Raw genomic sequence first — 144,179 nt, forward strand, 5'->3', positions numbered from 1 at the left:
AAAGATGGGTCCAATGTACCATCCATTGGAGAATACCCACAAAGAGGTGGCAAAGTCCATCAGGACTCTGAAGTAGCGGTCCTCATGTTAGGATCAGAATTGTATATAAACCCAGGAAGAAATAAACGTTCAGTTCAGTTCACCCCTAACCAACCAGCTATTACTTCCACTCGGATGCCACATTTTGGCGACGAGAATAAAAGTCTAAAAAGTGTAAAATCTGAAGAAAAAGTTCGTGAGTGAATCTCGTGCGTGATGGCAAATTCCGCGACAGAGACTGCGTCAGCTGCATCGGGCTTCAACAAACCTCTGGTGGGGCAAATCGAAGAATTTTCCGCAGATGGTGATTTCAACGTGTATTGTGAGAGGATTGAGAACTTGTTCTATATGAACTCAGTCTCAGAAGATCGCATGAAATGCGCGATTTTCCTAAGCTTTGTGGGAGCGGAGACCTACAAGACTCTCAAGGCTGCAATATATCCAGAGGCTGTGAGATCCAAGACATACACGGAGATCATTGAGGTGCTAAAGGGAAAATTTGCGCCAAAAAGAAGCATCATTGGCGAGCGGTTTGTTTTCTACAAGCGTGACCAACTGGAGGGAGAAACGATCTCAGAGTTCGTGATGGCTCTGCAGACCCTGGCAGAGACTTGTGATTTTGGGGAGTTCCTTCCCTGGGCGCTTCGTGATAGGCTTGTGATGGGCTTATCAAATGAACGCATCAAGGAAAAGCTCATTTCTCTGGATAAAGGGTTCGATGAATCCCTAAAAAGTGCTTTAGCCGCAGAGCTTACCAGCTCTAGTGTTGGGCTCATGAAAACCACAAAGGTGAACTTTGTTGGTAGAAAAAGGCACAGGGATCGATCAGTTGGGCGTTCTTCTGGGAGAGATTCCGGCGGGAGAAAGAGGCGTCGAGCAGCTGGTCAAAGTCGAATGCAGGAGTCCAGTTCCAGAAGTGGGTCAATGTCACGAGAGAAAAAGAGGGAAGTACAATGCTATCATTGCCAAAAATGGGGAAACCATTATGCATATAATTGCCCTCAAAAGAAGTCCCGTTCGAGAGTGAACCACACTGACCGCACTGACCAGTCGAGTGATAGCGAGCGTGAGGATAACATCTCCTCAATGTTTCTCAACAGCGTGGTCGTGAAAGTGGACCCTGAGAGAAACCCGCGAATTGGGAGTGAGCGGAATACCAGTAGTGTTCGTGATGGTGGCAGTGGCAATGGGAAGAAAGTTGCAAAGAGCCAGGAAGGTGATCTTCCAGATGGCCGCACTAAAAAGTGCAGTGCAGTGAATGGCTGTGAAAGTCAACGTGTGGTGGTGCGCAGCGTCTTCTCCAGCTCAGAAAAGGAGCTACGTGAAGTGGAGAAACTCCTGGATGAGGATATGCCGGAGGAAGCCATCCTTAATTGTGATTTGGAGGAGGAAGAGCGTCTGCTGGGGGAAATAAATTCTGTGAGTAGTACCATAAATGTCTCAGTTGAGAAACCCCCTAAAGCTCAATTTTTAACCACCGTTGCTTGTGATACAGAGATAAAATATGAGATTGATTCGGGTGCTTGTGTCTCTTGTATTCATGAGGATTTGTACAAAAAATATTTCCGTAATTGCCCACTGCAAAATTGTGAGTTGAATCTCAATGTTGTGACGGGAAACAGATTAAGTGTGTTAGGGCTAATAAAAATTGCTTTTGTTTCGGTGATCGATGGTAAGAGAAGGCACTATCAAAATATGCCATTGGTGGTGTTCCGAAGTCCCAGAGCATTTATTCCTCTTTGTGGGAGAAACTGGATTGATCAGATGTTTCCCCATTGGCGTGATGCGTTTATGAATAAATGTGGGATTAATCAAGTCTTTCGTGAAGATGCGATCATAAAGCAATTTTCGAGTGTTTTTAAGCCTAGTGAGACAGAGGTAATTAAAGGGCATAAAGCCTCAATCGTGATGAAAGATAATGCCATCCCTGTTTTTCACAAACCTTACTCTGTTCCCTATGGTACACGCGACAAAGTAGCAGCTGAGTTGGACCGTTTGAAGGATGTGGGGATAATAAAGTCGGTAGATTACGCGGACTGGGCGAGTCCGATAGTCGTTGTGCCCAAGAAAAATGGTGATATTCGTTTATGCGTTGATTGTTCCGTGACGATCAATAAATCAGTGGAATTAGCCCACTATCCTCTACCTACCCTGCAAGAGATTTTCAATAAGTTGACGAAAGCGAAATATTTTTGCGTCTTGGACTTAACGGGTGCGTATCAGCAATTAGAGGTGATCCCGGAATGTCAGAAATTTTTAACAATAAACACGCACTTGGGACTTTTCCAGTTCACACGACTAATTTTTGGGTTAAATTCTTCACCGGCAATTTTCCAAAAGACAATTGATAGTATCCTTCACGGATTGCCAATGACAGCCGCGTACATTGATGATATTATCGTTGGCGGTAGCACGTTAGAAGAATGCCACGATAACTTGATAAAAGTGCTCCAGCGATTGGAATCTTACAATGTCAAGGTTAACCGTAAAAAATGTGTTTTTTATAAGGAAGAAGTGGAATTTTTAGGCCATATATTGAGTGGTGAAGGTGTGAAACCTATTCCACAAAAGCTCGAGGAGATTAGGAAGGCAAGCCGTCCAGTAGATGTGACGTCACTCAAGGCTTACCTGGGGTTGTTGTCTTATTATGGAAAATTCATTAGGAATTTGTCCATGAAACTTGCTCCTCTATATACCTTGTTGAAATCTGGTGAACAGTTTAAATGGACTGAGGAAATGGAGAGGGTGTTTCAAGACAGCAAAAATTGGCTCAAAGAAGATGATTTGTTAACCCACTACAATCCTGACTTGCCGTTAATTATTTCCGTAGATGCGAGTGGGCAGGGCGTAGGCGCGGTATTAAGCCACATTGTTGATGGTGTGGAAAAGCCAATTTTAATGGTTTCATCTACCCTTTCTCCTAGCGAGAAAAATTATTCAATTGTTGAGCGTGAAGCTTTGGCCTTGGTTTTCGCGGTGAAAAAGTTCCACTTATACATTTATGGCCGAAAAGTTACGGTATTTACGGATCATCAATGTCTTCGCGAATTGTTTGGCGGTGATCGTAAACAATCGGCAGTTGCTGCGGCTAGAATTCAACGATGGGCTGTGTTTTTGGGAATGTATGATCTTGACATTAAGTACAAGAAGGGAATTCTTAACGGTAATGCCGATTTTTTGTCGAGATTCCCATCGAGTGAATCGACTGGAGTAAATCATTTGCTAGTGAGTTTTGTAGACACAGCAGGAGAAATCGCGCTTGATGAAAAGCAGATTCGTGATGAATCACTACGCGATCCTGTGTTGATAAAACTTCGTGACTATGTTATCAATGGCTTCCCACCACAGTACATTTTAAATAAAGACGAGGCATTATTGCCATTTATCAGATTTAGACATGGATTTTCTGTGAATGAAAATATAATTTATCTTGGACAAAGGATTGTTGTGCCTAAAAATTTGCAAGATAGGGTTTTAAAGCTCATCCATGAGGGCCATGATGGTATCGTGAGAATGAAGGCAATTGCGCGAGGCTGTGTTTGGTGGCCAGGATTGGAGGGTCAGATTGAGCAGGTTACTCGCGTGTGTGAAACATGCCAGGTTATTGCGCCAAAACCTCGTAACGTGACGTTGTCGAAGTGGTCTGATACTAGGTATCCTTACGAGAGAGTCCACATTGATTTTTTCCACTTGGAAGGGAAAAATTTCCTCATAATCGTAGATGACTTTACTAAGTTAATAGACGTTAAATACATGAAAAAGACTGATGTATCGTCAACGATTGAGGCTCTACAAAGCAATTTTGCTATATATGGACTTCCTTATAAATTAGTATCTGACAATGGCAGTCCTTTCCAGTCTGGGGAATTTGCAAAGTTTTGTTCTGCGAATAGAATTTTGCACGAGACATCTCCACCTTACCATCCTCAATCAAATGGAGCAGCAGAACGAGCGGTGCAAACCGTTAAAAAAGCATTTAAAAAATACCTTCATGATGGCAGCAAAAAATTCAAGACTTTGAGCTCAAGAATATCCTTTTTTCTGTTCAGGCACAATAATACGCCATCCACGGTGACCGGGGTGGAGCCAAATAATTTGGCACTAAACTTCCGCCCGAGAACATTGATGACAATGCTTAACAGAGGGGGAGAAGATGCAGAGGAAAAGAAGCAGTGCAAGCCGAAAATTAAGAGGCCCGTGAAGGAGTTCTCAAGAGGATCTGTGAAAGATTCTAGAGCCAGGCGAGAAGTCAAGGAGTCTAAAGGAAAGCAAGAACAGAATGGAAGTCTGGAGGAAGGTCAAGAAGTTCTATACTTCCATACTCTTGGACAGCAATGGGCGCGAGCGAAGGTGAAGAAACGGCTCAGCAAAACAGTCTATCAGATAGACATCCGTGGAACTCTTAAGAAGGTTCATCGGGACCAAATAAAACCATTTATAAAACGAGTAAGGTTCCTGGATGGTCTTCCACCGCAGCCCCAAGCTCACCATGAGACACCTGTGTCAGACAATCAGGATGACTTTCACACACCGCCTTTGACAACAAGAACACCTGTACAACGCAGAAGAAGACGGCGAATAGCAGATGATGTTTCAACTCCCACCTTAAGGCGATCCAAACGCATACAGAAGAAATTATCATTTGATATATAGATTTTATTATTTTTGAAGTAGTTGCATGATTTTGAATTGTAAGTCTTAGCTAAAAGGGGGGAAATGAAATGTATGAGACAAAGATGGGTCCAATGTACCATCCATTGGAGAATACCCACAAAGAGGTGGCAAAGTCCATCAGGACTCTGAAGTAGCGGTCCTCATGTTAGGATCAGAATTGTATATAAACCCAGGAAGAAATAAACGTTCAGTTCAGTTCACCCCTAACCAACCAGCTATTACTTCCACTCGGATGCCACAGTTTATTAAACGCACTTGTGAAAAAGAAACTTTTATAAGCCCAGTAAAAATTATTTTAAACAAAAATTATCGTAAGTGCCCTTAATTAACAAAAATTTATCAGAATTTGTCGTAACTTCCATTTTTGGGGAAGTTACGACAAATTTCCATACAAAATTTTCAATAATCAGCATTTGCCGTAACTTCTTTTGCTCACTGGCGTAGTTTATAATTTGCAGAAAAATTGCAAAATTTCTCAATAAAACGTTTATAAACTCTTCCAAATATCGAAAGACAGTGCGAATAGTGTAACATGAAATCATTTTAATTCAATATTTGCGATAAAAAAATGAGAAAAAAATCCCTACCCATCTGTCATTAATTCAAAATAAAACAAGCGACGTGGCGCACAAAATTAATTCAATAAAACTTATGAAATAAAAGCTTTTAGGGACAAGGATAACAGTATTTGTCCAAGCCCTGACTTGTAGCAGAGCTTAGCCTAGAGGAAGAATCCTTTCCGAAACGTTCAGAAAGGCTCCTTGCTCTTTTGCGTAGCTCGCGAGGCTGTAATTAAATAGTTGCCGGATAAGTCGTTCCCCTGGCGTCCACAATTGGACAGCCTCTAGCCTCAAGTATAGGGCTATTACTGCCACTTGAAAAATGGCAACCTGGATGCTGCCTCTCCGGGGAATCTGAAGGGTTTCTAGCCCTTCTGACTTGGCTGTGGTGCGCCTCCTTCGTCAACTATTTAATTCAGCTCTACGAGAGCTTCTCTGCACCTGCCGCTTGTTAGGCAAGTTTTAGCTGGGGCCGATGTCTTGTTGGCACTCGGGATGGTGCCGCCGAACTTAGGCCTGTCCAGGAGAATAATTAAGCCCTACTTATTATTTGGCACTTACGTGTAGTAGCTGCCGCTGAAGTCTTGAGTGAAACTCTTGTTGAAGCTGGCTTTTTCATTCTTCGTCATGGCGTAGCCAGTATTATTGACTAATTTAGTCAAATAATGGCGCTTATTATCACTATAATAATTCAAATTGATATAATGCATTTTAGAAAATTGTCGTAACTTTCAGAATATCCATACATTGGAAGTTACGGCTTTATAAATGATGGAAGTTACGATAAAATATTATGGTGGTTCTTCTAACATATTTCTCAATATTGCAGCTTTTAAATAATTTTATAAAAATTTTCTCGAGTTAACTTACAGTTTATTAGTGCCACTTTCATTATTTTGGCTCAAAAGTATCGCATTCGGGGCTCATTTTTAAGAAAAATAATGCAGAACTGAAAATTTCGTCTCCTGAAAAGTTGTCAAAAGGAAGTTACGACAAATGCTGATTTAACTGACGAAATAGCAAACTCTCCACACTAATTTGCGATAATCAGTACCGTCAGTACCCTTTAAGAGCTTTTCTGGAGAAAGCTCGTAACCTGTGAATTGCTATGTACATTTGTTTTTAAATCAGCTAAGCAAATCAGCCAAATCCCTGAATTGACCCCATAGTCAGATAATGATTTTTAAATACTCAATAATTGTCAGATTTAAATTAAAAATAAAATTTTTAGAATTTTTACATTTTTCTTATCAAATTTGTAATGATAGGAGATATAACCAAGTACCGGAATTTGAAAAATATTCATTTTGTAGGATAATATCGATAATATACTTCAGTACTTTTTATTACAGATAGTCTGTAGATTTACCCTTTTCTGACTCAAGCAAACTCAGAGAGCTTTGTAAAACTTTTGGTAACAGAAAATGTTCGTTGGGAGTAAAATCGAACAAAAATTGCGCCATAAATTTCTGCTCTGTTTTACCATCGTGAGTTCGGGTGCCATTCGGAGGAGTTCGTGTTCCGGAAGGCAGTTTCGGAGTTGGTGTCAAAATTGTGACAGTGGTGACAGTGGACGATGAACCGAAGGAATTTGCAAAAATAATATTACGTAGCGAAAAAGAGCATTTATTTATTAAATTACCATAAAAATCGCGATAATTTAATTACGGTGGTGTGTCCCAGGGTGCTCTTGACTTGTTTCCGTGCAAATTTGCTGGAAACTTTGGGTGTGAATGGGGCTAAAGTCGCTGTGCTGGTGAAATACGCAGGAAAGAAAAACAGAGAGTGAGGGGCGAAAACATCCGGACAAGGAGGGTGGGTAGAAAAGTGAGTGTCGGTGCAAAAAGGAGCCTCAAAGTGGATTCCGGTGTCACGAAAATTGGTGGTTTTGGTGTTTTGGGGATGTTTTAGCGTCTGTAGAATGTGAAAAAGGAGACATTGAATGTGTCCAGTGGAGTTTGCATAGAAACAGAGTGATTGGTGTGTGCGGCTTTGTGTTGCTGGGAGAAGGGTGTATTTCCGGAAAGGAAAGAGAATCTGGGGCTTGTCCTCTGTGGTAGGTGTGAAGTGTTGTTTTCGGCAAAATGTCAGGGATTTGGGAGATGGTTCGCATAGAGCCGTGTCACCCATTGTCCTCATGATTGCATCCCCGTCTGCGAGGCCTTACCACCATCCGCCCCAGTAACCCCAGCCGGGTGGCCAGAGAGCCCGTACAGACTGTTCCGTGTGTGTGTGTGTGTGTGTTGAGGGAGTTTTGAAATTGTGATATGGGTGCCAAAGCGAGTACGGCCAATGGGGGGGAACACCAGCATCACCATCAGCAGAGTCCACGCACCAGGACCTTCTCCACCAGCAGCAGCAGTGACGTTGTGAATGGCGGTGGGGCTGGATTCAATCTCCTCAGGGCTATTCCACGCATCCAGATGACCGCCACATCTTCCCAGGATCGTCAGAGGGCACGGAGTTTGTCCTCCGTTCCGGATCTCCAGAATGCGGCGGGCGGCGATGCAGCCGGCGCCAGTGGTGGACACGACACACTCTCCATCCAACCATTTGAACACCACTCCCTCAGCCCAGACGATCCGAGCCCCCTTGAGGCTCACGTGGCCAGTGCCCTCACGCTCAATCGCGTCTTCACGGCCACTTCGCTGCCTTCGCATTGGTCCCTCAATGGTACGTACCGAGCAGGTGAGCATCATCTTTCTCTCTCTCATTATTGTCTCTTACTTCCTTATCTCCCTTATCTGATAACGTTGATCTGGCCACTTTGAATCAACTACAGAATACTACTCTTGGGCTATTGCACTTGGACTTCTGGAGGACAAAGACTTCTCCAGAGGCCTATAAATTGACTATTGCAAAAACAAAGGAAGAGTCTTTGTTCTTTGTTCGAAAGATTCTTTAAATCACTGAACCTTTTCTTAGGGGAAAGTATCACAAAGACATTAGGAAAATAATACGTTGTGCAAATATTTAGAGGAAAGATGGGCAGTTCAGATGATTTTAATAGAAAAAAATAATAATAGAATAGATTCGACTTTATTTAAAAAAAATTTCATTATCAAAAAGCATTTAGAAATCATATTGAAGCTTATGCCTTGAACTGGGCAGTTGTAGCGAATAAAGGAATGATTCCTTTGTCTTCCTCGTCTTCCTTTTCTTATCTTACTCTCGAATGTACTATCTCATATTTGTGTCCAGAGAAAAATCGAATGTACAAAAGCAGGAGTAAAATATGAATTTTATTTCTGACGAAAAATCACTCAGTATAATTTTTATTGCAAACCATCTTAAAATTCTAGCAGTTTCTCGCAGTTTGCAGCGATTACTATCCTCGAAGTTCGAAATGTTTTTATACAAAAAATGTCTTTTTTTCAATTAAAAATTGTTTAAAAAAATCTACATTTCAAATTACTTAGTATATAATTCTAGCAGTTCTCATAATTATTCAAACGACACCTAAGAGAAATAATTTTAATTGCTAGCATTATATTTTCATCCCTTGATGTTTGCTTTTTTTCACCTCATGAGATCTTCTCTGTACCGTCACTAGTGCTAGTGGTCAAACGGTTAGAGATTGAGACTTGAAGTTTTCAAGGGATCCTCTTCCTTCACATAAGGCTCATTAGTATGATTTTAAATTTTTCCCAATTTATTTTAAAATCAATAATACCAATAATAAAATAAATAAACTTAAATAAAGGAATAACAGTCTTATGGCTGATGCGAGAAAATGCCAAAAATGTGTATTTTTATAAAGAAATAAAAATACTCCCCGTATGATGCACAAGATCAAAATTTAAAAGCTGCTAGAATTCATCAAAGGTTGTATTTTAAAATATATTTAGCACCTTTGGTGCCTTTAACATATTTTTGAAAAGCCAATCAGAAATTCACAATGTGAAATTATGAAAAATTACTTTATTCATACAAAAGACGAAATGTCAAAAAGTGCAAGAATTACCAGCAGACAAAAGTGTTCGAAATGAACAAAATTGAAGAGAACCATGAAAATCATTTTAATAATTAGTTAAATTATTAAATAAAATAAAAATTCATTAGAAAATTGTAAATTTAATTATATTTTTTTTTACTAGAATAATACTTTTTCTTATTATTATTTATTTAATTTAAAAGGTAATTTAATTAATAACATATCAAATAGTTTTTTTTTATTTTATTAATTTTGAATATTTCCAATTCAGCTGATACTTCTAGCAATTTTTATCATTTCCTCGCTTTTGAGACTTTTTGCTGAAAATTAGTATTTTCAAAAATGTACTACTAAAAATGATTGCTAGAAAAGTTCTTTTAAAGCCTCTGCGCATTAGAAAAATCTATGTCCATAATTGACCGTTTATGTGCATAAATTTTTCTAGTGTGTTGAGGTCATTATGAGGACACAACTGTCAATATTAAGTATTCATATGGGTACTACCTTTTACAAGAATTTTTTGTCAATATTTGGAATATTAAAGGAAATTGTTAAAACTTGTATGGAGGAATTGTCAAAACTTCTTCAATTGCCTGATATAGAAATAATTTTTTCTAGTGTCTAGAGGTCATTACTCATGCTAAATTATTTGAAGACAAAACGAAGATGTTCAAAACGTAAAGGAATTCGTAAATATAATTTTCTTGAAAAGTGTAACTTGACAAGAAACCGTTAAAGCCCGTAAGTCAATTCTAGCAGTTTCAACGTTTTAGGTGTACAACAGAAATAATAGTTCCTATTTTCATTGTTGATTGACTTAGTAAATTTTTAATTAGTTTTACTAAAAATAAATAAGATTATTTTTATAAATGAACAAAAAACATTTTTCTTTAATTTCATTTTTTATGAATAATTTTTGTTAAATAGTAAAAGTGCCTTTTGCACTTTTACTATTTAAGCTACGAAATTAGCAACGTTTTCCTGTCTTTTCTACACATTCAAAATGAGGTTTAAATATCGTCCATTGGTGTCGCTTTTGTATCAACAAATGCTCTTAGCATAGTTGCTGATTCAATCAACGAAATGTCAAAACTACTAGAATTCATATTCCCTGGGGAAGAAAGCTCTGCGTCTCTGTCAATCGATCATCTAACACAATTTATGCACAGTATTTCGTAGTGATAACAAAAAATTTTGCAACATGCTAACTTGGCGAAAAGCGTTCACTTTGAGGTTATTTTTTTGGCTTGTTCGTTTTTCGGTCAATATACTGTGATTACTGGCTAAAGCCAGAAAGATTGAGGCCTAAACTTATAAGACGTGATCAAAGATACGCTGACAAAATATTTTTGTGTAAAAGATAAACATAATTTTACTCTTTAAGGGCGCTTGAATGCTTGACAGCTTTTACTAGAAAGCCAAAATTAAAGTTCTCCAGAAGATGTCAACTTTTTTTTACGAGTACTTATGAGGAAGGTTTCGTAACTCTAAATATGTTTCATTGAAAATCACCGGTGGAACTTCTTGCCTTCGCCCAACCTTATAGCTCCGTATAATTTCATGGAGTCTAAATTCGCGTCCCTTTCTTTCTCAAAACATTTGCATAAGTCTATCTTATTCTTTAGGTATCAAAATTGTACTGAACTAAATTTATTTGCTGTGACGTTTAAAAGAAGAAGAGTGCGAAAGAGATAGATATATGCAAAGCTTTTAAGAAAAAAAGGACGTGAATTTTGACTTTATGAAATTTTTCTGATCTAAAAGGTGTGCCGGATAGCTATAACACTATGTTATGCAGTCACAGAAGTGACACAGAAGTTAGGTTTTTCCTTTACCGATTCGAAGGTATATCAGAAAATACTTACCTAAAAATCCGTTGGAAGTTCGAACGTGTAAACTGAAAAGTTAAAAGTGAGCAAGTTCATGAAAAGGACATCTTAAACATTCGAACATTCTGTCCTCCTGAAAATCCACAAAATGACACAAAAATTGTGAAGCTCAGAGGCAAAATGACACATATCCTATGCTTTAGCCATAGAATATGTGTCATTTTGCCTCTGAGCTCCACAATTAACTTTTGCAATAAACGTTTGCGCACTATTGTTGAAATTTATTAACGATTGAAGTGTCAAGTTCGAAATTCGAAATGGCAGAACAATCAGCGGTAAAGCGGCGAGTATGCGAACTTGCCCTTTAGGCTTTCGGTAGATTTCCGAATAGGTTTGGCTTGGCTTTGAGTGGGTTGGTCCGGGTTGGTCTCTTCGAAAGGTGATTAGACTGAACGGACTTTCGTGAAGCTTTCACAGATACAGTCAGTGAAAAACTTAGAATAACTGAGATTTCACACCATGTTTATATAAATTGTTATCTAAACGATCTGTAAAGTAATTCGAGCAATTTTCCATGCGTGAAAACTGTTTTTCGTGCAGTTTTCGAGAAGTTTCCATATCTGCCATAATTTGTGCGCCTCGCAGTTGAAAAGTTCGAGTGAGAGGAAAAATCAAACACTTGCTATCTTTTTTCTGACATTCTCGCAGTTCAGAATGTATCAATATTGATTTTCTATGGGACAAAACGGTTAGGTATATTTGGGTTAACCCTTTCAACAAATTGTTTTGTTTTTGGGACATCGGTGTCCCTCTCGTCCTTAAATGGTTAAGCTAACTCTTATGCTTAAGTTTGTGAGAAACATAGAAACGAGAAGGATTCAAAGATTCTAATCTGTATGCACCCTATGCTACTTGTTGCTTACTGGACTTGACGTTCATATCAATTACCAGAAGACCTAAATCCTTATCACCCAATTGCGATTACTTAATTTCCCGGTTAAAAGGTAAACACGCCAGTGGAATTATCAAAAGGGAAGCTGAGTTGATGTATTAAATTTTTGAGTTATTTATGGTGAAAAAATGCGATATAGAAAATTTCATTAACTGGGCTATCTCGCTGTGAAGTAAATGACTTTCCTTGCTTCAATCTTTAGCAATTCTCCGTTTTCTCACATTCTTTTTTAGCACATTTAATTTGATAGGCAGTGAAAACTTTGACCTTTGTTAAGCTTTTATATAAATTCCTTAGTTTTGTGTGATATTTCTAAATTTTTTTTTGTTAATTAATTGGGAAAATTTAACTTAGAATTTTTCTACTGAAGGATTATTGCCACAATAATGGTTTAAATGGTGTCTAAAAGTGGTGGAAATAGGATAAAATTTCCACTTTTCGGCTTCTATAAATGGAAAATTTGCATAATTGGATGAAGAAACAAAGTTTTAAAATAGTTATTTCTCCTTATTCCTGCAATATTGCACACAGTCAGGGTTTACTGAATGAAAAACAGAATGTCTTTTAGTGAACTTCCTCCAGAAACAAGAGAGTGCTAAATATATGTGTCTTGTTACATTTTTATCCAACTATTCTTGCTTTGTCTATGGAGTATTTTCTTTTACATCCCAAAAGCAACAATTAACAAGTTTGTCTGGATGCTACAAATCCGCATTAATCATTGAGTTTTCTCGTGACTTAAATTCTCTCTCACTTGGCAGTTCTTTGTCATTGAGACTTGGAGAAGAAAAAAAAGAAAAGCCCTTTTTTGTGCCTCCCGGTTTTTAGCTTTGCAATTCCAGGGGAAAAGTCTTGGATGTTTATATTGTGCTGCAATTGAGGGATTAGTGTACAGACGCGGATTTCAAAGTTGAACAATCAGCACAAAAGTGGAAGTCTCGAAAGGCAAACACTCACACACTTTTTAAGCTATATTCCCTCTTTTCTGGTTTTCCTTCCTCGGGAAATCGATATGGCGGAAATGCACTGAATGCTAGTTTGTCGGTGCTTTTGGCAAAGAAAATCACTTTTGACTTGAGCCAGGAAAGTTGCTTAGAAAGGATTTTTGTGTAGAGAGAGAGAAAAAAGAGGGAGTTTGCAAAACCTTTTCACTTCTATTAAGTGCTTTATACTTTTTTTTTCAAACAGTTTTTTTTTGTATAATTTCAATATGCTACAAATGGTAATTCCAATGTATAGCAATTTCTCCGATTTATATTTTAAAATGCTCCTCTACCGAATTCTTTGACTGAGAATGAACACATTTGCAATTAATGAAACTTGAAAACATACCCAAAATAAATATATTTCTTGTAGAGTATAGTTTTGAAAATTATTAAATAAGCAAGACTTCAATTAAGAAAAGTTTTCCTTACTTACAGTACATGAAGATTATTTTATACTTTGAGGTTATGTCGGATATGTAACCTCAAAAAGCAGGTGATGTTTCGTTTAGAAAATCTGATAAATCTTTATTTTAAAGTCTGTTTAAATAGGGAGACATTTTATGCAGTATATCAGCAAGTTTCGTAAAATCTCCCGTAATGGTCCGTTCTTGAGATAAAACACTCTGTAATCTTTTATAAATCTTCCAAATGTGTCTTGGCTAAAAGAGAGAGAGTAAGCCCAAACAGAAGTAGATTTTGATTCTCCAATAGTGTCTTGGATAAAAGGTAAATGGAACTCAATTTGCACAAAAAGTCGTTGAAGTTCGAAGAATTCAAATTCAATTTCGAATTTTCATACTAAATTTTCGAACAAGGTGGGGAAAATGTATCAAATATCACACTAAAAAGTTGGCAAAGAGTTACTTAATGATTATGGAGTGATTAAATACTGGGGCAAGAACAGTAAACGTCGTTGTTCTGTTGTTTTCCTCACAAACAATGTGAAGACCGACACATTTTGACAGCTTTGAAAATTTTGCAGCTTCGTAATATTGCAGCTTCTTAAAAATCGGGTTTTGCTATTGTACGCAGTGATTCTAATCCATGGCCATATATATTCTAATACCTTGCCCAGCACGTTACGCTTCCTGAAAAATAATGAGAGCCTAGACCTTTTTCAATAAGTTCAAGAACTAAGAATAAAAGATGGGCCTAAATCTTTAAGTTTTATGTGTAATATTTTATGGTTCTTTGCGGAAAAAAACAACTAATTGCAAGTTATAGAGGGTTTGATACGATTATTATTTACGTTAAAATCTGATTCTCAAAGGGGGTTGTTTTTGTGGAAAATTCACAAACACTACTGCCTTGACAGCTCGGGAAAATCGGACTTTTGCAGCTTTGGAAAAGTATAGTCAAGTGTGCTAATCCGGGCACTTGGCTATCTGGATCGTTTATGACTAATCCACTTAATTTGGGATTTTGGCTTTCGGGATTTTGGCCTATTCGGAATTTTGGCTTTCGGGATTTTGGCGTTTGGGATTTTGGCTTTCGGGATTTTGGCTTTCGGGATTTTAACCGGGACCCATTTGTTCATATGTCTTATAGGTACATATTCCCAGTTGTATAGAAATTGTTTCGAAATTATCACGTCAACTTTTTTTACTTTTACAAGAAATTAAAACTTTAACCTACAAAAATATAATAATCTAAGGTAAAGTAATTTTAAACCAAACATAACCTCTATTACATGTTAAGAATTTTGTTCATTTTCTTGAATAATGTATTTAATTACCGTATTTGTATATACAAGTCATGAGACCATAATATATAAGATGTTTGAAAATATAAGGTTATGACATAAAAGTAACCTCACATTTAAAATATCTCTTTTATTAAGTAGAAACATGAGGGTTCTGCTTGTATACAGAGTAATTGTGAGACCATAGATCATTTTCTTTTATTTAAGCAAGAAATTTTTTAAACTGATTTTCTGGGTATAACCTGAAAATATTACACTTCTTTTAGGTTAAATGGTTATTATTTTTTGAAGTTAGATAGTACATAACCTCACATTTCAAGACAAGAAAACAACATAATAGATCCATAGATTGATTTATTTTTGTAATGATTACAAAGATTACAAATAAAGGTTTGTTAGATAGGTTGAAGGTTATGTATCAACGTATCTTTATTTTCACCTTAACCTTGTATTTTTTTAATGCTTTTTCTTATATGGTTATCAGGTTATGAATCTTTTAGGAGACATTTTGTTAGCGCGCTGATGCTATGAATACCACGTTATATTGCCAGAGTTAAGAACTTGCCCAATAACTTGTGCGTAATATCAGGAAAATTTCCATAAAATCTCTGACCCTCTCACTGTATGTGAACTTTTGCCCTTTTCACATAACAAACTCTCACTAAATGGTCACCTCCAACTGCTACGTCATACATTAACGTTTGCCACGTCATAATAGTTGTGCAATAAAGAATATTTTGGTATTTTCGAGACTTGAACTATTTTTTTTCTTGTTCGACCGGAAAATACACATTTTTCCTCAGCACAATATCTTTTTTTTTTGCTTTGCTTTACTTTTCCAACACTCTCACATACTATAAAATTTTTATATTTTGGGTGAAATTACCATAAATTTATTTGTTGACATCACTGTAAGAAATGACGCAATTTGGGGCCTCAATCAAAGGTTCCATTTGCATTAGGATTTGAGGGAGGATTGTGGGGTTAATAAAAGGTGAGAGAAGGGGCTTTACTTTTATTCCTGTAAATTACCTCTCAGGGAAATTTAGTGAGACGTGGGTTGTGGCACGAAAGGAAAGAAGCAGTGGCATCATTAGAGAAGGGAAGTATCATGGAGGTATATATACTGAGGAGAGAGTGTTAAAAATTCATTGTCAGAGGTTTACGAACTCACTAAATAATTCCTCAACACTTTCGTTCTGTATTTTCAACCTACACTGACTCTTCCGACATCCCTTTACCTGAATCGGGCATTTTCAGCACTTTTCCTTCACTTGAGAAATACAAGGAGATGGTTTGAGGAGTTGCGGTATAAAAACGAGTGACCAAGTGAAAATACTTGGCGATATGGGCGAAGTTTGTCAGTTTGCTATTGCTTGAAAATTCGTTTCAGATTAGGCTGTTGAATTCTATTATAACTTAAATTCATAATCAAAATGTTTCCTTTTGCATGACCAGCGAGTATATAGTTAGCTGAAAAAGATAGCGTTATCAGCATATTTTTTCTGAGTCGATTAGCAAAAATATGCTGACTGGTTAGCAGTTTTCTAACATAAATTGCTAACCAAACACATGAAAATGGCACTACCTCACCAATGTCGTTTTAAAGTTAGCAAAATTAAGCTGTAAATACACATGTCAGATAAATTGAAATCGGTTAGCAATTGGTGCTCGCTGGGGAGCGATACTAACGGTTCTGGACGAGTTTGAAGCGATAGAATGAGCGATATGTACTGAGAGATTCTTATCATTCACAAGTAGAGCTTGAAAAATTAGTTATCGGCTATAAATCAGTTCATTACCGGTTCAGAACCGATTGGAACTGGTTCAGTTTTATAGGAAATTCCAAGACCTTTCCAACGAGCCCAAACATGACCCTTTCGCTTGATAAATGCGCTCTATACTTACCATCCACATGTAGGTCTTGAAAAATTCGCAAATCTATTTGAAAAGCTAAAAAGAGACATTGGCACCGTTCAGTAATAACCTTTCGAAGAGACAAAGCCACTTGAAAGCCAAGCCAGACCTATTCGAAAATATACCAGAAGCCTAAGGTGCAAGTTCACGTACTCGCCGCTTTAGCGCTGATTGTTCTGCCATTTCGAATTTCGATATTCTTGACATTTCATTCGTCAACAAGTTTGCGCAAAAATTACTGCAAAAAATGATTTTTTGTGCAGTTTTGTGGAATTTAAGGATGGAAGAATGTCTCAAATGCTATTTCATTCAAAGAAATGTCCTTTTCATGAACTTGTTCATTTTTATGTAACTCATGGGTTTAAACGTTCGAACTTCCAACGGGTTTTTAGGTAAGTTCTCTCTGATTTACCTTCGAATCGGTAAAGGAAAAACCTCAACCGGAGAGAGCTCTCAAATCGGGAAGGTTATTCTGAACGAGAGGATTCTTACTTCTTGATACTTTCGCAAGGTGTCTGAAGTACATCCTGTTCAAATTTCGAAGTGCTCAAGTGTCAAAATGTGTTCGTTTTCATTTTATTGTGAGGAAAAACACAAAGCAACGACTTTTATTGTTTCTGCTCCATTATTTAAATCACTCCATAACCACTGAGTAACTCTTTTTTGCGAGCTTTATAGTGCAATATTTCATACATTTTCCCCACATTTTTCAAAAATTTAGTAGGAAAATTCGAAATTGAATTTGAATTTTTCGAACTTCAAGTACTTTTTGTGCAAATTGAGTTCCATTTACCTTTTATCCAAGACACTATTGGAGAATCAAAATCTACTTGTGTTTGCAACCTTGTGACTTTTCTTTAAGAGAAATGCAGAACGTACAATGCCTTTTCTTTTGTAACCATATTTTTGACATTGTAGTGAGAGTGAATGAGATATAAATCTATAGTCATCTCGCTCACTCTTATAGGCAGTTCCGAAAACATGTTTACAAAACAAGAATTATTGTGCACTGGGAATAAGGAATTCAAAAGTCGATGGATTGTAGATATAGCTGTCTTTTTGGGGTTCGAGCTAAGGAAAACAAGACTAATTTCTCACATAGTAAATCATGTGGAAAAAATGCTTTTCATTTTTATCCTCAAGAGAGAATTTTTTTTATTCAATTTTTAGCCTTTCGTGCAAGTTGGTTGAATATATAAATACAAAAAAAAGAAGAAAAAGGACTCGAGGCGGAAATGATGGAAGGATGAGGTTTTTTTTTCTTTCAACTTGAATCTATCGGCTTAAACAAATATTTCCTCTTCTATGCTATCGCTGCAAATAATCTGCTGAAGAAATCTGGTATGTACAATTTGAAGTCATGGGGTATAATAACAATCACGCAACATGACGTCATTGTTTTATCAAAATCCGTAATGAATATGAATGGGCTCTAAATCGTAAAGGCAATTTGTATTAAGCACTTTTAAGAAGTTCAAAGTTCAAGGTTTATTGTGCTCTTTTTTTCACATCAAAAATCGGTTGAAGGAAATTTAATGAAAATTCTTAACTTTCTTGGCAATTTTACTTCTCATCCTTTGGCCTCTATTTTTTTTTTTTTACTATTCTTGAGCGCTACTTCCTCAATTTTGCCTTCAAATTCTATTAGAATTATGTTGCTCTGTGTTTGTTGACTTGGACATTATGGCATGAAACAGAGTGTAAGAAGAGAAGAGCAAAAACACAGAAAGAAGTTTTCCGTCTACGTGACAAAGGAGTGAGATACACGCGAAAAGCAATGTGGTGGGGGAAAAAGGGAAATGAGGAAAAAATGTGCAAATAATCTCCAATGTACATGATGTAGTCTAAATAGACAAAATAGAGAAAAAAAAAGTTTAATGTGATGAAGGAATTCACAGACTTCATTTGCAAGTCAGAATTGCTTTATGGAATTCTGGTACATCGCATTATTTAATTTGACTAGGAATCCTTGAACAAAATTATTTTCATCTTAAAAAATTTAAAAGATAAAATGTCAGAATAGGATTGTAATGGGTTTCGCATAATTTATTTTTACGTTGACATTTTCTTAAGTTGATTATAAAAAGTGAAAGGTTGAGGGTAAAGTGTTAACTGTTTTATTTTTATTTAATGTTTCTGTGGTTAGGTGAAATAAAAAAAATTAAAGGGGTGACAAAACGTCCTATGCTTTACGAAATGCTCGAACTTGTAATTTAGATGCTATGCACCTAAAAAGTACGGGAAAGTAGGGCTACTTTGAGCTGTGGAGCTACGTTGATGTATTTTTTGCCTATATCTAAATGAAGCTGGTCCTTGGAATTATTTTAATTAGATCCACAATTGTTTTGTCTACCTTACATCATATTAAAACCAAGTTTTCCTTAGAAATATGCGAAAAAATCGTGTAAAAATGTTATTTTACAGCTCAACGTAGCTCCACTTCCTCCTACTTTCGTATCAATTACCGTTTACCAGTTCAAACCCGATTTAAACCGATTCATAAATCACTCAAAATATCCCCAAAATGGCGTAATGAAATTTATATATAGACAAAAATTACTTATCGGTTCATTCCCGGTTCAGAACTGATTGATACCGATTCCTCTCGTTCAGTAATAACCTTCCCGATTTGAGAGCTCTCTCCGGTTGAGGTTTTTGCTTTACCGATTCGAAGGTATATCAGAGAGAACTTACCTAAAAACCCGTTGGAATTTCGAACGTTTAAACCGGCGAGTGACACAAAAGTGAGTAAGTTCATGATATGGACATTTATCTTAATAAAATTGCGATTAAAACGTTTTGCCATCCTGAAATTCCACAAAACAACACAAAAATTCACTTTTTGTAGCAAATTTTTGCACACTGTTGACGATTGAAGTGTCAAGAATATCGAAATTCGAAGTGGCAGAACAATCAGCGCTGAAGCGGCGGGTATTGGAACTTGCACTTTAGGCTTCCGGTAGAGTTTCGAATAGGTTTGGCTTGGCTTTGGAGTGGCTCTATCTCTTCGAAAGGTTATTACTGAAGAGAGCCATTAGACTTATGATAAATCCCAAGACCTTTCCAACGAGTCCATAAATGACATGATTAAGTTGGGATATCTCTCTCTAGAGCCTTTTTAACCTTTGACCATGAAAGAAAAACGTTATTAAGGATGATTCAACGGTATATTTTCGTATATGGACGAAATGGAAATGTCCGTCTGGAATCCAAAAAACAAGGTATTGGAGATGGTGGACAAAACAAGATCCAAAAAACAAGATGGTGGACAAATAAGGAGCATGTTAAAGGTTCCAGGGTCGATTTATTAAACTAAGGGTAGAAATTTTGAGAGTAAAAATATCGAGGGATCATATTGTTCTCTCTGTGGAGTTCGAGCAGTAAAAATGTAAAACCTGTAGGTAATTTCAAGACCCTTCTAACGATACTGTGTTTGTTATACAAACGGTTAGGTCAGTCAACAGAAGCATAAAAAAATCTTTTTAAAATCACCATTTTGTTTTTAGGTCCAAATGGAATTGAACCTAAAGCTTTCACATTATTGAGATTATTATCTATTGCTATCTTCTAAACTAGAATATCTTTAGATGGTTTTTGTTATCTTTATCAGTTAAATAAATCAACACGGAAGATTTAAGATTAACTTCTTTTTATTTTTATCGAACATTGAAAAAAAACGTAGCTTTTTGAATAGGGGATTTTGGGGCAGAATTAGCCAGGGGTGGAATTAGATATCTGATTGTTTTACCGTACCTAAAAATACTACGGATTTCTCATAGGATTCGAATTAAGCAAGTAAGAAATGACCGGATGGCTCTAGCATACCTGTAAAGAAATGTAGTTGCTTTATCCTGTTGAAAAAGGATCGCCTTTTCTCTTTCTTTCTTCTAATCGATAATAAAATTCTTATTGTTTCAAATTAATCTAATTTATTTAAAAAAAAAACCAACAGAATAACTTAATATTCTTGGAAAACTTCTTGAAAAACAAATTCTAGCTAATTCTTAATGAAATAAAAGGGTAATAGTGACTTCCGCTTTCGAGTTGCCTGATGAATCCGCAAAACGTATTTTCCCGCTAGATGGCGACTTATGTCGTACCATCAGTTAAGGATTAAGGGCATAATGCCCTAGACACACTTGCGACTTAAGCCGAGAGACGACTTAGTGGAAAATGATGGAAATGCAGTTTGACCATTATTTCTATTATAATTTCGCTAAGCCGTCTTTCGGCTAATCCTCAGGTCTGTCAAGGCCCTAATAGACAAGAAAAACTTATAAACAGGAGGTGGCCAAAATCACCCGCAGGAGACAAAGTCACCCGTACTTACAGTACTTCAATTAGTCGTATTTTTGAAGGGGGCGTGGTCTAAAATTTTGTGTGAATAGTCAAAGGTAGTCATATATTACCTCTTCGAAAAATATTGGTTTTATCTAAACTGAAGGATTCCAGCTAGAAATTAATTTTTTTCCACATTTTTTCTAACTTTTCTAATGGATTATTCACACCCTAAAAATCAACATTTCCTCTTCAATTTTTCTAGGCCTAAAATTACATAATATTCTAAACATCAAATTTATCCACTTTTGTGACTGTTTCTACAGAAATTATCACATCCACGGAGCGACATTTGAATCACCAACAACCAATGTTGATGAACGCTAATGTGTATTTCTAGACAACATACAATTTTCCATCAAGCATTCTTCACATCAGCTATTGCTTCAAGTGCTTTCCAGCATTTTCTCTCCCTTGTCAGTCACTCAACCACTCATACACGTCCATCAGTATTATTTTCCCTTATCGACCCCCAGTTTTCCAGTGAAAGAATGAAGGAATAAAAAAAAAGAAAACCATCCACTTTAAAGCACATGTGAATAATTTCAGAGACTTTAAAAGTTTTATTTTAAAGTCTCACGCAATTTGCTCTGCCAAACACTCCCTTCTGCAATTCCAGTCTCGAAAATTTTGATCAAACAGTCGATGTTTGATGGTAAAAATTCGTACGTGCGAAAAATCAATTTAACAATCACGGACCTGTGCAAGTCCATTGCCACTGATCACATGAATGTTTGATATGGAAAATCGAGCGTTGACTCACGTTATCAGCTCAACAGGAAAGTTTTTTCCTCAGCACAGAGAATAGAAGAGGCAACTGCTGCTATTATCAATCAAATAGACATAGCTTAAGATAGATTTATGATGAATTTTCTCATAATATTTTACATTTAAACAATTGTTTAGATGTCTAGGAAAATAGGTTCTTATTATTCTTACATAAGATATGCCTCTTGCCTTTTCCAATGAATTATGTTACTCTCTTGTCTTAAGTTGTCTCGACAATAACTTCTAAGTATTTTTTTTTGGTTAAATTTCTAATAAAGTTTTGAATTGTCAGACAGTTCAGGCAGAAATTTCTCTGATAAACAATTGTGACAATTCTAATACAGGGCGAGTAGGATGAACTGCAATCTTTCAAAATTCTGTATTTTTCTTCTTTCAAAATGTATTTTATTGGTGTGAACCAGAAACAACACAGAAATCTTTGAATATTTGTGATGTGGCTACATTGAAAATGCTATTTTTTCGCATATTACTAAAGGAAGCTGGACCTATCCATAATTTAATTTTGATCCATAATTGTTTTGTCTCGTAATTTTGGTTGGCGCCCGATTTTTGTTACTGATGGGGTGTCCTAGAATATCCATTCTTTCTCGTGAAAATGTTTGTATGACCACAGCTTCAGAGCTTACTTAGGGTGAAAGGAACACCTATTGACACATTAAGAAGTCGTGTCAGGACTTATTGACATCCTACTCTGTGTACCATTTGGAATACGAAATTTAAACACCCAATCTTTATCAAAAAACGTAGACTAAGGAAGGAAAAACGTAATATTAATTACATTTTATTAGATATTTAAGAGAGGTGAAGAGGTGTTCCTTCGATTCTACTTACTTAAGTGACTGCAACGTCACTTTAAAGGACCGGGTGTCTCGGACCAACTTGCTTCAGTCCTGGCGACTCTCCGCTTGCTCTCTTTAGCACTCTAGCATCCCCAGCTGTTTAAGGATACTGTCCTCCAATTCTTTCCATTGTTTTCTGGGACGTGCTCTCATCCTTGTTCTTTCAGACTTACTGATTAGTAGTTTTCTGGGTATTCTTTCACTTGGTATTCGGTAATAATGTATGGCTCATCATAGAGGACTTCTAGAGATGTGAAAGCGATAATAGAACTTCACGTACTTCCAAACCATGAAACACAGTCGTGCTTGACTTCTGGTGACCATTCAAATATCCGAATTATCGTATGATCTTTCCCTCAGACGAATTGTTCAATTTGTAGAAGTTTTTTTTATCAAAGAAGACGTTGTATAGCAACAGCAACTGGCCACTAACGGCCAAGTGTAGCAACTTCTCCGCTCTATCAAGCCTAGATTTTTTTTTAATCATTATTAGTAAGATCTTGTCCTATGGGGATTTTGCAAGGCTTCATATTAAGCTCGTTTTTCAATAGTTGTCGAAAGGTTATTCGCGATATGTACATCTGATCTGACGTTCCAGTTGCCTTACGCTACGACACAGACTTCTTTCAATTAGCTTCTGCACTATCTGACACTATCTGACGTTCTTACAGTTCTTGAATCTTTTTTGTCTCTATAGCTCGAGCTATGCTTCAAGACTCGAAAGATTTATTCATATTGAGGTGTCTTAGAACCCTAACTATAAGGTTACGAGAATACGAAATGAGTGTCGTCCGTCGTCACAACAAAAATAAAACACTTGAATCAAAAGAGCAGAAATGACCAATCCTATATGCAATTCTCTATTAAAATAGCCCAGTCTTGCCCTGAGCGACACAGATATGGGTTGAAATTACACTTTAAACTGGTTACAATACTCATTGAAGTTATTCACGTATCTCATTGTAAGTGAGAATGAACGAGACTTGTTTCAACCTTTAAATTAATAATGCTGTGCTGACACAACATCCCATAGCTGAATTAGATCTTCCCGCATGCGGGATGAGGTTGTCAGTTCCATGTCCATGGAATCAAGTGCTGTGAAGCTCACTGGATGCAATCCGAACACCTTTAACGCCAGAAAAATTCCTGGTGACCTAAAGGGGATTCGAACCCGGGATACTTGAATCAAAGTGCGAGTACTCTATCACTTGACCCATTGAATGCCCCTGTTTCAATCCTTAAGACCGTCTTCAGACCAGAGGTTTAGCCCAGTTCCGAAGGGTTTCAAAACCTTAAACAGTAACCGATTTTATTGATTTTTCAAAATGTAATAGGTAATTTGCCCTTAATAATCCAATCCTAAGTCAAAATTTTCCAAAAAATCTTGACTGATAAGATATTAGAGAAGTTAAGCCATATAGCTAAGCCTTAGGTCTGAAGCCCGTATAAGGAGTGTTAATAGAAGCCTTGTAAGATTAAGATTTATCTATTAATAGGGTTTTCTTTTTTTTCGAACCGTTGCACTCAAGCCACTTACTTAGTCCCAGTTAGCACTCCCTATTCTCCTCTTCTATCTTAACACCCCTTAACTTGCTCTATATCACGATGCTCTGTGTGCGTTAACTGAGAGAAATCCGAAAAAGTTAAAATATCATTCCGGAAATGTTAATTTTACCCTGCATTATTGATCCTAAATTACCCTTTTTAGGTGTATTAGGGGTTAAATTAACCCTTTTCGTGTAAATTTTACCCTTAAAAAGGTGTAAAATTAACACTAAAAATGTTGATATATTTTTACACCTAAAAAGTGTTAAAGTTACGAGGAAAAAAAGTTAATCGCACCCTCTTTTTTTCTCAGTGTTCTGATACACACAGTATTAATTTATATTTTGTAGACATGCCTTGAATTGGATCTGAGCAGTAGGGTGTTTCAACAAGGAAAATAAAATTTGGCACTATTCTCACGAAGCTCTACAAGATAAGTCAAGAAAGTTTTTCTTCAACGACCATATGATCAGGCGCTGTTTAGAGGTGGCTGAACGACCCTCTCTGTAGTGTAAAATTAGAAAATTGTTCTACAAAGAGGGTCGTTCAGACACCTCTAAACAGTGTTTGATCATTATGGTCGTCGAAAAAAATCTTTCCTGTTTCATCATGTAGAGCACCCTGAGAATAGTGCCAATTTTTTTCCTTTTGAAACACCTTACTGGGCAGTAAATGTGTATTTATATTCGACCAAAGTCGATTTGAAACTAGTTAAATATGCATACGAGTACATTATACATTCTAGTTTTTAAGTACATTCCCTTTTTTTTTTATCCCATATGAACTTTGCCAAACCAAAATCATCTCGACTGAAGTATACTCTTAAATCGAAAATATTTAAGCATTTTTTTCACCCGAGAATAAATTTGGCGTGGTAATTGAGAAACACTGTATTGACGCACAGAAATATTGTTTTAGAGAATGTTCACAAGTGTTATTCCAACACTTGATACACAACAAGTGTTGCCATTAGGCACATTATAAATCAAAAAGGTTTAAACTAAAATTCACATGCTCTGATTTAATAAGCGTTCACTCAAGTCTTATTTAGACTTGTCACAAAACTCATTAAAAAAATCTTCAACACTGAAGGTAGGCTTTGAGCCTAATATTATGCTTTATGGCGTTATTCCAAGAAAAATGAAAATATTTTTTTTTAGCATTTTACTGTTCTCAAGCACTTCTGCATTATCGACATTTTTTCTGTTGGTTACTGTCTGTACTCTTTTTCCCATTCTTCGTCGTGTTGTAAATCCACCAAATAGTCGTAACGGGAATCAACACAGAGAAAGGTCGATAATGCAGACATACTTGAGAACAGTAAAATGCAAAGAAAAACATGTTGATTTTGTCATTGGAATAGCACTATTATTCCGTGCGGAGTTGTTTTAATACTTATTTCTTTAAGAATCTTCTCTCAGTGCACTCGTGGCTTTAGTATGAGTCACAACTAGTATCCCTTATTCTAACTACCATCTATACATTTCTAGGAGAAATAGCAATATTTCAGTAATTTCATAAAAAAAATACTGAACTAATTCTGTTTATCTTAAAAATAAGCAACTAGTATTGAAATTATTGGTGCTATTGTAATGAGAAATAAACATGTTTTTTTTAGCACTTTACTGTTCTCAAGTACTTCTGCATTATCGACTTTTCTTTATGATGCATTAAGAAAAAAATAGGGTGCGATTAACATTTTTTCCTCATAACTTTAATACTTTTCAGGTGTAAAAATATATCAACATTTTTTAATGTTAATTTTACACCTTATTAAGGGTAAAACTAACATGAAAAAGGATAGCTTTAACACATAATACACCTAAAAATCATAATATTTACAGAGATTTTGGTTCAATACTGCAGGGTAATATTAACATTTCCGGAATGTTATTTTAACTTTTTCGGATTTCTCTCAGAGTGGTTCCCGCCATGACTGTTTGGTGGTTTTAGAACACGGTGGGGACTGATGGGTAAATAGTCGAGGCAGGAACCAACACAAAAAAGTCGATAATGCAGTAGTACTTGAGAACAGTAAAGTGCTAAAAGAACATATTCATTTTTCATTAGAATAGCACCATAATGCTACCAGTCATGGCTAGAAGCGCTTCAGAATTATACCCCTGAAATTGGTTGCATTTTATACCACCTATCCTGTATTTTAAATGAAAACAGTACAAGATAGGGGAAGTGCTTATAATTTTGGACAGTCTGCATATAAGCATCGATATCCTAAGTTTTAAGTGCCATATTTTCAATACTAATTGACTTTTCTTGTTACTCTCTTTTCAGAAGGATTGTTTAGAAACTTGGCAAGCTATTTATCATCTCATTTTTACTAAAATTAGTTTTAATACGTTTAAAAATGAATTGATATGTAGAGGTGAATTTGACTCTTATTTTGGACAACTTGGTTATTAATTTTTACAACTTGTCTGTAAATTTGGACAGATAATCCGCCTCAACAGGATGCCCATTGTTCTTCATTTTATGAACCAATCTTACCAAGTCCTCTTTCTGTTCATGTAAGGGAAACGTAGAATGTCACAGAAGCCCAGAAACTTTCCATATCATTCATTAAAGTGAGTTGACTTCGGTACTCCAAGTACGTGCGGATTCGCTCATTCCCTGCCCTTTACGGGAGCCTTTCAAGGCATTTCTCACTGCATCTCTTTCGTAGAGATGATGCTCCTTCATTTCTCCAGGCATTTGTCCAATCTAGTCATCACAAAAGCTAAAACTTCACGAAATTTCGTGAGAAAAACACCTGTCCAAAATAAGAATCATCACCTCACTGGTGAATGTCTTAAAAAAATTCCCATTTTTCACACGAAAAATATAATTCACAAGGCAAATCTCACTTCAGGTCAAATGTACAAATCATCAGTAACGTGAATCAACACAATATTCAATGAATATTCAATAATATCACTCAAAAACAGCGAACAAACTTTGTTAGTACTTCACCAAAACTAAATAAGACTGAAGTAAGCCACGAAGTTCTGTCATATTTCTCGTAAGCAATTGCTCACACTGAATTTTCAACAAAGCAATTTCAACTCAAATCATATTCAAATTTTAACGTATTTAGTGTTAAAATCTTCCAAAAAGAACAAATATTTAGATAGAATTCATTATTCATCAAATATTGGAATAAAAATCCATCATTTTAATCAATTTATTTTTAGTGTCCAATGTTATCCTCAAAGTGTCCAAAATAAGAAACTGGACAAAATTAGAAGCATTTCCCCTATATTGTTCAGAAGATTTAGGTGGAATAATGCTCAGTGAACCCCAAAGAGCAAGAGTTAAAGTTCACATTTTCACCTGAAACTTCCACCATCGATGATGCTCAGCGGGAAATCATATAAAAAAAATACCTTTTTCTACTGCTCATGTGAGTAATTTGATTTTTTTTATTTCACACGAGTCCTTCTGCTCGTAAAACTTTCAGCGAATTTGCGGGAAAAAGGCTTCAGGGTAAATATTCGTGGCAATAAATCTCAAAAAAAAATTGTAGAGCAAAAATGACCCTCTAGTAATGTTCATTCTTGCTCGTGTGAAATATTGTAATTAAGTGCTCTCTGGTTAAATTTAATGAACCAATATCGTGTGAACTGTGATAAGGTATTTGCTACTGTACTTTATTCCTTATTTTTTGTTGCCAAGAAAATCATAAATTTTCTGACGCAACTGCACCCAGTTGTCGGGAATATAAATTTTGTGTCTGGGTAATCACGATTTTGAAAAGCAAAAAAAAATGCAATATTTAAATATTGATAGCAAATGTAGTTGATTCTTCCATCAGTTGGCTCATGTTTAGGTCATTAAAATCGTGCTTTTTTACGCCAAATTGAGCGGGAAAATGTCCTGGAAAAGTGGTAGAACATAAATTTTATGTCGAACGCGAAAATATTTTTTGCCTGTAAAAGCTCTTATAAACTTTTTCCACTCATGGAAAATGTCTCAATGAATATTTTATAGGTAATTTATCATCAGTGATGATCTCCCAAATGTTGAATATGGGTTGGGGGGGAATATTGGTGTCCTATCCGATACAGAAATTTTCCAACAGCCACCCCCTGATCCCGGACACCCCGTGTAATGAGCTTGTACATGTGGAATGTTGTCGGAAATACCATGAGAATTGTGCGACAAAATCAATATGAGCAATTTGTGTTGTTATACCCCATGTTATATGTATGTAGGTGTATTTGGACTATTAGGGGGTGGTAGAATATAATTTAGTAATAATATTCAGTTGACAATAGCAATCGACCGTGGTCGAGAACTTGGGAAAGAGTGGGAGAAAGTGTTTCAAATGTGAGAGAGCTAGTGCTTTTTTTTTTGTAATCTCCAATTGTTTAGCCGAAATCCCTGATACTGTTAATATAATAGGAATTTAGGCTTTGTAAAGATATCTTTTAATTCGCAGTACCTTTTGCGTTACTCTTCTCCGGGAGGTAGTAAGTGATCTGTTGAATAAGCCCCGCCCATATGCTATTTTGGTCACGCCTCTTTTAGGGGCGATGGGTAATTAGTTTTGATGTAATCGAATTTTAACCTTGATATAACCTCAATGTAGTGACCGATTTTGTTCGTGAAAAACTTGTACTATGAAAGCTTACAACCACCATAATGACCATAATGTAAGATATCCTGTAAAATTTTCAAAATTGGAGAAAGCGCGGAGCAAAGCAATGTGCTAAGATAAATACTATGCCACGCCCATTTCCACACTACTCCTACTTTTTCTGTGTGTTATCCTTGTTCAAAGCCTGGAAAAATTTATATGATTTTAAGAAAAATAGTTGGAAATGATAGGTAAAAGAAACAGTTAAATCATAACGTCATCTATTTTGTAAGGGGCGTGGTCTATTTTATTCAAAGGTGAAATTCTCTTCAGATTATAATTTGCTTTGAAAGCTTTTTAATCTCTTAAAGCATTGTGCTACTTTGAATAATTTCGATATTTCGTCGTCAGTTGCATCGATCGTTGTCGTATCTACTTTTTTTTTGCTTTTGGGATAGTGAACACGTCTGTAGCATAGTTGTAGCATAGTGTAGCATAGCCTTTGAATGAATTTGAGATGGCAGTATTCTCGGTGGTAATTTTATGGATCTTTTTGATCCGTAAAATTACGATTATTATCACCAAGTTATGCTTATTATCACTAACCAAACTTCTCGCAAACTATTCTTAACCCTATCAACTGACTTACAACTTAATGACCCGGGAAAGTATTACTAATCATTACTCTTTTGGATAATTATTGACCAACCAGAAGAATTTCTTGATAAGAGGCGGGGATTGTTCAAACTGTAAGGGATCTCAGTAGGGGAATTCCCTATTAATATGACAAAGTCATATGATAAATTTTCGTGGTTACATTCCTCTCGTTCAGTAAAAACTTTCCCGATTTGAGAGATCTTTCCGGTTAAGGTTTTTCTTTGACCGATTCGAAAGTATATCAGAGAGAACTTACCTAAAAACTCTTTGGAAGTTCGAATGTTTAAACCGACAAGTTACACAAAAGTGAGCAAGTTAATCAAAAGGACATTTCTTTGAATGAAATTGCAATTAAGGCATTCTTTTATCCTGAATTTCCACAAAACTACACAAAAATTCACTTTTTGCAGCAAAAGTTTGTACAAAGTTGTTGACATTCGTTGACGAATGAAGTGTCAAGAATATAGAAATTCGAAATGGCAGAACAATCAGCGCTAAAGCGGCGGGTAGGGGAGACCGGGGAGGTTTGGGACAGGGGTAGTGTGGGACGTGGCGACTTTTTCATTAATTATTAAAATAAATGAGATTTAACCACTACACAATCGTAGGCAACAATAAGATGTATCTTGACTAAAAGAATGGATATCCTCAGTTTTATTGTTTTAATTCTATGAACACTTTCTTAAAAATTGATAAAAATTGTATATTTTGACGTCTCAGTTTTCCTCTTTGTATTTTATATCAGCGATATATAATCAAAACTTTTTTATCTCATTTGGTAGCAGTGCAATCTGGGAACATATTTTTGTAAAGGTAGAAAAGATTATACACTCCAGTTTTTTAGTTAAAAGTTTTAAAAACCAAAATTACACGCGGGGATGTTTGGGACACCTGAAAGGGGATGAATGGGACGTGGATTTTCGACAACATTGTAGGTGGCGCGCGAATCGTTGTACTGTCAAAATCAATGTGGCAATTCACATGGAGAGTAATTTCGTTCGGCAAAAAGTGTGTCCAACAAGATTTCAAGTGATTATTTTGGTGCCTAAACATGCGCAAATACAAGAAAAAGGGTGAGAGAATGGCAGTGTCCGAGATTGCTGTGAAAAAAGCATTGGAGGAGGTGATACAAGGAATAAAAAGCATCCGGGAAGCCGCCAAGACTCACGGTATTACGAAAACAACTCTTGGGAGAAGGCTGAAGAAATTGAGGGAGCAAACTAAGGATAAGAATACCCCTGATGTTTTACTTCACTCAGGACTGAAGCTATTGCCATCCATGAACACCAAGCATTCCAGTCGCCAAATATTCACAGTTACAGATGAAAAGCTGCTCACAGAATACTTAATAAAGTGTTCCAAATTGTCTTATGGCTTGACGATGGAGCAACTCAGAAGGCTAGCTTTTGGATACGCAAAACATCTGGGGAGGTTTGTTCCTCAGACTTGGGAGGAGAATAAAACAGCGGGAAGTGAATGGGCTGCGGGCTTTTTAAAGAGGAACCGGTAAGTGTCAGATTTGTTTTTAATTTCTTTATTGTTATTACTGATTTTACTAATACGTACAGGACACTGTCTCTCCGGAAGCCTGAGAACACCAGTCTTGCACGTAATATCAATTACAATAAAGAACACATGACACGCTTTTTTGACAATCTGGAAGAAATAATGCAGCAAAAAATGTTTCCTCCACACAAAATTTGGAACCTCGATGAATCAGGACTGAGTACTGTCCTCCAATCACCCAAGGTACTGGCACCAGCGGGTGTAAAGCAAATCGGTCAAGCTGTATCAAGTGAGAGGGGGCAGCAAGTAACATTTGTGGGTATTATTAATGCTGCTGGGCAAGTTGTACCCCCCATATACTTGTTTCCGCGGAAGATACCTCGTGAAGAGTATATGGAGGGAAGTCCAGAGGGTTCAATTGCGATATTTAACGGAAGTGGATGGATGGACGAGGATGCCTTCCTCCAAACTCTTATCCACGTTACGAAGCACACATATCCCACTAAGGAAAATCCCATCCTTCTTCTTCTGGATAATCACGCCTCCCATTGCACAGTAAAAGCTATAAACTTTTGGAGGGACAATGGGATCTACATGTTGTCATTTCCACCTTACACGACGCACAAACTTCAACCCTTAGATATATCTGTCTTCGGGCCATTGAAGTCGAAGTGCAAAGCAGTTTTCCACGAATGGATGTCTGAGCATGCTAGTGCTAGTAGTGCTAGTGCTAGGATAACGATCCACAATGTAGTTAGAGTCTCAGCAAAAGCAATACCCAGCAGCTTCTCCGAGAAAAATATTAAGGCTGGGTTCGCAAAGGCCGGAATATACCCATTGAATAGAGATCTTATCCTCAATGAATTGGAAAATTTAGAAAACATTGCTCCAATTTCTTCTGAAAATCTTCCTCTTGTGCAAACTTTAAAAGTCGAGCAGGTGTCTCCAGAGACAATGAAACCATCAACGTCTTGGCAATCAATATTTTCTTCTCCTGAAGATATTCGACCTTTGCCCAATCCCGTTAAAAACCATTCTGTCAAGAAAACTTCTCGAGCAATATCCTCTACACTTCTAACAAGTTCTCCAGAAAAGGCAAGGCGAGAGCTCATCCAAATAAAAAAGGAAAAGCAGGTACCATGCAGTTGTCGCAAAATCAAACAGGAATCCGAAAAAGAGTCCAAAACTAAAAGTGTCAAAAGAACTGAGGATTTTGATGATGATTCCAATGTTAAATATAAAAAAGCAAGGAAAGCTAGAATGGCAAATAAGAAGAAAACACATTAAATAAATGACTGACAAAAACATGACCCTCTCCTGTGCAAATAAAGATCGATATTAATTAATAAATATGAAGTAAAAGATTAAACATTTTAATTTTTTTCATTTTCTGTTAGAAATATTTTTAATATAGTATTTGAAATTAAATATCATGCTCTAATAATGCTAAATATGTGAGAAAAAACGTGTCCCAAACATCCCCTTTTGCGTCCCACACTGCCCCAGGTCGGGGAGGTTTGGGACAAAGCGTCAGGTTAAATATTTTATCTTCTCCAAGAAAATACAGTTGTTTTTCAAGTACCATTGAACACTTTTTATAAAGTCAATACCCATAGGTATTATATACGCCGAATAAAATTTTATTACACTGTCGTGGTTTTTTGGAATACTTCCTCAAAGTCAAAACATGAAAAAGTGTCCCAAACCTCCCCGGTCTCCCCTATATGAATCTGTACTTTAGGCTTCCGGTAGATTTTCGAATAGGTTTGGCTTGACTTTGGAGTGGCTTTGTCTCTTCGAAAGGTTATTACTGAACAGAGCCAATATGGTGCCCAGAAATTGCCAGTAGTAGTCATTAGACCACGCTTTTCCACGCACCATTCAGCTTATGTCTGGTAATGATTTTATGGTATGATGTCGAGATTGTCCATTATTATTATTAATCGTATCGGAATACTTTATTACAATAATCATATGATATTGCTGTTACATTCCGTGATGAAAGAACCCGCTAAGTCCATATGTAGATCGCCCAGGAGCGCCTTCCTGCAGTGTGGATGCTTCTTCCATGCTCCCAGAGGTTTTTAGGCAGAGGCAGTGCATTTTATTACGTTTTTATTACATTGAAAATGTCTTTTCCTGACCTCGTTTTTTCCTGATCTCGTCCGCCCAATGCCTAAGGGCCTTGACAGGCACGAGGATTAGCCGAGAGACGGCTTAGCGTAATTATATTCGAAATAATGGTTAAACTTCATTTCCATCATTTTCCACTAAGTCGTCTCTCGACTTAAGTCGCAAGTGTGTCTAGGGCATAACGGTCTTGCATATTGCGCCACTGAGATCCCCATTGTTCATTAAACCACTTAGTTCACTCTCTTCCGGTGAAGGACCGTTTACCACCACATCGTTTGCAAATCTCGCAACCCCGAGAGTAAGCGATTGCAGTGCATAATGCAATTGGTTAAAGTCGTGTAGCATGTGAAGCAGAGCATGTGGCCTCTACAGTAGAGTCTCGCTATAGTCCATATTTGGTTTCAAATTTGACACTTGGGTCGCACTATAGTCCATGTAATTTTTTAAAATTATCAACGATTTTTAGTATTGAAATTGCTCGACTGCTTCCACTTTCTTTGCGATTGTGGTACTTGTCCTTGCTCTCTTCATTGTGGATCACAATTATCACAACTACTTAATAAAGTTTGCCAAAAATATTAAAATAATTATGCATGTCGCATACTAAAAAACATAACCTAACTTAAAATCAGTGTTTTGAAATCAACGGTCGATAAATTGTGGACTATAGAGCGATGGCCTATGGCGAGACTCTACTGTAATAGCTCAGTTGGTAGAGCACTCGTCTAGTTAACGAGAAGTCTCCAGTTCGATTCTGGGTGGATACAGAAATTTTTCCTGTCTCCACTGTGAGAAAAAACTGGATTAAAAAAGCAAAGAAAGGCAGATGGAAAATAAGAAGAAAATACTTTAAATAATTGATTGACAATAAATGACTCTACTGCACAAATTAAATTGATATTAATTTCTACACTGAGAAAAAAAAGGCTGCGATTAGCTTTTTTTCCTCATAACTTTAACACTTTTTGGGTGTAAAAATATATCAACATTTTTAATGTTAATTTTACACCTTTTTAAGGGTAAAATTAACATGAAAGAAGGGTAACCCTAACCCATAATACACCTAAATAGGGTAATATTTACACCGTTTTCGGATCAATACTGCAGGGTAAAATTAACATTACCGGAATGTTATTTTAACTTTTTCGGATTTCTCTCACAGTGTAGCTAATGAGATAAAAAAGTTTTGATTATATATCGCTGACATAAAATACAAAGAGCAAAACTGAGAAATCAAAAACTACAATTTTTATCAATTTTTAAGAAAGTGTTCATAGAATTAAAACAATAAAACTCAGGATATCCATTCTTTTAGTCAAGATACATCTTAATATTGTTTACGATTGAATAGTGGTTAAATCCCATTTATTTAAAAAATTAATGAAAAAACCGCCTTGTCCCACACTACCCCTGTTCCAAACATCCCCGGTCTCCCCTAGCAGGCAAATCAATATTATTAATTTTGGGAAAGGTATTGGGATTATCTACAGATTCACTGGAATCTCTTAATAGAAATCATCAATATCGGTTAAATGGTTAAATGACACGAAGTATTTGTGGTTATTTAACACAAGAGTGCTTTTGCGACTAAAGCACCTCTAGTATTACTTCTGTTTGATTACATATGGATTTTATCCATGGTTACGCGTACACCTAAGTGATAGTCAACAAAAGAATCATGCTTCACGGAGATGCTTTCAAAGCTTTTCCCTCAGTTTTTTTTTCAAATGTTTCGTTGAAAGTTTCTCTCTCTCAAAGTGGCTTTTTTGAGTTGGATAGACTTGTGGTAAGAAAAAAATATCATTCCACCGGCAGTATCGTTGAGGAAATTGTGTAGTCAACACACTTTTTCAGTGTCACTTTTTCATATGAGTAGCCATTTGTTAAGAAACTCTTCAATTTCTTCTTGCTGTTTAAAAAAAAAAGAAGGATTCACAAGAAGTTGACGACTCTTGAGGAATTTTAAGGATATTGCAAAAAGAAAAATCGATTGGTGCGATTTAGTGGATAATCAGTGGGTGGTTTTATTTATCCTTCTATTTTGCATGAAAATAAAGTAAGTGTGCAAAGTTGAAGGGACGACCGAGGAGGAAAAAGGAAGTGAAGCATGTGCTTTAGAGAGTAAAGGAAAGTTAAACTGTATTCGTGAGTTTGTGGAATAAAAGGACGATTGGAAGTGAAAAAAAAGAGGAATGACAGAGAAAAGGGAAAAATATCGTAAATTTGATTGATTTTCTCTCCTTTTATATGCAATTAATTCTCTCTTTTGTCCTCCAATGACGTTGAACTATTAAAAATACATGAATAGCTTGTGATTATCTCCTGGCAATTATCTGAACAAATTTACTACCAACAAAGTATTCAATAAAATTATCTGATAAAGCAATTGGATAAAATGTGCAATAAGTGTTGGAAATTCGTGTAAAAAAAATCATTTTAAAAATAACTAAAACGAAAAAGCAACTGAATAACATCTACCTTGCGAAGTAGAAAAAAAGTAGAAGAAGAACCGAAAAGGTGTTTAAAATAAAATAAAGAGCTCAGTGCTAATGAAAAGATCGTTTGCTACAAATTACCTGAGGAGTGAGAAAAATAAATGTGAAACTGTGTGAGTCCATCAGAAAAACATTTTCAGGCTGAATGGTAAAAATTTAATTACACAGATTACAAAGTCGAAGCCGTGAAATGAGAGATGGGGGTGGTAATTGGAACGTGTATCCCTGACTTTGAGGGTGGTCGGGATGTTGTGAGTTCAGATGCAATTATTCGACGAGCAAGACGACAAGGAATTTATGGTGAATGTCTTTTTGCACTCTTATTATTTTCAATTACACTCACAGTTAAATTTATAGTGACATTTTAATCGGTTGCTCTCTGAGTAATTGGGCTGCACCATCTTCCAAGGAATTTTATAGATCTAATAAAAAAGAGCATCGAGTTAGCTCTTAAGAAGCTTTTAAAAAGCTCGTTAATTGTATGTTTTCTTGTGTTCGAAAAAAAACCATGTGTTAAAATTACGCTTCGCAAAGCTTGAATTTACACGTGAATTTCTTATATTAAAAGTAATAATTTCTAAAATTATTTAACAATTGTTATTATGTTACATTAACAAAGCACATGGAGTAATCTGGAATCGGAACTAAATTGGTATTTTTAAATTTATTGTTTTAGATAAGCAAAAATAAAGAAAAGTCACAAAAAGTACTAAAGAATGTTATGGCACATAGATTCAGGCTGATACTCCAGAATAGTTAAGCCGTATAATTCGACAGTAAAGGATTAGGTAAAGGAATTGTGTTTGGATCTCTAATCAATGATCAATATGTGACAGTTTGAGATATATCTTTACTGCTAAATTTTACAGGCTGAATATTCTCGAGAGTAAGCCTGAGTCTATTTGGGTTGGGCCCTAACCCAAGGCTTGTACACTGCGAGAAATCCGAAAAAGTTAAAATAACAAATTCCCGTAGTTCTTTAAAGAATCTGGCCTAGTGGCAATATATTTTAAGAGCTAGTCTTAAGCCATACATTTCCTGAAAAAATAGATCAGATTTAATAGAAACATTGGAAAAATATAAAGTATTCGAAGCCAGAGTATGTACGAAACCTGAAAGCTTTCCTCTACTTCTTCGTGATCTTCTTTTTCTCATTTCATGTTTTAGCTGAGATTCTTTACAATCTTAGTTTTTGTGGTCACAGGTGAAATCCGACCTCGTCAGATCGGGCCCAAATTTTGAATTTACACGTTTTGACACTAATCACGAATATCATATAGGGGAAAGTACTCTCCCTTCGAACGTTCATGCCTTCGAATAATGTGAGTTTTCTTTTATTTTTCTTAAGAGACTTACACCTTTCTATTAAATATTAGTTTGTGTAAGCCTCTTAGGAAAAATAAAGAAAATTCACATTACTCGAAGGCATGAACGTTCGAAAGGAGAGTACTTTCCCCTACGCTAAAAATCGATTTTCATGGACGTCCGTCCCATCTGGAGTATAAACGTTTCTGGAGAGAAAATAGAGAAAGATATCGACAAGCGGTTTTCGGCAAAGGTTAAATGTCGATAGGTGGCTAGAAGTAGGTGATGTCAGATCCACCCCCCCTTCCGCCATTTTGTAACACCCCCAAATTTTGTTTTCTCATTAATTCAGCCCCTATGGCATCGATCGGGCTCAAATTTTAGTATATTATAGCTGGGCCTAAGACCTTTCGATTAAAAAACAAATTTAACCCCTCCCGACCCCACTGACCCGAGCTAGAAGGGGTCAAAAATTCAATTTTCAAATGGTCATATCTTCGGTTCTAATTCTCAGAATTTGAAAAATTGTGGTGTTTTGGAAAACTCATGGAGTACTACTACACTTGTGTCACCCCAATTTCTTCTGGTTTAATCGAAGGTCCGATTATTAGAAATTTCGATTTTGAATAATTTCAAAAACTGGACGATGCTTGTTCTTTAAATTTTAATATGTTGTAGCTGAGATCGAGACCTTTCAAAATGTGGGTCGCACTTCTCCCTCGATGTTACCTGACCTAAGCTATAATCGATACTGACTTGACTGGACCTTATTTTCGGTGTTTATAAAGTGATTTCGATGAAATTTTAGCATATATTGTATATGAGATCGAGATCTTTCTAACGATGGGGTCCCAACTGTCTCTACTCCAACCTACTGTACCTTGACTCTTACTATATCCAAATGGACCGGACTCTATCTCTAATGTTTATTAACCAATTTCAATGAACTTTTTTTTTCTTTCGTTGGCTTTCCGCACTTAAACTATTTAAAATAGAAAATGACCTGTGATAAGCCCAGATAAGCTTATGGTAGCTGAGATTCTTTACCAGTGACCTCGAAATGCGTGCAACTCGGGGTGCTTGCAACTTGGAATGCATGAAAATTCGATTGTGAGTTGAATTTTGGGGTAAAGAATCGCGTCGAGTAAATTGTTCTCGGCAGTTGAAATGGATGAAATTGGCTCGACGCGATTCTTTACCCCCAAAATTCAACTCACAATCGAATTTTCACCCATTCCAAGTTGCAAGCACTCCGAGTTGCACGAATTTCAAGGGCGCCTGTAAAGAATCTCAGCTACCATAAGCTTATCTGGGCTTATCACTGATTTTAAAGTTTGGTTATGATTATCGAATGAATTAAACATGCTCAAATTTGCCATGATTTAACATAGGTATGATGTGATTTTGCATTATTAAGAAGGGGTTTTTAATAAAATTTACAAGAAATATGATACTTCAAATTTAATATGAATATGCAGATGGACAAAAAATCGTTGCTTTTGACGCTCGAATTTCTGTCTAATTTGGGTGATATTTCGGTTCCAAATGCTTTAATTTGAGAGAGCCTACAAAGAAAAAAATATTTTGTAAAAATGTTCGTAAATGTTTGTGAATTCCTATGGGGGAGTTACGAAATGCTCGTAAATCGTATAACCCACAAACATGTTCGTAAAAGTTTGTACTTTTATCACAAACGTTGTTCGTAACATGATCACTTGACGAGAATTTTTTGTACTTTTACAAACATTTGTTCGTAAATGTTCGTAAAATGTTCGGCAGGTAAACAAACATTTACGAACAAATGACAAAATTGTACGAACATTTTTTGTGTGTTTACGAACATTTACGAACAAATGTTTGTAAAAGTACAAAAAATGCTCGTCAAGTGATCATGTTACGCACAATATTTGTGAAAAAGTACAAACTTTTACGAACTTGTTTGTGGGTTATACGATTCACGAGAATTTCGTAACTCCCCCATAGGAATTCACAAACATTTACGAACATTTTTACGAAATATTTTTTTCTGTGTACTGTATTTATTAAAATATTCCATAGATAGGTCAAATTTATAAAAAGAATATGGAAAAAATATAAAATGTTCGAAGCCTAAATGCGTACGAATTCTGAAAGCCTTCCTCTATATCGAAAAAAAATAGAATTAGTGTTTTATTAATCGGAACAATTATACTTAACTCGAAATGTTAAGTACAATTGCACATAATTTCAAGACATTTTCAAAATACCCAATTTTTTCCAGAACTAACAACTAGTTTGGCCACTGTCATAATTTTAATCGCAGAAAATGAAAAAAAATCAAATTAGAAAAACTAGAGCCACTATTTTTATTTATTCGTTATTAGGTCTTATAGGTCCTTTTAAGTGTTCAAACTTAATCATTTTCTTTTCAATGATAAAAAATGGTTTAGCATTTTTTATTAATGAACTTTTAAAAGTAAATTGTGAGTATTAAAATCATTTTCAGGCAATGTATAATGTCTGATATTTCGCAACTTCATCAAAGACAGATTATTTTATCCACATATTCCTTTGATAAACTCTGGTAACCTTTTTTGTTTTGATGAAATGGTCACGATTAAAATATCATCACAAAGAGCCAAAGTTACTGACAATCAGAACACTTTCTGTTTATTTTCATTTACTCTTCAAGAGTCTCTCTATCACTCGAAAAAGAGTACTTCAATTCATCAGACACAATAAAAAGTGTGTTGATAATTCATGGCTAGAGATTCTTTCAAAAAGTCAAATACATAAATTAATATTGTCTCTATTTTCTCTCTCTGCTGTGTACGCTTTTGATGTTGATGCAAAATTTTTAATAAATGCGTCGTTGGAAAGATGAATTCTGGAGAGTGAAAAATATTTGCTATATGATAGTCAAAATATTAATCAGTAATTGTTTACTTTTGGGTCGATGAAAGTATATCATTCATGTTTTTCTTCTATTTTTGGCATCGCAAGAAGTATATGATCTTTTGCTCCAATTCCCTTATCAAGACTTATTGATAAAAGTATATTGAAAAATTGCAAATGTCATTCTCTGATAAATTTTTAGATTTCAGAGGTTTGTTTTATTAGTAAAAATATTATATTTTCTTAGTGAAAATAGTTCTGTTATCTCCGAGTAGAATAAATTGTAATGGTTTTAAAAGCCAAAGGAAGAGCATTTCGATATCTTGACGTTCATGTTCGAATTTCGAAATATCACGAGTGTCAATGAATTGTTAGTTATAAGGAAAATCATGGCAAAAAATGATCATACACTGAGAAAAATAACTTTTTTTCCTCAGAACTTTAACACTTTTTAGGTGTAAAAATATATCAACATTTTTTAATGTTGATTTTACACCTTTTTATGGGTAAAATTAACATGAAAAGGGTAACTTTAACCCCTAATACACCTAAAATGCGTAATATTTACACCGATTTTGGATAAATACTGCAGGCTAAAATTAACACTTCCAGAATGTTATTTCAACTTTTTCGGATTTCTTCAGTGTACAGTAGACTCTCTCTCAATTGGTCATTTGGGGCAAAATGTCATCCGGTTTATCGATAGATTTGGGCGTCAAAGCCTTTGTAAATTCCACAAAAAGCGCTCAATTATAAAGCATCACGATAAAATAGGAAGAACTACAGTAAATTTGAACAAATTAGCTTCATAATTAAACGTGAAAATTGTCAACAAATTTTTTCTCGCGATTGAAAAAGAGCCGATTGAGCAAGAGTCTGCTGTAAAATTCTTATAAACCTTCATGATGCTTTTTTGTATTTTTTCGATAATTCGAAATTCAATTTGAATTTTCGAACATCAACGACCTTTTGTCGAAGGAAAAGGCTATTTAGCCGAGACACTTTTCGATAAATAAACAAACGGATGTGAACAGGCGGTTTAGCAGTTAAATTGAGATAAAATTTGAATGTAGAAAAGTCTTCTCTTAATTTTAATTCTTGAATCAATAGGAAAAGAAAGCTAATATCATATTTTTCGCTGAGTATTTGTGCCCCAGAAAGGTACAAAGAACGAGACATGGGCTTTGTTTTTTTCAACAATATTTATATTAGTCAAATTATTGCGTTTATTTTTCTTTTTTTTTTTGTTCACCTTTTCTGCTGGGCGGAAGGCGCTTTTGCCACCAAACAACCCAATTTTTATCACAGAGAGTTTCTTATCAAAAGGTGCGGAATTGGTCGTAGTCTTATTGCGCAATGTGCAATTCTGGGTGATAAATCATTTTGTGAGAGAGAGAAAGAGGAAAGCTGAGAAAAAGATGAAAATTATAAGATTATTCTTCTGCTTTCTTCTTCCACGTGGATGAATTTATGCCATTTGTACAAAAAAAAAATGAAGATAGAGTGTTTGAAATTAAAATAAAACATTATTTTTTCCTTCTGTCTACTCGTCTAAAATTAAATTGAATTTATCTAATGTTCTTTTTTTGTCAATTGTTGTTTCTTTCCAGATATAAAATGTCCTTTTTGCAACAAATTCGTTTTATCTGACGATATTGAGTGTCATTTAGTAATGTGCCTAACAAAGCCTCGCCTATCTTACAACGGTGAGTCTTTTACAGAAAATGTCTTTTATGTGTATATCTCCATGTCATCCCTCATCGTCATCAATTTATCCCACTTTTCCGCTCATACATAATTTTACCAGATGCGGTATCAGTGAATGATTAATTACATGAATATTATTAAGGGCGTAGAAAAAACAATTGACGTTATTTATTAGAGCTTCCTATCTGAGAAATCAATTTTATGTAGACAACTACAATGAATTATTCACGTGAAATGAAGTCATTTAAAAAGGTAAATAAAATATTCAGGAAGCTCTGAGGAAAATGAAAAAAAAATGTTGCACTTGTTAAGTAATATCAAAAATAATTTATTACACTTTTTTCATTAAAGTTTCATCAAGAATTTTAAAAAAACAAGCTGTCTAATAGAGTACGAAGAAATCTGAATAATTTCTATAAATAATATTCTGATATAATGTTTTAAATAAGTGGATAATAATCGTGATATTCCAAGGGAAAATGAAAAGGGGAAATCTTTGTCTTGGGCATTTTTTTAGTACCTACACCTACATAACTGTTCTCAAGTGTTACTACATAATCGACTTTTCTTTTTGTCGGTTCCTGTCACGGCTGTTCGGTGATTTTAGAACACAACGAAGGTTGAAGAAACCGGCCAAGCTGAGAGCCAACTCAAAGAAAAGTTGAGAATGCAGAAGCATTTGAGAACAGTCATGTACTAATAAAATATTCAGGAGAAGTTTTCCTTTTTCATTTTTCTTTGGAATAGCACCATTAAGACTTTAGCATAGAAGATAGACGTTTTTAGTTGAAATAAGTTACACGGAAAACCTTATTTTTTCCCCAGGCAGATTAGGTTATATTACGGTGCTATTCCAATGAAAAATAAACATGTATTTTACCACTTTACTATTCCCAAGTGCATCTACATAATCGACTTTTCTTTGTGTTGATTTCTGTTACAATTGTTCGGTGTGTTCGGTGGTTTGCGAACATGACGAGTACTGGGGAAAACAGTAGAGATAGGAACCAACGCCAAGAGGAGTCGATAATGAAGATGTACTTGAGAACAGTAGTACTAGAAAAAACATGTTAATTTTTCATTGGAATAGTATCATAATGGTGCTGTTGAACAACAAAATTAAACTGCTAAATTACTTTGAACAAATCAATCTTTTATTAATATCCAGAATTAACTTCACATAATTCACGTGTTCACTCTTCCGATTTCTTTGACATACTGACAGCCGTCACCCTCTCTCTCTCTCTCTTCTCTCGCTCAATCCCCTCAACCCAGCAGACAAAACACCGCTGACTCTCCCATAATTCCCACAGACACATCCTCAAAACGTCTAAGGAATCCAATCTTAGCTCCTACATTCAACATATTCTCCCCCCGAATTGAGCCGATCTTTCGGCTTCAATTCATCGTTGAGCAATTCGGGCGTTCTGAGGACGATTAACTTCGCTACTGGTCGCTTAATAAACACTTTATACTCCTCTTCAATTGTGACCAGGGCCACTCGAACTTTTCCATCTTTCCCTAGATACAATTCGACAACCCGTCCAATAGGCCACGTGTTACGCTCCAGGTAAAGATCCACAATAATAGCACGGTCTCGGTCTCCAACTTTGACATTTGGGTTGATGAGTCTCGGTGCGTAGAACTGCAGCCACTTCTTCCAGAAGATGTCAGTGGAACGTTGTAATTTACGCCATTCCTTACGAAGTACAAGGTCTTGATCAGTGAAGGTTCCAGTTGCTTGTAGCCCAAACTGACGGTGAATCAGAAAATGATTAGGAGTAAGGACTTCATTTGCATCGCTGATTTCAGTTAACGGACGTGAATTCACTAGATGTTCTGCTTCTGCTAACACAATCTGCACCGCTTCCTCAGGAAATTGGCCCATAATTGGTACGATAGGTTGCGATCGTGGTTTCTGGCATGTGATACAATCCATCTGAATCTGTTTTAACGCCTTCCTTCCAGTAACAATTTCAAAGCGTGGTCGTAACTCTGTCATCACCAAAGGAATTCCCCAGTGACCGAGGTCTTGATGGTAATAGGCAACATTAGCTGTACTGCCCGATTCCCTGCATGAAGCAAGATGGGATTTTTGAAGTTTTCGCTAGCTCGTGACATCGTCTGAATTTTACTGTAACCACGAATTATTTCGTTCTCATCCAAACCTTTGTAGTCATTGATGGTCAGAAATATTTTTCCATTCCGTTCTGTTACTAGTTTTGCGACGCTGACGACAGGCTTCAATGAATTTGTAAACATAACTCTCGACTTTAAGCATATGATCCCAACACATATAATTTTCCGGATCCAATACTAATTGGTGTAACTTGTCGTTATCTGCTACTGCTGGTTCATCTAAAGTTGTAACGTTTATCGTTTCAAAATCCAACTTATCTTCGCTTTCATTTTTTTTTCATATCCTGAGTACAGGGTGCAGCCAGCCACAGGTTTTTATCTTTCCACAAGAATAGCGGGCCTTGATACCAAGCTGATGTTACACTAAAATCGGCCATACCATTCCCTCTTGTGGCTTGATCTGCTACATTTAACTGACTGGGCACGTATCTCCATGTTTCAGGGTTTGTGAGTTCGTTTATTTTGCCAACCCTATTCGCGACGAAAGCATTGCGGTGCAAAAGATCTCCTCGAATCTTACCTAACACTGCCATAGAGTCAGACCAAAAGACTTTCCGATAAATAGTAATATCAATGTATCGTTCTATTGTGTCGGAGAGACGACTAGCCATTAAAGCAGCTGCAATTCCAATTTAGGAATTGTCAATCCCTTTATAGGTGCGACACGGGTACGAGCCATTACAAAGCTGACACGAATGTCTCCATTTCTCACAAATATTAAATATGCAACTGAAGCAAAGGCCTCACTGCTTCCATCTGTAAAAACATGTAGTTCTACTGAAGCTGTTCGGAAACGTAAATCTGAATAGCATCTCGGAATTGAGATACGAGGTAAAAGGGAAAGTTGCTTTAACCAGTTCCTCCATTCGTCTCCAAGGTCAGATGGCAGATCATCGTCCCACTCTATTCCACATTTCCCGAGCAGACATGTTTCAAATCTTTGACCAACACGTTTTGTCATTGATTCTATAATTGATAATGCATATTTGCCCTCCTGACTTCTGGGTTTCTCGATATAGACCTTGACACCGAAATCTTCTGTACTAAAGGATGTCTTGATAATTTCAATGAGCTCGTGAATTTGACTGTTATTCGTGTCTCTCGACATATGAGTGTATTCGGGGTGACGTCGTCTCCCCCCATCTGAGCCACTAATTACCCATCCCAAAGCAGTTTTTGAAGTTACAGGATCCTTTAGAGGACCATGTATGAGATCATGAGTGGCGATAAGGAAAACATTATCCTCACCAAGAAGTATTTGAGGTGCTTAGTTAGAAATCCAGAAAATTTTATTGTTTTGTGATAGGGAAATTGATTAATCAATTTCTCTTTATCCACACGCACCTCTGGCAAGATCAAATTGGACATGGTTCGTATATTTCGCAACTCATACCACTTTGCATCCGGAAAGACTCCTCGTATTGCAAGTGTTACCTTCGTTGTGCTGTGAATTTCTTTACCTGAACCATCCAACCACATCAGTTCCATGGAGGCCTGAGTACCAAATACGCCCAGTCGACGAATTAAAGCACTATCAATTAGACTAACTGATGAAGCAGAATCCAGTAAAGCCAGAATTCGAACAATGTTACTCTTATCAGGAGCAGCAATCTCTACTGGTAATGCCCTCAACATTACTGTTGATTGGCATTAAGACGCACCAGAAAATGCTGGGGGTCTTCCTTTGGACTGAAATTCTACTGAAGAAATTTTCTTAACATAATTTTGGACTTTGGCACATGACTCAGAAGACATTTGAGTATTTTCATTCTTTCGATTCTTTCCATCAAACATTGTTTCTTTTCCCGTAATTAGATGCTCCAAACAAGGACACACCTAATACATTTAAAATACGTTTTAAAACCTTATCTACTAACACTCTAGATTTCGTATCACCCGTATAACCGATTACTCACCACTTGTTTTTCCATGCGAACTGACGATCTCAGTCGTCGTACCTTGGTTTGGCTAATAATAATCGGTATACCTTAAATAAGACCAGTTTTACAATTTCAAAAATTGTGTGTTTAATTTCTTTTTTCTTTTTTTTTTTTTTACGCTTACCGAAAAAGGCATCATCTCCCCCCGTAAGCGTACACTTTGAACTGCAAGACTCTTCGGCCTCACCTATGATAAACACACAATTAATTGAAATTCTCCCATGGAGATAGTTTTCCAAGACTCACTGGAAATTTTTGAAAATAACCCTTCCATTGTGAGTAGTTTTCGTCCTGATGGATCGGTCACATCCACAGGGATCTCCATATTTTTCAGTTTGTTCGAAACCTCAGTGTTAGTATTTTTGAAACATTTTTTTTTATTTCAATTTCATTGTTTTTTATTACATAGTTTTCTCTTTCACGTGTCAATGAGTCATATTGCCAAAGACCACTAGTAATCATTTTAATTTAATCAAAATTTTTTAAAATTCAGAACAAATCCAATATAAAAATTTCAAAGATCAAAAATTCTGTTATTTATTTTACTGAGGACAAAATTTAGCCAATTTAATTTTATTTTTACTTCATTTCTTGTTTAGCGATTAATCTTAATTACTTCAATAATTAATTCACATAAAAATGTTATCCGTTTTTGTTTTGCGTTCAATGTTGAATGATCACAGCTTATAGATCTTATTTTTTACCTGTCTTATCGTCGTTTTCTTTCTGCTCATCTTCGACTTTTGCGGATTTGTCTGTCCTGTGCAGCAAACGATGATGCATTCGCTTACATCCTTCTAATCCACAAGTGCGGCGGCGAACACAGGTATTCAAGCGATGGTTTCGGCCCAAACATCCCCAACAGAGATCCTTTACGAGATTGTAACGATCGTTCACACTGGAATCCTTCAATTTTGGACATTCATTGGTATAATGGCCTTCTTCACACACTGCACATTTGTAGCTGTTCTTTGCAATTTGGGTCGTCATAACCGCTGAACTGTGTATTTTTGGTGTTCGTGTTTGTGCGTTTGTCTCCTGCCTTTCTCCAGTTGATGATTGAGTCGAGAGTGACGTCATCGGCAAAATATTCAAAGAAATTTTCGATTGGTCATTCAGCCAAGTTGCAAGATCCGTCACAGAGTAATTTGGAATTTCTTTGGCTTTCATTGCCCAAAGCATCCTCATTGTTGGAGACAGTTTTCTCTCAATATCGTTTGTCACCCATGGAGAGTCCATATAACGTCCTTTGTCCAGCCATTTCAAACCAAACGACAAGTTTTCTACAACGGTTGCAAATTTAACAATACTCTCTGGATCACCATCTTTTGGGTCAGGTGTTGAAGCTATGCGAGTCATCATTCGATTTATCACTTGTCTTGGATGTCCGAAATGCGACTGCAACACGTTTATGATGTCTTCCGGTGCTGCTGCAGTAGCAATGAGAGTTTTTACTCTATCCCGTGCATCCCCTTTTAGTGCTTTTGCCAATCTCATGGTGTTTTCAATAGCTGTGAAATCGCCGTCCTTGGAACTTTGTTGAAACATTGCATAAAATAATGGCCATTCCTCAGGGTCACCATTAAAATCTGGCAATTCTTTGGCCACAGCCTGACGTGCGATGAATTTGCTGACTTGCTTCTCTTGATTGGCAATAGTTGTGGACATGTTTGCAATATGCATCGATAGCTCATTCTCTTCGTGGATTGCAGAATCTTGTCTTCCCTCTGAGATCTCATATTCCTCGTTTAATTCATTTACTTCATCCTCAGTTTCATCATCAGACGCCTCAAGTTTTTCCTTGAGCTTTTCGAGGTTCTCTAATTCCGCCATTTTGCGTTTTTTGGCTTCTTCGATTGAGCGAAGACGCTCTGCATTCTTGCGTTTTTTCTGCGTTTTTGGAGTGGACTTAAACATTTTTTTTTGTTAGGTTGGGTCTCGAAGGACCTTATGTTGAACAACAAAATTAAACTGCTAAATTACTTTGAACAAATCAATCTTTTATTAATATCCAGAATTAACTTCACATAATTCACGTGTTCACTCTTCCGATTTCTTTGACATACTGACAGCCGTCACCCTCTCTCTCTCTCTCTTCTCTCGCTCAATCCCCTCAACCCAGCAGACAAAACACCGCTGACTCTCCCATAATTCCCACAGACACATCCTCAAAACGTCTAAGGAATCCAATCTTAGCTCCTACATTCAACAGGTGCTGTCCCAGTCCAAAAAGAAGGAAATCTCTCCTGAATTTTTTTTATCACAAGACTGTTCTCAAGTATTTTTACATAATCGACTTTTCTCTGTATTAGTTCCCGTCATGACTGTTTATGGTTTTAGAATACGCCAACGCAGGGGGGTAACCACATTCATTTTTCCATACATTTTTACAGAAATAAAATGAACCTAATGACAAGTTTATCCCCAAAGAGAATTGACTTATCACTTTGATATATTTCGAAATTATGCATTAGAAGTTGTTCAAAAATACATGATTTATAATCCCCAATAAGAATTACGAGCAAATTGTTTGAATCGAGTTGCAAAATCTGCAAAATATTAACAGGGTAAAGTAAAAAATAGCTTCACTTATTAAAATGGCTACCCCTTGCGTCAACGACTGGTTTATACTGTTAGTTTAGACAAAAACCAACAAAAAGAATAATCGATAAAGCAGAATCACTTGAATCAGTCATGTACTAAAAAACGCATTCAGGAGAAAGATTGTTCCTTAGCATTTTTCTTTCGAACGATTTAAGTAGAAATGAGTTTCAATGAACAATTTTCCTCTTTTCATAAGAAAATGATTTAAATTTAATTTTAATTTGAATTCTAATTTATTTCAAAAGTAGTTGTATAATCAAATTATTGAAAGCAATTTTCTGGAATTACCTAATTTTCTTAATTTCTTAAAATTAAGCCCTTCAAATCTAATGAGAACTTTTGCTAGTAACAGCAGTCTTTCTTAGCTTCCAAATGGAAAAGGGATTTTGAAAATGTAAAATAGATGTATTCTCATTGTAAATAACAGAGGAAAAACATTTTCTAGGAAATAATTTTCCAGACTTTTTATCGCTTGAATGTGATTAAATTTAGTAATTTTATCAAATATCAAAGTTAAGAGCTTTGCTTTTTGGTGTTATACAAAAGTTATGGCAAAAGTTTATTTGCTAAACAGAAGGAAAACTATTCATAAAGACTAATTGAGGCGTAATTGAATATTTAATCTCATGAAATTATTTTAGTTCCATTGTGTTCTCTGATTCTGAAGCTTAAAAGTTTTCAGAAAAGTCAAAGTTTATCAAGAGTCAATAAAAGGATCTGATAAGACAAAAATGTCGTAGAAAAAATATTGAATTAAACAATTCAAGATTTAAAATCAATGTGCATTTTCGGAATTTTGAGAAGAATGAGTTAAACGTTAGAATTCTTATCCTCACTTTCCTCGAAAGGTAAGGCGAAACGCTCACGGACTAAGTATACGCAAAGCTCTTGGGCGAAGTATATTAAATGCGGAAAGCTCAGGGACGAATTGTATACTTAAGACGAAAACCTCATAGCGAAACCAATAATAATAATTAACCCAAAAAACGAAAAAATCAGCAGACGAAGTGTCAAATACGGAAAGCTTAAATATGAATTGTACTCACGAAAATATTCCGAAAATATAAAGTTCTGGGTGTTTTTTCTTTGGTAGACTTTATCTCTGAGTCTTTTACTTTTGGTAATCGAAACGAAGGGAACCAAAGACGAAAAGGTCTTAGATTAACTGTATTAAAAACAAAAGGCTGAGAAGCAAATTACACTGGGGACGAAAAGCTCACAGATAAAGTTTTGAGTTTTTAGTACAATTCGTTCTTGAATTTATATAATTTTTAATATACTGTGAAAGCTATTGAACATACTTAATTTCGCCTGGTACGTAATCCCAAGAAATTTTGTGTTTGTGCACAGAGAGCGACAATCAGAACAAGTGATTCCCAACCCACAAATTTAACCCAAAGTCAGGGAAAAAGTCTTGCCTCAATCCAAGCTTGAACTGGGAGCCTTTCGCTATCTAGGCAATTGCTCTATCAACTGATCTACGGGGGCACTGGCTCTGATTGTCTTTGCCACTGATCTCAACCAATTGCCATGTGCACTTCAACTCGTTTTCGACTTACTATGAGCTTTGAGAAACGGTATCATGCGTACAATTGAACCAGCAGCCCATGCTATCCATGGAGAATTAATTTTTAATATAATTCGTTTTGAGCATTTCGCGTTTGATGTTGTTTTATTTTTCGTATTTAGTATAGTTCGCCTTTGAGCTTTTCGGTTTTGCAATATTCTCCTGTGAGCTTTCTATTTTTAGTACAGTTCGTTTCTAACAAGGGAAGTACTCGAGTCATCAAATTCATATAAATCTCATTCATATAAATCTGCTCAACTATGCAGAAAGGCATCAAATTAAACGCGGTATATTCAAAAAATGCGAAATTTGGTTAATTTTTTTTTAAATTGTCCAAAGTTGAAAATATGCAGCACATAATAAAGAAAATTCGAATGAGACTGCATGCAGCGGTGGCTCAGCGGTACAGCGCAGGACATTCAACAGCAGTGCCGCGGGTTCGATCCCTGGCTCCGTCTGTTTTTTTCCTTTTAATATCTTTTTTTTTTCAATAAAAACTTTAAGTAATATTTACAACGATCCTCAGATAGCTGATTGTAAGTACATACAGTTTTTTTTTTATTCTTCTACTAGCAAATTGATAATTCGATAAATTATGCGATGCACTTTCATCTCTTTTAAGAATTTGTTGAGGATTTTAATTCGGCACTCTAGATAAGCAATTTACACTACAATATTACTACTTAATAAAGAATAGAATTTTTAATTGAAAAAAAAGATATCAAAAGGAAAAAAGACACACGGAGCCGGGGATCGAACCCGCGGCACTCCCGTTGAACGTCCTGTACTGTATCGCTGAGCCAGCGCTGCATGCAGTCTCATTCGAATTTCCTTTATTATGTGCTGCATATTTTCAACTTTGGAGAATTTAAAAAAAAAATTAACCAAATTTCGCACTTTTTGAATATTTATATACCACGTTTAATTTGATGCCTTTCTCCGTAGTTGAGTAAAGCCCCAGATTTATATGAATTTAATGACTCGAGTACTTCCCTTGTAAGCTATTCGTCATTTTCAGTTCGTCTCTTATGTTTTCATCTTTAGTACACTTCGTTTTGACAACCAAAAAAATCTTAAAGATGAGGTGTGCTAAAGACGAAAAGCCCTGAGCTTTTTGGTATAATTTCGTTTGTGAGCTTTTTGCATTTGAAACAGTACGTTTCTGAGCTTTTTGTCTTTTATGCTCTTTGTCCCTGAGTTTTCGCTTATTGGCATACATTGTAAGGTTTTCGTCTTTAGTACAGAATGTCTGAATGAGTATTTCATTTTCAGCATACTTCATTCGTCTGTTTCTCTTTGCTACTTTTTGTTTTTATAGTACAGTTTTTCTGACAGCTTTTCTATCTGTAACGAATTGTACTAAAAACGAAAAGCTCCCACACGAAATGTACCTAAGCTAAATATATCCCAAAGACGAAATTTTCAAATTCGAAAAATACAAAGACTAGAAGTGTAAAAATCGATGTGAAATTTCGAAGATTAAAGTATCTTAATAATTAAAGCAGAGGAGTGCAAGAACCGTTGAAACCGAATAAACGTCAAATGAAACACGTACGTCAATGGTCAAAACGCTACTTGAGCAAACTTATTTTGACGGTTTTGAAGTTAATTCGGTTTCAACGGTTTTTTGCACACCTCTGAATTAAAGTATAGGGGGAACTGGGGCAGTAGTAATCTGGGGTAGTTGTAAACACTGTGATTTTTTTCAAAAATTTTAAGACTCCAGAGGATAAAACCGATAAGCATTCATAGATACCATGGGGATGTATGTCCACAGATAAATTGGTCAATAAAATCCTAATATACTTTAAAAATAAAAATCATTTTTCCCAAAAATGTTGATATTTCAATTATTTTGGTCATTTGGATTTCCACCTGGAAATTAAAAACTGTGTAAAATAATCGAAATGTAGCAATACCAGTTCTTTCCTACATCTTTTAGGATTATATTAATGCATTTACTAGAGAAATTGAGATTCTCATTATTTCAAAAGAATTAATAATTGGTCAGAAAACAGCATTTGGGGTAGATGTAATCAGGCAATTTCAATTTCACAAAATGAGTAGGTAAAAGAGCGGGAAATTGACCTTCATGCGAAATATCTATAATTCATAGATTACGAAAAAAAAATTGGTGGCGCTGTGTTCAATAAAAAGTCACATGATGTCAAAATATGGGGAAAATCTATTGAAAAATGTCTTTGATATGCATGCTTTTAGTTTTTTTGCTATTTTAATTATTCTTTGTAAAAAGTGTCGTGATTTTTTGAAAAATATACAGTCTTTATATATCTCTTAAGTAATTAAAATAATCGAGAGTGGTGCAAAGTTAATTTCAAGGGTGGGAAAAAAGGTGTTTACATCCTCCCCAGAAAGTGGTTACTTCTACCCCAGGTATTTTGTGAAAAGAGAAAAATGCACAGTGACACAAATTTTATTTTTATGGAAAACTCAATTGTTTTCCAGCATCCGCATTACCCTCGACGAATTGCCTATACCCAAGGGTAAAACATGAGCTAAGAAATATTTTCCAAAAAATCACGGTGTCCTTGGAAAATCACCTCAAATTCGCATGTATCGAAAATGATTACATGTGCCCCAGTCTCCCCTATAAAAATAGCATAAACGATTTTGCATGTAGATTAAGGGAATAAAATCAAAAACAAGTCAAATTTTTAAACATTTTCGTATTATATTGAAAGGAATTTATAAAAAAAAATAGTGTTTTATATAAAATTTAATTAAATTCTTAAGTGTAATAAATTGTAATTCGCGTATAGAATTACCATGTAATTAATCATCACTGAAGTTGGTTGGGAAAGTTTAGCGAATGTTTTTGGCGGTTCTTTCGGAAAAGTTTGTGGCGGGGAGATTCAGGGAAATGTTCTCAATTTTTTTTTGTTGTTCTCTTCCTGCTGTAGAGGACATATTGAGTGATGCCAAAGGGGAATGTGTGATCTGCCTGGATGATTTATCTCCCGGCGATGTGATAGCCAGACTGCCGTGTCTCTGTGTCTACCATAAAGGGTAAAATCACGTGCACTTCTCTGACCAAACACTTTTCACCACGTGTCCCTTTATTGCATTTTTGTCTTTTTTTTCAAATTGTCTCCCAGGTGCATTGACAAGTGGTTTGAGGTGAATCGAAGCTGTCCAGAACATCCTGGCGACTGAGAGATTCACACAACGACAGATTTTGCCGACCCATTAACATTTCAATGCCATTTTTATTTGTTAACGAGCAGAAGGTGGAAAAAGGTGACGATGCAAAAAGGTGTTAAATCAAATCAGAGAGACTGTATATATAAAAAAAAAACTAGCGAAGAAGTATGATGATGAAAATACTAAAATAACAATTTTTAGCATAGATAAAATATGTAGAGTAATTTACACAGAGAAAAAGAAAAGAGAGGAGGGGAAAAAACACCGAATAGACAGAATTTTCAGGTTTAAAGCACTGAAAATTTTCTTCTTGGCGATGAAAAACAAAAAAAAAATTGAATTGAGAGAAGAAAAAAAAACGAAGATGCGAAAGATTCATCAAAATGTCAATCTCTCTCTAAATAATTCAACGGTTTTCTTTTTGGAGGCGAGAAAAGAGGAAAATTTGTGAGAATTTCACGGAGAAATCTCACAAAATAAAGAACAATTTGACATTTAAAAAACAAAAACAGAAATAAAGAGAATAGTGATAAGATACTGCAGAGAAAAACATGAGCTGAAAATTGCAAAAAATACGCAGAAAAAAGTTTTTTTGTTCACTTTTTTCCGTCATTTCTCATCGCAAGAAAAAAAGAAACAGCCATCTGAAGGAGTGACTGATTGCGTGCTTAAAAACTGACTAAAAAAGAAATATTTCTAAAAAGAAAATCAGATATTTCGTGAAATAAAAAAGAAGAATAGAAAAAAAATCTAAGGAGCATCAAGGAAAAAATGCAGCAAAAAATGCGATAATGTTATCAATTGAATTTTTTTTAGGCTGCTGGAAGCAGAGAAAAAAAGGTACGTTGAAAAATTTCTGTTCTTTTTCAATTCAACCGATCTAGATCATAATTTTCTTCTTTTGTAAATAATCATGAGTAAAAGAAAAAGAAAAAAAAACAACAAAAAATCTTCTTTTTGTAGATAAAAACTTAAGGAAAAACAGAGATAGAAACTTTTAATGTGGTAACAATTTTACAATTTGAAAAACTGAAAGTAGCTTAAGGTGAAATGATTAAAAGAAAAAGGAGAAAATAAATAAAAATAAAATTGGTGGAAGAGGAAAATATGCAACCAAAATGAGGTATAACAAAAATAAAATGTGTGTGGAAAGCAAGAAAAATTGGCACATTGTCTGTGATTTCTTCCTCGTAAAACAAAAAAAATAAATAAAAAGTAAAATAATGAGAATTTTAGTGAGAAAGAAGCCCCCAAGAGTAAATTTTTAGAACAAGAAGAAAAAATAGCAACGAAATTAGAAACGGTCAAGTACATTTTTCATGTTGAATTCTTTTTCACTCTTTTTCTACCAATAAAAATCTCTTGGCGATGTTACACAAGAGAAAATTTAAAAGAAAAACAAGGACAGTGGGGAACAGAATTATAGGGACAAGTGTAAAATATTTTATTTAGCATTGAAAAAATTTTAAATTTGTCATATTTTGAATTTTGGAATCAGTGATAAGAGGCCAACCTTTAAAAAAATTTGATATTTTTTTGATTTTGGAAATTTTAAAAAATCGTTCTTTTTTTAATGGATTACGGATAAAGATTCCCAGGGAGTAGTATAAGACAAATTCCTAGCGGGAAAATGTCAAATGTGATAGATATTTCAGTAGATTGTGAGAGACAAAATCACAATCGACGAGATCGTGCGATTTTCAAATGGAAATCGCAATATCGTATGATTTTTGTAAAAATCTTCAGATTTTTGTACAAAATCTGTAAAAATGTGAGATTTCAATCATAGAATTGCGTAATTTTTTCTTAAAAAATGCAAGATTGGACGATATTTGCCAAGAAATCGGAATATCATTGTCGCATGGAAATTTGCAAGATAATCTCAAGATCAAAAACGAAAAACTGCGAGATTTTGCAGTTTTCGCATGGTAAATGCAACATCGTGTAATTTTTGCAAAGAAAATGCAATATCGGGCGATTTTTGGATAGAAATCGCAAAATCTTCCAATTTTTTGTTCAAAAATTGCAAGATTTTTCGATTTTTGTACAAAGATCGAAAATTGAAGATTGGGAAATTGAGCCATTGTCTCATAGAAAGCGCAATATTGTGCAATTTTCACTAAGAATTAGTGATATCGCGTGATTTTTGCATAGACATCGCAAAATCTTGCAATTTTTTGTTCAAAAATTGTAAGATCTTTTGATTATTCTATGCAAAAATTGCAAGATTTTTTGGTTTTTGTATTCTATGCAAAAATTGCAAGATTTTTTTGGTTTTTGTACAAAAATCGAAAATGCAAGATTGGGAAATTCAGCCATTGTCTCATAGAAAGTGTAATATTGTGCAATTTTCGCTAAGAATTAGTGATTTTGCGCGATTGTTGCATAGAAATCGCGAAATCTTGCAATTTTTTGTTCAAAAATTGCAAGATTTTTCGATTTCTGTACAAGGATCGAAATTGCAAGATTGGGAAATTGAGCCATTTTCTCATAGAAAGCGCAATATTGTACAATTTGCTCTAAGAATTGGTGATATTGCGCGATTTTTTCATAGAAAGTGCAAAATCTTCCGATTTTTTTTTGTTTAAAAATTATAACATCTTTTGACTTTTGTCCAAAAATTGCAGATTTATCGATTTTTGTACAAAAATAAATCAGAAATACCAATTTCATGTGATTTTCGCAAAGATGGAATCAAAAATCGGAAGATCTGAAATACAATTTCAAGTTATTTTTGCACAGAGTTACTAATATCTTGTGCGATTTTTGCAAAGAAATAGCAATATTCCACAATATTTGCAGAGGAATCGCAAAAATTTTTGGAATCATGTTCAAAAATTGCAAGATCTTTTTTTTGTGCAAAAAATTGCAAGATTATTTTATTTTTATACAAAAATCGCATGATCGAAAACAAAATTTTGCGTGATTTTTATTTAGAAATCAAAATATCGTGTGACTTTCCAATTATTAAAAAAATGCATGCTTTTCGATTTTTGTAAATTGCGAAATAAGAAAAAGCAATTTTTCCTGACTTGCGTAGAAACTAGCAGTATCGTGTGACTTTTATAAAGGATTGGGAATATCGCGCTTTTTTACATAAAAGTCGCAATATCTGCCAATTTTTGAACAAAAAATGCAAGCTCGTTGAATTATTGGCACAAAAAGCGATTGATCGCGCTATTTTTAGCTTAAGAATGCAAAAAATCTTGATTTTTGCAAAGAAATTGGAATATCGATATTTTCACAGAAATCGCGAGGTCTACCAATTAAAAAATATAAAAGTCCCAAAGCAATTCGGTTAAAATTTTGGAATTTACATCAGAATGACGCATAGACAAGTAGCTGTCAATGGTATCCGTTTGGTGTAGTTAAAAATTCTGAAGTGACAGCTATATTTCGGGTTTAACTCATTGTCGAAACACAATCGATTTTAAATAGAAAACGTTCTTGAAAACGTGGAAATATTTCTGGAAACACGTAAACATTTCGTCGTTTGCATTGATACGTCTCGTACGGTAATATCTATTTTCGAGTTCAACTTCAATTTGAACTTAATAGAGCATTATTTTCTTATTAATTAAATTTGCAAACACAATTTATATCGTGGCATTACCAGAAACAGAAAATTATAAAATTTCTCATGCTTCTAAAAACAGGTATCCCACGTAAAATTGTATAGTACTCTTATGAGTTACTCAATTTCTGTAGCTATATCTAAATCAAAACACGTTAATAATCGTTTCTAAATTTAACATTTTCTTAATATTCTTCATTTTTTTTAAGTTAAAATTGTTTGAAGAGGCCCGTTCTTGATTTTTTTTGTGTTGTAAAAGAGGCTTTAAAATAATAATTTCCAGGATTTTATTATAATCAGTTGTTTAAAATAAACAAACCGGAAACGTTTGTTTATCTCAATCTTTAAGTCAATCTTTATTATGTTTAGTACTCTTTAAATTATTCAATATTTTATAAAATGTTTTAAAAGACTTTTTTTGAGCATCGGACAAATTTTAATGCTCTCAAAATTTAGCATTTTTTTTAATGTTCAACAGCAGATTTTCTCTAACCTTAATTTAAATGATTTTTTTAAATCATTTAAAAGAATTTAGGAGAGAATCGCAATTTTAGTACATATATTGGCGTAGCATTTTTAAATATTCTGAAAATATATATTTTTTAATTAAAAAGAAATTAAGGCATGTGATGAGTGTATACACGCTTGTACTAAAAATGATATCGTTTTTTAACATTTCTTCATGATAATTTGTGTTTCATTTCATAAGAACTGATATATTTGGTGTTGATGTTTAGTACACAAATGTATTAAATATTAGCCCCAATTCGTAAAATTTTTGGTAATCTAGTATAGTGACAAAAACTGTGAAATTGTGAGGGATACGTTCCTCTTGTCATAAGTTAACCAAGGAAAAATTAATGTCTAAATCAGATGCTCGGTTAATGGGACATCAAGTTTTTTTTCACTACACGATCAGATTACAAATTTTCAGAACTGAAATGATTTTTTAAATTTGTTGTTGTTCTAAAGTTGTACTAAAAATAAATCTCAAATTTTGTCAGTTTACATTGGTTGGTTTTAATTAGTTAAGTCAAAAAAAAAAAAATTAGAAAGAATCTTGCAAATTCTACAAGAAGCTTGGTTATCTGTATTTAGTACACAATTACATGTACTAAATATAAATTTCAATAGTACTTATATTTTATGGTTCTTTTCTAATGAAAAATGAAAAGGGGAAATCTTTCTCTTTAACAGTTTTTTTTAAGTACATACGGGGTATGTACATTTTTAGTACAGCTGGGGCTACTTTAAGCAGTGGGTCTACATTGATTTACGATATTTTCGCAAATTTCTAAAGCAATCTGGGCTTTAACGTAATGTAATTTAGATACACAAAACAATTGTGTATCTAAATTAAATTAATGTAAGGACAATACGCGAAAAAATCGTATATAAATGTAGCCCCATACCTCGAAGTAGAACCAACCCACCCTAAGTGTTCTCATGTCCTTCTGCATGATCGATTTTTCTTTATAGAGGTTCCTCCTGTTTGTTTTGGAATATGACATGGACCACCAATAAAAAGAAAAGTCGATTATGCAGAAGGACATAAGAACCGTTCTGTACTAAAAAAAAATTCAAGAGAATGATTTACGCTTTTTTTTCATTGTAATAGCGCCATTATAAGTGATTCAAACATATTCAAAGAAACTTTAAATTTTAAAGATCGAATTTAACATTTAGTACTTGTACTAAATGTACTTGCTTTAATAAAATCTATTTTTTCTTGAATTAAAAGGCAAAAAAAAGGCTGGATAGAGCTTAAAGAAATTGATTTAAAAATTATTTTCAACTAATGTGAGATTAATTTTGAAAATTTCTATGAGGAAAAAGAAAGTTGATTGACATGCCCTTTAACTTTTATAATGGCGTCTACACACTAGTAGAATTTTTTTTTTAAAAAATGCCTTTTTGATAGGGGAAATTTTCTTTAAAAAGGCATTTTTTAAAAAAAAATTTCTACTAATGTGTGCCATAAAGTAAAAAATCCTGATTAAATTTACAGAAAAACCAAACCTGTATCAATAATTCTGCTCGCCACTGTCCTCAAATCGTAGATTTCAAATTGAATTTGGGGGATGTGAAAATTGGTGAGAAAATTAGCCAGTTTGAAGAAAAAACAAGAAAAAACTAGCAAGAGAGAATCGCTGCTTTCGTAAAATTTACAATAAGAAGACACCAGGATAATTTCTAAGACGAATATTTGTAACAATTTGTTGTCTATTAAATAATTACAGTAATAAACCTAAAAGGAGAAATGTGTTTTATTTGTCTGGTTACTCTGGCTCGTAGAGAATTGTTGGATCTGCAAAGTTGTGCACATCTTCGTGCCAAATGTCTTCCGGGAGTTCCTCTTCCGGAGACTCAAAATGCGTTGGGAAGGCCGGGGCTTCGGTGTAGCGCCTCAGGGGCAGCAGAGTGTCAAAGACGTAGACAAAGTTGTTGGTCTCGCCGCAAATGGAGGATCCCTGGACCCACATTACGTTATATTTTGTGTTGATGCGCCAGATTTTGAGTCCTCTCATCACTCTCCATCGGTTGCCCATGTGTCCGGGAAGCTTCTTGCCGGGCCAAACTCTGCCCTTCTCGCCGCCTCCGCCAATGTTCCCGGGACGTCTGTGTGTCTTGGTCTGGCCATGAGAAGCTGGCATTCCCTTGAAGCCCCATCGTTTCATGACTCCCTGGAAGCCCCTGCTGACAGTCTTGCCCCGGACATCCACGTAATCCCCGACGCGGAAGTGAGAGACATTGAGAGGCGTTCCGGGGAGGAGCTGGGCTTCCGGGGACACGAGAAAACGTGCCAGGCGAGCCTTGGGCATGACTCCGGAATCCTTAAAGAGTCCACAGTATTCCTTGGTGAGAATTGTAGGATCTGTACTCTCTGCTCCCACTAGCATGCATCCCCACTGCCTCACATCTTTAACTTTGGGTTTCTGGGTGGGATTGAACTCTTCCGGAGGGATATACTTTATTACATGATTGTCCACAATCTGCAACAGAGTCGTCCGGATCTTTTTCCCATTCTTCAGCCACAGAGGATACTGACCAATCTTCCTGGCAATCACCCCTGTCCTTCTCAAGGAAGGCTTCCATTCCGCCTGTGGAAGTTCCTCTGCCCGGATCAATCCGCTAGAGGCATTAGGATACGTTGTCACTCCCTTCAGCAAGCTCGGAACGCCGTATTTATCATGCAGCACTTCCTGCACGAACTGTGAATTCTCCGGAGACACCAAATCATCATGCTTAACCCTGTCTTTCCGCACAAACCAGAAGGGATTCCGCAATTTGGGGTAGTTCAGATGCCTCTTCCCACGAGTGAGGTTAGGTTCTCTTAAACTGAAATAAACATCCGCTTTTACACCAAATCTTCTTGCCATTTCGCACAAAAAGACTCACCTTATCCTCGAAAATTGATCCCTAAGGACACTGAGGCAATTCAGAGGACGAATTCCCAGCATTTTCCCTTTTTTTCCTGCTCCAAAACAACTCCCCAAAAGCAAAATATCGTGCTTTTTCCGGAATTTCAAGTGACAGCTGACAAAGTTTTCCGAAATTATTTGCCGGCAAAAGTTGGGAAAGTTGGCCATGAAAATAAACAAACGTTGCTGTTTCATTTTGCAATTGAATTTTTTAATGATAAAATTGTTCAAAATTAGTGAAATCATCTTGATAATTTAGAAGGAAGTGCAAATATAGAGAGGGAATGGAGGGAATCGAGAGAACGCAACAGGTATTTATATTTCAGTAGATATTTTTGTGATGGAGCCCCCAGAGCTTTTCCATTTCACAAGATTTTGTTCTAATTTCAAGAATTCCAAGATTTTTTCTTATATTTTGACCACTTTGACAATATTTAAAGAAAACAGAAGGAAAGATGAGCAATTCTGGTGCCTGATCATACAATTAATAGAAATCTTAAGTTCCGATGAAATTTGCTGGTTTTTGCAGCGTTCCGCATTCCTTGTCATTTATCTCTTTTTTTTTCATGAAAATTGCGCTTAGTTGCTCCTCTTTGTCGCGAATGCTGAGAATTTTTGTTACAATAATCGTATATTTCATTGATAATAAATTGTACAAAGCCTAGAAAGCAGGAAAATCATACTATTCCTCTTCCTACAAAGCCACTGAAGAACTTCTCAATGTAAAAGTAAATTGTGGAGCAAAATAATCTTGCCAAGATTGCAACTTTTCATCTCAAAAAAAAACGGAGAGAAATGAGATACTTTTTTGCATTTGCGACGTTTTTTTTATCAATTTTTCCTGCAAAAAATGCTTAGAAAGAAATTCCTCACATGGATCATGGATCTAATTTCCGATAAGTCGCCTGATTTTCGTATGTACTCTTAAAAGTAAGTTATGTGCTCGAATACAGATGGCGCTGCCATGTTTTCGGAAGAAAATTTCCCGGTAAAATTACTTTTAAAATTCCCTTTTAATTTAAGAGTCGTATTAAAAGGCTCATAGTTTTGTTAACCCATTTTCCCCACTTCTCTGTAAATTAAGGATTAAATGAATATTGTTCGTTGAAGGAACATTGAAAAATATTTTTACATCAAAGAAATGCAAAATTTCTTAAAAATTACTCAACTTCGATCTATTTGAATCAAATTAGGGGAAGGCTTTGATCGTTCGCACATACGTTACCTTCAAACACTTCATATTTCTCCCATATTCCTTTATGAATCTAACATATCGTCAGTTAAATCAGCATTTATCGTAACTTCATTTTTGCGATTTTGAGATATATACATGTTTGGAATCAGCGAAATTTTGTTTATGAAACGCACTTGTGAAAAAGAAACTTTTATAAGCCCAATAAAAATTATTTTAAATAAAAATTATCGTAAGTGCCCTTAATTAAGAAAAATTTATCAGAATTTGTCGTAACTTCCATTTTTGGGGAAGTTACGACAAATTTCCATACAAAATTTTCAGTAATCAGCATTTGCCGTAACTTCTTTTGCTCACTTGCGTGGCTTGTAATTTGCAGCAAAATTGCAATATTTCTCAATAAAACGTTTATAAACTCTTCCAAATATCAAAAGACAGTGCGAATAGTGTAGCATGAAATCATTTTAATTCAATATTTGCGAGAAAAAAAGTGAGAAAAAATCCCTACCCATCTGTCATTAATTCAAAACAAAACAAGCGACGTGGCGCACAAAATTTATTCAAGAAAACTTATGAAATAAAAGCTTTTAGGGACAGGGATAACAGTATAATTGACTAATTTAGTCAAATAAAGGCGCTTATTATCACTAGAATAATTCAAATTGATATAATGCATTTTAGAAAATTGTCGTAACTTCCAGAATCTCCATACATTGGAAGTTACGGCTTTATAAACGATGGAAGTTACGACAAAATATTATTATGTTTCTTCTAACATATTTCTCAATATTGCAGCTTTTAAATAATTTTATAAAGATTTTCTCGAGTTAACTTACAGTTTATTAGTGCCACTTTTAATATTTTGACTCAAAAGTATCGCATTCGGGGCTCATTTTTAAGAAAAATAATATTGAACTGAAAATTTCGTCTCCTGAAAAGTTGTCAAAAGGAAGTTACGACAAATGCTGATTTAACTGACGATATGTCTATATATTGTAATAGCTAGTCTTAAATCCCACCTTCACAAACTTGACTTGAAAATTCACAAACTTGACTCACATTCATCGATCGCACATAGAAGACATGTCTTCTCTCACATTTTCCAGGAAACTTCATTTTAGATGTAATCTCTTATATTCACATCTATTGTAATCTACCGATTTGATCCACCACTAAAAAGTAAAATTTCAAAATCTTAAAGTTGATAAACAAGAAGTAGGGGGAGGTTTGAACTTTCGCACACAAAAATGATGTTCAAGTTCAGTGATTTTTTCTGACTGCCATGCAAACCGTATCGATTCTCCAAAACTATGTCAAGAAAATCTCTTACTTATAGGGTTCACAATCCCACCTCAGATAATTCCAGGAAATCCTCAGATCCCCTAAAGGAAAATGAAAATTTAATGGCGATTTGTGCGAAAGTTCAATCAAGTTTCCATCTTCGCACACGATTCACGTCATCATTGAACACCCCTGATCATTGAAAAATTGGGAGAAACTCCCAATTTTTTCAGGAAAGGTGGGATTTAAGACAAGCTTTTGAAATATATAGCCATAGGTAAGATTCATAAATGAATATGGAAGAAATACGAAGTGTTTGAAGGTAGCGTATGTGCGAACGATCAAAGCTTTCCCCTGATAGTGACTCTTATCATATTTTCCACGCGATTTTTTTGAAAAATTATGTAAATAAGAGCTCGTATTTTTATTATTTTTATTTTTCTGTCATTTTTTTATTCTTAAAACAATATTTTGTGGCAATCTGTAAAGGGCCACCGAAACTGTGATTAGAAAAGGGACAGATAATCCTAACCGGCTTATGTAGGTGAGATTCTTAATGTGATCTAGCTCGGAATGTATGCAAATTCGATTTAGAGCTGAAGTTTGGGACGCCATTCAGTTATCTTGAATCAAATTCGTGAAATTATACAAATTTTGTATTTAAACCAAAATATCAAGGATCACAATAGAGTGACAGAAAAGTGATATATGGGTGAAATGTAGAGCATAATGTTCTCTATAATTTTGCCGTCAAACTAGATCTCATCGATTACTCAGAAGCCGAGATAATCAAGGTTGTTTGTTTCTGAACTCGTTTTTTTCACCCAGAGCGCCCCAAATGTTCATTTGATGAACTTCAACTATATCAAAGAATTGTTGTCTTTTGTGAGACTTTACATTTAAAGCAGTCAAATTGGCATCTGAGTGGTTTCAAAGCGTTATTATGGGAAAAGTCAATTTTTTCACATTAAAACGGTAAAACCGGAAAGATAGCGTAGTCTGAGTGGAAAATGATGTTTGGACGAAATGTAGACACAAATGTCTTTTACAATTATGTCGAAGTAATCATCACAATCGGTACAGCGACAGTCGAGATAATTGAGGTTATGTTATATTGAAATTGGTTTTTCGACTGTGGCGCGCTTGGTGTTAGTTCCACGAAGTTCAAATGTGGAGCTCAGAAGCAAACTGACACATAACCTATGGCTAAAGCATAGAATATGTGTCATTTTGCCTCTGAGCTCCACAAATGTTCTAGGAAGTTGTAGCATTTGGTGAGATCTTTCGTTTAAGCCCTTACTCATCAAAATCGGTCAATTAGAACAGGAGATATGATTTTTTGAATTTCGTGAACTTTGACTCCTCAAATTTCCGGTTTTATTATAACCACAGCACACTTACGCCACTTTTTGGAAACGTCCTAGACTGGACTACAACACTCTAAAATTTGATTAATTTGCACAGTGCCGTTTTTGAGAAAAATGAATTTTGATGAATTTTGACGCTATCGCAGCGCCACCTGTGGTGACTTTTTGAACTTCCATCTGAAAGTGCTCATCGATACGAAACCAAAAACCCAAAATTTAGCTCAAAATGTTAATTAGAACCGGAGATAGAGGCCGATCAATTTTCGAACTTTGACCCCTTATAGCTCAGGTCGGGGTTTATCGATCGACTTAAGTATTTCTTTGTTTGATAGGTATAATCTGCGGCTACAATATACTTAAATTTAACATACTTAAATACTTGAAATGTTAGAAGAGGAAGTGGTATTTCACGAGAACTTTCCAAAACGCCCTCACTTTTTAAATTCTGACAATTAGAACCGGGGTTATGGCCATTTTAAGAATTTTTTTTGTGGACTCTTATAGCTCGGGTCAGGGGATCTTCAGTTTGGTACTGATCGAAAGCTCTTAGGTCCAGCTCTAACATACTAAAATTTGAGCCCGATCGATGCCATAGGAGCGGAGTTATTGAGAAAACAAAAAAGGGGGGTATTCAAAATGGCGGAAGGAGGGGTGGGGGGTGGGAGGTAATGCACCAAGTTGCAATTTTCATCCGAAATATAACCTTTGCCGCAAACCGGAAGTCGATATCTTTCTAAGTTCTTAGTTACTAATTTTACTCGACATTATTTCCCAGAATAAGTGTCCAATTCCAAGAATTACATTCAGAAATTCAGGACGAATTTCAATTTAATGATCGTGGTCGTGCGGAGACGATCGTTAAATCTCTATAAAAATATCCGATTTATGTTATTTCTAGAAATTTTTCCTTTTCAATTGCCATCACTTTTCAAATTCTTGGGAAAGGGGTTGCATAATTTGGATGGCCAAAGATCGTACACCCTTTTGATCATCTGCTATCCGTGACCCTCTCATTGTCAAGGTTTTATTATACTTTCTGCGTGAGGTCTACCTATAATTTATGACCACCCCAAAGAGAAAGCAATCTTCCAAACCTGTTAACGTAAATCACCCACTTTCCAACGTAACAGTGTTCAGTGTTCCAGAAATAGATGATGTCTTTGTTGGTTTAATCGAACAAATGCACCCTCTTTGTGAGTTTAGGTCACTCATATCTCTCTTATTGTGATTTTACGACCTTTCTTGATCATCTGCCCTTTTTAATGGCTGTCAAGTGTTTATTGTCCTGGAAGGGGTACTATTGTCTCCAAAGTTTTTCTTCGTCTCTGGCTATAAATTTCATGAGGACAAATTGCATAACACATTCCTCACACTCATGGTGCTAAAGATGATCTATCCTTGTCTTAAACGAGCGTGCGTGATCGCGGAAATGCAGGACAATGGTTGTGATACAAAATAGATTATTCAGATAGACAAATTTATTCAACTCACAAATTTTGAAAGACATTTTGTTGTTCTTTTCTCACTTCATGAGAAGTCTCTAGTGGTCTAGTGCTATGGTATATTAGGGACTCTAAAATTTTTCCAGGTCCACGATCTGCGTCTCAAAAAAATACTCAAGGTGGGTGGATTCTGTGGATGAATTTAGGGCACCAAAAGTGTTCATTTCTCTTCTTCGAAGTACAATCAGTGCTCTCGAGAGAAGTCACTGGAAACTGAACTCATTACACTAATTTCAGCAGCTCTTTTATACCAAAAATCTCAGTGAGAAGACACCTTTCCCCAAATTTAGACCCTCTTTATCTTTTTGCCTACTGTTCGTGTGTGGCGTCTCGTCTCTATTTTTGTGACTGCAACTGCAATGCGGACAGATCATAAAATTATGATCGTAAATTAACTCTGTGCGGAGCTCTTTTTCTTGGATTCTCCAAGGGAGAATATCCAGTCAATATATTTTTAACTTCTCCGAATTCCGTTACACAATAATGTGACACTTTTTAAATTGTCTCCCAGAGTGATTCATAATAGATCAATCACTACAAGTCATGAAAAGTTATACTCAAAATGGCAAACGGAAAATTTGACATACCGTCGTAGGTTTGATTAAATTGATCTTCATTCTCTTTCCTGATTTTAATTCTGGTTGCCAATTGTTTGTTTTCTTGGATTGCGAAATTTGCGGAATGCTCGAACTCACGAGATAGAGCTCACCGTGAATTAGTTTTTCGCATGATCTTTTGATGATTACTATGATCTTCTAGAGATCAAGTTGATTCACAAATCACAAAAGCATTTGAAAATCAAAAAAAAAATCAATACTTACCCGGTTTATTGCTGATGAAGATTGATGAAGCCATGTCCGAAATCTCAATACCTTTCCCAAACTTTAACCTTTTAAGGACGAGAAGGTCAAAAATTGAGGGTCATAAAAAATCATTTTTTTCTAATTTTTTAAAGCAAAATACAACTTTAGAAGGTCGTAGGAAAAGTTTCGTTTTTGGGTCACCGGTGATCCAATCGTCCTTAAATCGGTTGAAAAATGGGTCCCCAAAGTGGTTTACCTGTTGTGACGCATTTTGTGCATCACAACTCGGCTTTCAAATATTCATGATCGCGCTGGTTCTTTCATGAAATATCAAGAAGGGACATGATAGATCATGTCTAGCGCCGCGAGAGTTTTTCTATCCAATTAGTCCTTACGAAATTTATAGCCCAGAGACAAAGACACCTTTAAGCCATTAGGCAGGTGTTCGTAAAATCACGATGGGCGAGATATGAGTGACCAAAAAGGGGGATGCATTTGTTAATATTAAGCAAACAAAGGCACCCTCTATTCCTGGAAAACTCGTAAAGTGGGTGATCTATGGTGACAAGCTTTTAAGATTACTTTCTCTTCGAGACGGTCGTAAAATAAGAGCTCGCGCCAAGAAAGCTATAAAATTCTGAAGAGAAATAGGGACAAAGATAACAAAAATCGAAAAGGTGTGTGGTCCTCGGTCATCTCAATTAAGCATCCCCTTTCTTAAGGATATAGAAAGTGTTGGAGAAAACTCTAGAGATAGCGAAAGTGGATATTTTTATAGGCACTTAACGATCGTCTCCAGACGATCGTTATCTAGAGGTTCGTCCTGGATCACTAATTGGACACCTTCCCATGGGAAATAATGTCGAATAGAATGAGTGTGTGTCTGGAAAGTTGAGTATAAAGAGGGAGATGATTTGGAGAAGATGTTCAGTTGTTGTGTAAAACCATCCCAGGACACTACTGAAAAGTGGACAATCTTTATAAAGTCAGTGAATTAAAGAAAAGTGTTATATTATTATAAAGACAATACTCGGACTCACGTGGTATATAAATCCATAAATTATCTTTTCGCACGGTTCTTGTTCATAAAGGTTATTTTTAATCAAATTGGTTCATAAATTCTATGAAAATTTAAATTATGCCAAATTCGAAAATTTGTAAGGAAGTGCATTTTTTTTTTAATGATTTGACCTTCCTTTTTATATCAATTTTCTGTCACACCAATAACACACTATTCGGCAACATCTCCTTTGTAGAAGATAAAGGATCTTCATGGGTAGTCTGAAAAATAAATATCGCGATTTCTACGGAATTTCTTCTTTGTCTCATGGCCTCCATTAAAAAAAATCCTTAAAAAGAGATGTTTGCTTTGGATGTTCAGGGTCTTTGTACATTTACTTACACACGTGTTCCTCGGACACAAATCTCCATTTTATGGCCGTCTTGGAGGGCAAACAATTTTTTTTTACTTATCAGCACAAACCATCTGTTTTAAGGACGTCTCTGTGATGCCTTTGTACGATCAAGCAGTTTTACCTCCTTCGATGACTCACTTCTTGCATGATTCTTTTGTTTCTGGACAGTTTATGGCTCTCGTGTTTGCTAAGGTAAGGGAAGTAACTATCGGCCAGTTAAGAAAAATGCTCCATAATTTGCTTAAAATAAAAGCTTTAAACCAATTTTTGGAATTTTGAATATGCCAATTGGAACTCTATATTCCATTTATCTATATCTCTACATTTTATTTCTTAATATTTAGAGAAATTAGTAAAAAAAAATGGTAAAATTGCAACTATGCATTGTGCGTATTGCAACGGCCATATGAAATCAGATGAAGAAGATATCGGCCGAGAGTGGAGCAGGTATTGGCCGAAAAATAAAACCCTTTAAAAATAATACAAATTTGAATATTTTTCTTATTTATTACGATATAATCTCTCTGTCATCCATCCCTTATAAGAACCGATAATTGCCCAACTATCAGAAGAAGTTTTTATCACTTTACAGGGAGATTGTTGGTGAAGGGATCTTCTAATATTTCGCCGTAATTCTGATCCAATTCTGAACGACAAAGTATTAATGTAGTAGATTTAACGACAAGAAATCCAGTTTCGGCTTGTTTCATGATTCTCCATACGAGCTTAGATTATTCTTTTTCTTGACTTAGTATTGGCTTACCAGTGATTTTCCTTTTTATTGTCTTCCGGAAAGTTTGTCAATCAGGGTCAGTCTGGGCACTCCATACGTTGCAGATGTTTTCGATAGGATTCACCTGTCATCATGGCATCTAGCACATTTGTCAATCCTTACTCTGAATATTGTAGTTTCTAAGACAACCTTCAAGATGTTTAATATTGATAAAATGCAAAATTTACACTGGGGAAGTTCATTTTCAAAACAATAACATAACCTCTACTGCTTGCGAAAATGGTATCGAAATACGATGAGAAATGGCCGATGTTTCATGCTTCGCACAAAAAGTACTTGTTCTCAATTAACAAATTAATTCGTATTATGAGTAGCGAGACAAATTAAAAGCGTTCTGATACTAAAAGCAGAATAATTGAGTAGTATTTTTTTGAATCACACGGGCTTGTAAATCATTTAAATAAGATATAATTCCGTATTTTGTCTCACTGAAATTCTAGTATAAAATCATAAGAATTTGAGAAATGGCTGTTTTTTGATTAAGACTTCGATACAGTGATTCAATAAATTAGATGAATAACTATATTTTCTTAAAAAATCGACGAAAAACTTATTTCAAAAGATTACATTTGAACAAATACAATATATTTTGCATTAGGTAATTGGTAAATCGTAGTTAGTAATTTTTAAATATTCATTTTATCTTGGTGGTCGATATCTTCTGCAAGCTGGCCGATACAAGGTGCATGGTCGATATGTGCTTCTCTTACCTTATGATTCCTTTATTTGATCAAGCCCTATTCCTCGGTGGTTTTATGGATCTGGTGTTTGCTCTAGAACAGAGGCGTGCAAGAACCTTTGAAACCGAATAAACGTCAAATGAAACATGTACATCAATGGTCAAAACGCTACTATAACAAACTTATTTTGACGTTAATTCGGTTTCAACGGTTTACACACCTCTGCTCTAGAATTTCTTTAGAAAACGCCCTCACTTTTTAAATTCTGACAATTAGAACCGGAGTTATGGCCATTTTAAGAATTTTTTTTTGGACCCTTATAACTCGGGTCAGGGGGGTCGGGGACCTTAAGTTTGGTATTGATCGAAAGCTCTAAGGCCCAGCTATATATACTTTGCCGAAAAAGTTTCTACACACTAGTAGCAATTTCTTTAAAAATGCCTTTTTAAAGAAAATTTCCCCTATCCTTGTAGGCACAAACGCTAGATTTTTTTTTAAAAAAGGCAATTTTTGACAAAAATTGCTTCTAGTGTGTAGACACTATAAAGAAAGAAGTGCTGACACTGGAGGATGTCAAAAGAGTGGCAGCTCAAGACATTCTACAGTTCATCCAGTTTTAAAAGAATTAGAACAAGGTTTGTTGGGTAAGCGGCTTGAATAGAGCCTAGGTGTCTGCAACTCACAGATCCTATCATGCTCCCCATACAATCTATCCATCGTGATCATGAAAAGCGAGCGCATTCCGCAAACAAACAATTATGATTTCCGAGCGGGGAAATCAGAATGTTGAAAATAAAAAAAGACTTGTTGCTTCTTTCGATGTCCAGTTTATTCTCTCCCTCTTTCTATTGATACATGATATTTATATGATTGCTCTCCCTTCGATCTACTTTGTCTTTTATCAGATGTCTATTTTCAGAATGTTATGATTTTATGCTGATTGGAATTTCGTAAGATATACATTCCTGACCAAAGTAAATATAAACATTATGATTTTTTGTCAATTAAACAAAGAGTGATCCATATAAGCCGAAACTTTGAAAGATAAACATTCTCAGACAAATTAATATAAACATTTTTACATTCTAATGTCGATTCAATGATGAGGACACTTAATATCATGATTTATGATTGTGAGATCTAACTAAACGTTGTTATAGCCCTCTCAATGAGAGCCAAGGTCAACAAGGATTTCGAACAAGTTTCATCATGACTGAAGGAAACAAAACTTAGTTATGATGCATAAATTGCGTTACAAATCACAACATAAAAACATAAAAGAAATTGCTGGAACCATAATCAAAATGAACTAAAAAGCATGCTTTTCGAAGGGAATGAGAGGGGTAATCGTATAAGAATAAAATAGAAAAAAAACATCCCTAAATAATATGAGCTTAATGGGAGGGAGGTATCGGAGTTATTAATCACTATATATATTTTTGACATTAAATCATAAGTGTTTTTCATTAAAACAAACAAAGAATAGTTGAGACTGGAGCAGTAAAAAACATGGAGTAGTTGTAAACACTGATTTTTATGTTTAAACTACTTGGTCTTATGACCAGCGCACAATAACTTTTGTTTGTAAACATGTTTTCAAAATTTCCCATGAGAGTGAGCGAGATGACTAGATCTAGATCTCATTCACTCTCATTGAAATGTCAAAAACATGTTTATACTAAACAAAAGTTATTGTGCGTTGGGCATTATGATAACGTGTAGTGCAGTGGTATTTGAGAAAATCAAAAATTTTCCAAGCGCACAACCACTTTCAGGAAATCCTCCAGTAGGATAGGTTCAGCGGATGATGAATATCATATATACATTGGGTAGGGGAGTGTTGGCATGGTTCGTACAGAGTGAACCTTAAAACAACGCAAATTTTCTCTTTGTTTGCAAAGAGCTAGTTCGTCATTTCTTAGCCATAAAGATAGATCATTATTAAGCTCATGAAACGAGATGAGAAATGGTAGGTCAGCTCTTTGCAAACAAAGAGAAAATTCCCATCGTTTGAAGGTTCACTCTGTGCGAACCATGCCTACATTCCCCTACCAATAGTATTTATTTCACTCATTTGGATTACAACCAGTGCTCTCAAGAGAAGTCACTATGGCAACTGAACCACTATACTAATTTCGGCAGCCTTTTTATACCACAATCTCAGCTACAAAAGACACTATTTTCCAATCATTGAACCCTATTTTTCTTACTGTTGTTTGCGTTCCTTTTTTATTTTACTATTGCTTGCGTGCTATTTTTGTCTCTATTTTTGGAATGCACCTGCACCCACGATGTGGACAACTCATAAATTATGATCGTAAATTATCTCTGCGCGATGGTCCCTTATTTTTTTTGTCATTCTCCAAGTGAGAATTTCTCCATCGAACTCTTTTTAATTCCTCTTTGGTCTTGATCTTCGTCAACTCCCATAAATTATCTTCGCAGAGTGATCCATAGAATATGGATCATTACAGATCATCTTAAATTCCATCAAGTATTTTTACAGAGTGATCTATAAGATTTACATCACTACACTTGAGAGAAATCCGAAAAAGTTAAAATAACATTCCGGAAATGTTAATTTTACCTTGCAGTATTGATCCAAAATCGGTGTAAATATTACCCTTTTTAGGTGTATTGGGGGTTACAGTTACCCTTTTGCATGTTAATTGTACCCTTAAAAAGGTGTAAAATTAACATAAAAAATGTTGATATATTTTTACACCGAAAAAGTCTTAAAGTTATGAGGAAATAAAGTTAATCGCACCTTCTTTTTTTTTCTCAGTGTACAAACGACCATTTCTTAGTAGAGAAGGATCCCTTTAGTTAGTATATGAATTCACAGAGATTTCGTTTCGTCCACTGAAATTTATTATGTGATTCAGAAACCGCAGTGTTTACAACTTTCTCATGTTTACAATTGCTCTAGTTTCCCCTACCCCTTGAATTTCAATTATTTCAAATTCACAAAGTTTATTTCCACAAGATTTTTACAATAAATTGTAATAACTTTGGTAAACAACCGAACACCCTTCTCAGAGTGATTTCTCTCATATTTTTTTTTGTTTCTAAGCATTTCAACGTTGGACATTCCTTCCTTTTTTGGTATTTTACAGCTCATATGGTCTTGGTCATTATTTTAAAATTTGGGGGATGGCTTACTTTTGAGTTATGCCGATCGTCCTTGTACCAATCTCTATAAATTTTTCCTAAACAAACACTTGAGAGAGACAGTGCGAGTCTCATTCCAATTGCTCGCACAAGTGTCTTCAAAAGAATCACTCATTATCCGCGAAGAACTATCTGCATTTTTAAAACAAAAATTTGCACACGTGTTCCAAAATCTCTCCGTAGTTCCAAAGTCCAATTTAATCTCGTCAAAGATTGCTTCAAACCCCAAATTAATTTATCACCGAAGATCACCCATGTCTCTTTGTAGCCTATCTTATTTCACCATATAATTCCAAGTATTTCATAATTTTCTTTCTAAAAATATAACACCAAGTTAGGTTTACAGCAGAAGAAGACAAAGAACCTAAAGAACAATTTTAAAAATGGTTTCTTAAATTTTTTTAAACAAGAATATTTAAAAAAATAATAATAATAAAATATTCATACCTTAAGCTTTAGTCTTAACATTGGACACTATTAAACTGACATATATGTAGATTTAACCTCACTTTATTTTAAAATCAAAAAGAGTGCCTGGAAAAATTCGTACATTGAGTTAAACTTAATTGTGATTGTGATCAAAGTAGTAAAATTTTAGTCATTCTACTGACGTGTAGTATTAAAGACGCTTCGAACGACGTCGTCGACTTAATATCGTGCCTCTATTTATTTCACAGTAATATATTTTCATTCTCAAGATATCTTTCAATTAGGTTTGTGTAGACAGAATAGTTATTACTCTAATGATACACCCAATGCTCTGGAGTAGATCATCGAGGCAACTAAATCTTGTTGAGAAATTTGAATTTCTTTTTACACTATTCTCGTGATATACTGCAGCATGCATGATCTTTGATGCCTTGTCGCTTCGTCAGACAGATAACTGAAAATATTCTTATCAATGGTATTTTGTATGGTGCTGAAAAAATTTCTTCTCTTTGTAAAACTCCCGAATTGTATGCCAAAGGTTAAGGCCTAGATAAGAATACTGATTTCGCCTCATTAGGGGACAGATTTGACACTAAAGGCGTGAATTAGTAATTTACATTTTTGTGTGGGTCATCTAGGAATAGATTGTGTTATTTTTCCAGGAAATGAGTTACAATATTATTAAAAAGAAATAATTGTGTCCGGATTTTGAACATTGATCATGGTATTTGTACTTTTAGTGCAACTCAAAATATGAGAGTTGCTGAGGGATAGCGACATGAAGTCTTCAACTTCCCTTCAAAAATTTTCTTTCTGGAATGTTTCGGCAATTAGTCAAAAGCGTGTTGTTTTAGTTTCTGAATGTGTTAAAAATATCTCAGAGGTGTGCATCCCTTCATTCACCACAATGAGTTCCATTCAACCTTTTTAATGAGTTTTTAAGTTCAATGGATCATAAATACCTGAAAAACGTATTTGCCTGGCAGGACAAAATTCGATTTAGATGGAGGGTTTTTTTTTTGTTAATCCTATTACGTCTGAACCGGATGCTTATGAGACGAATATTCCGGTGGCAGCCAGAATCCCGAAAGCCAAAATCCCGAAAGCCAAAATCCCGAACGCCAAAATCCCGAAAAGGCCAAAATCCCGAAAGCCAAAATCCCGAAAGCCAAAATCCCGAATTTTAAAAATCCTGAAATTGATGAAATTATATGGAGGAAAATGTTTAGAATAATTTCCTAAGACTCAGAAGATTTCCCTTTGCCTCCAACAAGCGTGGATACAATCGTGGAAGTAGCTGTGACACTTTTAAGAATTCGAGATTTTGGCTTTCGGGATTTTGGCCCATTCGGGATTTTGGCTTTCGGGATTTTGGCGTTCGGGATTTTGGCTTTCGGGATTTTGGCGTTCAGGATTTTGACCGGGACCCGAATATTCTAATACTATGAAATTATTTGCTTATTTTATCATATTTTATATGGTTACGATCTAACCTTAAAGAACGAGTGGTTAATTGTAAAAGATTCCACTACAAGTTTTAGAAAATAGAAAATTTCTACCGGACGTGTCAGAGGTTTTTTTCTCTAAAGGTTCAGAATCAATAGGGAAGACCCGGGTAGATTAGCTAGTAAAAGAAATTTTTCATTGTCTTTAATTTTCGAAAAACCTATTTGGTTTAAATTTTCTTTAATATTTTTGATAATTTTTTTTATATTATGTTTCTGAATGAAATATTGAAAAATTCTATGGATTTAGAAGAAGTAAAAAAGAATTTCATCAGTCCAAAAACAAGCGTTTAAGTAGCACCCTTCGGAAAACGATCCATTTACCCCACCTTACTATATGCTCATTTTTAGTCTTCCTGCTCTCTGAATAGTTTTCCTTCTTTCTATCCTTCTCGTCAAAGTGATTTTCCATATTATTTCCAATTTCTCGCGATGATCTCATTTTGCAAAATGATTCCATTTGAGATATACCATCTTCCTCTTTATTAAATCTCTATAAAGAATAGGGAGAGTAGTGATATTTCTCCGATATCATTTTGTTTGTTTACACAAGTGTTCAACTGGAATACTTGAAACCCATGAAATGTCTTTACTAATTTCTAGGGCTCAAATTTGCAATTTTTTTTTACAATTGCTGACTCCGCAAAATCTTTCAATGCTCAAGTTAATTCACCACGAAGACCACACATAGCCTTAATATACAATCGAATTTCGCAATATGATTTCATCTATGTAATTATTTATTTATTTATTATTTTAAAACAATAATAGGGCGAAGTGGGGCACGTTTGAAATTGGGAATTTTCACCTATGTTTAAGTGGATCTGAGACATATAACAATGCAATTTAGGTTCTCAATCTGTTCGTACAACTAAATTATATCACGATAAGGCTCAATTTTATATAAAAATAGGTGAAAAAGTGAAAAATCCCAATTTCAAATGTGCCCCACTTGCGAGGATGCCCCACTTCCCCCTATAGGGGAAAGTGCTCATGCTTCGTACGATCGCAAGCTTGTAATGACTAAATTTTTCCTATGTTTCTCAATAAATGTGACTCCGCAATTTGTTTTAAAAACTAGGAACTTTCCCCTGGTTTTTGAAATATGGATGCAATGAGTCATATTTATTCAGAAACAGGAAAAAATTATCCATTACCAAGCTTGCGATCGTACGAAGCTTGGCCACTTTCCCCTACTGATTTTGTCAAAATTAAACGTTGATTACACATTTGTAAAGCTTTGAATGTCAAAATTGTAGGGGAGACGGAGGCGCAATTATCCAGAAAATTAAATTTTTCTTTGCATATAATTTGGTCACATATAAGATTAATACTAACGACGTTATCATACTTGCACATAAAATTTTAATGTGATTCACATTAATTGTCGCTTGTGAGCGTCCAAATATGTTATTTGTGTCTTTGAGTCACTTAATATTTGGGATTTTTTTTATTTATTGATAAGGAAGTGGACTTGGCCTGCAAAAATAAGTTTAAATTTACCTAAAGCATAAATATTTTTCACATTAAAAAATTAAAGAGAAAATCGCATTAAATTTTCGCATTAATGCTATAAATCAATTTATATCAAATTTTGCGGACCAAGTCTACTTTTTTTATCAACAAATAGATCAAATTTTGAATATAAAATGATTCAAACGATTTCAAATTCAAATGATTTCAAAGAAGTCAAATGTGAGAGAGTGAGGGGAAGATAAAACACTTGCTATCTATTCTTTTACCATTCTCGCAGTTCAGAAAGTATTAATATTAATCTTATATGTGAATGTGACTAATACGGTGAAAATATTCCAGTAGAATGAAAGTGTTTGCCCTGCAAGTGTTTGCTCAATATACCTCCTAAGGCAAACTATGACGCCCCCTCACTGTATCTTATTCTATCCCGGTTCCCTCTTAAACATTTTACTACACAAATTAAACAGCATATACAGTAGACTCTTCGATATCCGGCTGACTGGGGGACAAAATGACATTTAGGTTTTTTGAATGATCAACGGTTTTTCTATTTTGTGTGTGAATTTATTTTCTGTCTGACAAAGAAAAAGAGAATTTTCTTCATGGTGTGCTTATGTTTCATTTTTTATCACAATTATGTATTAAAAACTTCGATACAATGTTAATAATACTTTAATTCACTCTGGACAAACTTCCCAGCAAAACTTCGATCTGCAATTCTGCACTTTTGAAATTTTAACGTTTCTTGTCATTCAATCGGAGACTTCGTGTGGTTTCGGGATAGTCGTGCGACTTCGTGAGCATCGCGAATTTCTTTCGTGTTTTCTAACCATTTCCTTCCCCTTCGTATTTTCTATTATGGCTGATTTAATAATATTGTATTATAACATTATAATAATATTGTAAAAAAAGAGAGTATTCACGTAAAATTGTTGAATAAAAATTGAATTTTAAATAAATTGAAATACATATTTTTATGTAGTTAAAATAATGTTTAGAAACATTAGAAAGGGTAGAAGAAATGTAGAAATCATCTAAATACTCTAAAGAAATTCTGCCGATAATTTTAAAATTTTCTATAGAAATTCTGCAGAAAATTCTGCAGAATTTTCATACAACGATCGGATCCACCTTAGAACAAAATTCTGCAGAAATTCTGCTGATTTTTCGGCAGTTAGTAATTCAAATCTGACGAATTTCTGCAGAATTCTGCAGAATTTGCCGGGTGGGTTCATGTTTAGTGAAAATAATTTTGAATATATCAACCGCCAGTGTTTGGCAGCTGTCACCCGGATATCGAAGTGCTGGATATCGAAGAGTCTACTGTAGTCCCAAAGTTCGCAATTTATTACATAATTTTAGAAGGATGGTGTAAGTAAAAATGTGGATTCAATAATCAACATGTGTTCAATTATGTTAAGATGTGAGAGGATTTGAAGGTCATGTGAATTTTTAAAAAAAGGAATGTTGGGATTGAAAACGATCGTAAAATTATGATTTATGATTGTGTTAGTAGGTATAGGGAAGAATTTAGGGATATTTGAGGAAACTGGTAATAAAAGGTTTTTGAGGCTGTACCACACATTTTCTCCGGTTTGGAAAGAAAGGTCGTCAATTTTGTTTGAATAACTTTATTAAGAAATTTTTGATTCCATAATTTTTTTCATAAAAAAGAGATAGAAAATCGGTTTAAAAACCCTTTTTGAAAGTTTGTTTCGTTAGCTTGAAATAGTTAAAATTGACTTGAAACGAACCTTTACTCCCAGAATTCAACTTAATTAATAATACGGTGCAGGGGGCAGGACTTATGATCACATTAAGGACATAACTGCTTACAGCTCCTGATCTTTTCGACCAATTAATGCAATATTTTAACCATTACTTTTTTCATGTTAGCTTCTTTTCCTCAACTCTTGGAAAATATCTGATTTTTTCAACCATGTAAAATTCATAACTTATGATTATGACTTCTTTTACGAGCATATGGCCACTCTTGGAATAACTTATAGCCACAATGTCAAATGATGCAAAACGAACTTGACACTGTGACTTTTTTTTAACATAAATCTTATTTACTTGGGAATATTCAATCTATCTATTTATGAAATATTCGAAAATAATTTCAAAGTTTCAATTAACTTAGCTGCAGTGTCCGATATTACGAGCTGTCCTAAATTTGGCAATTTGGCAAATTGGAAATTTAATTTTTGGGGGTAGATAATCATGTAGAGTCAAATTTATCATATCTAGTAGGTACTATTTAATTTGCACTTACTCCATGTTGCAAGCACTTATAGTTTTTCAATAATGAGTCTCAGCCATATACCATAAGATTACCTGGACTTACCACAAGTTTTACCATGTGTGTGGTTATTTTCTCGTACAAGATGAGTCGTTCAGGAATTATAAGGAAAACATAATTATTAATAAAAATAAACATTCATTCTTATCGACTTAAGAATGTATTTGCTTGACAATTGACTATAATGCCTAACGCACAGTGCCGGATTTAGGTGGGTTCCCTGAGGCCAAGGAACCGGGCCTCCACATTTTAGGGGCCTCCACATTTAAAAAGCTTACTATGGTCACAATGGTCTCAAAATGAAAATTACTACGAAAAAAATTGCAAATTAAATTGCTATTAGCTTATAAAAGCATTTAATGTCCAACAATATGAAAAAGCTTGAAGCGGCTTGCACTTTGGAAAATGTTTCATTTTTTTTTGTGCTGAGGTTTCCACTCAAAATTATTTATTTTATTTATTAAGCATTTTTCTACTACTTTGCGTTTTCTGTCGTCCTACTGAGTCCTCACAGAGTCATTTATTTATTTAAAATATTCCTTTTGCAACATTTTGTTTCCTTTTTCCTATTGAGGCCTCCACAAATGTATCTGGGCACATGATGAATTCGTTAACATTCAAATATTAGGCGCGAAATAATTTAGACGAGTTTAAGAATGAATAATCAATCAACAATCAACAAGAAAAAAACTCATTTCAGCCACAATAAATTCCCTACCAAGAATTAGCGGATAATTTTTAGTTCAGAAACAGATATTTTGAGAGAGTTGAGCTGCGTAGGCATTATGGACAAGTTCAATTTTATTAAGAATCGTAAAAAATTGACTAACAACAAGATAAAATAAAATAAAACAATGTGCTCAGTCCGAAAAGTAGCTTCGCATAATTTATCCATATTTTAAAAGTTTTCTCGGTATTACACCGGTGTTTTACATAGCTATAAATGGGCCCTAAGAGTCACTCCAGGGTAGCATCACAAAAATAATATATACAGCGACAATAAAGGTTTTATTTATTTAAAAGTGTTATAGTAGGGGAGACTGGGGCAAAAAGTCACAAAACTTATATTTTATTTTTTTGCAAGCTACTCGATCGCTTCAGAAATTTCTAATTAGCGCAGTTTTAAAAGAAATTTACCGCTGTACAACTTTGTGAAAGTAATTTTTGCTCTATTTTGTAATAAAATACGTTTATTGAGCCGATTTCTAAAAGGTAATTTTGTGACCATTCTCAAAAATGTTGGGGCAAATAGTATCAGACATTGGGTATTATCATATTTTGATTCGCTTCATTATGGGTTTCCGTAAATTTGAAAAAATACCTAAAGGACATATTTTCATAAAAAATTTATTCATCTACACCTTTGTAAAACACCGTTTTCTCTTTCTGAACGAGAAAACCGTTTTTCAAGCTATTTCAGAAAAAATACACAAAAGATTACAAATCGTTTGACCAATGCAAACAACAAACAGCGAGACATGGTAATGACAATGACATTTCTTTTCGCCGTGAGACATCTGAAATTGCTTCGCTTCTTGTTACTTTTAGCTCTATACCTTTTGTTACTTTTTACCCCAATTGGCCATTTTTAATAAAAGGATTTCTGGAGAGAAGAATATTTGGAAAATGCTAAAACGGATAGTGGATTCGTACTCAGGGAATCCAAATCATTTAGGAAAAAATCCCAAGTGCATCAATTTTGGTAAATAAGTAGGTAATAAATGATATCTCTTGTAAGGAAAATATTTCAAAAACAGGCCTAAAAATTTCAATATTCTTTTTTTTTTTATTTTCTAAATTCCTTTTTCGAATTCTAAGAAACTTATGACATTGCAGAAGGTCTACGGGGGCTATTTATAGAAAACATTTTAATCCGCTATCTTTTTTATCTTGGAAGATATTGAATTTTGATTTTTTTTCGATTTGTGACTTTTTGCCCCGTTGTTAATAGGTTGTTGGTAATACGTTGGTAATAGTCTTACTGAAAGTTCAAATTTATTTTGACTCTTTGTTTAGTTGTTATCCCCAGTTTTGTGTGACAGGTCAAAGAAAAAGTAGGAAAATTTTTTGTGTAAAAAATCGCATTTATAATTTGAAGAAAAATACCGATTTAAATTAATCGGACTAAAATAAATTTATTTTTTACTCAAAGATATGTCGTTCTACTTTATAAATTTTAATTTAAAAAACAATAAAAAAATTAAATGTAAGTTTGAAAAGCAAAAAGGGTTTCGATTTTTTTTTTTATATTTTCGCAGCTAGCGCCTAAACTAAAAGATATAATAAAAAACGGATGGTATTTTTTGAGTTTATTGGACCCTAATGAGCCTGGAAAAAATTATGATACTACTGTTTTTTTGCATTTTTAAAAATTGGACATTAGAGGGTTAAATTTACCTGTAGAATGGAAAGCATTATATTGTATAAAATTTTAAAAGCAATGGCTCTGTTGAAAAACGTAAAAGTTTTGGGGCCCCCACAAATGGGCATTGGGCCTCCACATTTCTAAATCCGGCCCTGCTAACGCACAATAACTTTTGTTTAGTAAACATGTTTTTGACATTTCAATGAGAGTGAATAAGATCTAGATCTAGTCATCTCGCTCATTCTCATGGGAAAGGAGAATGGTCAAAACTATATGGGCGCTGGTCCCGGAATCGCCACAAACGAGAGTAGGCGCATTTTGTAGGTACTGATATAAGATTGAAAAATTGCCGGGACCCAGGACCATAAACGCTGGGAGTCCTTGTAAAAATGCCTTTATCCTTTCGATAAATCGCTGTTTTGACAACGAATTACGCAAGAACGGCTAAAGTGATCTTGATGAAATTCGGTATAGGGTCACTGTATGACTTAAAGTTTTTATCCATGCATACCACCCCCTCCCCCCACCCTCCATTCTGATAGCCCCCATACAAAATGGGGGCACTTTACCTTATAACTCCTTTCTAAGAGGAGGTAGAAAGCTGAAATTCGACAAGGGAACAAAGCTTAGGGAAGACTTTTAAACCATGTATAATATCTCCCTCCTCTGTCCCCCTTTCTGGTAGCCCTCATACAAAATGAGAGCATTTCACCTTATAACTCCTTTCTGAGAAAAGATAGAAAGTTGATATACAGTATGGTAGCAAGGCTTAAAGAAGACTTTTTAACCATACTCCCAAACTCTTCGTCCATCACCCCTTCTGGTAGCCCCCATACAAAATAAGACTATTATACCTTATAACTCCTTTCTAAGAAGAGGCAGAAAGCTGTAATTCGACTAGATGTCTATAAATGCATATAAAATCTAGAAAATTATTGTTAACGTTATTAGTTATTCATTTTTTTTTTCATTCTTTTACAAACAAACTACTTCTTCTCAGAAAAGAGGTCAAAATGCTCTCATTTTGTATATAGGATTACTAGAAGGGGTGGTGGAGGAGGGGATTAAAATGCATGGTTGAAGTGTCTTCCATAAGCTTTGTTCCTTTGTTGAATATCAGCTTTCTACATCCTCTTAGAAAGGAGTTATGAGGTAAAGTGCCCCCATTTTGTATAAGGGCTACCAGAACGGAGGGTGGAGGGAGGGGGTGGTATGCATAAATAAAAAGTTCAAAACATACACTGACCCTATACCGAATTTCATCAAGTTCATTTTAGCGGTTCTTGTATACTTCGTAGTCAAAACAACAATTTTTCGAAAGGATAAAGGCCTTTTTTACAAGGACTCCCAGCATTTATCGTCCTGGGTCCCGGCATTTTTCTCAACCTTATATTAATATCTTAAAAATGCGTCTACTCTAATCTTTGTATGAAGATGAACCAGCGCCCATATACTTTTGATCATTCTTCATCATTCTAAAAAATAGTTTTTATGCTCTAGAACTGTTCCTCCATGGTTTAGAACATTGATCCCACAACAAAAGTTGTTACCTATACTAATGTCTATCCAATGACATAGGTCCCGTTCGTGGCGATTCCGGGACCGGATTTGACCATTCTCCTTTGAAAACATGTTTACAAACAAAAGTTATTGTGCGCTAGTTATAAAAAGATAAAAAATCAATAATCATAACATCATGGATAAAATTTCTAGGAAATTTATAACAGAATATGAAATTATGAAATCTTTGCAGCTGTATTCTTAGAATAAAGAGATAGTAGTATTAAACATTCCCTGGAGTCTGGAATTATCGCGCCATATACTCAACATTTTGGTGATTGATCTTGATGATATAAGCATTGTTAATGCAATAAATATCTTATCATTTATTAAGGAAAATGTATTACAATTAAATGGATCATGCGGATAATAGAATTACGGAAAATGGGGGATACAAAGGGCTCTTCTGTGCCTATGTCCAACGCCAGTCGAAAACCTTCAAAATCTACAATCTACTCAACATTTCACATTCTTTCTGTCTAGAAATAAATTATATTCTTGTTTAAAATTGGTGAACAAATTCAATATTGCCACTGCTTCTTTTGATGCAATAAATCACAGAAAAAAATGTGATTTATTGTTTGACAGAAAATCCACTATATCAGCAGTTTATTGAACACATTTTATTATTTTTCATTTGTTTAATTATTTCTTTCAATCTTCAGCAGAAATCGGTTATATGTGAAATGTGCTTATTCTACAAATGAGATCACTTAACACCAACTCTTTTTTCTATTTCACAATTCCCATAAATTTTTTTTAGACCACTCTCTGGACAAATGGGTGGGATCCTCTGTCTTTTTCACCCTTAGACTAAACGAAAGTGAGAAAAAGGAGAAAAAGATTGTGATCGTTTTGCTGGAAGCGAAAGAAAAGACGCCTGCTTCGGTTGTGGATAAATCAGTCTCCGTTGAGCACTCCTTCGGACAACATTAAACTTTCCGTGCTCTTTAAAAATTTTTATTTAGCTGTTTTGTGATCTTTTGGGTTGGGATTTAAGATATTAAGATGGTGAGATATTTTGAAAGCTTATCTATTTGCCAATTAACTGATTGGCAATGCATCAATGCAGGGATTTTTCGGTTATTTCTTGGTTATTTCTTGGTGTTTGTTTTGGGATGGATTTAAATAAATCTTACCTATTGTGGTCTTTTAGAAATGTTGTGCCCTCTGGCTAGATTGAAATGCTGTAAAGCAGCATTTCTTGGAACTACCTGAGTACCACTTTTAAATTTTGATAAGATCATACAGCAGAGTAGGGCATTTCGGTGCAGCAGTGTGTCTTTCATGATGGTTTCACTGCCCTAATGTATTGCGTGCTTTTTTTTATTGTGGGAATGGAGTATAACTTTCATCCATTTCTATTGTGCTCTATTTTCTACAAATCTTTCGGAAATCTTCGAGAATCTCTGCCGTATCTGGCTGTTTGTTGATACATGTAATATTTTTCTTAATAGAAGAGTGACAAACAATTATGATTTCCGAGCGGGGAAATCAGATCAGAATGTTGAAACTAAAGAAGACTTCTTGCTTCTCTCGATGTCCACTTTATTCTATCCAAAATTGTGTTTTTACATCTTATATAACTTTTGAGCCACTGCTCAAGATTCAATAGTAAAAATAATGAGATCACCATTTCCTTGTGATTCATTAATGGGTTCTCTGAATTTCTCCCTTTTAACTTGTCCAAGTGCAGAAGGTAATAAAAGTGTCAACTTCTTTTAATTTATTCTCAACTCTAATGAGTCTTCAAGATTTTAAATACAAAATGGAATTATTAGGGTGTACAAAAAATAAGAATTCAGTGGTGATCATACAAACATGATTGAACATGATATGACTTAACTAAACGTTCTGTGACCTTATTTTGTTTGAAGTTTAAGTTTAAATTCGGAATTTTAAAGTAAAATTATATTGATTCACTAATAATTTGTTGGCAATTTATTTTAAAAATACTAAATCTTAAATTTTTCCAAATATCTAGAGCAGAGGTGTGCAAAAGCCGTTTGAAACCGAACAAACGTCAAATGAAACTTATTCGTCAACGATCAAATGCTTCCTGAATAAACTTATTTTGACGTTTATTCGGTTTTAAACGTTTCTTGCACACCCCAGATCTAGAAGGTTCGATGGACGCACACTCAAACATTATTATTCTTCTTAATTTGTAAAGTTGTTTAACTGTCTAATCCTAGTATCATACTCGCTCATAACAGCTGAATAATGCAATGAAGTATGATGATAAACGGAGGATAATCTGTAGTTACTTTTGTAATGTTTGAACGTAAAATAGAGTAAATTTAAATAGTGGATAAACCGGATAAACGCTTAAGTCAAAACGGTGGAATAAATTTATCCAAGCAGATTCTTCCCAAAAAAAGAACGGTTAAATTATACAAAATTCATAGGATCTGCACTATAATGAATTTAATAATAAGAAATAATATTTTCATAGTATTCCCATCATATTAAATCCCTAAGCACTGGTTTGTAGAAGGAAAAAAATAAAAAAAAATATTCATTCATTCACACCATGTTAAAAAAAACGATTTAGCTGATTTAATAAAAAATCCAAGACTCCTAAGCTGTTCTCACTTTCAGACTCAGGCACCGCTATGGAATCAGCAAATTAATGATTAGTCACTGATTTATTCTCGACCACCTCTCTGGGAAGTAGATAAACTGAATAAGACAATTTGTCACTTAAAAAAAATAGTAGTTATAATAATAATAATAATTTATTCAAACTCTGCATTTATCACTGTCCTATGCGTCTGCCGCCATCTTAGAGTTGATGACCAGCTAGACCAGAGAATTCTATGCTATTATGCTTCATTTATTAAACAAAAACTTCACAAGATAATGACCAGCGCACAATAACTTTTGTTTGTAAACATGTTTTCAAAATTTCCTATGAGAATGAGCCAGATGACTAGATCTAGATCTCATTCACTCTCATTGAAATGTGAAAAACATGTTTAATAAACAAAAGTTATTGTGCGTTGGGCATAATTAATTTTCATTAGTGAACAGACATGCATACATATTCTCAAATTTTTTTTATTTGTAACCGTCGAGAACTCGTCCGGATTACTCCGATCCGGATTAGGGAGCAGGCACTGTAATTGTTTTTCGAATAAAATATTGCTTATCGGTTCATGACCGATTGTAATCGGTTCAGGCTCGTCGGGAATTCCAATACCTTTCTCAAGTACACAAACATGTTACCATGTTGGGGAGGGGTTTGAAAAATTGTAGGACATGTTAATGGTCCTTCAGTCGACTGATGGGGGGTCCCCTGAAGGTCCCAACTCACCATCTCTAACCGTTTAGCTTCCAAAACTCGCGACATCCGGACGAACGGTCGTAAAAACAGCGTAACGTTAAAAAATTCAAAACTTCAGATTTTTATAATTTCACTAAAATATGTTGTCTTACAAGGGAGGTCTTCGAGTCATCAAATTCTGATTGGCTTCATATTAAGAACATATACGGGGATGGGCATCATAAGGCTTGTATAATACTCAAAAAGTGCTATTTTTTTTTTCTTTTAAGAAAAGCGCCCAAAATGATTGCATGCAAAACTATGTATGATAAAGAAAGTTTTACAAGGGAGGTCATCGAGTCATCAAATTCTGATTGGCTTCATATTAAGAACATAGACGGGGATGGGCATCATAAGGATTGTGTCATACTCAAAAAGTGCTAAATATTTTTTTCCTTTAAGAAAAGCGCCCAAAATAATTGCATGAAAAACTGTATATGATAAAGAAAGTTCTAGAAACAGCATATGCAGCAGTGGCGCAGCAGGCAAGCGGACGGTGTTTATATTTAACTCAAGTATCGTTTTTAAAAGCTCTTTTACGCGTTTGCTGATTTTAATTTTTTTTTAAGAAATAAAAATTAAGAATTCATTCTCATATGGTCTGATTTGTCCTAGATATACATAGTGTTATTTTTATTTATTTTTTTAATTCATTTGCCTAAGCAATGTGTCTTGCAAAATATATCAATAAATCTATATACAAAGGATAGAGAATTATTATAATCAACTATCTGCACAAAATCAAGATATGTTGAATTTTGCTATATTTGAAAATTCAATTCAATATTGTTTTATAAAAGTTTATTGGGAGCCTTTGCCTAAATTGACTGTAAGTCATACTTTAATTCGGTGTGCTCATTGTGATTATTGTCCACTGTTTTAATCATTTCTTTACCGAAATCAACATTCACTAATTAATTATCAAACTAATTTGTGAACTGAAGACTTTTGTAAAGAAATTAAATATTATTGATATATTATTTTGCAAGAAACATTGCTTAGGCAAATGATTTAAAAAATAAATAAAAATAACACTATGTATATCTAGGACAAATCAGACCATATGAGAATGAATTCTTAATTTTTATTTCTTTAAAAAAAATTAAAATCAGCAAACGCGTAAAAGAGCTTTTAAAAACGATACTTGAGTTAAACATTCATATTAAGAGTATATTACAGTGCAAAGCAAATATTGCGATATTAATGATAAAACAAAACGTTCAGTGATTAAAAAAACGATAAATAAATGTATATCTGATTAAAAAAAAATAATAGAAATGAAAAAAAAATAAACAATAAAACGGCGCTAAGCAAGAATCGAACTCGAGACCTTTGCGATATAAACACCGTCCGCTTGCCTGCTGCGCCACTGCTGCATATACTGTTTCTAGAACTTTCTTTATCATATACAGTTTTTCATGCAATTATTTTGGGCGCTTTTCTTAAAGGAAAAAAATATTTAGAACTTTTTGAGTATGACACAATCCTTATGATGCCCATCCCCGTCGGGCAAGCGGACGGTGTTTATAACGCAAAGGCTTCGAGTTCGATTCTTGCTTAACGCCGTTTTATTGTTAATTTTTTTTATTCCTATTACTTTTTTTAATCAGATATACATTTATTTATCGTTTTTTAATCACTGACCGTTTTTTTATCACTAATATAGCAATATTTGCTTTGCACTGTAATATACTCCTAATATAAATGTTAAACTAAAGTAGAGTTTTAAAAGCTCTTTTAAGCGTTTGCTGATTTTATTTTTTTTAAAGGAATAGAAATTAAGAATTCATCCTCATATTGTCTTATTTGTCCTAGATACATAGATTAATTAGTAATTACTTAATTAATTTATAAAACCATATTGAATTGAATTTTCAAATATAGCAAAATTCATCATATCGATTTTGTGCAGATTATTGACTATAATAATTCTCTATCCTTTGTACATACATAGATTTATTGATATATTATTTTGCAAGAAACATTGCTTAGGTAAATGATTTTAAAAATAAATAAAAATAACGCTATGTATATCTAGGACAAATAAGACCATATGAGGATGAATTCTCAATTTCTACTCCTCCTAAGTCACCCAGCAAACGCGATATTAAATTGGACTGTCAAAAATTGTAGAATCTATTGCATGGATAGTAAATTCTAATAACCGGATGGTAAATTTTAAATCCCGGATATTAGATTTTACTAGCCGGATGGTAAATTTTACTGGCAGGATAGTAAATTTTACTAGCCGGATATTAGAATGAAAAATGTCGGAAAAATTTATTTTTCCCTATTTTCATTAATTTTTTGCCATTGTTTGAGGGCTTGGGGCCCTTTCTTGGATGACATTCTCTGTATTTCAAGCCATTTTGGTGCGTGAAAATCTTTTTCCAACATTGACGACTACGCCGAGATTTGAACACGCGACCTTTGTGATGACAATCGAGCATCTTCCAGCTGCACCACGAATTGCTACAATGTATTCAAAGCATATCGGGAACCGTTGCATCGGCAACAGCAGGATGGCAAATTTTACTTGCTTGGATAGTAATTTCAATCCAAATTACTATCCTCCGTTAAAATTTACTGTCTTCCAGTTAAATTCTAACATCTAATATGCGGCCAGTAAAATTTACTACCCAGATATTAGAATCTAAGAGAGGTCAAGGTAAAATCTAAAAGAGGATATTAGATTTTACCATCCGGCTATTAGAATTTACTATCCATAGGATAGTACATTTTAAAATGTCAAGATGGTAGGTTCTAAAGGAAAGTTTCTATGGAGGATGGTATTTTCTACTATCTTTTGTTCTGAGAAGTGTAAGCTGAGTTTCTAATCAATTTGTGAGTTGGTTTCAAACAGCTCCATATAAAAAAAAACCTTGCCGGGGACTAGCAATTTTAGGTAGCGAAAGAACAAAACAACGAAGAATTACTCTTGAATTTAAAGTCTTGTACTACTTCGTGGTTTTCATTTTAACTTTGATCATCTAGAACAGTGAGAAAATTGCAAAATTCCAAAATGGACACGATTCCGAATTACCCCATCTTACCCTATAGTGGCTGAGCTATTGTGAACACAAAATTTGATAGTGTTCCTAAAACGGAACGGGGAGAGTGGTTGTGGCCGATCTGACCTTCTAGTCACCTATTAACGTTAAACCTTTGCCGAAAACCGCCTGTCGATATCTCTTTCCGTTCTCTCTCCAGAAGTATTTGTACTCTGGACGGGGCAGGATGTCCACGAAAATCAATTTTTAGTGCACATGGTATTCGTGTCCTAGTGTAAATCCAAAATTTGGGCCCGATCTCACGTTGTCGTATTTTCCTTCGGACTACAAAAGCTGAGAATGTTAAGAATCTCAGCTAATACCATAATAGACTGAATGCTTTTAACTCAAATTGTTGCTTTATTTACAAATTTCTTTTTATTCAGCTATTTGCAAATCACTTCCATTTTGTTATCGGTAACAAATTCCAGAATTCCGAACTTATCTCCTGTTTCTTTGACACGAAAGATGTTTTTTTATAACTTTTTTTTTAAGATAATACGTGAAACTTAGTGCAGATTCAATTTTACAAAATATACTTTGTTTCCGACAACATCGATGTCCAACAACTCAATTAAGAAAAAGTCTTGGAAAATCTTTGCTTTATTAATTGAAAGTCTTAAGTTTCCCTACAACCTTTTGTAAATATTCCCGTCATTGATGCATTGAATATTTCCTTTTCAAACATAAAAACAAACAGCTTTTACCGATATTCCTGAAATATATGTATAGGATAACCGTGTCTTTTACTAAAATTTTCAGTGGCTCTCGTTGATCTAAAGAGACAAGTGTAAAGTGTAATGGAAATTCCAGATGATTTACTTTCTTTGTGCTCTAAGCAAACGGAACCCTTTGAAGCATTACCTCAAAATAATGTGATCGGTAGTGAAGTGAATTGGGAAAAGAGGATTGAGTATGTGAGTAAGTGGTTAAAAGAAACTGAAAGTTATAGTAGTAAAAACACCATGGGACAGCAACATGTGCTTCCAGTGGAAGTTGTTGAGATATCAGACGATGACTCCGATTCTGATAATTTCGTTAGTTCGGAGAGTGTTGTTAAATCAAGTGCAGAAAATATAGTAAATCCATCAAAAAAAAATAGTGAAGTGCGAAGAAATTCAAAACGACACAAGAAAAAGCATAGAAAAGGTGTGAAGAAAGTTAGATTGGATGAAGATCGACCACTTCAAGATGAGTCTTTTCCTGCTGGAGATGATCGTATCCAGGAGCAACGTCGTAATCGGGAGATGACAACGCAACACGCTTCGCCGTTTGCTGCTAGTTCGTCTCAATCTCTTGGTTGCAAAGATGAACCTGTTCCAGCTACAACTGATAATTTGGACATGGGGATACAAACTGAGGAGATTAAGGTGGAAGTACCGATTTTTTGTACTAGTTCGTTCGCTCAAACGGAGTCCCCTGTTTTGGAGGAGACGCCAACGCAAACTCCTTCACTGGTCACCTTAGACTCATCTGCACAAACAACAAATCCTGTTTTTGGTGAGACGTCGACGCAAACATCTCCTCCGTTTTGCTTCAACTCCTCTGTGCAAACAGATGCCATCATTAGGAAGACTCAGAACACCCAGACTATCAAAGTTTGGATGATTAATGCAGCATGCCAAACTGATGCATTCTCATTCAAAGTCAATTCGTCGTTGAGTCCTGTAAAGAGTCCTGAGAGGAAGATGAATTCCTATATGAGCAGGGAGCGTAATAATATGATGCGAGCAATTGATTTAGTCAACAGTCAAAGGATTAAAGAATTCATGATGCTTTCTACAATGTATCAGTCTTTGCTTGATCAAATTGGGATGACGCAGTATCTGTTAAAACGCAACGGTGACTCGATTTGGGATAATGTTCAAAAATCATTACTGCTAATTCAGAAAACAATGACGGAAAAAGCAGTAGTACATTTGTCAAATGTAAAACCTGCTTTTATGGAAATGAATTCAGAAGAACGTGAGTTCTTCAAGAAGATCCTTATGGAAACGGCACTTGATTGGGTAAAGAAATCCAATACCCCAGTTAAAGTTAACCTCGAGGCAAATCCGTTTGCCTGGATGATTGACATGTTGAATAAAGTAATGAGCGATTCGAATGTGGAAAACAAAGTCGAAGCAGACGGAAGTTTTGTTCTGAAAGTAGAGACGGAAGGAACGAGTGATCAATCTACTACAGTTCTGCCGGTTGATCATAGTCCAGCATATGGTGATCTTCCACCAGAATCAAATACATTCGGACCGGCCATGACTATAATCCCAATAAATTCATCACCCTTAGTCGCAACTATGCAGGAACCCTTCACAAATGATGTCCAGAATGACGCAGCTATGCCTGTAAATTCTGCGAAAACTTCTGCCCAGATTCGTGTATCTCAGAGTCCCGTTATTGAAACTTCAATGAGTTCACAAGTTTGCGAACCGCAAGTCTCTCAATCTGATAATGTCAATAGTGACAGCCAACTAGAAAACAATGGAATACCTAGTTCCTGTCAAGTGACAAATCAATGTATACAAATCCCACCTCAAGGACAGCCTGCTGTGGGAGCTGATCAAGAATCTGTTCAGCAAGCTTGCCCTAATTATACCGCAATTGCTGCCGTCACTCATTCTATTCTAAGTGAATACGCTCAATCAGTTCCAAAGATAGTTTCACCGATTTTGTCGCCTAATACACAAACAGTTAACCATCAATCAAATCATCTTTCTATTCCTCCACGACTTCCTGTCCCAAACTGGATTCAAATCCTTCCAACTCCTAGGATTCCAAATCAGTGCCAAATACCTCAGGCGAATTCGCTACAGAGGCAAGCTATTTTAAATGTTCAACAGCAAGGCTGTAATAATCGGCCTCAGGTGTCTGTATCGGCTCTCGTGGAACAACACCAGCAGATGATGCAACAAAATCAAAAACAACAAACTGAAACTCAGAATCAACCCGTGAATCTGTCTCAACATTCTGGAGGCGCACTAGTTGGTAGTGGTCCTTGTACTTCATTGGGATCAAGCGCTCCAGGACCTCAATGGCTCCAACCAATACTTCCATTGACAGTGTTCAACAATTCAATTCCGGTAAGGATGGCTGATACGCCATTTAATTCAACTATAAGTGTAAAACATATGTATTGCGAAAGATCACAACAATTTCGGTCTTTTGTCAATCAGGTACCATTTTGGAGACATCCAGGACCTCAACCAGCTCATCAAAACATCAGTAATCCCGGAAACTTCATTCCCATGGTCCCCCCTATTTCAATGCCGTCAACATCGTATTCTCAGATTCCTCCTTGGCATAATGTAATGCAGAATCCAATGCAAATTCAACATCAGAATAACTCCGTTCCAAGGAATATCGCAACGCAACCTCGTTTGCATGCGCCACCAATTCAACAGATACAACAGGGAGGATGCGTGCAACGGCAGCAGAGTCCGCTTAATATGCTGAACCATCAAGTTTCAACTTTGCCACCAACTTATAAAGAGACTGTAAGAAAGGTGAAACAACGCAGGGCCTCAAGTGACAGGTCACCAAAACAAAGAAAAGCAAGACCACCTCAACGAAGAACTTCTGTATATAATTTACCTAAGGTGAATCAACCAACACTGGAAACGTGGAATTCCAATCAACAACCGTTGTCGACTGCGTCGTCAATGCAGATTACTGCAACGTCAACGATAAATACTCAACCTCAGCAACAGCAACCGTCATCAGTATTGCAGACTAATCATCAAATGCAGTCTCCAACGATCAATCAGGTACCTTCAAAACAAAAGCATCACAGAGGATCAACTGAAACTTCGTTCATTTCATCTCAGCAATGTTCAGTGTCCCCGCAAAACATTCCTCATTCTCAATCTCAAACAACGATTACATGCCTTTCTTCTATACCTGATCTGTCGCAGTTAATGTCCGAAGATGAATTTCGTGATCTTCAAAGAGTAATTCAAAACTTACCCGGCGTTGGAGGAAACTCAACTGTGCAGTTATCGTCGAGCGTTGCCTGTGAGCAGATAATCTGTCCGACTATTCCTACGCAAGCTACATCGGATGTATCCAACAATCCCACCAAAGAATACCAGATCCGCCCTACACCAACGTCAAAGCTAATGCCGCCTCCTCCGGTTCCTACCTCGCGTGTTCGCAGAGGTAGACAAATGTCTGTGGATTCATATCAACCTCCTAAGACGCAGATGTGCAATTCAACAGTGAACTATTCACAAAGTGCTGGGATCCTTCAAGGAACTTCCGGACAGGTAAGTCTCTTTTCAAGTTATCTCGGTATAACGTTCACATATTTTTTGCTTTGAAATGCTCCAATTTGGTCAGTAAATAATATTGTGGTGTAACTTTGTGAATTTTAAACTTAAACGCTCAGAGGAGTTAAATCGTTACCTAAACAAAAACTTGTAACAAATCCATTGTTTGTATGCTTTTGCCTAATCCAATCTTTTGGCTTTTATCTGTTGAATTTTTTTATTAAAATTTTCGACATTTCAGCAACTTTAATGTTCTAGTTTGCTAGTTACGCGGTGTTAGGTATATCTGCTGTTTGAGTCGCCGAAATCATATAACATCCTACAAAATCGTCTTCATTGGATGCGATCTGGTATCCGTTCTTGTAAGCCTCAAACTTGGCGACTGCAAAATCCGGAGGGCATTTGGCTATTTGACATCCTTTGCTGTCACCTGTTCATCCCTGAGGATGGCTTCCTCCTTGTGCTGTGATAGGACAAAATAATAGCATTACCGCTTTCCTCCCTCTTGTACGTATAAGTGATTAGAACGATGAAAAAAGACACAGATTGGCCGGACTGCTTTTCTTTCCTTTATTCGCCTTATTATAGTAGGACTGTTGAGCCTAGAGGAGTTAGAGGGAGAAAGTCCGTCCTGACGACTCTTCTAAGCAAACAGTACCAATCACAGTCAGCTGGAGTGGTAACTGAGGGGTGCTATAACGGCGGCTAACCTCAAATTACGATATCGCTATTGTTCCGTTAGATGGGGTTGTGAGTGCTCTAGCATGTTCTGGTGTGGGGTCTGTAGCATTCGTGCTACATTACTACGCTTCGGAGGTTTGTAGTATATTATTATTATATCATATACAATTGCTTTTGAGCTAGTGCTCTTGAAAGCATATATCAGAAGTACAGAGTTTAAAGAATTTCATATTTAAGTAATAGCGGCCACCGCCGCCTTAGCGTTGTTGACCAACCTCCAGAGTGAAAATGGTGGAAAACTCTTTCTCAGGTTGTATGAGCCATGTGCATCACCCAAAAAGAGTTTACAATAGAAAAAGCAAAATAATCAAAACGAAAAGATAAACAAAACAGCCTAAGACGCGGAAAAGCTTTGGATGAGCCGCCGTTTCTTTTCTCTAGGAAGATCGTTTCAGAGATTTATGCCCTAAACGCACTTACGACTTAAGCCGAGAGGCGACTTAGTTAGTGGAAAATGATGGAAATGTAGTTTGACCATTATTTCTAATATAATTACGCTAAGCCGTCTCTCGGCTAATCCTCAGGTCTGTCAAGGCCCTTACTCCCTCATGCAATGAAGAGGGAGCAATGCAGAATACGGCTCCGCGATCGCGGCACAACGAGGCACGAATACCTAGCGGAAGAACCCGGCTGAAGAAATTCCGCCAGATAACTAGGATGGCGGAAGTGAAGAACACGACATATGAATTCGACCGTACGCGGCTGCAGGAAGAGTGGCAAAGTAGTCCCCAAGACTCGAGCATAATAAGGTGAAACATGGTCAAAGGGACGCAAATTAAAAAGGGGTGGCGAAGCGTCCGAGGCTTTTCGAGCTGCTCAAACTCCCGAGAAGGAGCTCTGCCTTATATTCCTTTTCGCAAATATTTCTGGTGCATATAAAATTACTGTCGAATTAAATTTATCTATAAATCACCACAAAACCAGCTTGAAGTTGAAAATTGTTCAAGAAGAGGGTTTCAAAAAATCATTAACCTTTTAATTAATAAATTGAACAAAACGGATGAAAATAAGGCATTTGACCTTGAATAATTCAAGATGGCGAAATAACCGGTGAAAAGTGTCTAAGGACGAAATGTTCAGCTCGACTAACTACAAAACATATCCGAAAATCATTGAAATTGCTAGGGCCAATTTTTTGCAATGTTAGAAAAACTTCATTTTTTACGTATTTTACGGGGTTAGGGGACACCTGAAGGGGAGGGGGAAAAACGAAACAGATTACTTTCTGATTACTTACTGAGGAGGGGTCATCGAAGACCGGAAGTCCATATCTCTTACCGTTTGAATTTTATATGGGTCAAAAGACTGAAAAAGTGCGAGAAACAGTATTTTGAAATTAGGGCTATTACCGTTACTTTACCGATTCACCGCCAGTTGTGACCAATGCAGCCGGGTTCAGAATTAAAATATCTTTCAAAAATGTCCAAATTTAACCAAATCCATTGAAAATTAGACCCTCCAGGGCGGTTGACCTTTGACCTTGAATAATTCAAGATGGCGAATTAGCCGGTGAAAGGTGTCTAAGAACGAAATGTTCAGCTCGACTAACTACAAAACATATCCGAAAATCATTTAAATCGCTTAGGCCAATTTTTTGCAATGTCGAAAAACCATGTTTTTGGAAGGGATAGAAGGGGTGGGGGGTACTTGGGATAAGTTAGTTCGCTAGATAATGCTGACTTCTGGGGGGTCACCAAAGACTGGAAGTCAATATCTCTTACCGTTTAGCAGCCAGGACGGTGAGAATTTGAAAAAAAAAATGGATTGTGGAAACTGCTCTCTCTTGGAGTTTGAGCAGTTAAAATGTAGCGAATACAATTGTTAAAAGTAATTGTAAGGCGACGCAACGGCGCCGCATCGCAAGAAAAGTAAAGTTCAGCACCATAGGTGAAAAGGGGAAGTAGTAGTAAGGAGAATAAAGGAAAGAAAAGCAGTAAGGTCTTTTGAATCGTTACAATCCAAAGTAACCGATTTTCCCAATTAAGTGATTGCGTTCTTGTGATCCTAAGTAGTGCCATCTTTCAACTATATAAGATTTGTCTGAAATGCAGTCTTTCATCCGCAATTCCTTCTATTTTTCCCTCCTTATTTTACTATGAAACAATGACTATTCCTTAATATTTCTGAAGAATATCCAGAAAGCATCTTCTTTTATGGTTTTTTTTGCGCCGTACTGTCAAATATGGACATACATTTCTCTAGTGCCTGGAGAGGCCATTAAGAAGTCAGCTTGATTTTTTTGTTCTTTTTTTTTAGTCGAAAGATGGTACAATTCCCAGTGTCTTAAAAGATAAAGTTTACAACTGAACATTATTTTTGGCTCAGCTTCCCTTTATCTGCTACAGCTGCACCATAATTCTGTTCGACATTATTCCCCAGGAATCCTTCAAATTCCACAAATTGCTCTTTAGGAATTCAGAATGAATTTTAAGATAGGGATCATCTGAGGGTGATCTTTTTTTTAAATTATTATTTAATGTTCTTAACAGAGGTGTGTTTCTTCCGGATAGCCGAAGATCATACAGCCCTTTGGATTTCGAGCCATTTTATATTTATTTTATCAAGATCTTTTTATTTCTAAACGAGAATCTTACTTCATAATAATCGTCCTGAGGAGAATGTCACTTTCTCAACCTGTTTTCATTATATCACATGTTTTGGCAAGTGTTTCCAGCAGCAGAGGGGTGTCTATGTTCACTTGATTGAAGAAACGAATACCCCCTGGTGAATTTGGGTCGCCCGACTTCCTATCTTGTTTTCAAGATCTTTTGTGATCATTTGTCTTTTGTAATAACTGCTGGAAGCTTATTTATTAGCCTCTGTAGGGGTGTTGTTTTTCTCGAAATATCTTTTCTAGTCATTTAGAGGAATCGTAGCAGGATGTCTTCTATGAACAAAAATGTAGCCCTAAGTGGTATCTATTGTGTGCTGAAGAGAGTACATTAATACAGTGGGGACCTCAAAAGAGTCAACTAATTATTTCCAGGCCTGTTGACTCTATTCGAGTACGAAAAAAATAATTAAAATGTGAAATTTTGATAGAAAGGGGTATTATTTTATGTTTGTTCTAGATCATTGATAAATTCGAAACGATATTCGAATATTATCTAATTCAATCATAAATTCTGCACCCTCGGCCAAAAAAGTTTTGGGAAAAAGTCGGAGATTAAAGAATGATTTTACGGAATGTTTTTGTTATTAGTAAACATATTACACATAAATTACTCTCCGTGTAGTAATATTAAAGTCTACCCGCGATGTTAAGGAAATGGTGTCTTAAATATTTCTTTTTTCATTTTTTTTTGTTTTAGAAGAGCTCCGGTAGATATTTAATTATTGTGTGGTGACCCCAACTGAGGCCACCTTGTTGCCTCTGGATCCCGTTGATGTTGTTTCCTCAATTATACTATTTTTTTTTGAGTTGCTACACTTTTTATTAAGTGACTGAACCAACCTCTTGAATCTAGCTACTCTTTTTATACTAAAATCATCCACTCGCACCCTAATTCTATTCGACAGTATTTCCCGTGGGAAGGTGTCCAATTAGTGATTCAGGACGAACCTCTAGATAACGATCGTCTGGAGACGATCGTTAAGTGCCTATAAAAATATCCAACTATCCACTTTCGCTATCTCTAGAGTTTTCTCCAACACTTTCTATATCCTTAAAAAAAAGGGGGTGCTTAATTGAGATGACCGAGGACCACACACCTTTTCGATCTTTGTTATCTTTGTCCCTATTTCTTTTCAGGATTTTATGGCCTTCTTGGCGCGAGCCCTTATTTTACGACCGTCTCAAAGAGAAAGTAATCTTAAAAGCTTGTCACCATAGATCACCCACTTTACGAGTTTTCCAGGAATAGAGGGTGCCTTTGTTTGCTTAAGCCAACAAATGCACCCTCTTTTTGGTCACTCATATCTCGCCCATCGTGATCTTACGAACACCTGCCTAATGGCTGTCTAATGACTTTAAGTTTAGGGTGTTACTTTAGGCTATAAATTTCGTAAGGATAATTGGATAGAAAACTCTCGCGGCGCTAGACATGATCTATAATGTCTGTTCTTGATATTTCACGAAAGAACCAGCGCGATCATGAATATTTGAAAACCGAGTTGTGATGCACAAAACGCGTCACAACAATTGTAAGTTCTGATGCAATTAACGTTATTAACTATAATTTTTTTTTAAACTTTTAGTGTATAAAAGAGATTGATGATTCTTTTTGTTGTTATGCCATCACTGAGAAAAAAGGAGGGTGCGATTAACTTTTTTTTCTCGTAACTTTAACACTTTTTAGATGTAAAAATATATCAACATTTTTTAATGTTAATTTTACACCTATTTAAGGGTAAAATTAACATGAAAAAGGGTTAATTTAACCCCTAATACTCCTAAAAAGGGTAATATGTACACCGATTTCGGATCAATAATGCAGGATAAAATTAACATTTCCGGAATGTTATTTCAACTTTTTTGGATTTCTCTCAGTGATGGCTCTAAACTTCACAAAAATAGCAATATATAACCAATTTTTCTTATTTTCTTCTTGTTCTGTAATATGAGCGCTAAATGGTTAGAGATATCGATTTGGAGTCTTCAGATGACCCCCCAAATAGATGAAGAAATGAACGCGGATTTGACCTTTGACTCCTTCTCCTTTATTTTCTCATAAACTATAAAATTATAAATAAAAAATTAAAATTAAATATAACCCTCCTTTCTTCCCTACCCTCCCCTTCAACAGCTAAATTGTATTTTTTGGGATTACAAAAAAAAAAAAACACGTTATACGGATTTTTTCGGAAGATAAAGGATAGGGGTACAGTGGAAATAATGGTCGTATTAATAATCTTCAAGTTGATTTATGGCGGATCTTTCGAAGGTTCCAAGTAAATGTCTTTCACCATTCAGAACTTAAATCTTAAGTGTACCAAAGAAGGAAGTTTTAACCGTTTTTTGCAGTTTGCAAATTTTCTTTTGAGACACTAATATTTTAAATTAAAAATGTAACTTAAAATAAATTCAAACGTTTTTTTAGAAAAGTAATTTTTATGGTCGTTTATCATGCATTTTTTTAAACAAGTAAGTTCTTCAAAAAGTTTGAATAAATTTGAATAAAAGTTTCTACACTATGTTATACTCAAAAATCTATCATCCTTTACGTTTTTCTTTTTCTAATTCGAGTTGATATTATTTCTTCTTTGTGACATAATATTATTCACTTCCAAATTAATGATGGCTCAAAATTCCTTATGGCCTCTACACATTGGGAGCAATTTTTGTCAAAAATTGCTTTTTTGAAGGAAATTTCCTGCAGAGTTGTAGGGGGAAACGTCAAATTTCTGTCAAAAACGCAATTTTTGACGAAAATTGCTCCCAATGTGTAGACACCTTTACACTGCAATCATAGGATTAATCAAAAATATTAAGACAAGATCGAAAATCGAAGGAAATTTTCAATCGGTTAAAACGCTTAAAAACACGAAAAGAAAATTAGTTTGTTGGAAAATGATTAGACGGTTTTTATACGAATTTTATCATAATGATTACCATGTTTTTACATAAATATTTTTCTTGTGTTAGAAACGTTACATTGATACACCAAAACAATCAGTGTTAAATATTACTCTTTTTAGATGTATTGGGGGTTAAATTTACCCTTTTCATGTTAATTTTACCTTTAAGAAGGTGTAAAATTAACATTAAAAAATGTTGATATATTTTTACACCTAAAAAGTGTTAAAGTTAATAGCACCCTCTTTTTTTCTCACTGACGATAAATATGCGGGTGTTCATAGGATAGCAGCATTAAACTTTCTCGCGGCGCCCCACATGATATTTCAAGGTTTTTTATTGATATTTCACGAAGGACCCAAATCGATCATGAATATTAGAAAATCGAATTGTGTGCGATGCATAAAATGCATCACAGAAATATAGGGTGGAAGTCATCACGTATGGACGTTATACACTTATGGTTAGCGTAAAATTCTAAGTTTTGTAATATTTCAAAATCTATTTTAGATAAGAACTTAAGATTTTTGCACGCTGTCTATAAGTGTATAATGTCGATAAGTGATGACTCCGCCTTACACTCGTTTTGTTTCCATTGTCAGGAACAAAATTTGTCTTATCTCACAGTTAATACCTATACTTCAGGCGAGATGGATTTCACTTTGAAAACTTCGTATGGAACAGGAACATTATATAAAAACCTACTTTAAAATGTTTTATATAGTCTTGTGCATCATTTGAAATGATGATGAAGGAAATCTCGTGTTAAAAAAAAAAACGAAATATTACAGCACCATAAATATTGTGCCACAAAATTCTACAAACTTGGCATCCTCCTTGGATGGTAATGATTGACTGAGAAGGAGTCGATTGTTCCAAAAATTTTTCATGTCCGCTAATATTTAGAATGAATGTGTGCAGAATTTTTATACCGTGTAACGAAAGGCATTGTTAAATATAGAACTTCTAAAATTCGCTAGATCAATGCTAGATTTGCTTAAGTGCTCTGAACATAATGCTTCCATATTTTAATGCTTATGCATGTTTTACTACTTTAGACTGAATCTAGCGTTAAAACTTCACCTAGTACAGATACAATTAAAGAAGTAGTTAATTTACCGCATGTGCAAAGTCAACTTTGGGCACATTTTATGGGATCTTTTTACCAATCACGTAAAAATCTTCAGAATCACCCTCAAGTGGAGCAACGGAATGGAACGGTCGTAGAGAAGGAGCAACAAGAATCTCTAAGCGGTTCGGAACAAAATCATTCCCTGGGGTTGGAAATTTCTCATGAGTTGATCATAAAAGTACGCTTTTACTTCACTTTTTTTTTTAAATTTATTTATAAGATATTATTTATAAAATGAGTAAATTCTTATTGCAGTTGAAGAGAACCATGAAGATTTGCACTATTTGTGTAACGAATAACACAAATATGGTTTGTAGTACATGTCTCAGTGCTGCTTATTGCAGTAATGATTGTGAGGTAAACATTCGCAATTTTTTTTTTAGTGATTTTCTTGACCTTATGAAAATGTTTTAATTTTGCAGGCGCAGGATACCGATCATTCCTGCAAGAGTGGTCAATTTATTTTCTTATGAAAACATAGAAAAACAAATCTATGGAAACATTGGTCCTATGTCACTAGATTTAATTTAATTTGATGTTTTTTATATAAGAATTTATTAAAAATCTGTTGAAGTATTTAAATGCAGTTTATTTTTTTTTTAAAGTGCTGCAAAGAGCACCTTGAAAACGCAAAGAAATCTGTACAAAGATGTTCCAAAGAAAATATGTATGCTATTTGCATCAAATATGAGTATTTCAAATTTAAATAATAAAAAGAAATGTTGTTAAATCTTGCATTCCAATGATATCAAAATATATTCAAAATCTATGTAAGATCTCATGGAAGAAATAAAGCAACTTCTCAACTTGAAACTTTGTCTTTTGTCGTTCAGAATATTCCTCACTAACACCAATTTCATGTGATTATTAGAGTATTTTAAACGACTTTTTGCAAATTTTCTATTTGATGTAAAAATCAGTCAAAAGTCACGATTGGTTTTACTGAAATCCGCGAGGTGCGCCACGTGTAAAATGTATGGGAAAATGAATGGCCAAAAGTACTTATACAGCCGAAAAAAGTAAGCTCTTTTAATCACATCCATTTTCATATAATTTGTTAGAAAATCTTATTAAGGATGATATCACAATAAAATTTAGTTAATTAAGAAATGAACTTTCATTGAATTAACATCAAATATTTTCATCAAAAATATGAAATAATGCAAAACAATTTCTCTTAACATTAACAAGTTTCCTAAGAATCCCATGTTTTTTTTAGTGATTGTTTACCTTGTCGAGAATTTCTTTCAATAACTTAGAATTAACCAAGTCGATACAAAATCAAATATGGTTTTCTGATTCGTTAGATTAGAGGTCATGAAATAAGACCCATTTTCCTGTTCTAAATAAACTCATAATTGCCTTACAATGTGATTTTACTTTAGGTGGCCAAAATTGCTTACAATGCCAAAAGAGCTGACTCTACCCTACATAAACCCTATCTTATGTACTTTATTTTTCATTTTATAAAAAAAATTAATTGAGAAAACTAGTGTTTTTTTTTATTTAATTTAAGTCTTGCGTAATTTATGGGACACCCTATTATGACCAAGGAAAAGAGTAAAAGTAATGGAAATTATGCGCCCCTCGCGACGATACTTGACACCGCGCATTCTGTGCCCAAAGATTCTTGCGGCAATTTGAGCCGTTCGAGCCGTTTGTTTTTCTCCACTCTTTGCTTATCGTGCAATTTATTTTTTCTATTATTTCATTTTCATATGGAAATATTTTATTAGCAAAAAATATTTTTGATCAATATTTCTGCATGTGCTAAAAAACAGAATATTAGTTAAGTGGTTAGGGGACACCGAAGCAGAATTATAGTACAGTAGAGTCTCGCTATAGGCCATCGCTCTATAGTCCACAATTTATCGACCGTTTATTTCAAAACACTGATTTTAAGTTAGGTTATGTTTTTTAGTATGCGACATGCATAATTATTTTAATATTTTTGGCAAACTTTATTGAGTACTTGTGATAATTATGATCCATAATGAAGAGAGCGAGGACAAGTACCACAATCGCAAAGACAGTGGAAGCCGTCGAGCAATTTCAATACTAAAAATCGTTGATAATTTTAAAAAAATTACATGGACTATAGTGCGACCCAGTGTCAAATTTGAAACCAAATATGGACTATAGCGAGACTCTACTGTACATGAAGATTGAAAAGGGGAAATCTTTCTCCTGAACATATTTTAGAACTTGACTGTTCTCAAGTGCTCCTGCATTATCTACTTTTTATTGTGTTGGTTTGAGTCTCGACTGGTTTACTAAGTTCTCGTCGTGTTCTGAAACCACCAATTCTTATGACAAGAACCGACTTTAGCATCACAATTCTGCCCCAGTTTCTCCTACGGTATAAAGTCCACTTAGTTATTTTAAATTATATATATTTTTAAATCTAATCTCATCTTAATACTTCAGTAATACAAAGGTTTTTGCTTTTATCTTGAGAGCAATGATTGTAAAATCAGCGGCAGATGTAGGGCAGTTGATTGATCTAAATTTAAAGTGAATTGAATTTTTGATATCAGAAATAATAATTCGAGAGGGTAGACCCTGTAGATATAAGAGCAATCGGGAATTCTTGACAAAATTGCAGCATTGCAATATCAGCAACTCTATGAGAAAATCCAAGTTTCAAAATTGAAATATCGAGGAATTTTAGCTCTCCCTGCAGACTTATGTGCACAAAAAATGCCTCGCACAGCAATAAAATCAACTGTCGCATAAATTATGCTGACTAAACTATGATGTTGATTCCTGGGATTTATGCAGATTGAACAAAAAAATAAACTCTTTATTGCATTAATGTAAGCGTTTATTGTTTCATAGAAATGAATTTAAAAGTTTGCTTCAGATTTAATATCATTTTTAGGGATGCCTTTTCGAGCCGCAAAGTGAGAGATATTGATTAATTTCCTGCTTTACGGTATCTTCCACAAATTGCACAACAGGACCATTGAGGAGTGCAATAAACCAGGAAATTATTGAGGATGCAAGGTTGTTAAAAATACCCAATCCTGTGATATCCACATGGATTTTCCTAGAAAAAGATTGAGGTAAATATCAGCACTTTGAGTTATTTCGGGTATTCCTCTTAGTTAGTTATTTCTTGAAAGAAACTTACTCAATTCTTTCCACTTGGAAGTCAAGATCGATAATTTTGCAAATATCGTCCAAACTCGTAATCCATCCATCGCTTACGATTTTGAACTTTACTGAATTTTTTCCTGTAGTCACAGCAATTTTTCCTGATGGTCCAATGCCCCAAAGATGGGCCCAATATTGATTGTAATTGCACTGAAAACCAAAAGAAAAAAAAAAAGATTGTGAAATGCTCAGTAAAACAACGAGATTTCTCAATGAAATCTTACAGATAATTCTTCAAGTCCAAGAGAACCAAAAATCGTCACTGTTGTCTCTTCTTGATGGAGAGAAAAGTCCCCGGTTCTATAGATTGTGGACAAATTGCGTGCAGATCCTTCTTTGGCTTCGAAGGCACCCCAGATTATAACCCAGAAGAATGACTTCTTAAAGTCATCAAGCTTAATCTCTGAGAAGCCTTGCTGATAGATCATTCTGCGAATTTGGTCTAGGAAAAGATCCACAAGTTCATTTGCCATGCCCGTTCGGGTCTGTCCTCTCACAACAAATTTCCTGATTAAATCATTATCCTCGTTAAATAACTGATTCAGGGATACATCTTCGAGTAGATAGTTGAGGTGATCCTTCAGTTGTTTCTCGAAGTACCTCTCCATATCCCTTCGAACTCCCTTGAAAATTGTGTCATCAATGGATGATCTCGTGCTCTGACTGTGCATCTTCTGTCCGGACCTTGAGTAAGTGGCATCGAGATGAATTTGTCCGATTTTGTATTCAACGTCGAAATTTATCGCTTGCAGTGAATCTCCCATGATCCTGTAGCCTACTCGTCCCTGGGCTTTCGTGCTATCGATTGTGGCATTGAGGAGTCCAACGCTGGACACTGGCAGGAGACTCATCACATCGCGGTTGATTATCTCATACTCGCAGTCCAAGGAGAGAGCTCCAAAGTCTACTGACAGGACGAGGATATCCTGCAGCATATCAGCCTTGATGGATGTCAGTCTTGGGAATTCACTCTTTATGGTACGGAGGTTTTTAATCATCCTGAAAACGAAAAGGGATGAAATTATAAAAAATGTCGCATAAAATTTATTGAAGGAATTTTCAGGACGAATTTCGAATTTTTCGGAGGAACTTATGTTAATCGATCTTATTTTTCTCTGATTCTCAAAAACGTTCTTTCAGTTGGACCCTAGCTCACGGGCTCTTTCACATTTGTCGTCTTAAACCTAATGGATCTCATAAGGACTTCAGATATTTCAGCTATTCCCTGATTAACAGACCTAGCCGATTTTTAAGATGCAACCGATATTTGGTAAGTCAGACAATCGTAATAAACAATAGTCAAATAATCTCCTGAAAAGTTCGCTTTAGGGGTATTTAAGCAAACGGTAGACAAATCACAACCGGTTTAATTCATTTAAATCGAAAATCGAATATTTAGATTTTTCACTATCCAAATTAAATAAATTTTTAAAAATTGAATATTTGTACTGCTCTATTTTTTTTATTTTATAATCAAGGAAAATTTTTACTGTGGCCACTTTATCTTTTAATGATGATCATTTTTTTATTTCTTATTTGCCATTTTTATTTTTCTACTGGCCAGTTTTTGTTTTTCAATACTCGTTTATTCATTGTTATTTTTATTTATATATAGCGGTTTTTTCTGTCTTGTAACGTAATTGAAGTTAGCGTGTTAGTGTATTTTTCAAAATGGAAAAATTTAAACTTCTTTAAAGGCAGTGGAAATTCATTCAAAAATGGTAGAAGCACTACCCAATGAGCAAGTTATCCGAAAAACTGTCGAAACAGGAACCAACACAAAGAATAGTCGATAATGCAGTAATAATTGAGAACAGTAAAGTTCTAAAATAAACCTATTCATTTTTCACTGTAGTAGTTAGCACAAGGGCCGTAGCGCTGGGGGGGCATTGAGGGGCAATGCCCTACCTTAAAAACCAGAAACTAAGATAATGCTCTAAGTAGATTGTTCGTAGTATGATATGGTAGAGAAGAAATTAATCTTTTATTAAATGGCCTGATACATCTAATCTCATAGAGTTATAGATTGAAGTGCTTAATGCAATTGGTTAAAATCGTATGTAAAGTCAAACGATAATTTTGTGAAAAATTTAAAAAAAATAAAATAAAATATTTACCCATTAATTTGGCCAATTTGGCATTCTTATTAATGAGTTGAAATTGCAATTATTTGATATTAATTAAATGAAATAACGTTTTTCAATGGTTCTGAACAAAACGAGCGTAAAGATTCTTACATTTCTTACATAAAAAACTCAATATATTTCCATTTCTCATTAACGCATTCTCAAGATTAGTTAAGGAGTTACGTGGATCAAGAAGACTATAAAAATATAATAATTTCTCATTCTTTTTAAGCATATTAAAAAAAATATTTAATTTAAGGTCTTAGGCATATAAAAGTATAATATTAACATTAATTTCATTTCAAATTTTTAAAAATTTAGTCATTGTAACCTTATTTTTTAAGTTTTTTTTTTTTTTTTTTTGAAAAAAGACATACTTTTCGATGAAGAAGTTTTCTCGGAATTGGTCCATCTAAAGTCCAAAAAACAAATATTTCCTGTTAGTTGATAAGTGAAAGTAATCCTTTAACGAAAGATTTTATGTTTACTTGATCAAAACGTATTCTACATTCTACAAGACGAAACATAGTGTAAAACTCGTCAATAGTGATATTTTTGTGTATGAAATTTTCTTAAAAATTCAAATTTCATTTTTTAAAAATTCCATCGTTCAAAGACTAGTTTAACTCATCAGGTAGCAGGAAATGTTTGGTTTTTGGTTTCCAGATGAACCAGTTCCGAGAAATCTTGTCTACCGAAAAATATATTTTTTTCATAAATATCTCCGAAAATCAAGTCCCACAGGATAAATTTAAAAATGAAAATTTCAGGAAATATCAGCCTCAATTCTGAGACCAAGATCAAGATCAAGATCAAGAAAATTTCAAGATTTTGTATTCTGAAATCAAAAAATCAAGATTAAGATGTCAAATCTGTCAAATGTCTTGAAATCTTGAAATCCAAGATACAAACCTTGTGGATAACAAGATTTGCAAATCTAGAACCAATATTTCAAGATTTCAAGACGTAAAATTTCTTGTTTTCTTGAAATAATTCCAAGAACCTGTCTTACCCGTTAGAGGGTTAAGAATAAAAGCCTCAACTTTCTCTAAGTTGCTTTATTTCTTTTCTGTTTCGCTTCCAATACAATACTGCCAGGTTTACAATAGTTGCTTTGACTAAAAGTGCATTTTACACTTGAGGGCAACGCTCGGGCTTTGGACATTGTCCAGCTCAAATCTAGAGCGTTAACAGTCAGCAATTATTACATTAACCCTCTACTTTACTTGCACATTATAAAACTTTGATATTCAAAAATTCGATATCGAAATGATTTTTGAACACAGGTCTCCAAGGATGAAATATCCGCCTTAACTACGTCTAAAAGATATTCGAAAATGAAAGAAATCGTAGGAGCCGTTTTCGAAATAAACCAAAATCATGGTTTTGGTTGGGGAGAAGATGGAGAGAAAAAGAAAACAGACTGTCCTACACAGAAAAAAATATTTTGTAAAAATGTTCGCAAATTTTGTGAATTCCTATGGGGGAGTTACGAAATGCTCGTGAATCGTATAACCCACAAAACATGTTCGTAAAAGTTTGTACTTTTTCCCCAAACATTGTTCGTAATATGATCACTTGACGAACATTTTTCGTACTTTTAAAAACATTTGTTCGTAAATGTTCGTAAACACACAAATAATGTTCGTAAAATTTTGTCATTTGTTCGTGAAGAATGAGGTGGATTATATAACTGCTCTTTCTTTGAGATCGAGTAGTAAAAATCATGAGAAACTCGGATAACGTAAACTATTTTTTTTACCAAGCAAAACACCTTGGGAAATTTCAAGTCTAATTTCAAAGATGCGAAATACGAATTTCTTGATAATCCACCGTATTTGCTAGATTTGATCTTCAGGAATTTCCACCTGTCCAGAAAAGTAATGAAATTCCTCCGAGAGTAATAATTAAAATTGATCTAAGAGGCATTAACAGCTTTAAGCCTCAATCAAATAAGCTCAGACTGATTAACGAAAATATTTAGTCTGCAAAATTTGACGGCAAAAGATTAGCCCCGTTTATCTATGCTGAGAAAATTAGTAGGTTCTTTGCATAAATTGTCTTTATTTGATCCTTCATCGCCAAATTTTACGGACTAAGCATTCTCGAGGATCAGCTTTAGTCTATTTGGGTTCTTAAAAGTGTACCTTGCTAACCTTTCAGAACCATATTTCCACCATGATAGAGAATTGTAGGAGCGTAATTGGACTTAGTACATAAAGTCATAGGAAATTATTTTAGGGAATAAAATTATTTTAAGAATCCAATCCATAAGCTAATAAATGATTTTTTTTCATGATAACAAAAATTTACGAACAATGTGAAAAAAAAGCACAAACTTTTACAAACTCGTTTGTGGGTTATACGATTTACGAGCATTTCGAATAAGAATTCATAAACATTTACGAACAATTTTACGAAATATTTTTATCTGTGTAGTATACCGTCGTTGCGGGTGACTTTGCACTCTGCTGTTCCTGAGACTTTGAACAATTCTAGCACTTATTGATGGTCTTTGCCGATCCGATCTACCATGTCAAAGTATATAGGGATATGTTAAGTACCAAGTAAGGTACAATGATCCTCAAAAGGATGCTTGTGATTTCAGTAATAGTCAATGAAATGCTAATATAGGTATTTTGTCAAAAAACGGCTCCGTGAAAAAGTTATCTGAAGGTGCAATTCCAAAATCGATTTCAGAGTAGTAAATTGCCCAAATCTATTCTAAATTTATCTGGCTAGAATAATCCACTTCGATTTTGTTGATTATTTTTATTAAAATATTTTTTTTTTGCCTATTACCTTTCTAAGAACGCATGATTTATGTTATAAAATTGCATGTGGTGATCTTTCTAAAGCTTTATTATAAAAGTATTTGGCTAAAAATTATCCAATTTTTTGATAATTTAAGATAAAGTGACCGAGATCTACAAGATGGTGTGGTCGCCATCTTGGTTTGACGTTTCTGTCCGCCATTTTGAATAACTGTCAAAACAAAAATTTCATCCGATTGAGCTGAAATTTTAGTATGTCCTAGCTGATGTCAAAACCTTTCCAAAACATATATAACATCCGACCTTGGTCAAGCGATTGCCTAGATACAGGAGCTCCAAGTTCAAAATTTTGACATTTTCATGAATACAGAGCTAGGGAGAGCTTCTTTTATCGAAATCATCACAAAAAAGACAGTACTATCGTTAGGCGATGAGATCTAAATAACAAACAAAAAGAAAAGGATTGTTTTTCTTTATAACAGCATATTATTTGAAGATCTGAAAAACTGTTTTTGCAAAAATGAAAAAATAAAAAAAAATTAATAAATGCACTTTTCATTTATTTTTTTTAATTATGTAAGAGTAAATAAATACATAAAATAAAAGCCTCAACCATTTTTAATGGTTACTGAGGCATTTCATTTAGATTTTAAAATTAAGGATTATAAAATAAAGATCGCCAAAATATGATGATTTCAAAATTTTAAAATGTGAGCTTCTGTATCTAGGTAAATACTTGACGTAGACTGGGACATAGATACGTTCTGAAAAAGGTCTTGACATCAGCTAGAACATACTAAAATTTCAACCCAATCAGACCAGTTTTAGGTTTTGACAGTTATTCAAAATGGCGGACAGAAACGTCAAATCAAGATGGCGATCATGTCATCTTGTAGATCTCGTGCATCTTACCCTTAGATGTGAAGATCTTCATTGTCGTTTATTATCAGAAATTGTTGATTTTTTAGTATTTATTAAAAAGTGCAAAGTCACCCGCACCTTATCCCCAGTGCAAGCCTTTTTTCTTGATTTTTTTAAACATAGTAAGATTTTATAAAATTAATGCTAGTGGCACAAAATCCATTCATTAACAACTGAATACAAATAATTTTACTCAAAAACCCCCCTCCCTTCACTTTAACTATCCACTTTTAGAGAGCAAAGTTGAAAAATAGCGAAAAAACGTGCAAAGTCACCCGCAACGACGGTACTATGACTACTTCTGCCCCGGTTTCCCCTATTACTTCTTTCATATCCGCTAACCGAATTATTTAGGGGACGCTCTTTTATAAGGTTTGAAATCACATTCACCTAATTTATCAACCAAAATTTCGATTAATAACAAGGTTTTTTAATTCAAAATAATAATAAAAATCAAACAGCGTGAATAACAATCGAGCAAACTCCCATAAGAAGTTCTCTGCAATCTCTCATACGAATATCGCTAGTTGCATGAGATTGTTGCAGAGCAAATACTTTTGCTGCTGTTTAAATAATTAACACTAAACTTACACGTCACTGGAGTTATCTTGGAAGAATGTCTTATCGATAATAACATGAGGCATTCCCTCGTTGACGTCATTCCGGCTGATGTGGGCATTGGTGAAAGCTCTCTTGAGGTAGGCGCCAAAATTTGGTTGTATGCGACTAATTGTGTTGGACAGATCGTCGTCAACTTTCACGGGAACTGAATGGAACATTTTTATCAGTTATCTTTGGGTGGCAGTGATTGCACTCTTTGGTACTTTTAGCATGACACACACACATTGAACACTTTACGGGGTTTTCGGGGGGAAATACAGGGAAATGGTCAGAATCGCGGGAAAATCATGATGCTTCGCGAAGAGTTTGAAAGTGAATAGATGGGTCTTGGAGGCGTCCAATTTCGAGTGTTATTTAATTTGCTGAATTAAACTTTCACACTAAAAGACGAAAGTATGCGATTTTTGATACACACGAGAAATTTTCACTGATTGTCCACGTTGCTTCAGCTCAAATGAGAGCTCTCTTCTAGTGCTCTTGGCTCTCTTATCACGCCATGTGTGCAATAAATACCAATACATTCGTTAGCACATTGATTATTTTTCTTCTATGAAGATGTTAGTATTTGGCGTTTGTTGATACTTTTGTTTTTCATTGATTGCGAAATGATACAGAGAGCTTTTTTTTTGGTACGATGGCGTGGGAGTAATTGAGAAGAGGGAGCTATTTAATTGCATAGCAAAAGGCTCTTTTTTTCTCTTTTATCTTGTTGATATTATCAGTAAATTCTCACCTGTTTTGGATGAAGTACCCAGAACGCTGATTAGTAGATGCAAGAAGACTGCTGAGCAAAATATCTGCAGAAAATTATATAGAGTTATTTTAAAGAAAGATTAAATAACTGCAATTCTTAGATAAAGAAAGCTTAAATTTCTAGAGTCATGCTTAAAGTAATTATCTACTTTATAAAGTATCTTATTTTAATTGTGTTCTTCGATTGGCTAAGTGTTGATTTAAGTGTTTTAAGGGTATTTAAGATTTTTAATTTTTGAGTCAAATTTAATAGCTTCAAATACGAACATAGAATTCGTTGGCAGCCAAAATATTGAACAAAGAAAATCCCGGAAGCCAAAATCCCGAAATACAAAATCCCGGAAGCCAAAATTCCGAAAGCTTAAATCTTGAATGTCAAAATTCCGAAAATCAGAATAATCTTGAACGTCAAAATCCTGAAAGACTTGAACGTCAAAATCTTGAAAATTAAAATAATGAAAACCAAAATCTTAAACGTCAAAAGAAAGACAGCAATTTGAATATCCAAATCCCGAAATCCAAAATCTTGCAAGTTAAAATTCCGAAATCCAGAAAGACAAAATCTTGAATTTCAAATTTCCTAAAATCAGAATAATCTTGAGTGTTAAAATTCTTAAAGCCAAAATCTTGAACGTCAAAATCTCGAAAGTTAAAATCCCGAAAGCTAAAATCTTGAACGTCAAAATCCAGAAAGCCAAAATCTCAAAAGACAAAATTTTGAATGTCAAAATCTCGAAATTCAAAATCTTGCACGTTAAAATTCCAAAATTCAAAAACTCGAAAGACACAATCTTGAACGTCAGTGTTCTCGAAAGAATAAATCTTGAACGCCAAATCTCACAAGTTGAAATCCCGAAGGCAAAAATTCCAGAAGACTAAATCTCCAACGTCAAAATCTTGAATAGCCAATAATTTTTCTTTTGTCACAACATGTAAATATAACAATTTCTCCAAAAACAGAAAATTTTGCTTTACCCTAACTTATTCGGAATTTCGACCCATTTTTCCCATTAGGAATTCCGTTTTTTTCGGGAGTTTGGCTTTTTTAGCATTTTGGATTTCAGGATTTTGACCAAAACCTCAACACATTATTAGAAAATTTAGTCAAAAATAAGCCTCAAAACATGTCCTTCAGAAAATTGCTTTCACATTGGTGAGAATTTTTGATAAGAAAGGGAACTTTTAAGAAAATTTATATAGCATCGTATAGGAATTTCTCCAAATATCGCATCCAACGAAATTCGTAGTATTCTACTTCAAAAATGCATTTTTAAAAAATGTCAAAATCATTTTTAAATAGCATTATTAAGAAAATCAACACGATTCCTGATTATTTTAATGAAAGTTTGTCGTTTCACAGCTGAAGGGAGGTGTTTCTGGAAGTTCTTTGGGATAGTATTCAGTACTCAGTAGCTTTTCGTAAAAATAATCCAGTAATGCGAGGGAATAGTGTTTTTCTGGAAATTTTATACCTAGGGAAAACCAAATTTGCTTTGTAGTTAAGCCAAGAGTCGTACAATATTTTCCACATTGAGAAAAATTAGTGAAAATAATGCTAGTGTATCAAAAATTGAGTTATATTTTCTGCCAAAAATCAATTATGCAAAATTCACTTTTCCACTCACCAATTTCCATTTCATGATGGACAACTGTAGCTCTTAACCAAGAACAGAAATAGAATAAATTCACTGAACTGAATTGATTTTCACCATTGCACTGTCTTATATTGTCTCTGGACAAAAGATTAAAGCTCAAGTGGATCCATGAGATATAAATGCACTTGTGGAATCTCAATATAGGGTGCTTAAAAAAAACTAAAGGGATTATTTGATAAATTGTGAGGAATTTCACTCACAATGAAATTTAATCTAAAGATACACATTCTAAAAAATTAAGTACTAAACTCTTGAAAATTTATGCAAAAATTATTGTTTATCTGGGTATTTTATTGTCAGGTTGTTGGGTCAAAGATTCTCCACACTCTCGTGAATTTATTACATTTTTATCTACAATTCTCGTGATATTTTGCAATTAAAATTCAACAACTTTTCTCTCTGAAGAGGATTCTCTTACAACTTTTACCATACACCGGAAATCAATTAATTTTGTGTTCTTCAGAAAATATTTTTAAAAATATAGAAAATTGTTTAAGACGCTCCTTGGAAATTACAATGGGCCAACTCACTTTTTGGCGATATTGAGATTTTAATGTTACTCAGACAGAGAATTTAATAAAATTTCAGATGATATGGAGTCAATAAATTTCGTTATTAGAAAAGTTTTTCAAAATTTTACTCTTTATGATTACTTGCATAATTTTTTTTTAAGTAAAGGGGCACAAAATATATTCACCGTTCAAATTTTTGTGAAACAAGGGACTAACTCAACATATTTTGAAAGGTAAAAATATGTATGTTTCGATGTTTATAATAATGCTCATACAAATAGAAAACAATTAAATTATTTTGAATCAAATTTGTAAAATTATACAAATTTTGTATTTAAACCAAAATATCAAAGATTTGGATGGAGTGACAGAAAAATGATATATGGGTGAAATGTAGACCAGAATGTTCTCTATAATTTTGCCGTAGAACTTGATCTCATCGATTAATCAGAAGCCGAGATAATCGTTGTAGTTTGTTTCTGAACTCGTTTTTTCGCCCAGAGCGCCCCAAGTGTTCATTTGGTGAACTTCAACTATATCAAAGAATTGTTGTATTTTGTGAGACTTTCCATTTAAAATCCTATTTTAAGTGTCTTGGTCGAGAAGAAGTAGTCAAATTGGCATCTGAGTGGTTTCAAAGCATGATTGAAGGAAAGGTCAATTTTTTCACAGTTAAACGGCAAAATCGGATAGATCGCATTGTCTGATCAAAATATAATGTATGGACGAAATATAGACATAAATGTCCTCTATAATTATGTCGCAGTAATCATCAAGATCGATTAAGCACGTGTCGAGATAATTGAGGTTATGTGATTTTGAAATTGGTTTTTCGACTGTGGCGCCCCTGGTGTTGGTCCCACGAAATTCAAATGTTCTAGAAAGTTGTAGCATTTTGTGAGATCTTTCGTTTGAGGCCTCACTCATTAAAATCGGTCAAATGGAACTGGAGATATGATTTTTTGAATTTCGTGAAACTCGATCCCTTATATCTATTGTTCTATTATAACCACAGCGCACTTACGCCACTTTTTGGAAACGTCCTTGACTGGACTAACACTCTAAAATTTGATAAACTTGCACAATGCCGTTTTTGAGGAAAATGAGTGTGAATTTTGATGAATTTTGACGGTATCGCAGCGCCACCTGTGATGACTTTTTGAACTTCTATCTGAAAGTGCTCATCGAGACGAAACCAAAAACCCAAAATTTGGCTCAAAATGTTGATTAGAACCGGAGATAGAGGCCGGTCAATTTTCAAACATTGACCCCTTATAGCTCGGGTCAGGGGTTATGGATCGACTTAAGTATTTTTTTTGTTTGATAAAATTTCTATAAAATTGTCACTGATTCGTATTTATTTATGGAATAATTGACCTATTAATATTAGATCATACGCCAAATACTAGTGCAAATATAAATAAATTTAATAAATACTCTACCGGTCGAATTGAGGAACCGGTCGACTTGAGGGCACTTTCCCTTACTTAAATTTGAGCCCGATGCACAAAGGTTTTTTTTGAGTTATTTAACTTAGAAATTTGTTTTTTTTTCTTTTCAATAAGAGCGCCCCTAGCGGTAGTTTTATGAACTGGCGATGTTAGAAGGGGAAGTGGAATTTCACGAGGGCTTTCCAAAACGCCCTCACTTTTTAAATTCTGATAATTAGAACCGGAGTTATGACCATTTTAAGAAATTTTTTTTGGACCCTTATAGCTCGTGTCAGGGGGGTCGGGGTCCCTAAGTTTGGTATTGATCGAAAGCCCTAAGGCCCAGCTATAACATACTAAAATAGGGGCGGAGCTGTTGAGAAAACAAAAAAGGGGGGTATTCAAAATGGCGGAAGGAGGGGTGGGGGGGGTCAATGCACCAAATTGCAATTTTCACCCGATATATAACCTTTGCCGAAAACCGCAAGTCGATATCTTTTTTAGTTTAGGAGCTATTAAGCTCCAAAGACCGAACGGACGGACGGACGGGATCGGTTTTTAGCCATCCATATATTCGTGATCAGGAAATGTCAAAACACGTTTTGACAAAGTTTGAGCGTGATCAGAGGACATGAAATTTTGTTAGGATTATAGTAAGTGAGATTGTTAAGAATCTCACCTAATATCATTGTGCTATACGACAATTAATTTGAAATTTCTACGCTTTCAGTGTCTGTCAGCATCCCCTAAACGCAACCTGTGGTTAAAGGTAAATGAATTCCAGTGTGATAAGGCCTTACTTACCTTCAGTTATGCTCTGTAATTCTGAGGTCTGGAGTTCGAGACTCGGCGTTGGCGGCTGGAGCAAAAAAAAAAGGAAAACGATGGCACAATGATCTAAAATCAATACCAAAATGTACTTAAATTGAGAAGTATCTGATATAAAATAAAGAAAAGGAAAAAAGAGAATAAAAAAAATAAGGAGGGGAAAGAATAAAAAAAAAAGAAAAGAAGAAAAAAAGAAAAGTAGAAGAAAAAAAGGAAAAGAAGAAGAAAAAAGGGAAAAGAAAAAAAGAAAAGAAGAAAAAAGGGGAAAGAAGAAAAAAAAAGAAAAGAAAATTAAAAAAAAGAAAAAAGTGATGCCACAATGCTCTAAAATTGATACCACGATGCTCTAAAATTGATACCACGGTGCTCTTAAATTGATACCACGATGCTCTGAAAATCAATGCACCAGTGTCCTAAAATTAATACCACAGTGTATTGGAAAGTTACTAAAAAGTAATACATTTATGGCATTGTTTTAATGCCATAGAGTTACTTGATTTTGATGCCAAGAATGCACTAAAATCAATCACAAAAGGTATAGGAGCCTTTTTGATGCCATAAATAGTGCAAAAATGCATTGATTTTAGTGCATTTTTTCTCTCTGTGTGGTGACCATAATTATCTTATGCCTCCAGGCTTATAGAGACTTAGTATCTGGACTGGAATATACGCTTCAGGGTAAAAAAATGCTGATGAGGATTGTTAAAGACGCAGTTGAAGGCAGCGGAACCCCTTCTGGCTTTTGAAAGTACGAGTAATCGAATATACTGCTGACTTTAATCTTGAGTTCTTCCGGACTCTAGATTGAGTGCGTCCCAGGTAAGGAATAGAAGACAGTCGTGGTTGGTTTCTTTCAAAATATTTATAGGTACATATATGCATTTTATGTCTACGAAGACGTCATTGAATACTCAATCGTAAACCTTTGTAAAATTCCTGTATTTTAGAGCCTAAACAGACTCAGGCTGGCCCTCGAGAATATTTAGCCTGTAAAATTTGTCAGTAAAGATTTATCCCATATTGGAGAACTTAGTAACATCAAGTAGAAGTCCTTTGCATAAATTTCCCTTACCTAATCCTTTGCTGCCAAATTTTACAGGCTAAATATTCTCGAGGATCAGCCTGAGTCCATTTGAACCCTTGTAGAGACATAAGAATAGACATGTGACCTGAGGCTTGTAACTTACTTCACAGTATTACTGCTCGCAAAAACACAAAAATAAATTCTGGATGGTTCAATAAATTCACCGGCAATGACCAGTATGAAAAGATTGACCAGTTCCTGATTCCAGCGTTGTTGGGTTAAGGTTGAGGTGAGCACTAGAGTGATGAACGAGAATTTGAAAGGCTACCAGCATCACCGAACCAACAATGACAACAACAAATTGGCTACATGGAATATCGCTTTGCTATTATTAATTATAACGAATTCTTTGTTATATCGTAACCATGTTACAATACCAATAACAATACATGTTAAACCAATTTTACCTTGCGGCCATCGTCGTCTTTGCGTTGATGATCAACCTCCAGGATAAAACAGAATTTTTGGAGATGCAGCAGACATTTGGTAAGTCAAATAAAAACACCCTTTCATAGAACGGTTTTTAGACTAAAGGTTTAGCAGAGTGCTCGAGGGTTTCAAAATGCAGAATAACAAGCAATGGCATTGACTTTTCAGAATCTAATAAAGCGATATGGATAAATTTTAGCTCTGAAGCCCATTTAAGGTTTATAATCGCATTTATTCCATTTATTTATCCTCCAAAAATTTTGATCAGTAATAAGGGTGTGACCAGTATTTCAGTAAGGGAATTGGGGCGGGCAAATTTAAAAAATTTGTTTTCGTCATGAAATGTGGTACAATGTTTAGAAACTTAGCAAGCTATTTATCGTCTTTGTTTTTACTAAAATTAGTTTTAATACGTTTAAAAATGAATTGATATGTATAGAGGTGAATTTGACTCTTATTTTGGACAACTTGACTGTAAATATGGACACAGCTAATCCGCCTCAACAGGATGCCAATTGTTCTTCATTTCATGAACCAATCTTACCAAGTCCTCTTCCTGTTCATGTAAGGGAACCGTAGAATGTCACAAGAAGCCCGGAAACTTTCCATATCTTTCATTAAAGTGAGTTGACTTTGGTACCCCAAGTACGTGCGGATTAGAGTATTCCTTGACCTTTCCGGGAGCCTTTCAAGACTTTTCGCTACATCTCTTTCGTAGAGAAGATGCTCCTTTGTTTCTCCAGGCATTTGTCCAACCTAGTCATCACAAAAGCTAAAACTTCACGAAATTTCATGAGAAAAACACCTGTCCAAAATAAGAAGTATCACCTCACTGGTAAATGTCTTTAAAAATTTCCCATTTTTCACACGAAAAACCTAATTCACAAGGCAAATCTCACTTCAGGTCAAATGTACAAATCACCATTAACGTGAATCAACACAATATTCAATGAATATTCAATAATATCACTCAAAAAAAAGCGAAGAAACATTGTTAGTACTTCACCACAGCTAAATAAGACTGAAGTAAACACGAAGTTCTGTCATATTTCTCGTAAGCAATTGCTCACACTGAATTTTCAACAAAGCAATTTTAACTCAAATCATATTCAAAATTTAACGCATTTTGTGTTAAAATCTTCCAAAAAGAACAAATATTTAGATAGAATTAATTATTCATCAAATATTTTAATAAAAATCCATCATTTTAATCAATTTATTTTTAGTGTCCAATTTTATCCTCAAAGTGTTCAAAATAAAAAACGGGACAAAATTATGAGCCTTTCCCCTATTAGGAGCTATTTTCGTCAATAATTGCTTTTTTGACGGTAATCGTCTGCGCTACAGCGCTATTGTAGGTGGATACGTCAAAATTCTGTCAAAACTGTAATTTTTTACGAAAATTGCTTCCAATGTGTAGGGGCCTTAAAGCTGTCAGAGAATGATATGAACGATATAAATCACAAATTCGAATTGTTTTCCAGATTTTACCGATTTTGCCCAAAAACAGCTTTTGGATTTTTCATATGACTTTGTCATACTGCTACAGAATTTCCCAGCATGTCTGACTTGTTCATTAAAATTTTAATGCAATCTACATTAATTGTAACTTATGAGCGTTTAAATGTCTGATTTGTGTCTTTGAATTAGTTAATATTCAGAATTTGATCCATTAATGAAAACGTTGACTTGATCGATTAAAATCGGGTTAAATTGATTTAAAGCCCAAATATGTATTCACTTTTAAAATAAATTACCGAGAATCGCATTTAGTTTTCGTATTGAAGCTTCAACTAAATTTGAATCAATTTCAGCGGGACAAGTTACTTGCTTATCAAAAAAATTCTATGCATTAACAGATTTAAGAAGAAGCTTTGTTTCACATTATCCCTTTAATTTGCATATTAGTGATGTAATATTGATATGAGTGATATAATTAGTGAGATTAGTGCTATAGTTGTATCAAAAGCTGAGTTATAAATTTCTGCCAGAAATCAATTATGCAAAATTAACTTTTCCACTCACCAATTTCCATTTCATGATGGACAACTGTAGCTTTTAACCAAGAACAGAAATAGAATAAATTCACTGAACTGAATTGATTTTCACCATTGTACTGTCTTTTTATATTGTCTAGGAATCAGAATGAGATTAAAGTTTAGGTGGATCCATAAGGAATAACTTCTATTTGTGCAGCATCGATATAACAATTCTTAAAAATAAACGAAAAAAATAATGGGAGATTTTACTAATTTTAAAGATTTATACTTCCTTTAAAGATTTAAAATGAAGTTTTTAGTGTGTTTTATTGTAAAGTTATTGGGTTTGAAAACTCTCATGAATTTATTAATATTTTATCTGAGATTCTTCTACATTCCTAGTTTGTCTACAGTTCTCGTGCTATTTTGCAATTAAAATTTAATCACTTCATTCTCTTATTTCTCCTCGCAAGAGGATACTCCTTACATAATTTAATAAACATCGGAAATCAATCAAATGGCATTTCCCACAATATTTGTTCTTGTGAAAATACATTACTTCCTATTTAATATATGAGCACGATGCAATCAATTATAAGATTGTGGTCGAAAATCCATTTAAATCAACCATTTCAGGGAATGATTGAAGTTGGATAAATGGTGATTAACATCTTATGTCCTGCTCAAAATAAGCTCATTGATGGTATTCACTGAGAAGCTACTGATGAGGATGTTTATACAATTTCCGTTCATGTTTTTTTTCCACAAATATTTACGCAAATATGTAAAAAAAAATACCAATATAAATCCTGGGTAAATAAAATTATTTAATTCACTGATGAAGTAGCATTAAAATCATAAAAAATTTTCAGTGATATCCAATTGAAGGATTTTCCCATGGTGCTGGGAAAATTAAAACAACATTGTTAAACTGCTTTTTATTATATCACAACCATAAATTGAAAGAGCTAGAGGAAAAGCTGAAAATTCAATTAGCTATCAATGGTTCCCCATTTAAATTTTAATTGAAAAAAACGGTTGATTACATAATTTTCAATTTTATGCGTATTGAGCTTCGTAAAATAATAATGGTAAAATAAGCTCAAAGACAACGAATTGTTTAAATAAAACTATAATAAAGCATTAGAATAAACAATATTAGCAACAAAATAAAAAAATATATAATTCTATTTCGAAAGATTAGGTTTATTAGGTTCTCAAATCAAAGTTTTTCTAAAGGATATGTGTTCTTAATATAATAAAATTATTATACAAATTATGTTATAAAAAAATTGAAATTTCCTTTTCATAATAAAAGAAAGGAAATGGAGTTAAATCTGTGAACAGATTTATTTTAAATATTTGAATTAATTTATTTCATTGGCAACAAAGAACGAGAAATTGTAGTGTAGACCATGCCACAATATTTGCATTATTCACAGATTTTTTTTTTAAATTTATTCAGGATATTTACTAATTTCTAAAAATATTCATGTTGCAAATAATATATCACAAGGGGTAATTCGTATTTTAATATTTCATACCTCAAAAATACCCAATTTCCTTTTAATTATTATCATTATATTCTTAGAAATTATAATATTGCATAGGGGAAGATGGGGCATTATTGAATTAGGGCATGAAACTGAACCCTGGTGCAAACACAAGAAGAGTTCGATTCTCGAATAGTGTCTTGGATAAACGGTAAATGGGGTAAATGGAACTCTATTTTCACAAAAAAAATCGTTGATATTCAAAGAATTCAAACTCAGTTTCGAATTTTCATACTAAATTTTCGAACAAGGTGAGGAAAATTTATGGAGAATTACACTAAAAAGTTGGAAAATGAGTTCCTCAGTATTTATGAGATAATAAGACAAGATCAGTAAGCGTCATTGTTCTGTTTTTTTCCTCACAACAATATGAAGACCGGCACATTTTGACACTTGAGCATTTCGAAATTCGAACAGGATGTATCTCAGCCATCTTGTGGAATTATCAAGAAGTAAGAATGTCTCTTTTGATCTTCGAATAGATCTCCGAATTTTTCATTAATTTCATTCATTTTCAACCGCTTATCCCTATTGGGGTCGCGGGCCCATGACATCCAAATTAGCAGCTCACGCTTGTCGATCCTCCGCCACTTCAGGAAGGTGTTCGGGTTCGATCCCGAGGCGCTCCCACGCAAGATCCTGAATTTTATTCAGCCACGTTGTCCTAGGTCTTCCATGAGGTCGAGGTCTCCTCACAATGGCTTGCATAGCTTTTCTGGGGAATCTTAATAATTTAATTTTTCATTAATTCTTTTTTCTCTGATATTGAAGTAGCGTTTCGAAGGAACCATTAAAAAAAATCGTTCGAACGTTTTTGCATTCGAATTCGGCAAAACTAAAAAAGTAACTTTTGTTGCATTTCAATTTTAAAGTTTTCAGAAATTTAAAGCCATTTATCCGATATCTTTCTTACATAACGTTGTAGAAGGAACACCTACAAATATTAAAAATTCGAAAATTGTGATAAATTAGTAAAACTTTCAGTTTTTAAAAGAGCAAAAGTCAGTGAGTGAACAAATATTGATAGAAAATGGGAAAAATTTCAATTTATTTTTGTAAGGTTTTTATTTCTTGGATTTTTAGGAAACGTCTTGAAATTTCTAACCCAGCTGCATTGGTCTTAAACGGTAATGAATCGGTTAAGCACCCTTATACTGTTTAGATTTTTTTTTATTTGTCCGTGAGCTTGTTACAGTTTTCGATTTCGGAATTATTGAATGAATTAATTTAATCAATCAGTAGTAAACCAGTATAGGGGAAAGCTCTCAGGTTTTGCAATCACTCAGGTTTTGGTTTCGAACACGTCATATTTTTCCCACAGAAGATTTCCCTTTGCCTCCAGAAAGCGCGGGTGCAATCGTGGGAGTAGCTATGACATTTTTAAGAATTCGGGATTGGGCCTAAACACAAGTAGATTTTGATTCTCCAATAGTGTCTTGAATAAAAGGTAAATGTAACTTTATTTGCACAAAAAATCGTTGATGATCGAAGAACTCAAATTCAATTTCGAATTTTCATACTAAATTTTCGAACAAGATGGGGGAAATTTATCAAATATTACACTAGAAAGCTGGCAAAAGAGTTACTTAGTGATTATGGAGTGATTAAGTAATGGGACAAGAACAGTAAGCGTCGTAGTTCTGTTTTATTCCCCACAACAATATGAAGACCGTCACATTTTGACACTTGAGCATTTCGAAATTCGAACAGGATGTATCTGAGCCACCTTGCGGAATTATCTAAAAGTAAAAAGTCTCTTTTTTGGATCTTCAAATAGATTTTCGTATTTTTCAAGATCTAGGTACTTTTGTACGGAAAGATTTTCGCTTTCGGGATTTTGACCGGGACCCTTTTTCCCATATTACTTTAATAAACCTGACGTATTTTTTTTTTCAAGAAATGTGTGCTTTAAGACTGGCAATTAAAATATATTCCCATGTGGGTCAGATTCATTAACGAACTATGGCAACAATATGAAGTGTTCGAAGCCTAATTATGTGCGAAGCCTAAAGACTTCTCCCACATCGAAAACACAATTCCCAGAGAGTTCTATCTCTCATGAGTTCGACCATTCCACAAAACTGGGACGCTTTGTCATCTCTTTTTGCCCTTTTTGCTATTATCGTTTATTTACTGCATTTGCTGTATTCCTATTGCACATCTATCATTTATGTAACAGAATTATTTATTGATATTCTCTCCTTTCCCTATTACTAAGGGATTAATTTTGCTATTAGAAAATGTCAATGGCTGGACATTGAAGATATTGCTACAGTGTCCGGTGTAACATAGTTTGTGTTGGAGATACCATCCTTGAAAAAAAAGACTTAATACATTTTCCTCGCTGAAATTGCATTAAAATAAAACAATGTTGCCTGTGGTTCGAGGGTTGAGATTTAAGCTTAAAGCGTGGGATTTATTTATGCTTAGGGCATGATGATACGCCATTTGGATAAATTTTTGAGAAAGCATTGATTAATTTATCCACAACGCAACAGCAAAATAAGGCTATTTACATGTCATTATAGATTATTTCACTAGAAAAGTCGTCAATTGATTTAATATCCGCAACTCTATGATGTAATAAAAGAAAAAATTAATAAAATTTATTTATGCTCGATTTTGTATACCATGGGAGTGGAAAAAGACTTGCATCCTGGCTTGTCGAATAAATTTTTATTATTTTGAAAAAAGAAAAATTAATAGGGTAAGTGTGCCAAATTTCGGCATAGTTGCATGCAAGCGTCAAAGTCTCAAGTTTGAAATGTGATATTTTAAGTTCAAATTGATTTTTTTTATTTTTTCTTCTAAAAGAGTATTGCTGGGAACCTTGTAAAGAGTTTACCGTCTTTATTTACTCTAAAATCATTCTTAATACATTTTAAAATGAATAATAATATAGACATAGCTTTGGTTCCCTATTTCGGCCACCTTCATTCTCATAGTTCCTTGCCCTTCGGAAATTCTTCCAATGCCTTTTTCACGTCATCCCGTTTGTCGAAGCTACATTTTTTGTTATTCTTTTGCATTGTATAATCTCTATAGTACGTAAAATATAAACGTTCATTAAATTCAAGGAACAAAAAGGGTGGCCGAAATTGCAAGCTGGCCGGAATTTGGCACACTTACCCTAAAGCCTTTTTTATTTAAAAAAAAAGGAGTTTGGACTGAATATTTCTTTGAAGAGCAACCTGCCAAAGCGATTAAAGGAATGTTGTATTTATTTGTAGTGATTTTTTTTTATCATATCACTGTCAGTTGAATGTTACAATAAGTCTTGTGGTTTATTGGCGTCGACATTTTGGCTTTAAAGGGGTGACAAAGTCATTTGGACTTTGCAGAACGCTCGCACTTGTGACTTCAATAGTGTAAGGGACACCGGGGTGGTTTGGGACAGGGGTAGTGTGGGACAAGGCAATTTTTCATTAATTTTTGAAATAAATGGAATTTAACCACTACTCAATCGCTGGCAATATTAAGATATATCTTGACTAAAAGAATGGATATTCTCATTTTTATTGTTTTAATTGTATCAACGCACTTTTTAAACAATTGATAAAAATAGTATATTTTTGATTTCTCAGTTCTGCTCTTTGTATTTTATATTAGCGATATATAATCAAAACCTTTTTATCTCATTAGGTAGCAGTGTAATCTAGGAATAAATTTTTATAAATGTTTCAGAGATTATACGCTCTTGTTTTTTACTTAAAGGTTTTAAATACCAAAACTACACGCGGGGATGTTTGGGACACCTAAAAGGGAATGAATGAGACGTTGATTTTCGACAAGATTGTACGTAGCCTGCAATTTTTTATTGTCAAAATGGAGAGTAATGCCCAGTTTCTACTGGAAATCTTGTGCAAATTCTTGTGCAAACTTTACCAGTGGAGCAGATGTCTCTAACTACAGAGACAATTAAACCATCAATGTTTTGAGAATCAATAATTTCTACTCCAGAGGATATTCGATCTTTGCCCAATCCCGTTAAAAACTATTTTCTCGAAAATTTCTTAAGCAATATCCTCTACAATTCTCACAAATTCTCCAGAAAAGACAAGGCCAGAGCTTATTCAGCGAAATACGGAAAAAACAGGTATCATGCAGTTAGTTGTCGTAAAATCAAACAGAAATCCGCCAATGAGTTCAAAACTAAAAGTGTTAAGATAATCTAATCGCCGTACTCGCCTGAGGAATTTGATGATCATGATTGCAATATTTAGAATAAAAAAGCAAAGAAAGGTAGATGGAAAATAAGAAGAAAATACTTTAAATAATTGATTGACAATAAATGACTCTACTGTACAAATAAAATTGATATTAATTTCTAAGTATGAAAAAAAAGGTTAAAAGTATTTAAAATTAATTAACGTGCTCCAATAATGCAAATTATGCGAGAGTTAACGTGTCCCAAACATCCCCTTTTGCGTCTCATACTGCCCCACATCGGGGAGGTTTGGGACAAAACGTCAAGTTCAATGTTTAATCTTCTCCAAGAAAACCCGTTTTCCGAGTTACCCAATAGGCCTTTTATCATAGGGTCTCAATCTATCAAGAATCAACTTCGACAATACCTTGAATAAATGTTGAAAAGGTCTTAGAATCTCAGGCAAGTTTCACTGATTTCTGACCGATTACAACCGATTATAAATCGATAATTATTTTGTATCCTAAACTTAATTTTATTACTTCTAATTTTTGTACAGATTAAGAAGCAATTTCCGGATCGGTAGGGTAAGATTGGGTAATTTGGAATCATGTCTAATTTGTAACTTTGAGATTACTTAACAGTTTTATTTGGCAAAATTAAAATACAACGAAGAAGTACTCTCGAGTGTAAAGTACTTTTTCGTGGTTTTACTTTTCTCTTTGACCATCTGAAACAGTGAGAAAATTTGTAAATTCCAAAATAGCGAATTACCCCATCTTACCCTGCGGATCCGGAAATTTGAATCTCTTAATCTGTACAAAAATTAAAAGTAGTAAAATTGAGTTTAGGATACAAAATAATTATCGATTTACAATCAGTTGAAATCGGTCAGAAATCGGTGAAACTTGTCTGAGATTCTAAGTAAGATCTTTTAAATATCCAAAAATAGATACTAAAACTATTTCAACAAACCCAAATTTGGTGAAATGAGCTAAGAAATATGAGTATACTCCTTGTTTGGAAAATTGCTCTGGGCCTATATTGTTATACAATTTTTGGTATATTTTAAAAGGATATTGTACTTTAACCTAATGTAATTTAGCTCTACAGAACAATTGTGGAGCTAAATAAAATAAATGTAAGCCAAACTTTCTTAAGAAATATGCGAAAAACAGTCCCAACTCCCCCTAATTTGACTTACAATAAAAGAATCAATTACCAGTTAAACATCTGTCCATTGATTTAAACCGGTTCAAAAATGTTTCTTTTTTGTCCTTTGTTAGGGTAATCTAACCCTTATTTGAAGGTTCACAAAATAATTTTGTACAAATAAAATGTAGTTTTAGAAGGGGTCATTCGAAAACACGAAATCGATATCTCAAACCATTTGGCCTCCAACTCTTCAAATAGCCGAGGGTACACGTACAAACAGATGATTGTTACATCCATGAATGTTCCCTCAAAGGAATTCGAGCAATAAAAGTCTCACTGTGATGCCCAAAGCTCATAAATGTTTGTCTTGTCAGAGGAGAAAAAAAGCAATATTGAATTTTGAGCTTTGCCAATGCATTTCATGTTTCAAATAGTCTCCTAAAATCAATAAAACTTATATATTATTTGATATTGAAGAGTCGAAGCCATTGCTGAGTCATACATTATTTCCACTGAATCTGTTGTCCTGCACTTTTTTTTCTAATGTAACAGAAGCTGGATTGCAAAGTACTCTAATATTTAGGCAGAGTGTCTATATGGATTTATTTTCCTTTATTTCTTCCAAGTTTAATTGGATAAATCAAAGGACATTCCTGGTGAAAATTGACACGAAACATTGCCATATTCGTCAATGGCACATCCATATGACACCCAAAAGGGCTATTTCTCTGTGATTAATGGGTTGTACAACAATCTGGAAATTTGAGGATAGTCTTCATCAATACATCCTCCCTATGTAACATTTTAATTAGGGACCATTGCACTAATTAAAATTAACCGCTTCACCTCGAGTGATGGCAAAATATTTGGCTAAGCCGCAGCATAACACTTGCCTTTCGACAGGACACTCTCTTCCCTGACCAAAACCCATCATTCGCCATTTGATAGTGTGGCAAAAAGTTTAATTATATTTCAGCAATATAATTCTCCACTATGCTACCACAACAAATAATCTAACACCCACAAATAGTTCCAGTTGCATACAGTTGAGAACCCAAAAATAAATGTTGGAGACACTACATACATGCAGTCCCGGCATTATGCACTTCGGGATTATGCACCTGACGGAATTATGTACATATAATTATGCAAGTTTGCCTACTTTTAGGAGTCAATTTATGAAATAATTTTTGAAATACGCCTGAATGTATACTATTTTGTGACGGGGGAAATTTGAAGACACTATGCTCATTTTTCAAAATAAAACTTTAATTTCTTTTATAAAATATTTTTTTAAATTAATAAAATTATTGAAGAACTCTTTGCAAAAAGTATTGCTTGTTACGGCATTTCTATTAAACAGTTGAATCTTTTTGTTTGAACTACTTTTACTCCGTGCGAAATTCGTTCTACGGCCGATTTATTCAAAAGAAAACCCCTGCGGGATGCAATTTTTCTCGATGCATAATGCCATTTCGCGCGTTTGTTTTCGGTCCCGAAAATGTGCATAATCCCGGGACCGAGTGTAGGGGAAACTGGGGCAAAAAGTCACAAAACGGATATTTTATTTTTTTACAAGCTACACTAGTGCGCCAGAAATTTCTAATTAGTGCAGTTTTATAGGAAATTTATTGCTCTACAACTTTGTAAAAATCATTTTCCTCTATTTTGTAAGGAAATACATTTATCAAGCTGTTTTCTAAAAGGTAATTTTGCAATAATTCAAATAGTAACAAGTATGAGATATTATCACATTTTGATTCGCTTTATTACGGGCTTTCATAAATTTAAAAAAAAAAATAGTAGGTGAGATTATTAAGAATCTCACCTAATAGCTAGGTGACATCTTCAATGGAAATTTATTCCTCTACACCTTTTTAGAACACAGTTTTCTTTATCTGAACGAGAAAAGCGCTTTTCAAGCTATATTAGAAAAAAACACACAAGAGACTGCTAATCGTTTGACCAATGCAAACAAAAAACGGCGGGACGTGAAAATGTCGTTTCTTCTCGCCATGAGACATCAGAAATTGCTTCGGTCTTTGTTACTTTTCGCTCCATACCTCTTATTACTTTTTACCCCAAGTGGTCATTTTTAATAAAAGGAATTCTGGAGAAAATAATCTTTGTAAAATTCTAAAATAGATAGTAGTTTCATATTCAAAGAATCCAAATAATTTAGGAAATATTTACCAGTGTATCAATTATATTGGAAAATAACTAGTTCAAAATTGATATCTGTTGTAAGGAAAACATTTCAAAAATAGTGCTAAAAATTTCAATATTTTTTATTTTATGAATTCCTTGTCCGAATTCTAAGAAACTTACGATTTTGAAGAAGGTCTATGAAGGCCATCTATGGAAAACATTTCAAGCCGCAATCTCTTTTGTCTTGGAAGATATGGAATTTTCAAATTTTCAGTTTGTGACTTTTTACCCCAGTCTCCCCTACTGATTTTATAGAGGCTCCTTAAAGATTTTCAGTTATTACTTTTTAAGTGAGATTCTTAACAGTCTCACCTTATAGTGCAGTGGTGGGTTGGTTAAGAGGACTCAGGGCACTGTCTCGGCATATTAAAACTCTCGGTGAGAGTAGCCAAAGGATCTTTGTTCCTTGATTCGATACAGCGTCTTTACAAAGGTGCTGGGAGTAGACTAACTATTCCTTCCAGTTCTTTCATAATTTTCCCAATCCCAATAGCTAATAATTTGGCAATGTTGTGACTATTATTTTCGCAGGCTCCACTCTTATCATGCTATTTTATTCCGGGTGCTCAATCTGCACCACGATTTGCTTTCATCTTTGGCGGTGCTCAGACTCCGCAACATAATTTTGAGATAAGAGAGTCGCCTCTATTTAATTACTCATACTATTATTATTACTCATACTAGCTGTTTGTACAGCTAAATTATATCACGATAAGGCTCAATTTAATTTAAAATTAGGTGAAATATCCCAGTTTCAAAGGTGCCCCACTTTCAAAGGTGCCCCACATCCCCCTAATGTCCAAAGCTTTTATGAATGATTCAGCATTAAAATACTTGTGATCATAATAGATTGAAAAACTTGACAATTGTCCTTAAGGACTGATCAGTAATAATAAAGGGTTGGATTGATTCTTGCTTTACATTTTCCGTCTTGTGTATGGCTTCAATCACATGCATGAAGCTCCCCGAATGAGAGTATTTGGATGCAGAGGGAGTTTTATGAATCAACAATCCTTGGTTTCGGTGTTTGTGTCCCCTTCTTTGGCAGGTGAGCGGGTTGTATAAGTCCGTGGAGCGCGCGAACAATTAAAAAATTCCACTTATATATATAGGGGAAAGTACTCTTCCTGAATGTGAATTTTCTTTGATTTTTCATAAGAGATTTACACATTGCTAAATATTAGTTAGCTCATTATCAGTGATTGATAATTATGTCATAATTAGAGGAAACTGGTGCACCACCAAACACGAGGTAGCACCAAACACTGCGATTTTTTAATCGGATATTAGATTTCAGAGGACAAAACCTGCATAAATTCGTAGGCATTATAGGGATGCTTGTCCACTAAAGAAATAGTCGAGATAGTCCAAGTAGGGGAAAGGCTCATAATTTTGTCCAGTTTCTTATTTTGGTCACTTTGAGGATAAAATTAGACATTAAAAATAAATTGATTAAAATGATGGATTTTTATTCCAATATTTGATGAATAATGAATTTTATCTAAATATTTGTTCTTCTTGGAAGATTACTAAATACGTTAAATTTTGAATATGATTTGAGTTAAAATTGCTTTGTTGAAAATTCAGTGTGAGCAATTGCTTACGAGAAATATGACAGAACTTCGTGTTTACTTCAGTCTTATTTAGCTGTGGTGAAGTACTAACAATGTTTCTTCGCTTTTTTTGAGTGATATTATTGAATACTCATTGAATATTGTGTTGATTCACGTTAGTAGTGATTTGTACATTTGACCTAAAGTGAGATTTGCCTTGTGAATTACGTTTTTCGTGTGAAAAATGGGTAATTTTTTAAGACATTTACCAGTGAAGTGATACTCCTTATTTTGGACAGGTGTTTTCTCACGTAATTTCGTGAAGTTTTAGCTTTTGTGATGACTAGGTTGGACAAATGCCTGAAGAAACAAAGGAGCATCATCTTGAAAGGCTCCCTGAAAGGCCAGAAAATGAGGGAATCCGCACGTACTTGGAGTACCGAAGTCAACTCACTTTAATCAATGTTTTGGAAATTTTGTGGGCTTCTTGTAACATTCTACGTTTCCCTTACATGAACAGGAAGAGGACTTGGTAAGATTGGTTCATGAAATGAAGAACAATTCTGTTGAGGCGGATTAGCTGTCCAAATTTACAGCCAAGTTGTCCAAATTAATAACCAAATTGTCCAAAATTCGAATCAAATTCACCTCTACATATCAATTCATTTTTAAACGTATTAAGGCTAATTTTAGTAAAAACAAAGACAATAAACCCTTGCCAAGTTTCTAAACAACCCTTCTGAAAAGAGAGTAACAAAAAAGTCAATTAGTATTGAAAATATCGCACTTCAAATTTGGAACATCGATGCTTATAAGCAGACTGTCCAAAATTATCAGCCCTTTCCTTAGTTTAGAAATAAAAATTATTGTTTGATGCTACCCCGTGTTTGGTGGTGCCCCAGTTTCCCCTATGTGTTAGTCTCTTAGGAAACATAAAAGAAATTCAGATTATTCGAAGGCATGAACGTTCGAAGGGAGAGTACTTTCCCCTATATATATTCGGTTTTTAGAGCAGATTTTCGATTTTTTGAAAAAAAAGGTATAGGGTTAGTAAATTGATACCATAAAAAAGCTCTAAAATTGATACCAAAATGCTATTAAATTGAGACCATGATGCTCTTATATTGATTTTTTTTTATTAATTAATTAATTTAAAAAAAATTAATAAAAAAAATCAATTTAATCTAAAAATAAATTTAAATTGATTCTTAGAGCAGATTTTCGATTTTTTTGAGAAAACGGCAGTTGTCTCTTTCAGAATATCCGTTTTTTAGAGTCACAAATTTTTTGTCCGATTTTAGGAGATTCAGGAATTGGAATTGATTTCAAGATTCGTCTTTGGTATTCTCCGTTGATTTCTGTTTGGGTTTAAAGGAAACGCTATCTTTCACAGTTTTACATCCAAAAATTTGTATTTTTCATTAAAATCTCTTCGAGGGAATTTAATAAAGAGGATTTGTGTCTAGAGAACTTGTCAAAACGCATTTTTTATAATATCAATTTGAGTAGTTTTGCAGGAAAAGCACAGATTAAAAAAAATAGCGCATTCGCCTTTTTTTGAAATAGGATTTGCGAGGGAAATTGCAAAAAAAAAAAGCGATGGTGGAAAATTGTTCAGTGTCGTCGAAAATTGCAATTTGTCCTTTTTTGTCAGATCCTTGTGATTTTGTGGGTGGAAATCTGTTGCACAGAGTCGTGGGAGAGCTTTTCCCTCAAATTTCTTAGGGCTGTGTGCTAAAGCTTATGGTATTTGTATTGCAAAGTACACGAAAAGATTCCCCATTGCGCGTGGGGATGCTTCATTATTTATTTATTTGCACTGAAACCGAAATATGATGTGAGAATAGTAATGAGAACAGCTTGAATAATGCGTGTCTGGAAAATTATAGAGGGGAGTGAGATGCTTCTCAGGTCCTTGTACTTGGGCTTTTTATTGCGTGTCAGATGATATTTTGATTTAGACATTGCCCTGTCTATCAATATTTACCACCCAACAAATTGTGAGCTTCAGAAAACATCTGTGTGGAGAGTATTAGAAGCCAGGAAAGATACACATATGAGCCAGATAATCTCGGTAGAATTTTGGGTAGCAAGAAAAAAGAATCAATACGGAAGTGCAGAAAAATTGAATCCTAAATGTTTAATTTAAAAAAAAGTTTATTGCTTTCATCGTATCACCAGCGGAATTTTATTTGCATGAAAAGCCAAAATTCCTCTTTGTGATGCCATATTATGAGAAAAATTCTGTAATATCTCGATTCTTTGACGAATAATTTATTCGTTTTCTATCCTAAATACTACAAAATTTATTCCACAGGCGGTTTTATTGTATATTAAAAATTTAATATCCAAATATCGATTTCAACCCCTACGCGGAAGACAAAGTACACCATTGATGAGTGACAAAGGGAATAACATTTGGGAATAGGGGCAAGTGGGTATATTCCAAAAATTGTATTACAAAAGCCAAAATGCAAATCAGCAAACTAAATTTTGGAACGTATCTAAATCTGTAAAAAAAAATTTGATTCAGAAACTAATTCTACACCGAGAAAAATTTTATGGGTAGTATTAATGTTTTTCTGGGTAAAATCAAATGAAATTATGGGTATTTTGGCCCCAATGGTAGAATACATTTGTTTCTAATGTTTTATTTGATTTGAATACAGACGACTTTTACTTCAAATATTTTTACATTTGATCTGAAAGGCAGTAATCATAACCACAACAAATATATTTGTATTTATTTTGAATGGCACTGTATTTGAAAAGAAAACATGTCTTTTAAATCGAATACATTTGCACTTTATTTCTAAAGTGGATTTTAAACACTTTCATGGGTAGAATCAAAAATTTCTGGGTAACACTACCATAGTTTCAATAGTATAAATATTTGTTTTAACCACGATTTACCATTAATTTAAATACACAATGGGTAAAATTAAAAATTTCCTTGGTATATTTAAATGTTCTTTACCATAGATTCAATGGCAAATATGTTTGCTTTGATATTCCTCCACATTAAATCAAATAATATTCTCGGGTAGATATAACAGTACCAGGGTATATTTAAAAAACTCTTGCTATGATTTCAAAAATAAATTTATTTGACATAAATAATGTGTATTCACAATAAAATTGTATTACATTAATTTCTATGGGGTGTTGCACGACTTTCTAGTAGTTTCGTGAAGTCTTCTTCTCAGCTTTTGGATGTATGTTCTTCTGCTTTCTCCCAATTGTGTTTACCAGTTTCAGAAGAAATAAGATATTTCAAAAGACTGATTGTGTTTTGCCCCGTAAAGATAAACGATGACATAATGAAATCTGAAAGACAGAAAATAAAATTAAATGGAATTAAAAATCTGAATCTATATGGTATCTATTGAAATAGCGGAAATAGCTATTGAAAATAGAGTGCTGAAATAATTATAGTCCTATCCCATAATCTTTAAAAGAAACCAACAATAAGTCTCGAAAAAACTTATACGTATAATATGATGTCCTTTTATGTTAATCATAAAAAAATTAATTTTGATTATAGAATATTGTTTTCTCAAAACTTTAGTAGAATTTCGTTTTTTATTCTGGTGATAATTATAATTCCAGGTAATAATTGTAGGGCTACAGTATTTATTTTTCACCAATGGCGGTTAATAATTTGTAGTTATTCAATGTAACTTACTTGATCAGTGGTAGTGCTCCTCGTCTACTTTTATTACAGCGCTCACTTTTCTAAGTTGTGTTTTGCAGATTTACGGCCTTTACTGTTTGCTCTGAGTTCTGCTGCTATTTGCGAATCACTTTTCCAATTCCATGGAAAAGACAATGATTGTCCTTTGCCCAGTGAACGGATTCAACGGTTACCACGATTGATAAAAGAAAGAATAAAAATAAAAATGAAATTAAAAATTTTTCCAGTATGATATTTTCCAAAGCGATAATTGAAAATACATATTCAACATAAATAAGTTGATATAATTAACATTTTTATAATAAAAAAATTATGCGAGGTCCAATATTTCTTTATAAAGATCAATGCTAACTTTCACAGATTATGTAATTCTTATTGCATTACAAAAAAAAATCAATTTTCTTACCTTGATACTATTTAGGTCTCTCCTAGATGGAATTTTTGAAGAAAAGTAGTTCGATAAAACAGATGGGGATAATTTTCCAGCTTCTGCTCACGGACGTTTCCAATCAACAATGACTTGCAATCAGGATGATCGATTGAACTTGAAAAATATTGAAAATTACAAATCGTTAGTAAAGTATTAAATAATAAAAAATTCTTATGACGAATTTTAAATTTAAATAAAATAATAAAAAGTTTGACATTCCATTTTAGCTTAAAAGAAGAAATAAATTTAATTTAATTTACCGAATATGATTAATACTTTTCTGGCAAATATTTTTTTACTTACCCAATCTAACGATTTCCAACACTTTATCAAATTTCTTTGTCGATCACTTGATGATTTTTGCCACTTTATAAGTTTACTTATTCACTCTAACATTTTTTTAGTTTTTTTTTTCATTTTCAAATAGATTGGAAATAATTTGTGTGACAACTTTTCAACTCAGCGGTTTCTTCAAGACTGACTCGTTTTAATGTTTTCCGTACTGATAAAATCAGTCATAGATCTGAATGTAATTTCTTTTTTTTCAAATACTTATGCTATTGATTCAAAAAATAGTATTAGATTTGATTGGTTTTTCATTCTAAATAAATATAAATTTCATTCAAATTATTAATTGTTATAATCAATGCATATAGAAACTAATATTATTTATTTTATGCAAACACGTCATTTGAAGAACACAATACACTGACCCTCGTGCATTTGCGTTCGTGCGTGTACGCCAGCCAAATATTAAATTTTTGGATGATTTAGAGCGAAATTCATTCAATTTTTTTAAAATGAAAATTTAAAAAACCTAATCAATAAGAATGCTTTAATAATTGGTATTTACCGTATTCTTTATAACATAAGTAAGTTTCTTAGGCATGTTTAAGAGAGATTCATGAAGAATTTTTAGCTCAATCCGCTCCCTCTACCAAAATTTCAGCCCGATCCGTGCTATAGAGCCGGAGCTAATTAACTTAGAAAATTGGAAAGTTTTCTTTTTAATTATAGCACCCCTAGCTGTAGTTTTACGAACTTATGATGTTAAAAGGAGATCGGCATTTCACGAAAGTTTACCAAAACGCCCTCATTGATCAAATTATGACAGTTAGAAACGGAGCTATAACCATTTAAAGAAAAATAATTTGACTCTAGCCCGGGAAGTTTTGCGTTTTTTTTTAGTCGAAGCTCTAAGGCCCAGCTATAACATACTGAAATTTGAGCCTGATTGATGCCATAGAGACCAAGCTATTGAGAAAACAAAAAAGAGGGTTTTTACGAAAATGTGAAATTAGTTGCAAATGACATGTTGTTTCATTTGGCTAAAGTTTAAGTTTAAATAATAAAATGTAATTATTTTTACATATTGTATTCGATTAGAATAAGTAGTTATTCACTTAAAACGTATTGATATTTATGATGACAGGAATTTAATTTTCACCCTAATTTAAATGAATAATTTTTCAAATTATGACGACTGCAGTAAATGTAAAAACTACTGTTATTTATATTTAACGACAAAAACCATTCGTATCAAATATTTACTCAAAGTTCTTTAATTTTTACATTTAAATGAAATGCATATTTTATACAGAAAAGTTTCCACAATTCAATTTAATACCTGATCATTTAATGTTTAGATAGAAAAAAAATCATTTGAAATAAAATTTTGAAACAATTGTTTAAAAAGTCTTTTTCATTTGAAATAAATACAGATAATATTAAGATGTATACAAAAATGTCAGTATTAAATTTTACCCATTAAATTAATGCTTGTTGCATTTGATTTCATAAAACAGTACTTTTAAATCAAAAGTAAAATTTTATTTTTGACAACACAACGTTGCACATTTAATATAAATGTGTAGTTTTTCATTTTCAATGTATAATTTTTATTTTTACCATATATTATCTTTGATTCAAAAGCTGAGGTATTTATTTCAAATATTTAAACATTCGCGCTAAAAGAAAAATTATTTATTCTCCGTATGAATGTAAAAATATTTGAAATTATTGTTATTACTTTCAAATTCAAAATTATTTCGTTTGTATTGAAAGAAAAGTCAATTGATTCGAATATTTACCCAGAATTTTTAACATTAAATGCAAAATATTCAATTTAAATAAATTCCATTTTTCTCGGTGTATCAAAAATTGATTAAGTATCAATTAAATAATCTTAAAAATACCTTAAATTTATCAAAGTCCGAGTTACCGAATCAGTTTTATTTTATTTTATATTTTACAGTAGACTCTCGCTAATTCGGCTCTTTTAAGATCGGGCTACTTTTTAATTCGGGTGGCAGTTAAATTCGAAAAAAAATTGTTGACATTTTTCAAGTTTGATTATGACTATCAAATGAACCCAATCACATCGAACAGACTGGGATTTTTTACATGGTCATTGCTTTTTTACTCCTTCATTGCTTTTTTACACGTGGAAAAAATATCCAAAAAATTGAGTCATCAAACCAATTTTTGCATCAATTTGATCTTTTTCCGTTCTCTGAGACAATATTCTGTAAAAAGAAAATGATATTTTAGTAAAATTAGCCAAATTTAAATACCTTGAACAAAAAGCAAAAAGCAATTGCCCGGTCAATTGCTTTTCCTTGACAATTCCATATCACATGTCCGTTAACATTCTCTGTTTAAATTCACTGTTCGAAATTTCATCGATCACCATCGAAATCAGCTGATGCCAGGAAAAATCAAAACAAAGGAAATTTTACTCATAAAACTCTTGTGAAAACTTTTGAAATGTATTTAAAATGAGTCTAGGCATTAGTGAAATTAAAGTTTAGTATAAAATACATGTGAATAATGTGTTTTGAACAACTTAAAATATTTCCCGCCTTGTACATTTTACTTACACTGGATGGCGCTGTTCTCAATGAGTTTTCTAATCGAAAACAATGAAGGTGTCATATTCACTTCTCCATTGCTTCTTTGAAAATCGATTAAAAGAGCAATGGCCCAGTCTGTTCGATGCTAATATGCTCAAATTTGCCATGTTTTATCTGAGTTTTGATGTAATTTTGCGTTATAAAGGGATTTTCATGAAATTTACAACCATTTATACCTTTACTCCAGAGGCGTGCAAGAACCGTTGAAACCGAATAAACGTCAAATAAAACATATTCGTCAATGGTCAAAACGCTACTTAGAACAAACTTATTTTGACGTTTACTCGGTTTCAACGGTTTTTGCACACCTCTGATTTACACCGTCCGTCGCATTGGATTGAGATTAAATTGTCCCAAAATCGGTTTTTGGAACAACTCAGTAAGAATCTAATACGACAGTCTAAATGACCTCAATGAAATCGTTTAGATCACTGTCTTAGATTAAGACTTAATTATCCGAAATCCGATTTTGGAGCAGTTCAATCCCAATCTAATGCGGTGGTGTAAATAGCCGCATTGAGTATGTAAAACAAAATGTGTGTATATGCAGATCAATAAAAATTGTTGTATTTCAAAAAGTTTATCTCCCGAATTTCGCTCAAATTCGGGTGACATTTCGGTCCCAAATGCCTGAATTTGAAAGAGTCTACTGTAGGGGAGACCGGGGAGGTTGGGGACACTTTTTCATGTTTTGACTTTGAGAGAGTATTCCAAAAAATCACAATAGTGCATTACAATTTTATGCGCTCTATAGGATACTTGGGTATTGACTTTATAAAAAGTACTTGATAGAACTTGGAAAACAACTGCGTTTTCTTGGAGAAGATAAAACATTTAACTTGACGCTTTGTCCCAAACCTTCCCGATATGGGGCAGTATGGGACGCAAAAGGGGATGTTTGAACGCGTTTTTTCTCGCATAATTTGTATTACTGGAACAAGTTAATTAATTTTAAATACCAGATTAAAAATATTTCTGATAGAATTAAAAATGTTTCATCTTTTACTTCATACTTGGAAGTTAATATCAATTTTGTTTTTACAGTAGAGTCATTTATTGTCAATCAATTATTTAAAGTATTTTCTTCTTATTTTCCATCTACCTTTCTTTGGTTTTTTTTTATTCTAAATATTGCAATCATGATCGTCAAATTCCTCAGGAGAGTAGATTTTCTTACAACTTTTAGTTTTGAACTCATTGGTGGATTCCTGTTTGATTTTACGACAACTGCATGGTACCTGTTTTTTCCTTATTTCTCTGAATAAGCTCTCGCCTTGTCTTTTCTGGAGAACTTGTGAAAATTGTAGGGTATATTGTTCGAGAAATTTTCGAGCAAATAGTTTTTAACGAGATTGGGCAAAGATCGAATATCCTCTGAGAAGGAATTATTGATTCCCAAGACATTGATGGTTTAATTGTCTCTGTAGAGAGAAATCTGCTCCACTGGTAAAGTTAGCACAAGATGGAGATTTCCAGAATGGCTGAAAGCTTTAATGAGCTAGCCATCTTTTTTCTAACTACAGTAGACTCTCACTCAATCGGCTCTTTTTCAATCGGGCGTCAAATTTTGGTGACAATTTTCACGCTTAATTATGAAGCTAATTCGCTCAAATTCGCTGTAGTTCTTCCTATTTTATCGTGATTCTTTATAATTGAGCGCTTTTTGTGGAATTTACTAAGGCTGTGACGCTCAATTCTATCACTAAACCGGATGACATTTCGCCCCATATTCCCGATTGAGAGAGAGTCTACTGTATTTTTGTGAGACTCAGATTAAAATTCAGAGCAGCATTTGTACCGTCTTTCTTTTTTAATTTCATTTTTGCATTGTACATTAAATTAAAATGAGCATCCTATGGATGTGTGGCATATACAACCTGAGAAAGAGTTTTGCACCGTTTTCACTCTGGAGTAGGTTGATAATCAACGCTAAGACGACGGTGGCCGTGGAAAAAAGAATGCAATTTAATTAATGTACTCCAAAAACTTTGATGACAATAATCTATCTGCGTAATTAACTTTTTTCGTGACAGTTTCTGTCATGACTGTTTTCCCATTTTCTCATAGTTTGTTTCAAAACCACTAAAAATCAATACAAAAAAAGTCAATAAAGCAGAAGCACATGAGAACAGAAATCTTTCCCCTTTTCAGTTTTCATTGGAATAACACCGCAATTCCCAAATTATTCAATCTTCACCAAAGTACAGAGAATAAAAATTCTACTTTTATTCAGGATTGACTTGGGGACCATTCGCTTAAACGTTTATCACATAACTGCATTAAGGGAAGGAGTGTCAATTATGATGTCGAAAGTAATCTTAATTTTTTTATTGGCTAAGTGGATCAAAGCAGAAATTAGAATTTGGGATAAGGGATTAAAATTTAGGTCTGTACTACTCACCATCCGTTCAAAATATAGCAAATGGCCAAAATGAATAATTTCTTAATATCAGGCTTGTGATAAATACACCGGTTAAAATTTAGTATTCAAATCTACTGAAGTAAAGTGGGGAAAAGTTTTAAGGCTTCGCACACACTGTGGTTTCGTACACTTCATATTTTTCTCATATCCTTTTTATAGCAAGAATTACTCCGGGTCCACACCAGAACATGCTGGAGCACCCTTCATCGCTAGTTTTCCGGAATTGAGCCCTATTGCCCATTCCAATATGGCCACGAATCTGGCGTCCTCCGTGCTTCACTGGTGAAGACCGACTCAGGAGCAGTGTTGCCAACACTTTAATGACAGTTCCTCCTAAATCAAGAGCTAAAAACTCCTAGAATTCTCCTAAAATTCAAAAATTTGAATATTTATCTGTTATTTGTAAAAATATGAGAATTTTTACAAGAAATATGAGATTTCATACACAACTTTTCATTTGTGTGGGTTAAAAAATTGATTTAACACTTGGAAGGACCCTAGTGGCAGCCACTGCCAATTTAATTTTCAATTTTATTCTTTATAGTGAAGAATATATTATTTCGCCTGGAGACCCGATTGAATGCGTGCAGAATTTATCTGGCTATTTTTTCGTTATAAAATTTTTAATAAAAATTAAATATTAATGTAAATATATTGCAAAAACAAAAAACTGCACTCGGAAGGACCAAGTGGCAGTAGCTGCCATATGCATTTTATATGGCAGTTTGACGTTCTGCAGATGTAATTTTCTTGATTGTTAGTGTATAAAAGCCTTAAAAGAACAAATTGAAAGTGTTTTTGCAAATTATTGAGAAGAATTATGGGAAATATTGAATTGGGAAATATGTATGAAATATGAATAGTTATGGGAATTATTCAATTTTTCTCTTATTTACCAAAGCTCAAAATCCATTTTGTTAAGCGAAGTTAATAGAAAATAGTTAATAGTATTAACTATTGTTCATATGTAGAATTTTTGCTTTGAAAAATAAGAGAAAAATTTAAATATTCAAAGGCTGCCGCATTCAAAGGCAGACCACTTTCCCTGACGCCATGATTCTGATAAAAATGAAAACATCGAATGGTTAAAAATCTTTAGATACAGTACCCAAGGAGGTGAAATTTCTGATTCAGACACCAGAAAAGAACTGACTAAAGCTCTGAATGTTAAAATATATGTAAAAATATTAAAATATTATGTAAAATCCGATAAGTGGCAGCGGCTGCCACTTGGTCCTTCCGTGACACTTTTAGTTAGGGTTCTTCGAAGTGTTAATTTATAATATTGGTTTGACACTTATTTTTATTTTTTACGCGAGCCATGTATAATAAAATTAGTAGTCATTAAAGATTGATTTTTTTTTCTCAAAATCAAGAGCGAAATTAAGGAAAGAATTTTTTGCTCTTTAATGATTTATTGAAAATAATTTCAAATCCAAAAAACATGCACGTTTTAAATATATTTTTTACATTTGAAAGAGGAAGAATATCACAGAATACCACAAAAATAATACAAAAAAATTATCATTTTAATATAAATAAGGAATGTCTCCCATTTCGTCTTCTTCTGCCACTGTCACTTCTCCCTCGTACGCTGCTCTTGTACCAATTTTTCCAAGGATATGCAGTGGAAGGCTTATTTCATTGCAGCATTTTCCCATCCTCTTTAACCCAGCACGGATTTTTAAAATTGATACTAATACGGGATCGCTCATTCTATTTCTTAATGGATTTTTTACTATATTCATTTGGCTAAAGGTTCTCTCCACCTCAGCGTTAGCCCAAGGTAGGGAGAGAACCTTAAGAGCGAATCCCGCAAGATCATAAAATGGGTTGTTTCCAGCAGCGTCCTTGTGGCTCCTGACTTCGCACCAAAATTTAATAATGTTGTCTGTTTTCTCCCACTCCACAAACGAAATTTTTGACCATTGGAAGTCAATTTTCGTTGCAATTTCATCTGTTTCTTTGAACTTGGAGATGTTTCTTCAATCTTTTATACATCAATCCTCATTACAAAATATCGTACTACCTGTTGAAGTTTCTCTGCCTGCAGTTCTTAAGTTCTCTTGCATCTTAGCAAGAAGAACTTAGCATCAGAAATCCATTTGATAGATTCCAATCTCATTTCAAGTCTATTGTTAACTGTGTTGACGTACTATCTTCCGGAACTTCTAAAATGATGGCTGCGACTAGTTTTTGATTCTTACAAATTCTTTTTTTCTTTCTGCGGCTGTAAAGAGATTATGATGAGTATCTAGAATTTCATATTTACGACTTCAATCAACTTACTGAGTGTGCCTGAATGATTTGTTTCTTTTGGATTTCTTCGATATCCACACCCAACCCACACCACACCACTATTCAAAAAAAATCTAAACCAGAGGAACCACTACTAAAGGAAAAAGTCATTTTTGCATTCAAATCTGGACACCCTAAAAAAGTGGCTGATGTTGCATTTATTTTTTAATGTTTTTAGGAATTTTGATTATTCTTTAGGTATTCTTCTTGCCTAACTATGTTGAGAGAGAGCTAATAAAGTTAAAAAATATGATAATTGTGATAAATTTGTGAAATTTGCAGGTTTTTTCGAGACCAAAAGACAATGGGTTAACGAACACTGATAGAAAATTGGAAAATTTTAATCTTTCTTGTAACATTTTTATTCTCTTCTTCCTTTACAAAGAAAAAGAAACTATTCTAGAATCCTTACAGTGCAAAAGATGTGAAATTTTTACAATTCTTGAAGGACAAAAAGGAATTTCTTTCTAGTCAATGACACTTCTGGTCATATAATGGAATTAGTTTCTGTGTCCGGAAGGCTTCCTAACAGTACACGGATTCTCTGGGAGGCTACCTAGAACTTCTAGGGCCTCTTCCCGAGAAGATAGAGTATCAGGATGTCTAAAAAAAGCCCTCAAGAGCCCCAAAACAGATGACAAATACGATCTGCAGGGCAATTTTCGAGGGCAGTTTTCACACTAAAAAAACATAAGAAAAGACAGTAAAATTCACAGAATTTTCCCACAAATCACTTCACTGACCACTTCTTTAATATTTTTTGATGAATTAACTACGGGAATTTGCTTACTTCTGTGCAAAATGACGTGAAAACATCAACAGAAATGTTCCAAAGGGCACTGTCCGCCATCTTCTATTTGACAACTGAACCGTATTGGGTGCATTTTTCGAGCAAAGTAAGCACTTTTTCAAGGCAATTTTTAGAAGATTTTCCACGGAGAATTCAAAAAATAAATAGCCAGAAGAGCTTCCAAAACTCTCCAATTTTCTATTCCAATTCATAAATCACCGATTTTCCACATAATTTTCATAATTTTCCACGAAGAATGAAATGTTGCAAAAGTCGCTGGGCGACCCATATTTAGCCTATTTTTGCTATCAAATCATGCCTTTTAACCAATTCTATGTCACAAAACTAATTCTAAAAACTATTTTCTTTATGTTTACACCAATTTTTAGTGAAATTTCATTAATTGAACTTCACAAATTGGTTTTAAAAAGCAATCTTGGCGACGTCTTTTTCAAATGTTGGCGACTACCACTACAAAAGCAGAAAAACGACTTTTTCCTTCTATGTTGGTTCCTCTGAACAAACGCGAGGTTGTCAAGCTTGACGTCTCTGATGCCCGAAGAAGAGAGAGAGAGAAAGGACTACAAGACATCCATCTTCTTCTTCTTCTACTTTTAAATTTAAAAATTTAACGTTCCATTTGATGTAAAAACCTAAAAAAAAAACCTGATTTCTTCATATGCTTTAGGTATTTTTGTTAAAGAAATTTCCCTAAAAAAACCTAAAAAAGAAATCCAATCTCCTAAATAATTCTCCTAACTCCTAGATCAAAATTTTCGGACCTAGATGCCCTCTTAAATCTCCTAGATCTGGTGAAAATCTCCTAGACTTGGCAACACTGCTCAGGAGCCGATTTGATTGTGCCTTCGGAATAACTCGTCGAGCACTCACAACCCCATCTATCGGAACTATAGCGATATGGTAACTTGAAGTTAGCTGCCCTTATAGCACCCCTCAGAATTACCACCCCAGCTGAACAACGATTGGTACCGTTGGCTTAGAAGAGTCTTCGTCAGGATGGGCTTTCTCCCTCCAACTCATCCAGGCTCAACAGTTCCCTCATTACACTTTAATGAATCTGACGATACATTTCCTGAAAAACTTGGGTCAGTTGCATTAAAGGATTATGAGAAAAACATAACATGTTTGACGGCAGTGTGTGTGCAAATAGCCTCAAAACCTTCCTCTAGATTTTTTGTACTAAACACTGCACCAATGAGAAAAATGTAATTTCTTATAATCACCTCTTACCGCTTATAATTCCAACGTTCAGGATAATGTAATGAGACATTTGATGCTGTGATCCATTAAAAAAGCCCACAAGAGGTTATATATTTCGTCAGAAATCCACTTTGATGTTCCAACAAAGCAGATAGACTACAGAAGAATTCTCTGACAAAAACTTTCACGAATAATTAAAACCAGAAAGGTGCTCATTCATCCTTCTGTCTTGTAGTTTTTTCTTCAACATAGTCTCCATCAAAGCTTCCCTGCAGATAGGAATTAATGCAGGTGTACACCTTTAATTACACGCTCAATTGTGATAAATTCTGCAGCATTGTCACAACAGACATGGAAGCTGCAATAAAACTCTTCTTATCTCTCGTATAGTCTTAGTATTAGCATCCACCGCAATTTTCTGCTGTAACACGTGGGAAGTATGAACAGCTAATGGTGTGAATAGCATTCACATGGCTCTAGGATGTTATTTGTGAAAACAAGAGCAACTCGCGGGATTTTGTGCTATGGAGCATGGGCTTTGGAGCGTTTGAGAAAAGGGTTGAGAGCGGTGGTAAGACCAAATGGTCCAAGTTCTGTGAATTAATTTAAACATTTTACTACCTTCTGCGTCATAAAAAAAGTATAATTAAATTTCTATAGAAAATTAACGAGCAATATCCTCGAAATAATGAACTTCCAGAAGAATAGAAAAATTGTTTTTATTTAAAATTACTATTTAACAACTTTTAATTACATTCTAGCGGGTAAATATGATTGGTATAAGTTTAAATTACTCGGGTTTTACAAGATATACTCGGTGCCTGGTGGAAGATTAGCATTTAAATTCAAATTTCAAACAGTCAATCAATCATGTAAAAAATCCTGTCAAGGAGTGTCATTGTTCAATTCATTTATGACATTTCATCGATGACTTTAATGGCATTTAATCCTGTCAATTTAAAACTTCAAATGCAGCGTCACTTAACGTCATGAGAAAAATAAATTGCAGATTGTATATATTCTTGCTCATTTTGCAACTTTTAAGACCACTTATTGTACCATGTAGCTTTATAACGTGTAATTTATCACAATATTATGGGAAAATGAGTGTCTCTGTTTTTTTTTAAACACTTGAATTTCCACTTCGTAATTTCCACAGCATCTCCCTGTTTGATTTATACATTTTGAGGTTTCTGTGCTTTTGTTGGTTTGGGGAAGCATAACAATTTAAAATTTTGATTTTAAGGAGCTAAATGAATGTACTACAAAGAGCCATTGTAAATTGCTTGGAGGTAGATTGCGTGGGATTCCCCAATTAATTTCTTGTCATTTCTTTAACATTTTGTAGCAATTATTTTTATTTTGTATTTACAGTAGAACCCCGCTATAGGCCATCGCTCTATAGTCCACAATTTATCGACTGTTGATTTCAAAACACTGATTTTAAGTTAGGTTATGTTTTTTAGTACGCGACATGCAATGTTGTCATAATTATTTTAATATTTTTGGCAAACTTTATTGAGTAGTTGTAATAATTGTGATCCATAATGAAGAGAGCGAGGACAAGTACCACAATCGCAAAGAAAGTGGACGCCGTCGAGCAATTTCAATACTAAAAGTCGTTGATAATTTTAAAAAATGACATGGACTATAGTGCGACCCAAGTGTCAAATCTGGAACCAAATATGGCCTATAGCGAGGCTCTACTGTAGTATCAGTTTTTTCTTCTACAATAAGGAGGAAGCAGGGTTGGACAAGGGGATGAAATGATGCTGAAATGACAAATCTTCGCTTTTTTGCTCGCACTCAAAAAGAAAGCAATTTATGTTATACATAATCCATTGAGTTATGTATCAGCAAACTCGTAAAGCTAAGGGTTTACTATATACGAAGCATTTTG

General features: G+C 34.4%; 7 protein-coding genes and 3 long non-coding RNA genes across 24 annotated transcripts; 5 read left to right on the top strand and 5 right to left on the bottom strand.

The window, feature by feature from the left end:
* The first annotated feature begins 941 nt into the window (after nt 1-941).
* LOC129807366 (uncharacterized) lies at nt 942-4,823 on the top strand. 2 transcript variants are annotated; one of them, XM_055856585.1, is made up of 2 exons: nt 942-1,458; nt 4,089-4,823. In XM_055856585.1, the coding sequence occupies exon 2, from the start codon at nt 4,165-4,167 to the stop codon at nt 4,690-4,692; it is 528 nt and encodes a 175-aa protein (XP_055712560.1). In that variant the 5' UTR covers nt 942-1,458; nt 4,089-4,164; the 3' UTR covers nt 4,693-4,823. Both variants share the same exon structure in this region, with proteins under 2 accessions (XP_055712560.1, XP_055712561.1).
* Nucleotides 4,824-6,789: 1,966 nt separating this feature from the next.
* Nucleotides 6,790-58,601, top strand: LOC129807364 (E3 ubiquitin-protein ligase znrf2). 2 transcript variants are annotated; one of them, XM_055856582.1, is made up of 4 exons: nt 6,790-7,961; nt 41,258-41,353; nt 52,526-52,631; nt 52,721-58,601. In XM_055856582.1, exons 1-4 carry the CDS (start codon nt 7,541-7,543, stop codon nt 52,776-52,778), a joined length of 681 nt encoding a protein of 226 aa, XP_055712557.1. In that variant the 5' UTR covers nt 6,790-7,540; the 3' UTR covers nt 52,779-58,601. The 2 variants fall into 2 exon arrangements, with proteins under 2 accessions (XP_055712557.1, XP_055712558.1); XM_055856583.1 differs by having other exon boundaries at nt 6,804-7,946.
* LOC129807358 (uncharacterized) lies at nt 29,856-32,557 on the top strand. Its single transcript, XM_055856576.1, has 2 exons — nt 29,856-30,840; nt 30,903-32,557. Exons 1-2 carry the CDS (start codon nt 30,386-30,388, stop codon nt 32,125-32,127), a joined length of 1,680 nt encoding a protein of 559 aa, XP_055712551.1. The 5' UTR covers nt 29,856-30,385; the 3' UTR covers nt 32,128-32,557.
* Nucleotides 44,809-47,518, bottom strand: LOC129807361 (uncharacterized). The gene is made up of 2 exons (XM_055856578.1): nt 46,138-47,518; nt 44,809-45,752 (listed from the first exon to the last, which is right to left on the bottom strand). Exons 1-2 carry the CDS (start codon nt 47,348-47,350, stop codon nt 45,676-45,678), a joined length of 1,290 nt encoding a protein of 429 aa, XP_055712553.1. The 5' UTR covers nt 47,351-47,518; the 3' UTR covers nt 44,809-45,675.
* Nucleotides 58,546-59,881, bottom strand: LOC129807363 (39S ribosomal protein L3, mitochondrial). The gene is made up of 2 exons (XM_055856580.1): nt 59,740-59,881; nt 58,546-59,679 (listed from the first exon to the last, which is right to left on the bottom strand). The coding sequence occupies exons 1-2, from the start codon at nt 59,799-59,801 to the stop codon at nt 58,620-58,622; spliced, it is 1,122 nt and encodes a 373-aa protein (XP_055712555.1). The 5' UTR covers nt 59,802-59,881; the 3' UTR covers nt 58,546-58,619.
* A 21-nt stretch (nt 59,882-59,902) lies between these two features.
* LOC129807354 (uncharacterized) lies at nt 59,903-100,441 on the top strand. Of its 10 annotated transcripts, XM_055856572.1 has the most exons (7): nt 82,493-82,614; nt 88,741-91,055; nt 91,149-91,739; nt 91,887-92,237; nt 99,684-99,806; nt 99,884-99,985; nt 100,051-100,441. In XM_055856572.1, the coding sequence occupies exons 2-7, from the start codon at nt 88,779-88,781 to the stop codon at nt 100,099-100,101; spliced, it is 3,495 nt and encodes a 1,164-aa protein (XP_055712547.1). In that variant the 5' UTR covers nt 82,493-82,614; nt 88,741-88,778; the 3' UTR covers nt 100,102-100,441. The 10 variants fall into 10 exon arrangements, with proteins under 10 accessions (XP_055712541.1, XP_055712539.1, XP_055712546.1 ...); XM_055856566.1 differs by lacking the exon at nt 82,493-82,614 and adding an exon at nt 59,903-60,073 and having other exon boundaries at nt 91,149-92,237; nt 99,555-99,806; XM_055856573.1 differs by lacking the exon at nt 82,493-82,614 and adding an exon at nt 59,917-60,073 and having other exon boundaries at nt 91,149-92,237.
* LOC129807370 (uncharacterized) lies at nt 69,603-72,750 on the bottom strand. The gene is made up of 3 exons (XR_008752275.1): nt 72,578-72,750; nt 72,414-72,500; nt 69,603-72,330 (listed from the first exon to the last, which is right to left on the bottom strand). It is a non-coding gene; the product is annotated as an uncharacterized LOC129807370 (long non-coding RNA).
* A 1,989-nt stretch (nt 100,442-102,430) lies between the features above and the next one.
* Nucleotides 102,431-111,687, bottom strand: LOC129807359 (uncharacterized). The gene is given in 8 exon segments (XM_055856577.1): nt 102,431-102,614; nt 102,617-102,637; nt 102,640-102,677; nt 102,762-102,934; nt 103,009-103,783; nt 109,197-109,371; nt 109,960-110,023; nt 111,605-111,687. Coding segments are annotated over 8 exon segments (1,317 nt in total). The 5' UTR covers nt 111,620-111,687; the 3' UTR covers nt 102,431-102,558.
* Nucleotides 103,409-116,462, top strand: LOC129807368 (uncharacterized). Of its 3 annotated transcripts, none has more exons than XR_008752273.1 (4): nt 103,409-103,473; nt 103,537-104,054; nt 114,307-115,223; nt 115,599-116,462. It is a non-coding gene; the product is annotated as an uncharacterized LOC129807368 (long non-coding RNA). The 3 variants fall into 3 exon arrangements; XR_008752274.1 differs by having other exon boundaries at nt 114,307-114,939; nt 115,040-116,462; XR_008752272.1 differs by having other exon boundaries at nt 114,307-116,462.
* Nucleotides 116,463-131,596: 15,134 nt separating this feature from the next.
* Nucleotides 131,597-133,167, bottom strand: LOC129807372 (uncharacterized). Of its 2 annotated transcripts, XR_008752277.1 has the most exons (4): nt 132,940-133,167; nt 132,613-132,750; nt 132,198-132,349; nt 131,597-131,839 (listed from the first exon to the last, which is right to left on the bottom strand). It is a non-coding gene; the product is annotated as an uncharacterized LOC129807372 (long non-coding RNA). The 2 variants fall into 2 exon arrangements; XR_008752278.1 differs by having other exon boundaries at nt 132,613-133,167.
* Between the last annotated feature and the right edge of the window lie 11,012 nt (nt 133,168-144,179).

This window comes from Phlebotomus papatasi, chromosome 3 (assembly GCF_024763615.1).
Source record: "Phlebotomus papatasi isolate M1 chromosome 3, Ppap_2.1, whole genome shotgun sequence".
Lineage (NCBI taxonomy): Eukaryota > Metazoa > Arthropoda > Insecta > Diptera > Psychodidae > Phlebotomus > Phlebotomus papatasi.

Bases quoted from the DNA above. Each gene is read 5' to 3' on its own strand.
- LOC129807366 (XM_055856585.1), top strand. From the start codon at position 4,165: ATGACAATGCTTAACAGAGGGGGAGAAGATGCAGAGGAAAAGAAGCAG.
- LOC129807364 (XM_055856582.1), top strand. From the start codon at position 7,541: ATGGGTGCCAAAGCGAGTACGGCCAATGGGGGGGAACACCAGCATCAC. The intron at 41,354-52,525 runs GTGAGTCTTTTA...TTCCTGCTGTAG, and splicing joins GCCTCGCCTATCTTACAACG to AGGACATATTGAGTGATGCC. The intron at 52,632-52,720 runs GTAAAATCACGT...ATTGTCTCCCAG, and splicing joins CTCTGTGTCTACCATAAAGG to GTGCATTGACAAGTGGTTTG.
- LOC129807361 (XM_055856578.1), bottom strand. From the start codon at position 47,350: ATGTTTAAGTCCACTCCAAAAACGCAGAAAAAACGCAAGAATGCAGAG. The intron at 45,753-46,137 runs GTAAAAAATAAG...AAAAATATGGAG, and splicing joins AGAAAACGACGATAAGACAG to ATCCCTGTGGATGTGACCGA.
- LOC129807358 (XM_055856576.1), top strand. From the start codon at position 30,386: ATGCGCAAATACAAGAAAAAGGGTGAGAGAATGGCAGTGTCCGAGATT. The intron at 30,841-30,902 runs GTAAGTGTCAGA...TAATACGTACAG, and splicing joins GGCTTTTTAAAGAGGAACCG to GACACTGTCTCTCCGGAAGC.
- LOC129807363 (XM_055856580.1), bottom strand. From the start codon at position 59,801: ATGCTGGGAATTCGTCCTCTGAATTGCCTCAGTGTCCTTAGGGATCAA. The intron at 59,680-59,739 runs GTGAGTCTTTTT...TGTTTATTTCAG, and splicing joins GATCAATTTTCGAGGATAAG to TTTAAGAGAACCTAACCTCA.
- LOC129807354 (XM_055856564.1), top strand. From the start codon at position 88,779: ATGGAAATTCCAGATGATTTACTTTCTTTGTGCTCTAAGCAAACGGAA. The intron at 92,238-99,554 runs GTAAGTCTCTTT...TTACTACTTTAG, and splicing joins TTCAAGGAACTTCCGGACAG to ACTGAATCTAGCGTTAAAAC. The intron at 99,807-99,883 runs GTACGCTTTTAC...TTCTTATTGCAG, and splicing joins CTCATGAGTTGATCATAAAA to TTGAAGAGAACCATGAAGAT.